Below are 141079 nucleotides of genomic sequence, written 5' to 3' on the forward strand. Positions count from 1 at the left end.
CGTCCCTTCGCTCGTCCTCGGTGTTCATGGTCAGGAAGCGAAGCACCACCAGGTTCAGGAAGGCTCCGACCACCGTCAGGCCCGTCAGAATGTAGACGAAGCAGAAAGCCACATAACGGGGGTCGTTCTGCAGCGCGTCGTCCCTCTGCAGAGCCACGTAGTCTCCGAACCCGATGGTGGTGAGCGTGATGAAGCAGTAATAAAAGGCGTGGAGGAAGCTCCATCCCTCACAGTGGGAGAACGCCATGGCCCCCACGCACAGCGTGCTCATGCAAGAGAAGAAGCCCACCGTCACCATGTTTGCCATGGAGACCTCGGCGTGACGCATTCCCAGGCACTTCTTGGCTTGGTGCAGCAGGTACCGGACGAACGTGTTGATCCGCTCACCCAGGCTCTGGAACATGACCAGGGTGAGCGGGATCCCCAGGAGGGCGTAGAACATGCAGAAGACTTTCCCTGAGTCGGTGCTGGGTGCTGCATGGCCGTAACCTGAAGGAGAAGACATCACAGGTTTACACAGACTCAGACACTGTGCACGGGGTGCTGTCTGAGAAGCTGTGTTGTTGTGACTGAGGCAGTTTCACATCAAGCTCCTGTCATAAAATGATTATTTCATTAGGTTGTTGCTTGACACAGGAAACCAACACAGAGTCTCACTAAATCCTCCCCTTGATGGAAAACCCAATCACACTCTTCAGCTTGACTTTAATAATAATAATAATAATAATACATTTTATTTGGCAGACGCCTTTCTAGATACACAAGGACATCTTACATGTTTAAGAGGGCATAAAAGGAGAAAATACAATAGAATACATTTACCTTCATAGAAATACATTTAACAAAATAGACAACATCCGAAAAGTGATAAGAAATCTCAGAAAAGCAGTAAAAAAGTGTGTCGGGAGGGTCTCTATGGCAATGCAGTACTATGAAGACTTAAAGATTAAAAGCTTTCTTAAAAAGGTAGGTCTTTATCATTTCTTTTTTTTTTTTTTTTTTTAAGATCAATGTTTTATTGTTTTTTTATCATTAGACATACAGAACAGAGAAACACAAATTGAACAAGAACAAAAACCCTCTCCCACCCCCCACCCTCTGCGGTCTCGAGGAAAACTAGTCACTCTCCTCTAGTTCTTGTGGCGCTGAGGTCATTAGGTCTGATATTTGTGCTGCTGCGCTTTCCCATAGGTCTATAGTTGATGATTTGGCTTTGTTAATCCTTGCTGTAGAGAGCTCAAGCATAACTATGTCTAGAAAATACACCAACCACTGTTTTATACAAAGCGAGTGGGGGGAGGGAGCCAGCGTTGAGCTATCATTTTTTTTTGGTTGCAGTTGATCCAGCAAATTTTCCTCTGTCTCCCAAGCAGGTGTAATTTAGAGTCGTCATTAAGTAACAAGACAATCGGGTCAGTAGGAATTCGACATCCTATCACATCAGATAGTATTGATGTTGTTTTATTCCAGAACTCATGCACCTGTGCACACTCCCAGACCACGTGCAAGAAAGTTCCAGTTTGTTCAGGTTGACAGAACGTGCAATAGGGAGTAGGAATGGCTTTAGAGACGTATCTCTTCTGAGGAGTCCGTCTTTAACATTTTTTTAAATGAATTGACTGTCTGCATGTCGAATGTGAGAGGGGAGGGCATTCCAGAGTCTTGGTGCAGAACAGCTGAAGGCCCTGGCCCCCATGGTGGAGAGGCGGAATGTGGGGGTGACAGGAGGCCAGCCGAGGAAGAGCGGAGGGAGCGAGAAGGGACATAGCCTGGTAGGGGGTCAGTAATGTAGCTGGGTGCGAGATTATGGAGTGCTTTGTAGGTGATGAGGAGGGTCTTAAATTCAATATGGTAGTGCACAGGGAGCCAGTGTACATTGATGAAATGTAAATGAATTAACAGTTAACAATGTTGTGAATTAACAGCTATTTAGTTATAACTCCCACGTTGTTGTCAGCTGAGACGTTTGACACACTGGAAATAAATCACTTTCTTCTTCTAAATTCACTTTCGTTCTTTTTTCTTTTAAGATAATTTTTTGGGGGTATTTTTGCCTTTAATCACGAGGACAAAATGAAAGGGGAGAGAGAGGGGGAAGACATGCAGGAAACCAGCCGGAGCCTCTAAAATCGAGGAATAAACCTCTTTATATGGGCGCATGCTCTACCAACTGAGCTGCCCGGGCGTCCAACTTTCTTTCTTCTTTCTTGTTGGGTTGTTAGCGACGTGACAAGTTGTTTCCATTATCCAATTACACACAAGTTACATTTTAAAGTGGGTTCTAAAATATTTTTGGAGTCAGTATTCTCAGATTTGACTGTTTTAAAGCCAAAATAACAAGAAATGAAGGAATTTTGTCTTTGTCCCACTAGAATTAGATTCCTGGTACTTTTTAATGTATTTATTTAACCAGGAAAGCCTCATTGGGATATAATTATTCTAGTCTATTTCTTTACTATGACACCTACTATTCGTGGGTGTCATAGTAAAGAAAGGCAGTGAAAAAAGCACACACAGACACACAACATTAGACAAGTTAAACAAAATATACCACAAAATCAAACAGAAATGTGATTCTTAAATCATGAATATAATTTGTAATACAGTCATCCTAGAAACAGGCTAACAGGCACCTTTAGGCAACCAAAGAGCTGTCTAAAACCACATTAAATAAGTAAAACTAATCCAAAACAATAACTTAATGAGACGTAATCATTGTGGACAGGTCTTTAAAACAGGATTTAGACATTCATGTAAGGAGATACAATCTACAGACATGTTTTAACCGTTACATGGATGTGGAAACGTGAAAAACACATTTTTCAGTTGCTAGTCAAACATGTATTAGGGTTGTTGGTTTACCTCACATGGGGGTAATTTAGCCTCAGTTTGTGCCTCTCATGTTATTACCATTCGAGTCACAGAGCTAAGCGTTTGAATTTCCCAAAATCCTCAAAGACTCCTTTAACCATCTGGATGAAAAAATATTCTGTTTGCTGCACGAGAAAAATATTTGTGACCTGCTTCTGTTTCCTATCCAGAAAGCTTGAAATCCCATCTCTCCTCCTTTTAGGACAACAAGGAAAATATTTGAAATTGGAAAATAATAACATCAATTTGGACATGTAGACGAAATATTGGTTCCAGTGGTGTAGTGTAGTATGTGAGACGCAGGTATACGCAGTATACCCACTAAGAAAGCTGCAGGATTTCCATACACCCACTTAATAATTCCCAATGAACACGCAACAACATACTTTCCATTATATTTTTGATATATTTTGAATTGTCATCTGTGTTTTTTTTCTTCACATAGGCTAAATAAAGGTATTTCCACAGTAAATTGGTGCATAAAAGTGTATCCGAATACATGAAATGAAGTCAGTGATGCTTAAAACTTCCCTGGGGGAGGACAACCAGACCCACCACTATGATATGCCCCCCCCCCCCCCAAAACAAAAAACAAAAGGCAGATTCTGGCCAATATACAGTACACCCACTACAATACGTTAGACTACACCACTGATTGGTTCATGTCACACAAACGGAGCAAGGAGATGTAATTTCTTGGCACCATCTTTGTGCCCAAAATGTAGGCCTGTGTGAGTATGTGGTACACATGTTTTGCAATACATCTTTTTTTTTAAATAAAGAAACTGTATAAAAAAGTATAGATTGTACACAAGAAGAAACAACCCAGTAGGTGGTCTACCTTTGACAGCAGTGAGACACCCCGTCAAAGAGGAAATGATCTTTCTACAATACCTGCCTACAGAGCATCTCTAAATGCAATGGCTTCCATTAAGAGCTGTTAATGTACTGATTAAGAAACTTGCGCTCACCTATTGTCGTAATCACAGTGATGGCGAAGTAAAAGGACCCAGAGAATTTCCACTGGATTCCTGCTTTGTGAGGTTTGAGCTGTAAGACGACGTGCTCCAGCTCCTCGAAGTTCTCTTTGGTCAAGTTGTATTTGCGCATGAGTTCGTACTTTCTGGCGTCGAGCTTCCTCTTGTGACTCTTCTCCTGCTTGGACTCCAGAGTCTCGAAGACGGCCGCCCCGACCACCAGGTAGGTGAGGATGCTGATGATGAGGGCGAGAGTCCTGGCGTTTTGTCTCTTCATGATAAGAAAAGGGAGAAATGCTCTATGTGCAGGTGGGGAGCTGAGACTCTTCTGCGACCTTCTCCTGACGCACTCCGGATCCAACGGAGGGGCGGGGGGGGGCTTTTGGAGACGGAGCTGTTCTCTCAGCACCACCCCCACATCACAGTTGGGTTGCTACTGTATTTGGACTATTTGTCACCGGCTTATATTTAGATTCTACAGAAAAGAAACGCAGGGCAATCCCACAGACTGTCAGAAGTAGCAGCTGAAATCATGCGCTCTCCTTTCCGGTGGGCTTTTGCGCACAAACGCGCGCATCTTTCCCACTTGAAGCCAATATAAACAAGTTTTCTCAAGAAGCTGACACACTCCTCAAGCAGAGGCTCCAACTAACGTCGGGAACTGTAACCAGGTGTATGATCCATGTGTTCATTCCCAGATACAATATTTGCATAGTCGTTTATTTAAACAGACTGGCTCTACTGGCTTCACAAGTTGTCTAGCAACCTAATGATAAGCATCGTTTTCCGTGAGTAAACATTAAAAAGCACATCCTTTTCAGGTTAAGCAGGATTCTTCAGCTCAGACACACAACTTTGGACAAACTGATATAGAAAATAAAGGAGTGTGGTTATTTAAAAACATAAAGAAGCACAATGTATGGTTTAATTATTTTATGGCATGGAAGAGGACAATATTTACATATCATTTAATATCAGAGTCTTTAGTTTTTCTCCTGTCTAAAATAAAAAAACTGGCAATGCTGGTTTAAAGGATAACTCCGCCAATTTTACACATGAAGTTGTAGCTATAATGTCTTCTGTGTCTATGGAAGAGCCTTTTATCAATGACCCTGATGATGTCATAGTGATGTCATTAGGGTTATCTAGATTTGAGACTACACATTTATAGAGCTCAAAAGTGTGGTTCCGGAAGTAAAAATCCCATTTGTTTTCCCATAAGGATTTTGATTAGCCATAATGTCTAAACCATGCCAGGTAGATTTACGAGCTTGTGCAACGAAAGTGTCCGTATGAAATCAACCTTATTTGAAGAAATATATGTTTTATTCGCGATGTTATGGAGAAATACTACACTACTAACTCATTTCACATCCGTGAAAAAGGGTCGGGAGACTTATACTACGTTTACACGTGGCCGGCTATTTTCATAAACGGACATTTCAACCTCTCCGTTTTCAAAAATAACATCGTGCACAGCTGTCAGTTTTCAGAAAAGTCTTCGTTTCCATGTACCCGTGTATATATGCTGTCAATGCCGTCAAGAGCATGCCAAACCTGTAGGTGTAACAAGAAGCTTGAGCCCACGTTAGCCAATCAGAATCCCGAAAATAGCAACAACAGCAACAAATCACTTCCTCTCTTCTCTTCCTCACTTCCTCGGCTGCCTAAAACTCAGTTTGTCTCAGTTTACATGCAAACGTGCAAACCAAGTTTTCCAAAATCTCCACTCTGGCCAGAGGTTTTTTAGAAAGAATCATTTTCAGAGGTGAATTCTCCATTTGCATGTAAACGAAGGGCACAAATGAAGGGAAATGTCTCAGTTTTTCAAAATAACCATGTATGTGTAAACAGGGTATTACACAGGAGCATTTAATGAACACTCAATTGAGGAGACAATTAAGCAGGCAGTAGAGTTTAACCACCATGTGTTATTGTGCAATGCCGTCCCAACTCTGAAGTTCCTGTTTTCCTGAAGGTGTATTTAAAGTCATGCTGGTGGCGTTATGTTTAGCTGAACGTTTAAGGTAAACAAAGATATTGCAAGCGCCTAAACCACAGATGCTAAAGCCTAGTTCAGCCTATCTCTCTCTCTTTCTTGGAAGCATGCAAAAGTGTGGCTGGGCCACCGACCTCCAAAAGGAGACAGTCCTGAGATGAAATATTCCCTTATCATGCAGCTGCCTAGATTCCCTGAATCTGTACAGAGACAAACATAATTATACATGAACAGGTTTGGTTATTAGAGACTGGCCGAATATTCTCGTCAACTGACCTATGAATGATCTGCTGTTTATGCCTGGCAAACTCGATTCCTTTTAAGGATTCGGGTTATTCTGAGTCACTCACTAAACTGATCCAGGTTGTGCGGGTCACTTGAGTCAGTATTGCTAAATCACCAAGGAAACTCCTAGCGAGCTTGCAATGTTTCGGACTGCCTGCTCGACCTAATTGCATTTTAATATACTACATTTATACACCAAATCTACAGTAGGCCTAGGCTACGTGCAGAACATTGTTATTTCAGAAGTGAAAGAATGGCCTTTGTTGTGGATTTGCTTTTCACCCTGACCCGAGGAGAGACTTCACTCGCTCTACAGATCCACTCATGACAACGTAGCCGGCTGAAACGCGTGACTGACTTACTGACTCAAGAGCTCATGAGTCCCATGGTCTGCGAGCTTGCAATGTTCCCGGCTCTGCAGGAAGTTCCTATAACCTGTTATCTCGGACTGTCTCTGCTTGCTGTCACCTGAGTTGACTTTTGGCAGCAAGAGGTTTGTGTGTAGCACTGTTATCATTTTAGATTGAATTGTAGCAGGACTCAACTGATCTGAGTTAGTGATACTAGAGACTCGCAACTCATGAGTTCATTTAAAGAGTCGGATTAAAGATCCAAGTGAGTCACGACTCAAACAGGTTTACTGCTGTTGTCTAAGCTTTTCCTTTGTCTCATCATAGCACAACATGGTGTTCCACCACACTACCCACAATCCTAAGCGTAACAGCGACGTCTCTGATTGGTGGAGCTTAAACCTGCATTCTATTTGAATTCCAGCAGGGGGCAACACGTGCGGTTGCAAAAGGAGTTCGGTTTCTGTAGAAGTCTATGAGAAAGTGACCCACTTCTCACTTGATTTATTACCTCAGTAAACATTTTCATAATAACTTTATAATCTCAGTCGCTAGTTTGAAGTCTTCTGCAACACAGAATGCTGTTCATGTTTTGAATTATGGTCTCGTTGATTTTAAAATCGGCGATAAAGCAGGGGGTGTTTTAGGGCGTGGCTATGATTTGATTGCCAGTGAAAGTGTGTAACGTAACGTAGAGTGTAAGGGCTCCTCCCTCACTCCTCCCTCTCGTCTAAAATCGTCACATCCACAACCAGGATGGCTGCGCCCGTAACAGCAAACTCGACGACTCATAGCAGATCTCCACAAACCAATGGGTGACGTCACACATGCTCTGTCCATTAATATTAACAGTCTATGGTTACCATGGAAGTGTTTACCACACCCGCGAACGGCTAGAGTGAGCTGCTACCATTGTAGTCTATGATAGTTTCTGTACACAGTCTTGTGCCTTGGCCATTTTTGCTGTTTTCAAAATGTTATTTTGCGCCAAATCAAATGTTTTATGGTCACGATTAATCTCGGAGCTGGTTGGCTTGGGTTCAGACTTAAAACTCTTAACATAAGCATTAAATGCAACGTCAATGGAGATATTGAACGGGGAAAAACACGTCCGGATCCAGAGCCATTAAGAAAGTGGACGGTCCCTGTTGAGCTCTATTTGCATTATAAACGGGAGGTGCTGAGTTTGAATATCGATGGCAGGTTGGGTCTATAGAGTTGCATTATGGGATATATAGGACCTAGTGTTTTTTGGAGCTTGAACCATACTAGAGGCTATAAATTGGGACAGGCTCTGCGGCTTCAATTTCTTGTATTTTTTAAAATACAAAATAGCTTATTTTAGAGTAAATCAAATGATCTAGATTTTACCTGAAAAACTTTAATTACATAAAAAGGATCCTTTAATGACAACACTGAAAGCAGAAGGTGATTTAAATAAATCCAGCGCCAAAAACATAGTGGATTAGATGTTCCTGTGTGGTAAAAGCAAACATATCTTAAAAGGTTTTGCTTGTATCTCTGATGTAAAAATCATAAAACCAATTCATGTGAACATTGTGTGAGATTAAAAGCGTAATAAAACTAGTTAAATGAATTGCATTGTTTTTTTGGATGCCTATGAAAACAGGTGCGGAAGGAGCTGAAACTGTTAACGGATTCATCAATTAGTTGAGCAACAGAAAATGAATTTTTGATAATCAATTAATCGTTTTTAAGTTCAGCTTCTCAAATGTGAGGATTTGCTGTTTGTCTTTGATTGATGTTTTTATAAATGTTAGTATGTCTGGGTTTTGGACTGTTGGTTGGACAAAACAAGCATCATAAAGACATGATGTAATAATGGAAGAAAATAATCAATGCATGTGTCTGTAAGAAAAAAGAATCATGAGTTGCAGTTCTACAAGTCACTGATTGCAATATGAGACATTCATGAAATACATCTAAATTGAACTACTTCCCTTTGGTATAATAACAAAACGTGCGTATAATAACTTTTTTGATCGTTTATCGTAAGATATGTCATACACCAGCTCTCTGCTATGTTTTAATGGGACTAAACAGCACATTGGAGATGTTTGAGTGCTACAAAAAAAATCTAAACAAAAAAGTGCTTCTCAAGCAAAAGTTAGGTCGGATAAAATAAAACTCATGTACTCTTACACGGATCAGCTTCGTGCTTTTCTGGGTCTTTAAAAATCAGGTGTTGCTGCCATTACATCACACTTTAATTAAAAGGCATTGCTGGACGGGGCCTTCATGAGGTATTTGGGAGAGATCTTCAGGTCTCGGAGGTTTTCTACAAGGCCTCAAACTCATCAATCCTCTGCTTGGTTTGTCCCTGACGGATCTGACGCAGGGTCTTGTACTTGTCGCGGCCGGTTCGGACGTTCTCTGCGTGTAGCAAATCGTTCTGGGTCTTCTTGGTGTCGTCCCGCGCTTCTGCCAGCTCTGAGCTCAGGTCCTGTGGAGGGAGGGAATCATTAAGCCACAAGGACGGAGTTTTACACTGCATCCAATGTTAGATATGCTTAAATTGGTACATTTCTTCCAACTGTTTCCAGTGCATTACAAGACTTTTTGTGTGCTGTCATTTACTTTAACTACTTCTCTATCAGTAATTCATTTCCCGGAATTAAAGGATTAAGAATTAAATTCCGGCGCAAAACGAACTTAAGGGTTAATAACAGATGTGTACCCACTCTGTCGTTCTCTGGGACATGTTTTCATGCTAATCGAATGTGTTTGTAGCTTGAAACAAGCTAGCACGGACCGCTGATTAGCTTACAACGCTAGTATTCGGGGCACAGGGAAAGTAAAAACAAATCGGGCTCAAAAATAAAAAAAAGGCTCAAAATATCACCACACTTCAACAATAGCATAATGAGGGTCCCTAAATGTTCACCAAAGCATTGAGAACTTTGTAAGCGTACAGACGGTTTATTAAAAAGATAGATTAGAAAGACAGTCGCGTTCTCGTATACAGGCGGCTGCCGTCTTGGGAGCTACTGTAAGGATGTAAGGAGCATGAGCAGCGGTTTGCAGGGAGTTGATGTAATTGTAGAGAAATTGTAATCTATATAGTATATGGAGGTATATGAACTTTTTGTGGAAAAAAATATATTAGACACAAATTATCATTCAAAGGAGTATTTTTATAAACATGTCTGGAGGGGATCTCCAGGCTTTGAGCTGTAAAACCGACATAATCCCCAGTTACAGCAGCTTGTTGTACGGCTTTACAATCAGTTTCCTCTAATACCCTCAAATCACTATTTCTATCACTCCCCAAACTGAGAATTGACCAGGGCTGAAGTATTTCATTATGTCGGGTCTACCATAGCTGCTCCATGATGGAAAAAATCATAACCACGATTATTATTTGGTCAATATTGAAATCAGGATTATTCAACACGATTACTCATTGTCTTTTGGAAAGATGTTGAAATTATTGAACCCCAGTAAAAACACCTTGAACTGTGAAACTTCCCTTAATACTTTTGCCGTTTGAACTTTTTTTTTTACTTGCAAAGCGTTTTCTTTTCTCTCGATTAATCTGTCTTTGTGATCATTAGGAGCCGAAATCGTAATCATAATTGTAGCTTTGATTAATTGCAAAGCCCTATCTGGGGTAGATTGTGTTTTTTTTCTTGATATATTTTTTGTATATATATGATATGTACTTTTCACAAATCAATTTAAATCCACTGCAAAAACATGGAATATGAGTTCTACTGTGTATAGGACTATTTACCAAAACTGTGGTTGATAGCAAAACTACAAAAAAATATGTCAAAAAAGAAGATGCTTTTATGCACACCCCAGCTGAAATGAGCTGGTGGTGGTTATGTGGGTAGTACCCTGGGACCCTGAACTCACCTTCAGCTGTTTCTGCAGGCGCTCGTTCTTCTCGGCCTCGGTGAGTCGCTCCTCCTCCTGGCGGTGGTCGCCAAGGCCCTGCGTTTGCAGCTCAGCGCTGTAGGTGCTGTTCTCCTCGCTGTGCTCGTGGTCGCTCTCGTTATCCGAGGAGGAAGAGGAGGAGGAAGGAGCAGGAATTTTAAGAGGAGTTGAGTTAGAAGAGCTCATCACAGTGTGCAGCTCCTCCTTCGTTTTAATCAGACTCTCCTCCACTTCCTTAGCCTGGGACCAAGAGGAGAGGTTTCTTTAGTTTATTTGACAGGGACAGAACAAAACAAACTGTAAAAAAGGTCTCCGCAAATCAGGCTACGATGGATATTAGTGTCTTTTACTGTGCTGTAGTATAACATCCAATCTAAACATACAGACTGTTAAGTACTGGCATGTGTTTAGTATCAGTAGAACTGTGACCAGTCTATGGACAAATGAAAGAAGCAGGCAGAGCTGGGCTCTGATCTCAGGTTTTAACTTAGCTTTAAAAATATAACAGCTTGGACTTGTCTTCGTCTTTTTCACTCATAGATGTTGGTTAGATTTATTTAATCAATATGTGTGGTGGAATGCGACGTGGTGTGCTCAAGGGTTTAGTGTGAAAGATAAGGATTAGAATAAATAGATATAAAAAAGGTGCAAATATGAAACGTGCAGGGCAATGCAAAGGATTTCATATGAATGTATATTTTTCTTACATTACTACAAGCAATTTAAGGGACTTTCCCTTTAGAATACTGTGAGTGTGACGGGCATCAAACTATTATTGATGGGTTAGTCAGTATCATGTATGTAAGTTCCCAGAGATCTCTGCTGATCTTTGAACTGCTCTTTGGCCAGTTTTGTCCACAACAGGACTCAATTTAAGGTAACACTTTAACTTTAAGTCCCGCTTTTTGATTCATTTATAAGCACTATATAAACATAGAATATGTATAACACACTATAATCCAATTGTTTGCAGCTATTATTAATGTACAGTATTTATCAGCAATTATAACTTATCCTAAGAAGACTTATTTTCTTATATTTATTCTATTTATTACAACTCTGTTTTACTAGATTGTCATGCGCACAGGAGGGGAAACACACAAATTAACACTTATATCTGTGTACAAAAACATGTGTGTTACTGCTTATAAATGCTTATAAATGCTCCAGTCTCTAATTAATCCCAGATAGCTGGTGAAAAAAATCTAATGGCTTTTTTTTGTACTATTGTAAGAGATAAAATGCACAAGATAAAGAAAAACATGCACACAGTTCATATAAAAAAAGAGACTTGTGATCACAGAAAATACAACCAACTAAAAAGGTGACGAGTAGGAAATACAGTATGTTCTGACATTTTCCTGGTGATCTTTGAGACTTGAAGGAGCCCGTGCAGGTACATCCTTTGATCGCTGGCGTGTTGGAACCTCACCTTGCTGTGCCATGACTCAGCCTCTTCCTCCTTTTCTTTCTTGGCCTCCTCCAACAGAGTGATCCTGGCGCTGTACTCGGCCAGCTCTGCGGTCTGCATGGGGAGGCACAAACCGACCGTGTCGTTAAAAAAAAACCAAAAATAGACTGCCGATTACCTCGGCAACCTCATTTATCTGGACACTGTGTCGTTTTATGAATGGATGGACGACTAGAATTCCCCATTTATTTAATAATAGTTAAAACATGAAGTGATACATTATTGTAGTACTTCTAATTCCAGTACATTTACCTGAAAGCTGTAGTCACTACCAACTTTAGAAATTCAGACTTCACATCTAACTTCCGGTAAGCTTATAAAATGTCATGAAAACATAAAAGTGGCCTTGTTTTAGCTCAATAACATAATGAATATTTTATATTTTCTAAAGAGCTTTAAAGTGAGAACGAGTCAAAGGGAATGTTCTCACGCTGTAAGAGGAACTAAATCCCAGGAAAGCAGGAAAATCCCCCCACACTAAAGGATGTATTAGTTCAAACGGCAATCAAAACAGTTAATATGCGTTTATCCGAATGTAGGAGGTTTATGTGTAATGAGTGTTTTTTTTTCCCATCACGACTTTTTCTCACGTGAAGGGATTTGAGTACTTCTTGGACCGTGGACTCACCAGATGCTCCTGGCTCTTCAGCTGGTCCTCAGCTTGCCTGGCCAGCTCCTCCTTGGCTATTATGGCCTCCATCCTCTCAGCCTCCAGCCGGGCCGCCTCCTGCTCCACCCTCCTCCTCTCCTCCTCCAGCCTCATGGCCCTGTCCAGCTGCTCCTGAAGATCTGCAGGACAAAGTCAGTGAAACACCAGACTAATCTATCATGTATTTTACAGGCAGAAAAATTCCCTAGTCGGATTTTTGCTGCATTCTGGAACAATTATAAATTTGTAAAATAATACATATGTATTGCATAAGGCAGTGGTTCCTGACCTTTTTGACTTAAGGCTCTGACACACCAACCCGACGGCCGACTGTCGGCAAAAAAGGCAATCGGACTGACTGCCTCCCTGAGTTGGTCAAAAAAGTGCCTCGGAACACACCAAAGCGACGCTGACTTGAGCGTACGTTCTGCTCGTGCGTGAGACGCAATATGTCTCCATAACAGCAGACAGCCCTAATCTGTATTGTTGCCCAAAAAATGAAAACCGGCAGCTGATTGGAGAAACGCGTCACATGGGTCTGGCTGCTCCCGGATTTTACAACCGGGCATAATGGTGGCTTCGTTCGGAATACGATCTCATATTTTACGAAAATAGTTCACCGAAACGTGTTCCTGAAAACATTTTAAGCGAGAAATAGGCCGTACAGTTGCTGAATCGGTCTTCATTTCAGACAAAGGTCAGTTTAAAAGATTTTCGTCAGATTTTGAGAGGCGTTCGTCACGCTCATCCCGCTCGTCATTTCCGGGTTAGCGCTCCACCAATCAGATTGGTCATTGAGTCCGACTGCCCACTGGCCAATTCAACAAGTCAAATCGGCCCAAATGAAGGCCGACGGCTCCTCCGATTGAAGACGGCACAGAACACACCAAACAGACTCGAGTCACTGACCTCACCAGACTGTCCGACGGCCGATAATCGGGTTGGTGTGACAGGCCTTTATGGAACCTTAAATTAAAGCAGGGTCTACTTCATGATAAGAGTTGTGAGCAGTGAGGGATTTCTTTCTTCTCAGGTTGTTACATTTTAAAGAATGTTAGAGCCATAAGGAGGTCAAATATGTGTGTATATCTCACAAGAAAAAAAGCCAAAAATGTATCAAAAAGTCATAAAACAAACATTATATTATATTTTTTAATAATTTGGGGACCCTTTCAGGTTTTTAGGTACCTCTTTTGGGACACCTACTGTAGGTTGGGAACCACTGATTTAAAGCATATGAGCAAAAGTGTTTTCCAAAATCAGACCATCTTGTAGCCTGTGACTGTTTTTCCTTTGCAGAAAGAGCATTTTTTTCTTTGTCTGCTGAATGCATGCTGCCACCATTTTCTAGTGCAGGAAGCTGCATTCTCATTTGTTTTATAAAAACACTCAATTGTATCAAAATGTATATTGCCCAGAAATCAGCCACAATCATTATTAGACGCCAGTCCTCCCATTCATCTGAATGGCAGTGAGTTTAGGCTATGGTGGACTGCAGGGGCTGCGGAAAAAATATACTGTGGAGAAAAGTCGAAACGGTATTAACTTTTACAGAAACGCAACCCGTTGTCACACTGTGGTGGCCGATCACGTAACTGGTGATCAGACAAAACCCAATGGAGTGTAAAACGTGTAGTGACTTAATTTGACCTGTGCACAAGTTTAAAACCCACCACAATTATAGGCCTTAAATCCTGGCTAGTTATTGAAAGTTAATGTTTTATTTTAAAGGTCCTATGGCATGCTGCTTTTTGGATGCTTTTATATAGGCCTTAGTGGTCCCCTAATACTGTATCTGAAGTCTCTTTTATATAGTCCTTAGTGGTCCCCTAATACTGTATCTGAAGTCTCTTTTATATAGACCTCAGTGGTCCCCTAATACTGTATCTGAAGTCTCTTTTATATAGGCCTTAGTGGTCCCCTAATACTGTATCTGAAGTCTCTTTTATATAGACCTTAGTGGTCCCCTAATACTGTATCTGAAGTCTCTTTTATATAGGCCTTAGTGGTCCCCTAATACTGTATCTGAAGTCTCTTTTATATAGACCTTAGTGGTCCCCTAATACTGTATCTGAAGTCTCTTTTATATAGACCTTAGTGGTCCCCTAATACTGTATCTGAAGTCTCTTTTATATAGACCTTAGTGGTCCCCTAATACTGTATCTGAAGTCTCTTTTATATAGACCTTAGTAGTCCCCTAATACTGTATCTGAAGTCTCTTTTATATAGGCCTTAGTGGTCCCCTAATACTGTATCTGAAGTCTCTTTTATATAGGCCTTAGTGGTCCCCTAATACTGTATCTGAAGTCTCTTTTATATAGACCTTAGTGGTCCCCTAATACTGTATCTGAAGTCTCTTTCCCGAAATTCAGCCTTGGTGCAGAATTACAGCCACTAGAGCCAGTCCCACAATGAGCTTTCCTTAGGATGTGCCATTTCTGTGTCTGTAGCTTTAAATGCTATTGAGGAGGAGAGAGGGGGGGGGCAAGGTGGAAGGTGGGGGTGTGGCCTTGACCAACTGCCACTTTGCTTGTTTGCAAGCCATGATGTCTCTCTCTTTCTCATGGGCGGGCCAAATTCTCTGGGCGGGCAAAGCAGAGAAAGGGGAGGTAACCTTTCCCCTTATGACGTCATAAAGGGAAGATTCTAGATCGGCCCATCTAAGCTTTCATTTTCTCAAAGGCAGAGCAGGATGCAAGTTTTTTTTTTTGCAGGATGGTAGGGGAAGTCTGATGAATATTTATTAGGGAACTCATCCATGATTGGCTAACCCTGACATTCTTACCCTAACCATAACCAATCCCACTCCTCTTGCCTAAACATAACCAATCCCACCAGAGCAGGCAACAAGTACTAGCCATTCAGAGGGAGAGTAGGGCAGGTTCTTCCCCTACCATCCTGCAAAAAAAAAAAAAATTTGCGAACAGGATACCCAGGGCTTGGTTTACACCTATCGCCATTTCTAGCACAATAGGCAGGCTGGGGGAACTCATATTAATGGTAAAAAAAACTCATAAAGTGACATTTTCATGCTATGGGACCTTTAAATCTGTCGAGGACCATGGGGAACACATTGACCACACAACTGGGCAATTTAAGTGACACTCCTACACTGCCGCACGACCCTGCACTAATCGCAGCCATGCCTGATTGCAACCTTAAACATAACAAATTGTTAAGAAGCCATCTGATGCAGATTTCGGGAACTTTAAAAGACTTGATGGCCCTGTTAATCTCTGACCCTGGCTCGATTATTTGTAAGGAAATACAATCCTGCCTTTTGTAAATACTGAGCTGTATTTCAAGCACATAAACAGAAGAGGGCAGTAAAGCCATGCTACGTGTTTAAGTTTGAAATGATAGATCGATTACACAGATGATTTACTTGTGTTGTTTTTTTTCTATCTCACAATATGACCAGTATGGTCTGTAATGAGTCAGAGGTAAGTGTCTCTGTCACACCTCTCTCTGCTCTCTTGGTTGTCTCTTCAAACTGGTGGAGCTTCATCATCAAATCCTGCTTTTCTCTCTCCATCTGCTCCTTCTCTCTCTCCATGGTCTCCCTCTTCTTCTTCTCACTCTCCAGCTGATCCCTGCAGAACACATGGACCAAAAAGTGATCACACATATTAATCACAGCCTGAATTCAAATCCTAATGCTTAAAGACTATTACAATAACATGTGGGACTTTTTTATTTATTTTGATAGCCCTTCCCCCTACCTCTCCATCTTTTTCTGCAACCTCTCCTCTTTGGCCTGAGCCTTCATCTGCTGAACCTCGATGGTGTCTGTCTTGCGGCGGCGCATGTACAGGTCATGGTTGCCCATGCACAGCTGCAGGATGCGCTTGTTGACTCGCAGTCGTGGAGCGTAGAAGACGAAATCCTTGAGAAAAAGCAAACATCAAGTCTGGGGCAGTTTGGTTTGGTTTCATAGGTTTCCGAAAAAGCATTGAGCTGCTTAGGCTACATCCAAAGTTTGTCAGCTATACTTGCGGTTACATTTTATATTTTTTAACCTCTAAACAAAATGTTTAAATCAGAATTTCTTCCACATGTATTTGGCAAAAAGGTTCCTCAAGGTGTATGTTTAATTTCGTTTATATCAAGGATATGATTGTGAAAGAGAAAGGTATTTGAAATAACTTTGCAGTTATTATTTTGTTAGTAGTATTTTATATTTATCCACATCAATACACTTTAAGTATGTCAGAAGTCTAAAAAGACCCTAAAAAGGTACTTACAAGTATAACTGAAAACTTTGCATATGTGCATTTTCAATAAGATTTGTACAACTTTAATCCCCATTCTTTTTCTGCAAACATGCATCCAACACATTTACATACACGTGAGATGCTCACGATGCGGGGAGAGAGTAAGAGTCGTGTGAAATACTTACAGGAGCTTTCTTATCTATAGGCTTGATGGTGAATTTCTTATCGCTGAAAGAAATGTTTCTAATTTCACTCCAGGGGAATCCAATCTTTGGAGTCAGCCTGGCGGACAGATGGGAGACAAATGGGTGATCAGACAAACTCTAACAGTTATGTTTAAAAAAAAAAGTGGAGCTTTGTTTTTATAGAATAATAACAGACAGAAAACTCTTTGCATTGAACATACTGACACGTGGTATCTAAGCAACATGCCAGTGTTCAAGTTGTAGTGGAATCAAGAGAATTAGGTCAATGGCCCCTTAAAAACAGCAGCCACGCGGTCAACTGTGTTCTTTAAAACTTGACCGACTGGAAGGGAAGGTAGCAGGGGTCGATGGCTGCTCATGTGTTACACCCTCCCTCTGTCTACAACTGGATGTCATCAAATCAATAAACACTACACGTATCATGTTAGGAGATAGGCTCATATAGTAAGTACTGTACGGTATAACCGTACCGGACTTACCTGTCCTCCTTCTCATAGATGTTCAGTCCCAGAGCGTCGACTCCCAGCCACAGGTCCGAGCCCTTCTTGTTCTTGATCTCAAAGTAGTTGACGCCGTACATTTCCAGGTCCTGAGCGATCTTCAGGTACTCAATCATCGCCTCTTCCCTGTTCAGGTTGACATGAAAAAATACACACAGATTTCACCAGTTTATGATATAATTTCCTATTCAATTAATACATTTATCTTTTACTCAAATAGGTGAGACAGAAGAGCTTTTCAGACGGCTTCCCATAACCTGCTCCATTTAATTCTTATTCCAAGTTGGTAAAATACACAAACTTATGTATAACAAATGTATTATTGAATCTGTCATCTTCTCTTTTTTTTTTTTTTACTTGCAAAGTGACATTTACAAGATATAGTGTATGACAACATAGTTATTTAGTGAAATAGCAAACACTTAATACACCAGGAAATTTAGATTTGTATTTCTTTGCATGCCAGTCTTTGTTGTTAAATATTAACCCTGTGATATTTACAAATGTCTAAGGCTAAAGCTAAATCGATCCGTCAAGGGATTCACAAAGGTTCACATTCAGTATATTTATTCAATACTGGATTCCTACGTACTTGCAATGTTCTGGTTCACTAAATTCTCTGTTATTGTTACATCTATTACTAAGTCAACCTGCACATCACTGTTTGCACACACACTGAGCTCCTCTTTCCTCTCTCTTTCCATCTGTGTGCATCCATGTCCCAGAAATGCTTGTTGGGGAGCTTATTTCCCAGAATCCTTATGTTTCTTTCGCCCAGCAGTTTTCCTTGGATTAGGATGGCAACTAAATCATGGTTGCAGCTGTCGCCGTGGTCCTGCTCCGCACCCTGCTATGCACTGCTACATCCTGCTACGCTCTGCAGTACCCTGCTACACCCTGTAATGCCCTGCAGTGCCCTGATATGCCATGAACTACTACAACTACTATTTCTAGTCACTGTTCCATTATCTTTATTGTCTTCCTAAAAGGAAGTTTTTCCTCGCCACTGTCGCACTACATGCTTGCTCTTGGGGGAATTACTAGAATTCTTGGGTCTTTGTAAATTATAGAGTGTGGTCTAGACCTACTCTATCTGTAAAGTGTCTTGAGATAACTCTTTGTTATGATTTGATACTATAAATAAAATTGAATTGAATTTGCCTCCACCCAGAGACTGCAGATAAAATGTACACTTAAATATATCTAGTGCAATAAATGAATGTGTATTGTTCTTCTTTAATAAACAATAAAGTGAAATAAATCAAATCCATTTGAATTCTGTAAAATGTTCAATCAAATCGTAGAGGTGCTTTAAAGCCAGATGACTTAACTTATGTGGCAATTACAGGATAATGACACAGTAAACTTTTTGAGATTAAATGAAATAAATGTTGACAGTAGTGTAATATTAGTAGAGAGGAGTCATAAAGTATGGCAGCCTGACTCAGTGATGTCAGTTAAATCACAATATCTAAAGTTAGGTAGCACAGCTCAGTGTTCAGACTGTTTTATTGCCTATGAATTAGTGTAGTGTAATTAGTATTCATCACTTACTTCAGCATTGATCGGTGCTCCTCGTGCCAGACCAAGATCCTCTCCTCCCACTGCTCCTTGGACAGCTTGTGTTGTTCCAGCACTCTGATGGGAGAGACCAGTTATCAGCAACCCAGTGGGGAAAATGGAAACAGTCTGTGTACTCCATACCTACACATCTAAATCAAACACATGCTGCTTTCCTATCCTGTTATATCTCCTGTTGGCGATTGTGAGTATGCAATAGTACACAGGTTCATAATTGAGTCATTGAGGGAGCTATTATGGTTGAATGATTTTCATTTTCCACTTTATTGAAAGTAACTTTCCTTGATGCACACAAGTCCCATCTTGATAGAGGGTAGTTAATGGTAAAGTTCTTCCTCTTTGTTGGTTAACCCTTTTCAAGTCAGTTTGAACAATATATTTTTTCATTCTTTGGCCACACAGAAATACAAAAATCAAAGCAAAGCACATATGTAGGCACTTAAAGGACAATTGTACAACATTGTAAGTGTACAGAAAAAGATAGTTTAGAAAGACAGTAGCTCCCAAGACGGCGGTCGCCTGTATACATGAGCGGTACAGTCTTTATAATCTATCTTTTTAATAAACTGTACACTTACAAAGTTCTCAATGCTTCACTTAACATTTAGGGACCCTCATTATGCTACTGTTGGAAGTGTGGTGATATTTTGAGCATTTTCAGTGGTATAAATAGCGATTTGTTTTTACTTTCCCTGTGCCCCGAATACTAGCGTTGTAAGCTAATCAGCGGTCCGCGCTAGCTTACAAACAAATTCGATTTAGAGCTGCAAAGATTAATCGATTAGTTGTCAATTTTTAAATTAATCGCCAACTATTTTGATAATCGATTAGTCAGTTTGAGTAATTTTTTTAAGACAAAAGTAAAAATTCTTTGATTCCAGCTTCTAAAATGTGAATATTTTTTTATAATATTTTTTTTCTTTTTTCTCTCCTCTGTGACAGTAAACTAAATATCTTTGAGTTGTGGACAAAACAAGACATGAGGGATGTCATCTTGGGCGTTTGGGAAACACTGATCCACATTTTTCACCATTTTCTGACATTTTATAGACCAAACAACTAATCGATTAATCGAGAAAATCATCAACAGATTAATCGACTATGAAAATAATCGTTAGTTGCAGCCCTAATTCGATTAGCGTGAAAACATGTCCCAGAGAGCGATCGAATGGGTACACATCTGTTATTAACCCCTAGGTTCGTTTTGCGGCGGAATTGTCCTTTAAAAACACATGAAACAAGTTGCTGCTCGGACATAAAACAGTCCTTTCATGCACTGGTGCTCCCTAATAGAACATATCTAAATGGAAAATAAATCATGAAATACTATTTCATGAACTAATTTCACATAGTTACTGTACTGTACGGAGAGCTCATACAAAACATTCCACAGGTTTTACACCAAGGAGCATACAATCCTCTTCTTCATCATCTATCACACAAGCTATAAACATATCAAACATATCCTGTTTGCCCTTAAATATACGACTAACCTTTTATAACAGAAAACTTAGTAGCATATGACTCGCCCACTGTTTACATAATTAATGCTTGGCCCGTTTCCAAAACAGTGCAATGTGTCTCATGGCGTGCAGAAAACTAAGATTTATCATTATTCATTCCCTTTAAATACAGTTGTTTTCTTCTGGGTACAAGTTCAGTTATTCTTTTCATCAATCTTTTATTGGAATGCCGTTGACCTTTTCCTCTATCCCCTCTGCTATCTATCTTCCTATCTCTTCCTGGGTCATTTTTTTGTGCTTTTGAACGGCTTCATCACTTTTTACCTTGTGTGTTTCTTGAATATCTATATTATTAAATACATGTATTACCAATTCCACGCAGTGTTTAAGCTTATAGCGATTGATTGTTTTTAGCTGTGTGATTAACAGTGTTTTCTCTTTCTACTCCAATTGTGTTTGTGTATTCTCCGCTGCATTCATTGCACTTTCAGGGATTGAAATGATTCTGTTCAACAGGTGATCTCGGGCAGTAAAGTAAATACCAGAGAAATGACCACCAGCTACAACATACATTCTCCTACCAACTCCCACTCACCTCTTGGGCAGCAGGCGCTCAGAGGACAGGTAACCTGGTTGATGCGCTGACTTGTCCTGCTCTCCATACTTGGCCTGGACAGCATAAGAGGCCAGCAGCACAGCGGTCTCTGGAGGGCAGTAGATTTCCTCCCCCAGAACGTCCTCCTTCACCTGAAGGTAGAAGAGCCTCCGGGTGACTTCCTGGATCAGCTCCTCGGCCACGTCCTCCGGGTAAAACTTGGCCCTCAGCTTGAACTGCAGGGGAGTCTCCTTCTTCACCTCCTGGGCCATCACCTGAGCAGAGAAAAGCAGATGTGATATAAGAGTACAGCAAGGTATCCAAATAAAGTATGAGTAGAGAAGAAAACGTGAAATGGCAGTATTTATTCACAGTATGGCAGAGTACAGTAGAAAATAAAGCAGATTATGATAATATAGAGTAGGATACAGTACAATGGAGTGTAATGGGGTACAGTAGAACATGGTACATTTAAATAGAGGGAAGCAGGATACAGTAGAATACCGTTAAATAGCTAGGTTATGAAAGAACAGAGCAAGACAGTACAGTAGCCAGTAGCCATATATATATATATATATATATATATATACACATATAAATAAGTGAAGAATAAATGAGAATCAGTTACTGGAATTTTGAAAGTTATGTTTGCGGAGTATTTTGCTGAAAGTCATAAAATGGCTGTGGTAGAAATACAAATGCTAACTTGTACTTGTACTATTAAAATGAAAGAATAAAGAAACCAAAACGAAACATAAACAATGCCAGGATTGATATGTCTTATATGAAAAAAATGTTTTTACAATATAAACGTTTGTACAAGTAATGGTGTAAAATAGCCTACAGCAGGGGTCTTGGATGTTTTTTAAGCCAAGGACCCCTTAACTGAAAGAGACACGGAGCAGGGACCCCCTACTACATATACTGTATAAAATGAACTTGCATATTAAACTGGGACTACAATAATGTGTGGGTAGCCTAAAGCCTTTTTACATACATTTTTAGTACATAGAATACTAAGCTAATAAAATAATAATTGTTGGCGTGATTTTTTAAATCATGTCTTTTGGAATCTTACCTATAGGCCAGTAAGCCTACCATCATCATGTGTTTTTTTCTTCACAAATAGGCTGATTTATATTTGCTCATCATATGTTGGATTCATGTCAAGACATTTTATTTTTTGACACAACTTTCAAAACATTATACAAATTGTTATACTGTACATTATACCATAATTTGGCGGCCCCCCTGCAGTAACTTGGAGGACCCCCTAGGGGTCCTGGACACCCTTAACACATTTGGGGTCGGCAGTAGAGTGGAACAGAGTGGAGTACAGTAAATGTAGAATAGAGTGTAGTTAAAATAACTAAGTAAGATTAAGTTCATTCACTTCTATTAGAATATTCTAGGATATAATTGAATACAGTTGAGTCGCCAATAAGATAGAGAGTTAAAGAATATATTATAGTACAGTAGAATATGGTACAGTTACTGTAAGAAGAGCAGGATAGAGTGGAGGATGATGAACAAGAAGAAAACAATGTGTTAAATAGCATCACAATGACTCTGTGAAACCGCAGATTTACCTTTTTTTCAGAGTTCAGCCAGGTGATGAATCCTTTGGCGTCGACAAACTGCAGTCCAAAGTACCAAATCTCACGCAGTCCGATGGTCCTGGCAACCTAAAACACAAAGAGAGAGGAATGGCGACATGATAACAGAAGAAATGTAATAAAAACAGGATCTCTCACCTATACTCTTCTTCCTTCATTTTCTTTATTCATCACACTTCTAATATTCTGCCCCTGAAGAAACTACCTTTGGACAAGATGTGATTTATAGCACAAAGCAGGGTTATGCACAGACTGTACATCAGTCTCACCTAGTCTCATAATGTCGCTCTGAACAACTACAACAGCAGCTGAGGTGGTGATGAATATACTTTAAAGCCTCAAGGACTCCTTTATCATGGAGCTGCCTTCCTGTCAAGGACAAAGGTTTAGGTAATTACACAGTAAGCTCCAGGGAAAGAGAGCGTCATACTGCTGGGTGGTGTCATCACCATTCAATATAAGTTATTGATCATTTAGCTTTTGGGTGAGTGTTGGGTGAGTTTGAGTACATTTTGCTGAAAATACTGAATGCAGGACTTCTGTACACGTCTTCCTCTATATACAACAGCATCAGGTAGGGTCTACTGCCTGGCTTACTACAGATACTTTGCCAGTAAAGTTTATGGTTAGAAATCGGGGTCCAACGATACATTGATCTGGATTGATATATCGATTTAACGATCAATGATCCAAATCATTGATGCAAAGTGAAAATATTGGTACATATCATCATCTTTAAGATGCGCCTTTATTGTGAAATTCACACTTCATTTTTATTATTTTTAATAATAACAATAATAATGTATACTTTATTAATCCCGCAAGGGGAAATTACAATGTTTTCACTCTGTTGTTATTACACATATACATGCACTAATAAAGAGATGTCAGAGTGAGGTAGCTGCCCATGGAAAGGCGGCCCGAGCAGTTGGGGGTTCGGTGCCTTGCTCAAGAGCACCTTGGCAGTGCCCAGGAGGTGAACTGGCAAATCTCCAGCTACCAGTCCACCACCACACTTTGGTCCATACGGGGACTTGACCCTCCGGTTCCCAACCCAACTCCCTACTGACTGGGCTACTGCCACCCCCAGTAAAAACAATAGTTTGTTTTTATTGAAATGGCTGGAAGAGCTTAGTTATAAAATTGTTCAAATCATATTTTAGTTGCTTTTTGTTAATTGATATAAATGGAAGCGATTGTGTTAAATGGGCATATGATATCGTCTCATATCGATTGCAGGCTCCTGAACGGAATCAAATTAAAATTGTATCACGGCAGACTTTGTAAAAGCAGCAAATATATCCATGTCTAAAGAATCAATATATAATATCGTATTGTGGTAAAACTTATGATTTACACCCCTAGTTCGACATGAACAGAACTTCAGGTGCCACTATACTTCATGTTCAAAAAGACTGAACTTGATGATAAATCCTATAAATCTGTCTTATCATACTGTAACATACAGACCTGGTCAAAAAGCTGCTTCCCTGTGGTGTTGGAGTGGAAGGAGAACTCCAGCTCTGCATCCATCGTGGTGACGCGTACGTTGATCTGCAGCAAAAAAAAGTTAATTTAGTCACATGATGACAGGGATTTTGATACACATAAATCTTTATGTCCATTCAGTTTAAGCATTGAGCTGTTTGTACTTGTATAAATGAATATATATACATATGAATCCATCAACCCTGCATTTCCCATACTTTTTCAGTAGGACCACATCTTTAATTTTGCAGAAATATTGCTTGCTTAATTTGCTTTGGATGGTTACATTATGAAACAACTTTTTTCATAGTGAAATACAGAAATAATAAGGTCAGTTGTGTAAAAGATGCCATTAATGTCGAGCTGTGAAGTGGATTGTTCATAAACCATAATTGCTCACTATCTCATCAGACTTTGGACTACCCTTGCGAGGTGTTACAAGGTTGAACGTACACAGATTAAAATATAAAAATACTCCCTGCTTGCCAAGTTGCCTTTAGACTTTACCATTGTTAGTAAGATCATCTTATTTTATAACAACAGCAATTCAACTGGCACATACATCTGACTTTCAAGTGTTTCCAGAACAAATTTCTAAGTTATTCTAAATATAACAAACATATGACGACTGCATGACCCGGCCTGCAGGCCAGATCGGGTTTGTAGCAGTTACACAATCATTTTATGTAGTTACACTAGAGCACACCCTGGGTGTCATAAAGATAAACCCACTGAAACTTAGGCAACACAAACTGGAACATCCATTTATGAAAACTCCACCATGTTTCTTAACTCTTTCCATTTCCCATGATCACATGTGTAAGATAACTTTTTAACTCCCTCACGTCCTGCTGATGCATTCTTAATACAGCCTGACCTTTTCTCAAATCATTGACTATTGAAATCACCATCATGGAAGCAGTAATCCATTACAAATCAAGTAGCATGCTGCTGCATTGAACTTTGGAGGGGGTTTCGATTCATTTATACTTAGTCTTGTACTTTTTGGTATCTACACAACTTTTATACTTTACTGGTGAACTGTTCAAATTTAAGCCAAAATTCAACTCATGAATCAAGTTTTCAGCATTTTCCAGACGAACATAAGCAAGACATGCTACAGTGCAATTTCAAGTTAGTTTAACGTCAGCCAAATGGAGGCTGACGTCAGCATGTCCTCTTAAGAAAGGCTTTCTCCTTGGAGAGTCAATATACGCACAGAACTGAAGTCGTAATGTACGTACATGTTGGCCTTTCTTATCAGTTTTCCTACAGGCTGATGCTGAATACTTAAGTAACTCCAACTGAGGGCATTTAGGACTTACAGCAAATAAATGCATTAGGGTCATCTTGTGTTTTGCATTGAAAACTGATTATTGCTGATTGTCTTACAAAATCAAGGGAGGGAGAATAAAGCAGTTGAACCATACAGTCATGACTTGTTGGTGAAATTCACTCTTTACATTTACAAAACCACTCCAGTGTCACCTAAGCTAGTTACCATGATAATTATCAAGTATGCACGTCCACACGGACAGCATACAGCCCAGTTCTGGCCTTGAAGTGGAATTTTAGAAGCATTTCTCTCTGCCAGGAATGTGTGCAGCATGGGTCAAACTCTACATGTGGTTAATGAGTAAATACCAAGAAGGAAAGGTGCCTCTTTAAAATAACTCACAAGCTTGGAAAAAAAAAAAAAAAAAAAAAAGTGACTAAAACGATCAAAATATACATGATTGACCCTTAAATTTGTTTTATGCTCAATGGTTTTTCTCCGCAGCTATTTAGACAACATTTCAACACCCACCAAGCCCCTTTCATACGTGGACCAGGAAGAGACATTTCATTGACACATTTAATTATCTTGTCAACAAAATCATGAGTCTTACTGTTTTGGGCATCTTGGTTCTGGTTGGTGGGCGAGCTCCAGCAGAAGAAAGTGTTTCCGAGGCTGACCGAGGCTGCAGTGGCCGACTCTCAGCAGAATCTCCACCTGATAAAGAACGCAGGTCTGCTCTCGCTGGCAGACTCTAGGGCGGGGCTTGTGTTCTTTGAACCGGGCTGTAGATCACTTACAGTGACGTGGGATGTTTAACTTGGTTCCTATCACGCAAACGGACAGACCTACCTCCAGTGGGACCACCCGGCAGGGAAAGACTTCCACCTAAAGACAATCACCTGTCTCAGCACCGGAACTGATGACCTTTGATCGGAGCACGCACGGCTATATAGGCCCGGGAGACTATTTATGTTGCCTGTTTGGAGGGGACATGAGTTGAGTCATGAGCTGTCATAAAGAGATCACACATCAAGATAACATCCCCATGGCAGCTTGGGGGTCAAACTCAAGTGAAACAAACTCTTAAGAAGTTCCAGATTTACAGACTTTAATAATAATTGTACAAAAACAAAATCAAGCAGAAAACACATTTGTAATCATGTAAATCCTCACATGGACATGCATTTATTGAAAACATTTTATACTACAATTTAGAGCTGAAAGAATTAATGGAATAGTCAATGGACAGAAAATTAATCAGCAACATATCTGATAACAAGTAGTCATTTATCAATCAACAAGGCCAAATATTTTTTTTGTCTCCAGCTTCTCAAATGTGACAATTTTCTGCTTTTTTCCACTTAGTAACTGTAACATTTTGAATTAAATAAAACATTTGAAGACACTACCATGAGGTCGGGGAAACTGTGCTGGGATTTTTCACTGTTTTCTGAAATTTCATGGACTAAATGATTAAGCGACTTTTCACTCTCTATGATAAAAATGATCATTAGCGGCAGCCCAACTGAAATCTAATTCAAGGGAATGTGAGTGCTGATGTTTAGTTAGTTTACGGCGTCTGTTCTCTCAAGCTCACTCTCCTTTTCTAGAAAAATAGATGGGGTTGACTTTGAATTGAAAGTTGAATTTATTCGTACTGTGCTCCAAAACGTAGGTGCTGATTGGCCGAAGAGGAGTCCTGTGTATCTGCGCCACTGAACTCTATCTATCGATCTGCGCTTGACTGCTCTTCCTTCATCCTTCAACTACCCGGATGTCTGTCACAGTAACTTGAAACGGAATTTTTTGAGATTTTTGAGAACTGAATTTGAATTGTGAGAACTGAATGTGAAGATATATAGAGAGTTGAATTTTTAGTGAGGATCACATTTTATTGGACTTCAGTTCCAAACGAATGAATTCAATTTCAAATGATACTATTCAGATTCAGTTTTTCAATGCAATTATTCAAGTTTAGAAATTATTCAAATTCAATTTCTGGTGGCACATATATCAGCCCATAAAATCCCTCCCTCCATTTTACTTTCTTTTTTTTTATTCACTTGGATGTTTGAGCTTCACTGTGCAAAATGACGATGTATGTGCAGTTTCATACTAGAAGGATGTTTTCCACATTCATCTGCTGAAGGCATGAACTTTTTGGTAGAAAAAAAACTTTTTTTACATGACAGGACCATGTAAAACTTTTGTTCAAGTAAATATGACTAAAAAGTGTCTCCATTACATGTATTTTGCTCTTCTCTTGGCATATTAGGCTCATATTAGGCATATGATTCTGGTCAAGTAAAGAGAAAAAAAAACTCCTTTATAACAAGACTTTTTCACAACTATATTTTACAAAAAAAGGTAAAATGAGATCAAAACTCATCTTTGATTTGAAAATGAGGCTGGTCCTCTGGTTTGAAGTCTTCGTTGTAACTTCCATCCTTGGTGAGGATGCGTGACGCTGTGTAACCCACAATCGGATACTTTGCTTTGTACGTGCCTTCAAATATACTATCCAGAGACTCCAGCTGCTCTTCAGTGAGGCCCGTCTGCGGATGTAAAGATAGAAAAAAACACAAGAACTTTAATTAGCACTTGTCATATGTTACAGATTGTGAAGCCCTTTAAGGTAAATTTGTCATTTGTTGTGATTTTGGGCCCTATGAATGAAATTGACTTGACTATTACAGTTTTAGGTTCACGGTATTACTTTCATTTTTAGATTTACCGTAAGTCAACAAAAGTACATGTTTGTAGCCAAAGAATAAAAGTACAAGAAGAGGCACTCTACTGTACATGCATCACTTTATTAAGTCTCAGAAAGAAGAACGTCCTGTAGTGACAACAAAACGGTTTTAGTAATTTGTTACCAAAAATCTAAGTGCTAAAGTGCTGAAAAACGTTAGTTTTTACCAATCAATCATTGTTTTTCACATTTGAGTTACAATACATTACTCTTAATATTGACTGCTTTATTTATTCCAAAAGTCTCGATGAGATCAAGATCTCTTTTGCAAGAGAGACCTGAGAATACATTATACAGTATATTAACAACACAACATGGCCTGATTGATTAAAGTGTTTCAAGACTTTTCTTTTACCTGTCCAGTCCCAGTGTTTCCAATATGTCGAATTTTGTTTAGGCTCCCCACCCAAATAAAATTGTGTTTGTGTTTTTTATTTCTTCCTTTGAAAAGTCTACAGTGTGCACGTATGGTTCATTCAGACAAAACTGTGAAGTTTCAGTATAATTACGTATAGCTTATGAATTCTTTATTTTCTTGTTTTTCAACATGGTGCTGAACAGGTGTGCCTGTGTGTGTGTGTGTGTGTGTGTGTGTGTGTGTGTGTGTGTGTGTGTGTGTGTGTGTGTGTGTGTGTGTGTCACAATGTGCATTATATTGATGTAGGTTTTGTAATCTGTCTTGTTGTTTTGTTAATGTTGTCATGTTTTTACTGTTGGATTTAAATTGTGCCCTGCCTAGGGACTGCAGATGTAAATTAGCCTAAGGCTAATATCTCTGGTACAATGCATCAAATGGCAACATTTATGTTAAAAATGGTACATGGTCCCTAACAAAAAAAAAATGAATAAGAAGAATGCCATGCTGTTTTGCAGCCGACACTTGGGTGTCAAATGTCGGTGCTCCCCACCCATGGGAGTCAACCACAACAAATACTTTCTCACCCTTTGAGAAACACACTAAACTTACAGTATCTGACGTCAGGTCTGCTGGGTCCAGGGACATCTTAGCCACAGCCCGAGTGGAGTCTTTACCAACCAAGGCGTTGTATGGTGCATCTTTTCCATAAAATTCTGCATTTGGTAAAATAAAATGATTTTTTTTTTTTTTTTTTTTTTTTTTTTTAAATCAGTTAATTCTGAGTGGATAAATGCATGGTCTCAGTTTAGATTTCAAATACCCTGGAGAGGGACTGAAAAGTTGTCATCAAAGGGCATCAATGTGTCAATTTTACTTTCCTTATACAGTTATGTTGACTGAATAAGCACATTTAAGTTTAAAAAAAAATGTTTTTAAATCTTGTAAATCATTATATAGCTTAATTTCAAAGGGGTTGAGTGGTGGGTTTTATTTACCTTTTCCCTTGGTAACGTCAAACACAACTCCTTTTACTGCCATGTAGATAGGCTGCCCCTCCTAAAACAGGGAGGGAAAACAACAGAAAGGAGCGATACGAGATACATCGTTATCGTTATGTACATATGCATTAGCCTGGAAACCATAGACAGTATAGAGCTGGAAACCCAGACCCAAATCCGAAAGATTCGCTGAGCAAATTCAAATTGTGCTCTCGCGAGAACTCTGGATTTCTTTCCAGGGTTGCCTACATATACATATGCATGGATGCACAGACAAACACAGACACAAAAACTCACCCTGGATAATTAGCTAGGTAGTAAACTTTACCTCGCTGCCGTCGTATCTCGTCAGTTCCTCCTCAGTGAACAACCGGACAGGTTTGGTGGATGGTTTGTGTTTTAATTTAAAGTCTTCCGCTAAAGTCGTAGAAAGGACAACATACAGGACACAAATTCGCGCTGTTGCCATGGTAGGGTCGCTGTTTGGAGGAGTTTGATGCGGAAACTGCCACTGTCATCCACTTCCTTGTCGCTGCTCTATTGAGTTGATGCTGCATTTACCGCCGTCGGATATTTTAATAGCGCTCATACTAACTGAATGGCAAAGTGTACAACAGTTCGTTTTTGGAAATTATTAGCCTAACTCCTTGAATGGTTTCATTTAAGAGCAGTAGTTCGTATATTTTTAAATATATAATTCAGTCGGTCCGCTTCCTCCACGCTTTTTCTCACTGTTATTTCCAGAGTTTCCTTCTGTACATATTAAATGCTTTGCTTCCTTTGCTTTGAAGGCATATTAATGGACATAGAAAAGAAAGACACCGAAGAAATTGGACCCTAAAATCTAGAAACTATAAAGATAATTAAGTGATAAATTCCATGCAACATGAATGTAACAGAGTATATTCATCAGTTATCCCCAAGCTAAATATAAGGCAAAAAACCATTGAGGTGTCCTCTCCCTGTTGTTTCATGAATGTACAGTAGTCTACACTATATAGTTATTGGTTGAGTGAACTAAGACCATCATTAAGGAGGATTGTACAATTAGGATAGTTTTTTTTTTAATTGTATAATCCTCCCAAATTATAGTCCCAGTTTACTGGACAACACAAATTGTGTGCTAAGAATGCCAATTTATTGAATCCTTTATTGTTAAAGAATACAACAACAAAAATGAATCAGCTAAAATAATTGAAGGTGCATTGGTCCACTATAGAAACACACATGTACAGCACTTTATATATTGCCCTTAGTACCAGACTTCATGTAAAACACATTTGGCAATTTTATTTTCTAATTATCTCAACAACTGCCATAATATATTCATCAAACTTCTAACAACAATATGAACAGCAATCTTCATACAGCAATATAACAGTAACAATGACAAAATATGAATGAAATGAAAAAATAATGGTCACAACTTTAGATAACAGTACTTAAATGAACAGCAATATGCACATTGTATTTTAATGCAGGCTGATAACAATAGGGTAAAACCACTGCTGGGTGATCAGAAAAGGCTCCAGGATTAATAAATAGGACCAGGTAGGGACCAGGCTAGCTGCACAGAATAAATTTCCATGGTAACTTAGGTGCCTCTGCTTTTGTGAAACCAAGTCAAGGCTAAATTCAACCAGGATAACTGGAATATCCCGGCTTAATCCCTTATCCTGGTTTTGTGCAATAGCCCTCTGGTCTTAATCTAATCAACAGACGGCCCACAACAAAAGTTCTTCCTCCTGTATGCTAAGCATAGACTGTAATAGTCTATGATGCTAAGTGACAGACATGATCTAATTAGCACAATAAGCTGCAGAGGGCAGGATTGATTGGGATGCAATTTTCCTGCCTAACTCAGCTGCAGCGTACATTGTGAATACATCAAAACATAAAAGCACATTGATATCAAAGATCAGCATTGTTTTAATTTTTTTAAACTCAACAGCAATAAACCCTTTTTTTCTGATTCTGATATGGTTGAAAGCTTCAGAAAAAGGCTAACGTTAGTGACTGGACCTTGAGTTGGAAACATTTTGTCAAACTAATTATTATTATTATTATTGTGTTAACTAGTTCTTAACAATTTTGGCAAATATCTATAGGGAAACATGCTTACAGTATGCAACTATTTTCCAAGGATAGCAAAGGCATGTCCCGCCCTATACTCTGCCTCTGATTGGCTTATCCTGACATTCTTACCCTACTTACCACACCGACTCCAAGTCCTCTTGCCAAAACTTAACCAGAGTATCTTTGACATAAGTAAATATATATTTTACAGTCATTTGACATAACAATTAAGATACCCAGCAGTGTTTAGAGTAAGTCAAATTAGCCCCACATTTACCAGCTGCAACATGAGTGGCTTACACATGAATGCATCATTAATTATAAACCAGTGATATATTATCTATTATTCTGAAATTAATCATTCTGCATACGTGAGTTTCATTTTGGCATATTTTCACGTTAATAATCATGCACTTTTATACAGATTTTGAATGCAGGACAACTAGTAGCTTACTTGCAACAAAGTATTTCTACACTGTCGCAACTTTTACTTTACTAAATCATCTGAGGGGCGCCCGGATAGCTCAGTTGGTAGAGCAGGCACCCATATATATTTTGCTGCATGTCATTCCCTCTCTCTCTCCCCTTTCGTGTCTTCGGCTGTCCTGTCAAAGAAAGGCCTAAAATGCCCCAAAAATCAATCTAAAAAAATCATCTGAGTAGCCTACTAAAAAAATATTTATAAATGGTCATTTTCTGTTTTATTTGTTTAGTATCTTCAGGCTTTTTATGCTTTAGGTAAAGCACTTTGAATTGCCTTAATGTATGAAATGTACTATATAAATAAACTTGCCTTGCTTCTTCCACCACTGTTAACATGTAAATTGGCTTTTAGGTGGATTTAAAAACTAAGTTGCAAAAATGACCTCTGAGACTTTTAGCTGTAATGAAGCCATCACTCAACAGGTAAAAGAGATTAACTGACATGTTAATGGGGAAAATGAATGAGGTATTTATGCCCACTTCACTTTTTTAGCTCTGTTTGTGACCTTTGAGCTTGGATCGTGGACTTTTACGAATTGTACGTTAAGGCAGCACTAGGTATCAACCTAAGGGAAGGACGAAGGAAACAAGGAAACGTCGAGGACACCTGGTTTACTATTGGACGGAGGGCCTCATTATCGTGGGGTGGGCGGGCCTTGGCCAGACCTTTATCGTCGTCGCCAAAAACCCCATGGGTGTGTGTGGTGTGTCTCCCTTTAGAGCGGAAAAGTGGGAATTATACTTCTTTGAAATGTATCTTTTATTTAATAAAACTAGTTTTCAGACTTCGAACAGATAGCCCGACGGTTCTACTCGAAGAGCAGAAATAGCTTTTTGTAACTGAAGGAAGTGCAAAGGAATGCTCGGGAAAGAAAACTCCCGGTCATACCAAGAGGTAAGGACAACTGTCTTTGTGTTTACAGTCAGTCTATTATCTTTGGTGTTTGTAGCAATAATCCGAACATAACAGGTTTGTTATCTGTAATTTCCTCACGACATGAAGGGCCCACACACTGTCAATATCATGTGACTGTAGAGCCGACGGCTGCTGTTTAAACATGAAATTAGCTGACTTAATGTTTTCTGTCTGCTTGCTCATCAAGTAAGCCCAAGTTGCAGACAAATATGATGTCTGCTTTAATATATATATATATATATATATATATATATATATATACACACACACACACATTAAAATGTCACCAGGTGTTCCAAAACCCAGTAAGAGTTGTTGGAGCATGATTGACACAATACAGATTGATGATGTGTTGTAGGCTATGTTAAAACACTGTAAATACCAGTGGTGGAAGAAGTATTCAGAACCTTTACTAAGTACTAGTAACACACAGAAGTTGACCACGTTACTTAGTCTAAGTAAAATATGCCTATTTAAGTATAATCAGAAAAATGTACTTCAAGTATTAAAGTTTTCACATTAAAACGACTGAAATGTTCAAAAATAGTTCTGTCAATCAAATCAGTGTTCAATATGTCATGTTGCAGACAGCTGTACAGGTCAGTAGATTGTTTGGTAAGTTTAATTTATAACAAACATATGTTATAAATGTTATACACAGGTTTTGTGCGCAAACATTTTCATTGTTAAAGTAGGCCTAACTAGTAACTAAAGCTGTCAGATGAATGTAGTGGAGTAAAAAGAACAATATTTCTCTCTGAGATGTAACAGAGTAGAAGTAGAAGATGGCATTGAAAGAAAACACTCAAGTAAAGTACAAGTACCTTTAAATTTGTACTTAGGTACAGTACTTGAGGAAAGGTACTTAGTTACATTCCAGCATTGGTAAATACTACCTTATAAGACCTAGTTTTTATTACTGCCAGTGGTGGAGGAAGTACTCTGAAGATCTTTTACTTAAGTAAAAGCAGTGGTAGCTTAGTTCTTCTGATCTGCTCTTAATAATACATACTAATTGAGTTGATCATATTTTGTATTATGAATCTGAATCTGTAGAGTAACTAAAGGTATCGAATAAATGTAGTGGAGTAAAAAGTACAATGTCTCACTCTGAAATGTGGTGGAGTAGAAGTATAGTGGTTTCTTTTTTAAACTTTTGTATGCTTTCTTCAAATATCCATAATGTACTAAACTTAGATTTTTTTTGTGTGTGACTACGCTGTACTTTAATGTCTCTTTCTTAACCTCACAGTTCAATGATGATGATGATAATGAAGACACACAGTCTCCGGGCTACTTTGACGATGCCACTGAAGAGCTAGATCCCGACGAGCCGACTGGCCGCGTCTCGCAAGGTGATGACCAGCTGTGTGAAAGAACACTCTTATCTTTTTTAAATCTTTTTTTTTCATTTAATTATAGTGCAATACAAGTGTTCAACGTGAAAACACATATTACGCGATACAAGACAAAGGTGGAAACTCGACTAAACCTAGTCTATAGCCACGACGTTCCACTTCAGGGATTATGGTTAACTGCTCCTCAGATCTCTGCAGGGTAAATCCAGACAGCTAGCTAGACTATCTGTCCAATCTGAGTTTTCTCTCGCACAACTAAAACAACCTTTGAACGTACACATGTTCCACCAAAAAAGTTCTTTCCCGAGGTTATTTTGCAGCAGCACCGCGGCTCCACTCAGCGCTTAGCACCGCCCAAGACGATTGTGATTGGTTTAAAGAAATGTGCACGTTTTTCTCATTTTCTTTTTCTATCCCGCAATGCTGTGTGGACTCGCCAGACCCTCCTCTGCAGCGCTGTGGAGGAAGGTCTGGCAATGCGATACTAGACTAAACCTAACCAAGGGGGTAAGCCTCTCCCAGGAACGCGTAGCTCCTACGGCGCCATTTTGATGCTACCAAGCCATCACCTCCCGTTAGCATTCCATTGACTGCCATTCATTTTGACGTCACTTTGACAGCGAATAACTTTACATCTGAAGAGTTTAAAGACTCTATTTGTCCATTGTTTATTTCTAAAGAAACACGACAATGTATAAAAGGCTCCATTACCTTGTATCTCACGTTATGGCTCCGTAGCAGACGTTTTTGTAAAAATAGGCTAACGATTGGGTCTTAACCACGCGACTTACTGTCACATAGTAGAGGAATTACCGTATAGTACAGGAGAAGCGCGCAGGCAGTTTCGTCTCACATTAGCTGTTTAAGTTGAATTACTAATGTTAACTAGCATTTTAGTTAGCAATAATTAGCCTGTGCCTATGTTATCTCCTTACATATACCTACACTCTCTGTCTCTGCAAGATTGGAATGATTGAGATTTCTCTTGGCACAGCTACCAGAAGACTTTCAGACTTTCAGACACGTTGCTCACGTCACATTTACGTCGTCTCTCTCAGTTGGAGGCTGCGCAGTAACGCTCAGCCCTCACCAGAAAAGTGCTTCTAAGGGCCTTCACTGGTCTCCGTCCAGAGCAACGGGATCTGTTGGTCCATTTTATATATGTCTATGAACCTAACAGACCAAATAAAACCAAACAAAAAACAGAATAGCACACAAAAGACACTCGTCTCAGAGTCTCACATTTCATCCATTTTTAATTGGTCACTCTGCTTGAATGAGCTGCAGCATTCTGTCTGGGTTTTAGTGTCCCATGAAGGTGCAGATGCTGAACATAAGTTAGCACTACTGCCTATACGTAGTCATTTTTGGACCCCATAAAAGTAATCCCTGGAGCCTTGAGAGCCAGTTTGACCCCCCCACACTGCACATTTTCATTACAGAGGATGACATCAGGGAAAACAGTCCACCGGTGAGATTCAGCAAAGCCTGCCTGAAGAATTTCTTCACAGTGGTGCTCATCTTCATCTACCTGCTGCTGACTGGGGTGGCGGTGTTCCTGGCCTACCAGACTATCTCTGACTTTCTGGAGAGATTCAACCACCCTGTTATGTCTGTCACCTACAAAGAGGTTGACTCATTTTCACCCCCAGGTGTGCATGAACAATACACAGGGCGGATCATTTGGGACCAGGACTTGGTTAGGTAACAGGCAATGTGGTAGAAAGATTTGATTAAAGCAAGTATACAAAAAGTGCAGCAACATTCAACGTAATTATCAAAAGTAAAAGTACGCAGAATGGTCCCTTCCAGGGTGTAAAATATATATATATTATTGGATTAATTGTAATGTATTAACATGTCAACATTATTTTGATATAGCAGCTGGTCAAGGTGGAGCCAATTTTTACTACTTCATATACCGTTGGCTTGTTTAATCAAGATTATTTCATCAGATTTCATTACCTTATCATATGCTTGATATTTACAACCTTATTATTATGTAAGTAAATAACAACTATAAATGTAGTGGAGTTAAAAGTACAATGTTTGCCTCTCAAATGTAGTGGATCAGTTGTATGAACTATCAGAAAAATGGAAATAATCAAGAGAAGTGCAGTACTTTAGTAAATGCACCACTGCTGTTTTTTAAAGACTGAATAGATAAATATTATAGCTGTCCTGGCCCATACCTTTTTTCACTAAGTTAACCTGGCCAAAAAGCGTATTTAATAGCCAAAAATACTGTAATTAAACAGTATGAGACTAATGTTAGTATACACCTTTGAACTGAAAATTACAATGTGTTATGCGGTGTAACAATTAAATAATTAAGTGAAAGCTAGCAGTAATGAAATCATCAGACAACAATAAACTATGTCACAGTTTGTTGAATACTGTAAAGTGTAAAACAGTACTTCCAATATAGCCAACGTAGTGTGTGCGTTATACAGTATTTTTTATTTTTTTACCTTTATTTATCCAGGTAAATTGATTGAGAACAAATTCTCATTTGCAATGGCGACCTGTCACATTCACCCAGTTCCACATTCATACCTGGAAGCTGCCCAGTACAACCACAGTCTGATCTGCTGAGCCACTGAGCAGCTCCACTGGAGCGGTTGGCGGTTAAGGGCCTTGCTCAAGGGCACCTCAGTTGTGGTAATGAGGGAGGGACACTTTCCCCACCCAGATTTTATCCTGTCGGTCTGAGGATTGAACCGGTAGCAAGCATTCAGATTATACTGAAGCCGCAGTGGTGGCCTAAAGGTTATAGAAGCGAGTAAAGAGCTTCAGTACACAAGGATTGCTCATTAATTGTGCTTTTTCTTTGCGCAGGTATCGCTCTGTATCCCGGCAAAGCTCAGCTGTTGAGCTGCAGACATCACTACCATGACTACATCCCACCTTTAGTGGACCCAGGCAAGCATCAAGAGGGAGACTGTGTGATTAATGATGTGACTTACTTCGGGCCATTTACCAATGAAACTGAGGTCAGCCATAAACACATTCAGCTGGTGATTTCATAGACATGAATTACAAGTCGCAGAAATATAAAAAAAATCACGTATGTACAATATAATCCTGAACATCTTTTTAAATAAATGTTGTTTTTTTTATATTTATTGTATCGCTATTTAGGTTTGACTTGCTGTCAAGATAGATTCTTCATTCTGTGAAAGTGACCCATTTTAAGTTTTTCTGTTTTGAAGAAAGAGTAAAGTAACTCTCAACTTCGTTCCCACAGAAAAGAGCTCTGGTGGTCCGCGGCCCATCTGACGTCAGAAACAAGGAGTTGATCTTCATGCAGTTCAGCCTTAATGAAACAGAAGAGGACTTCAGCGCCATCTCTTACATGCTTTTTGCCAATTTTAGTGACTTGACTGAGAGGTAACTGCAAACAAACACGTGTACCGTAGATCCTGTGACGCCTGACTGGTGTGAAAGCTGAAGTGGGTCATACAGGATTTGTTTTGCACACAACACAAATAATGCACTGACCGCTTGATAGCTTCCAATTTATCATTTAAATTCATGTCTTAAGAAACAAAAAGGGATTTTACCCAGTCTGATAGTAACGTGCATTTCCATTTCGACTTGAGTGATATCTGTTTTCTGACTCTCTAGTGCAAATAAATCCGACTTTATGAGGGATTGTGAGAGCAATTACTCCATGTGGACTTTCTCTGGAGGATTCAGAACCTGGGTCAAGATGTCTTTGGTGAGGACGTCTGGCAAAAACAATGAAGCTGTCGAGTTTCGGCAAGAGGTATTTATGTCCGACCGTTGTACACATACTTACATATATGATGGATATTGCATTACTTTCTCATTACTCGGTCATTTAATCATTTCTGTTGGATCTTCTAGTCCGCTGTGGTAAAATTCAACGACAAAAGGCCTGCATCAGAAAAAAACAATGAGCTCTTCTTTGCTGTCTTTGAATGGCGGGATCCTTTTATGCAAGACATCAGACTGGTAAGTTCTGCCAGACATTTTAACCTAATTAGAACTAATCCGTCAACATCAGTGTATCAGTTTCTAGTCTCACATTGCCAGACCTATCGCCACAGCACTGCGTAAGCGCTGGAGTATGTTCTGGCTACACCGCTTATCTATTCTAGGATAGGAGAAACAATGCTCTGGCTTGTTTGTATTTCATTTAAACCAGTCACAACCATCCTGGGCGACACTAAGCCCTAGACGCAGCGACGGTGCCCCCTACAAAATAGAAGGCGGAAAGGGGAGGGACATAGGCTGCAGCAATGTACATCCATTGAGCCAGACTAATCAGTTTCTAACTCAACTTTGTTTACTTCCAAACAGATAATGACTGCAAATCCCTGGAACTCTGTAGCCATTCTCTGTGGCGTCTTCATGGCTCTCTTCAAGGCTGCTAATTTTGCCAAACTCACGATTCAGTGGATTATCAGAATGCGTAAGAGGCATCTGAGGAATAAAGCCCGGGAGCTGAACCAAATAAACTGAAACGCTTTGCAGAAAAGCACTGGTGACACAATCTGACGAGATCCAAATTATCCAAGTGAGTTTTTTAGGTCACTACTTGCACCATTTTCGAATCATTGGTGAAGATGATCAACACTGAGGAATGTTTACCCATAACATTTGTTAGAACATAAGACTTACATACCACTGCGAGATTAATCATTTCCAAAAGAAATGGCCAGTTAGACAAGAATTCAGTGAATTGTTGGTTATTGCCATTTCCAAAGATGAGGTATTTTCATAAATGTTTTGTAGCTGAGACACTCAACATGTTTGTTATAGTTTGAGATTTCTAAAAGATTTTAATGGTATGACTGTTTCAAAACTGAGAAAATGTGAACTTTGGTCAAAATGTTGCTGGATTTTATAATCTTATTCAAAAAGGGAATATTGTAGCATATTTTATGTTTGTGTCTTACTTTTTTCACAAGGCTTTATAATTATATTGATAACTCTAAAGGGATTATTATGAACTACTTCTCTTCTGTCAGAGTGATCTGCTGTTTTATTTCAAACCCGTTCAAACCTACTGTTGTTTTAATTTGATTTACATATTGTACAAATGTATGGTTATTGTTGTTCAAATTTACTTGAATTAACTGTCTTGATTATGTTGCATCTCACACACTATGTTGTTGAAATATTGGAAAATAAAAATACATTTGAATGCCTGAATTGTACAGTTTGTAGTGAAGAATATGTTATTAACGTACATGCTGCCTGAAGCTGCAGAATTTGACAAAGTATAGATAGATAGATCAATAATGTGACTCTTTCTTACCTGTAGAAGTGAGCTTTATTATTATTTTTTACAACCTATATTATTGTTGGGGCATTTTAGGCCTTTATTTATACAGGATAAAATATAAATAATAAATCAACTAATAAATAATGATGTATTATAACAGGTTAAGCTACCCAGCAGTTTAGTATATAAAATTAACCTCACCTTTACCAGCTGCAAACTTAAAGTACTAGTAAAGTACACATTAATGCATCAATAATTATAATTCAATTATAAACATTAAATATCTGAAATGGGCCATGCCACATAATGAGTAATTTTACTTTTGGTATATTTTAATGCTCATACTTTTGTGCTTTTCTTGAGTAAAAGTTTGAATGCAGTACTTTTACTTGTAACAGTATTTTTTAAACTGCAGTATTGTACTTCACTACAGTAACGATAAATGTTGGCGTAAGTCTTTTTTTCAAGGGCATATAAATGAGGATTGTCATCAAAAACTGCTCCAAAATTACAATTCTCTACTGCCCTGCGTTACTTGTGTAAGAAAATAAAACCTGAATAAACCTTTTAGTTTTCCAGGACAGCGATGTCCTTGAACGCCTCTAGCTTGCCGTAGTTCTATTGGGGGCGGGGAGGAGGAGGAGGAGGATGTTGTTGTTAGCTTCAGCGGTGGATGAGAACATGCAGTAGCCCCACACACATTTGGATAGTATAAAGGTAGTCAACAGTCATGTCTCAGTATTTACAATGTATAACAACTGTATGTCTTAGCTGTATTCCCTCACGCTTTTATAATGTAGTAAATCATTGACTAACGTTACATTAACTGGTGTAACGTTTGTGTCGCTGGCTAGCTAGCATGCTGTTGTTAGCTTGCTAACGTTAACTGTAGCTCTTACTCTTACTTTACAGTTCAAGTTAATTTTGTTAGAAGTCATAGTTCGTTGATCTGCTGATCTTGTTTGCATTTCAATCTAATTATTATGGAGACACGAATATATGCACTCTAAGAACTGTTAACTACAGCTAGGCTAACAACATACAATGCTTTTTTGCTAGCCGACCAAGTTAGTTATAAGGTCGTTTTTTTTAACTGTTATGCAACTGTAAAGTTAGAGTTGTTGCAACGGACTAACGTTAACTTTGCTTGCATTATAACGTCAGATGTAATTGTTATCGAAACTCCAGATGTAGCTAATGCGACTTGTGATGATAAAGTCCTGCACCAAGTTAGCCAGCTGTTGGCAAGCTAGCTAGTTTAACACTTACCACTGTTGTTAAAGTGCGTTGTGCTTTTCGTTTCTCTTTTTGCTAATTAGCTTAGAGCCATTTTGTGGAGATTTCTCAACTCTCTGTCTAACTTAAAAGACAACTTGCCCTTTTCAGTATGTGCATGGTGTTTGCAGAAGAAAGCTCTGTGGTGAATTAATCCCAACACGAATCAAACATCTGTGTATTGATTATTGTTATACAACAGGTGCATCAGTAGTTAATATCGGAGTAATTTGGTGTCTTTCACTGTCCTTGCTTGCTCCCCCCCCTAGAGATTGAGTGGCTGAGAGGGAATATGACCCATGGATCATACTGATATTATAAATAGCTGCCCTGTGGTGCTTGGGGAGTGAAGATAAATGGTGATGGAGGTATTGTGAGACATGTCATAATGTCATACAGGACGATGGAATCTCCAGACCTCACTCATGGTCTTTATTAGACATTCTATATTAAACAGCTGCTGATTGACTGATTAATCACCCGATATGGTAAAGGTAAGAGAGCTGTGCATAGACAGCTGAAAACAAAGCACTTCCTTGAATTATAAGAAGAAAAACCCATGTTGAAAAAGAAGCATAATGTTTGGGTCAGGTTAGCTTTCTTTAGGTCAAAGAGACCCCAAAACCAGGCTTAATCGTTGTACACAATTATGTACAAGATTCCTGAGATTTGTGTTTTTCTAACCAATGAAAGCTCTTGTAATAGCATTTAGGAATTGATCATTTTTCTAACAGGTCAAGTGTTGCACCTCCTTTTTCTGTCAATAGCTAATCAATACCCCCATCAGAGCCTTGTCAAATGTTGGCTGTAGGAAGGTTAGAGTGCCAGCTTGTTCTAGTATTACATTTGTCTTTGCTACCAGACACATTTGAGTGAGAAAAAGTATAATTAAATGGCATTATGTCCTCTAACTGCCAATGAGATTGTTGCTTGAAGAAGGCATATGTGGCCAAAACACTGTATAGATAGGCTAATTCAATTACTGGACTTTCAATGTGCATCTTTCTTTTCTCTTCATTAATTGATTTTACTTAATTTTGAACCAATAACTTTGGTGCATGTACATCCTTGCATCGTCGTTTTATAAGCCACAGGGGTGTCTTCCCTAGCCTTTGACCCATGGGTGGTGTTAGTTTCCCACCCTGTTTGTGAACGTTCAACAAGTCCAGACATAGCTCTGATGCTGCCTCCTGGCCACAGAGCTGCTCTATCAGCAGACTGGAATTAGACCAGGGTCCAGGTTGAACTCTGCTGACATTCTGACTGTGGTACAGAGGCATGTTGTTGAATAGTTAGGTGTGGTTCTTCAGAGAAAATGATCCTCCACTGTGTTGGTTTGATGAGTCTGAATTGCTGAGAGCTCAGAATTATTTTTGATAACCACAATATCCAACTAAGGTTGAACCACAGTCACCACACCAACTATATCATATTTATAATTCAGAATGTTTTTACAGAACGTTGTTGCTTTGTCCTTTTGTAAGCTGTGATTGACGGGTCCTTTTTCCTTTGTTACATTCTCTCTAATGACAGTAATGGGCTGATTCCCACCTGTGTTCAAGATGGCGAGAGACAGAAAGTGCATCCTCTGTGAAACAGTCCACGTCTCCAAGCAGGTAATTCCCCCTCAAGCTTGAGTACTGTAGGATTTGAGCCATTCAGGAGCTCAGGCTACATTAACACTGGAGTTACATGAGTTGTTTGACAAAATGAATACTAAGGGGTTGACCAATATTGTATAATAATTTTGTTAGGATTTGTTTATGTACTTTTATGTAGGTTTATTACACTTATTTATAGATACCCTTTGCACTCGTCAATTGCTGTCTAAAGATAATCATTTCATACAGACAGCCCTGTTTTCATTTGTGTGACACTTCATTTTTTCACTTCAATTGGATGTTTTCATGGTTTGTTTATCTTAAGATGAAGGACAATTATATCAGACAAATATCTGAAAAATAAAAAATCACCAAATGCACTGCACTACATTACACAATAACCTGTTATCTACCGCTTAAGTAAACAAGGCTTGCAGGAAACTTACGGATGCCTAAAAGAAATGTCTATTTCATGTCTATCTGCAGGAGATGGATGAGCACATGAGAAGTATGCTCCACCATCGGGAGCTGGAGAAGCTCAAAGGCCGGTGAGTTGTTGTTCAGTTTCTCCAACAATAAACAAAATGCACAGCTATTATGTAATTATATATCATCACTCTGACACATAGGTTTTTTTTTTTGCAGAAATTAGTTAAATAGAAATGTTTTGTTTCTCAAATAATATTTAGAATAAGATCTAGGACATATTTTACTATCATAATTTGGACTATGATTTTATTCAATACACACTTTTTAAATGAATTAGTAGCGTCAATGCAAAAGGTTTGCATTTGTTTCAAGAGTTTTGTCCAAATGTATTTGGGTCATGAGGCGCGTGGGCACAAAGGCACGTGTTCATCACAGTTATCGGGCAAGTGGATATATGGGCAGCTGTCTCAACCATGGCAAATATATTTAGACACAATCTCTCTCCGGAACAACAGGCAAGAGCGATAGAAGGCAACTGGCTATCTTGTGACTCCCATGTAGATTAGTAAAAAGTATGTGGCCTGTCGCTGAGAGCGACGTATCTGAAGTGGACCAAATACTGATTAAGGACCTGAGTTGTTGCTAAGTAACTGGGATTTCAAAACATTGAAACAGTGGGAAACAGTGTGCAAAGATATGCAAAGATGCCATCTTTTCAAATGTGATGGTAAGGTACATTTGGAGAAAAAAAAATGATACGAACAGTATGCAGCATGTGCAAGGAATTATAAAAGAAAAGTTATAGTTTTACAAGAGTGCATGGTGATTTAGATTTCTGTCTGTCGAGGAATGGGGTGGCTGAAGCTTAACTTTAACTACAGCTTGATACAGCTCTATATGTGAGGTCCATGCTTAGGAATTCATCATTACTAATTCAGGTTGCATTTCTCCCACCGCTGCAGCTGAGAAATAACCTGTCAAATAAATAAAAGTAACCCTATCTTACTGATAAAGAGTTTGCCAACTGCCCGTCAGAAAATGGCAGCATGCCATGACACAGATTTGACAAAGAAATCGAGAAGGAGCCAGCAAAGTCACTGCCCCGGATCTGAATTACAGGATGACATACTTGGGAGAGGTTTTGAAGTGGCGGTTATGAGCAGCTGCACAAGGCTCCAGTTACGCAGGCTTTGCTTGGGATTGGTCAGCAGGATGCTCAGGCCTGTTCTAATAACACGTGCTGGCCTGAAAGGGGGGTGGGTCCATGCTCTCAGAGAGTGGGAGGTCAAATACAGACATTGCCTTGTGTAGAGTCTCAGAGTGCAGCGGACACCATCATGAAAGAGCACTAGGCTGAGGGCACTGTGCCTCTCTCCCCTCCACGCGACCCAGTGCTGTGCTGCATGGCTGCTTGTGGTGGCTGGACATAAACAGCTAGATTAGCATGCTGCCTGGATCCAGCCTGGCTGCTCCTCCTGCCCTCGCCCTGCCACCCATGGCCTGCTGAAGAAGAAAGAAGAAAAACAAGATCAGGACGAAAAAGATTTTAACTTTTTTTTTAACAAGAGAAAATTACAAGTTAGCTACCTCCTGATCTGTGACAGATAGAGAATTCGGACAAGTTATCTTTTAAGGATTGTTGAGTATTCTCCTCTCCTGATTTTATTTTGACTTTAAGTAACAGAAAGTAGAGCCGGAGTACGTCGTCGCAGGCTCTGCAGGCACATAAAAACAAATCAGACTAGATCAGGACAATGCCTGAAGGAACGATTGATCGCCCGCTCTCGCCTTCCCTCCCCAGGGACTGCGGACACGAGTGCAGAGTGTGCAAGGTAACGGTGGTGAGCCTGACCGATTATGCCAGCCACATTTCCAGTCCAACGCACAAGCAGAATGTGGAGGCCGCAGAACAAAAGTATGCTGGGAACGACCGTGAAGAGGACTACTTCGACCAGGCGTTGGTGGACCTGATCGAGAAGAGAAAAGAACAGATCAGGTAAGACAGTCATGCTATCATTGCAGCTGGGAGAATAATAGTCAAAAAAAAAAAAAATCTAGACTCAACTCAAACTCAAACTCAAAACTCAAAAAGTAGTTTTTTGGACAAAATAAAAAGTTGTCTAATGCTTATTTATCAATGAAACATGCATTTTGTCAAATACATTTTCTTTTTAATGCTTATAATAAACTGTTAATTAAATTGTTTGTATTGCCAATATGAGAAATTACAGTTTTTTTTGTATAACAAAACATATTTCATATTTGTCAACATGGCAAGTAATCAGAAGTCCAGCACCCATAAGAAATATTGCAGTTTGTAAAACTCAGCAGCGGGAAATATTTCCATTGCAATAGGAACACTGATCTATGTTTGTTAAAATGTTGTTGATGATTTAACCACAAATGTAAATGTAAGTGATAGCTCGCGAGTTTGTCGTATGTGTGTACATACTCCATGTATAGGCACATTTTAGCTCAGTGGTGCTCACAGGCCTGATTTAACTGCTGCTTGACGTGGAGCTGCTGCTGGAGTCGTATGTCAAGACTGCAGCCTAAAATAAAAGCATGACTGCACACACAAAGTTCAGACACAAGTTTGGCAAAACACTACCAAAAACCCTTCACTCCAACACCAAACACAAGGCTACAAATATGCTATTTTTGGCTTGACGCACAAAAAAAAAAAATAGGAAAATGTCTGGAGCAGTTGAGAAAGTGGGTTATGTGTCAGGACTGTTGAAGGCAAAAGCATTCAGCTGTCAGCCGGTCATGTGCCAGATCTTTTCCCTCTGCGGTCAGTACTGTAGGTCACACTGTGAACTAATCCTTGACACCTGGCAACAGTAGGCCAGTTTTTAAGTCTTATTAAACAATTTCCAGTGTATCTGAAATGCAGTTGCTGCAAGCATTGCAGCAAAGGAACCTTTAACCTGCCTTAACTCATTTTTAGTCACTTGGGGCCAGCAGTAACAAGCTCTGAACAAAAATGATTAATACATGTTATATCACCTTTTAAGTTGATATATACACATCTGTCCGTTCATTAATGAAAAACAGCTGGCTGTTGAGCACAGTGAGAGTTAATAGAAACAATAAAGTCGTGGGCCTGCAAACAAGTAGAAAATGAATTAATTCGTAATATATATATATATATATATATATATATATATATATATATATATATATATATATATATATATATTGATATCTGTCTTTTGTCTGTAGAAAAGAAAAGGAGGCCGCTGCTGCAAAGCTTGCAAAAGAAGAAGAGGCTCGAAGGAAAAAGGAGGAGATGAATCAGAGGTTAAAAGAAGCTAAGGAGCACTACCGGCTGCAGTATGCCTTAAACCATCAATCGCAGGGTTTTGGTGGATCCACTCACCACAGAACTTGGTACAGGAGCAACCAATATAATGGCAATGCAGACGCACAACCCTGGCAGCACAGTAAACAGGGAAAGAGTGCCACCTGGCATGCTCAGGAGCCTCCCAATCTTCAGAAGTTTGGATCTGGGGAGTTTGGTGGTGGAAGCTTCCATAGCCAGGAAGGTTTGGGCAACAAGCAGTGGGATCATGGTGCATTTTCTGGCAATCAACGAAGTCGACTGCCTTGGCTCAGCAATGGAGGCAGCAGTAACGGGGTCTATGGTCGAAACAACATTGTCCAGAACCATCAAAAGAGCCGGCCCCTGAGCCTTTTAGGGCCTGTTCCTCTGTATCCCCCTCCACCCTGTTTTTTTGGCCAGGCTCTTAACCAGTTTCAAAATACAGGCAATGGCCTGGGGGGTCAGCACTGTGATGGGCTTCAGAATGGAGAGGTGCAGACAGCAGAACCTGACCAGAGCAGCAGTAAGAGCTCTAAGACCTTTGGTAGCAATCCAAAGCTGGACAAAGCCTGCCGCTGGTCGCCCTATCCTGTCACAAAGGGTTTTGAATCCTTACCCCATAAGGATACCAACCCAAACTCATCAGAGAAGTACCCCAAAGTCCCCAAACCCCAGAAACAGGATAAGGCGCAGGAAACCAGTGCTTTTAACAGACAGTCCCGACCTAAACAGAAACCGGGGCAGTTGACCTCGAGTGGACAAAGTATGGAGGAGAAAGGGAGGCATAAAACCAACCCCAAAACCAAAACTAGAGAAAGGAGTAGCAGCGGCAGTAGAAGCAGCAGTGCTCAGACAGACGCCCCCCAGAACGCCGCATCTGGTCCCTCAAATCAGAAGGCAATTAAGCCATTGCTACATAAAGATTGGAAGATGTCCTCACTTCCTGGTCTCAACGGTGGAGCTCAACAAAGCACGGCCTCAAGTCAAGCGCACGCACAATTAAAATCAACCGCAAAGCCGAGTGGATTCAGTTCACAGGCTCCAGCTGTTGGGCCCCTTCTGTCAAGGCAAGAACGGCAGCTCCCAGAAACATTCAAGAAAGCCAGACAGATTGTGTTAGAAAAGAGGGGCTCTTTGGATAGCTCTAGAAACAACAGGATGGAAATGACCCTGCACATCGTGGAGGAGCAGCAGAGGGATCATGTACAGAGTCAGATTGGCATGAACAAAGAAAACAGGCAGAATGCAGCTAAAACAAATCTGCCTGACTCAGCCAGGCTGGAAAAGCCTTCACTGCAATCTTCAGACAGCAGCCAGTTTCTCCAATCATTGCAAGTCAGCACTTCTACCACGGAGAGCTCCGAGCCTGCAGCCTCCAGCCGGGAAGACGAGGAGAACAGGAGGAGAGTGGAGAAGGAAACATGCCCAGCGGCCCCAGGTGAAGCCATGCAGGCTGTTGAGGCCGGGCAGAGCTCAGAGAGTGACACCTCCAGAAGTGGTGAAGCTCAGACAGGCTCAGGGTCAAACGCATCGAGTCTGTCCAAACTTGACCTGCCTCCCGTCTTGAAACGTGACCTGACCAAACACATCAGCACCAAGAGTAAAACAGGTGGCCATGAGCCCAACCTGAACATTGCCAGACGGGTGCGAAACCTGAGCGAGTCGCGGCGAAGTGACACAGAAAAGGACTCGGGGCTCAAACCAACTGTGCGGCAGCTCATCAGCTCCTCCGGGTCTCGACGCAATGTGAACTGGGAACAGGTGTATCAGGAGGTCAGGAAGAAGCAAGACAAAGGCAAAGGCATGCCGAGGTGAATGTTTAATCTTACATTTCGAGTTTGATACATTCTTGTGACGTTGTTTTTGATTTCAGCTACTTCAAGCTCATGTTATGTCCTGTCTGTCCTCCAGGTTTGGGATAGAAATGGTGCCGATAGAGCAGGAGGACCAGAGCCAGGAGGAAGAGGACATTCCCCTGCTAGAGGGTTTCCAGTGGGAGTCTATGATGGACAACTCTGCCTCCCGAAAGCGCTCCTTATCCGAGAGCAGCATCGCCCCTGCCTCCTCTCACTCCCTGTTTACATCCCTCATGTCAAAGGAGACGGCACAAAGAGAAGCCCACAGCTCAGAGCAGCAGGGATCCTCCGTTTCTCCCAATCCCATATTCGCTCAAGGGAACAAAGACAATCAACGTCAGCAAGAGGTGGAGCAGATGCTCGGCCAGTTTGAGGCTCTAGCACAGAAGCAGCCAGACAAGCTAACGTCTGCGACAGTGAAGGCCCTCCAGCGGTCTGATTCAGTGCTCGGCGACAGCAGTTCGGGGACGGAGCTGTACGACAGCCAGGGAACAGGAAAAAGACGAAGAGCTGCTGGGGTGAGTGAAGGAAACGGCGTTAAAAGGGGAACTCCACCGATTTTACACATTGATGTCTAAAGGTGTGTGGGGAGTACTACTGTGTAAAAAAAAAAGTTGTATATTGAGGGAGCTGTGTAAAGTCTGATAAATACTACAAGTTTGAAAATGAAAACAAATCTGGTGCTGTGGAGTTAGGAAGAGGTGAGACCTCAGTAGCCCGCTCCTCATCTCTGCTTGAGGCAAGAGGCTCGAGGCCACATTAGCCGTCACGAGCATAACATCTAAATATCCTACCAAACTGTCAGTGGTCGAGTTGCATTGTGGGTAATGTATGCGCAAGGTTTTGAAAGGAGGAGTAATGCATGCAATAAAAAAAGACGATATCAATTGTTTCTCCTTTTGTAGGACGTTCCAAGTGCAGAGACGTCTTCCTTGAAACACAATAACAAAAGAAGGAAAGTCAAATCCAAAAAAGGTTAGTGTCTACGAGTTCTGTTGCATTAATGAGGTCACGTATGTACTGTATTGTTTCACTTTTTGAGAGTAAAATGTATGGTTTTCTCTGTAGTATATTATCTCTGCTAATGTAACTTAATGACTCTGGTGGAATGATTTCACAGCTTCAATCTAAATCCATTTTAAGATAACCAAGACGACATGTTACCGATGGTTCACAAGTATACTTTTGGCACCTCTGTGCAGAGCGTTTACAGATCGACCAGCTGCTGGCTGTGTCTCTGCGGGAGGAAGAGCTGAGTCGCTCCCTGCAGACTGTGGACACCAGCCTGATCCAGGCCCGGGCTGCGCTGGAGGCCGCCTACATAGAGGTGCAGCGTCTCATGGTGGTTAAACAGCAGGTGAAAAGAAGTCGCCATCTTTTGAGTTGTGGATGTCATAAAAGCACTTTTCACTTTTCATTTTGATTTGAGAGCAGGTTGCTGTGTATGTGTATGTGAGTGTAAGACAGAGAGGCTGTTTCTCTCCTGGAGAGTTGCCTAGTTTTTGGGGCCAGTACATTTGAAGCAGATGTCCACAGTTTGCTGAGTCTTTAATGGTACCTGTGTGTACATTGTAGCTGGGTGGAGAGAGAGCCTCTTTTCTCAGAGAACCATGATTACATATGTAACCTTTTATTAGGGCGTGTGTGGGTAAGACTGGATGAAAGTATGGTAGTGGTAGTATTTGGTAAATACATGTATTCATATATAGTCACTGGCCCTTATTTTTCTTACTTTTATTTTCTTAATTTTAGTGCAAGTTTCGTCATGTTCCTAAGTCCGTAATCAAGATATTATACTATATATTACCTACTAACGCGCATTGTATGATTTCTGACTTAGATGACTGGAGAGATGAGCACACTGAGAAACAAGCGCATCGAGTTACTGAAAGGAATGCAAGGTAAGGAGGACATGTCTTAGTATGAAGCACATGAAAATGTTTTAGTAAATGGTGACTTTTCCTGCCATTGACTGCGTTAGAGGTTACTACTACTATAACAAACTATAGAAACCACAGCATATTAGAAGTATTTGACCATAACACAAATAGTTATCATTGGAGTTGACATAGCACACACATAGTACATCACATTTTAAGCTCTTGAAATACTGAAATAAACCGTTTTCTTGTGCTATTTGTTTTATACAGGTAGTTTGGAGGAAGCACCTCAGGTCAAACTGAAAGAAGAAAAGATGGATTCAGTAGACGCTGAGCCACACATGCCCTCCTCCATTCTGCTCTCCTCTGACTCTGCTGCCCCCCCCAGTCCTGGTCCTCCTGCCGAGCGTGCCTCCCCTCCCTCCTCCAGCCTTCCCTTTATGCCTTTAGTTATCAAACAGGAGCCTCTGTCTCCTGTCCATGTCAGCTCAGAGCTGGACCCTGTGGACAATATAACCCACTGTGCTCACAGCACCACTCCCGAGCTGCCTGGCGCTCCTGCTGCAGCCTCTCCGCCAGGTAACGTCATACAGTACCTTTCTGCCCATGTTTTCATGCACCAGCAATGGACAGTACGTGGCAGTTATATTTCAAGAAACGTAGCAGTGTGCTGGTAAAAAAACTAGGAAAAAAGAAGACTGTTATCTAGAAAACATGGATGTAAACATTGCTGACTCTAAAATATTCAAACAATGTTTTATGAGAAAGTAAATGCATTCAGCACGTTAGACCTCAAAGATATGTTGCTGATTTTTTTATTTTTTATTTTATATACTTTGTTTAAAGACCCACAATCCTGTGGGGCTTTACCCTTAAAAACATATACCTCTGCCAAGACGACCTAGTCCCAAAATTTAAATGTATTACACATAGCAATAGACAATCATGAGATTTACCTCCCAGATTCTTTACATGTGTGTTAACTCAAGGAACAATGGAGAAAATGCAAAAAAAAAAAAGTCCTGTTCATGTCAGTTACTTTTGCAGTGTACTGATCAATGTGCATCTGAAACTCTTGCAGACCCCACCCTTCATTTCCAGCCATCTTCTGAAAGAACGCCGGAGCTGTACCAAACTAACACAGAACACAATTGGGACAACTTTGCCGAGCCTGCAGACTGCAAGGAGAGCTTGTCAGGATTGGTTGAGACAATGGAAAAGTCCATACAGGCAACTCAAAACTCTCTTACTTCTTTGCCTGACTCCAAAACTCCCATAAAGCTCGTCTTGGCCAGCAGGAGGGGCTCCGAGGAGGGGAGTGTTATTGACTGTGCAGCCACACAGTCCTTTGAGCCCCCCTCCATCCTCAATCTGCCTGCCTCTCCATCTGAACTGAGGAGCGGAAAGCGTGTAAGGAAGCTGAAGAAGAGGAAGGTGTTGAAGAAGGCCCAGGGGACGGAGCAGCCCGAGAGCAGTGACACCGAGATAGATGGAGAGACCTTGAGGCCGAGGTGGCTTCGACCACGCAGGAGAAGCTCCCAGGTCAGCACCTCCACTCTCCCTTCAGAAGATAGAGAGGGCGACATGAACATGGAGGGTGTTGAGGAAGCCTCTAGACGGCTGTTTCCGACCATCAATATTCAGAAAGAAGACCCCAAATCCCCCAAACACATGGTGGAGCTTCCCAAGGTAGCCCGTGCCGAACTTACACTGAGCTTGGATTCTGAAGAAAGCATGGAGGTCATCGCAGCCGGTCAGCAGCCCCACATGGCCGCCCTGGTTCCAGCTTTTCCTCCAGCCCAGCTCCCAGACTCCTCCAGACCCGAGCCGCAGAGCCTGGCCTGCAACGAGGTCACCTCCACCAGTGACATGGATGTGTGTCGATCCTCTGAGAGGTAAGACCCATTCTTGACTTTTGGAAACAGCCGCTGACAAAACAATCTCAACTCAAGGTCCACTTACTCGCTTGTTCTGGAGCTTTCAACTTTATCACAAAGTGGAAAGTCTGAACATCTGCAGTTCCACGGCCACTAAGCAAACTCCATCTGCTGATGAGGACTGTGGGATGTGCTCAAAAGCTCCAGAACAAGCAAATAAGTGGACCTTTAGTTGACATTGTTTTGTCAATGTTTGTTGTACCAGTTTTACATTTACAATGATAATAAAGTGGGAGTGAAAATGTCAATAAAAGTGACAAATAGTTGCAAAAAAAGATATCTTTTTAAAATTTATTTTACCTTTATTTAACCGGGAAAAGACTCCTTGAGATTAAAAATCCTTTTTTCAAGAGTGTCCTGCCAGAACCTCACTGCTTTTATTTGTCTTGTGCTGTTCCTAAAGACCAGTTATGATCTTTTGTGTGGAGTCTAATCACAGATTATGTTATTCACAGACTAAACTAAGATAAAATCACTCATCATTTCCACCTTTTCGCCCCACAGTGACATGCCGTTTCCCGTCACGTTGCCTACGATAACGAAGACCTCATCAGGTATGTTTACGTCTGGAGAGTTGTTCATGTTATAGGGGTCGGGTTGTGCTCCAGCAGAACAAGTTCATACGACATGCGGAGTGAAAACCCAGCCGTCGTAGAGAGGGGGGAGATGCAATATGGTGTAAATATATGGAAAGTGACGAAAGTCTCTCCTGGAAGACATTAATAGTATTGCTCTTGTTTGATCACAATAAAAGTGACATAAATAATTCTGTCAAGAATTTAAAAATAAGAGAGCTGTAGAGAGAAGTTCAAACACGGATTTCTCACCTCAACACTGTGACCAGGTTTATTATAAACAGAGTAATAGTATTTTATTTTATTTTTTTTTAGTAAATAAGTTTGCTTTTCCTTATTTTGCAGTGATGGTAACACACCACCCGCTGGTAGTCTTGATGTTTGAATACATAACCAAACATAAAATCATACCATCTTCTAAGCCAGTGGTTCCCAACCTTTTTTCCTTGGCGCCCCCCCTTCTTATGTCTAAGAAAAACTGAGCCCCCCCCTCCAAAACCGAAGTTGAGGTAACTCTCGAGATAGAGCCTTACTTTCTTTTTTGATACAGAGGAGTTATCAGCACTTTTACGTTTCTCCGCTATGTTTCATTCATAAAATAGTGATGCCGTGGCGGCAGGAAAAACGAGGATGATAGCAGCTAGCAGCTGACCTGATGACAGCAAGGTCCCAGGTTAAGAGGTCCCGGAGGTTTGGCCTACTAAGTAGCCTGCCTACAATTTTAAGTGAGAACAAAAATATATAGTTTTTATACAGACTTTTGTACACATTATATATTATAGTGTATTATCATAATTTGTTTAACATGTGCAAATATTTTTTTTTTTACCTCAACCTCAAACCATATAAAGACTTGCGCACCCCCTCTGATCTTTGCCGCCCCCCTGAGGGGTCCCCGGACCCCAGGTTGGGAACCACTGTTCTAAGCAGCCAGAATTACAAGTGTCATCCATCTTGACTAGGTTAAAATAGACTCTCTGAGTGCCCAAATTACTTTTTATGGGAAAGATATTCATAGAGCTGTTAGTTGACTTTCAGTGACGCAGTATGAGCATAATAAGTGCAGTGATGAATGGACCCAACTTTCTAAGAATGTGTATATTTAACCTGAAGCATCATTTAAATGTCCATCCAGAGAAAGACATAAGAAACTACACTTGGAACATTCTTGGTAGGACATGTTTTAGAGGACATTTGCTAAACCAGGTACTTTGATGACCAACATGACATAATATTATATTTCAGTTTTGGAAATTGATTTCTTTCTGTGTTGAAAACATATTACAACCTGGAGAGAGTTTATTTGTATTCGTCAACTCTATGATCCTATGAATTTGTTGTTGTCATTTAAGCTATGAATATAATAAGAAGTATTTTGTGAGTGAAAGTCAAAGTGAAATTAAGGCATTTTAAGTAATATACATTTTTACAAAATGCTCTTTATCTTTGTGCTCCTGTATGTAATTTTGTGTGTTTCCCAGATGCGTTCTCTGACCACGGCGAGGATGATTTGCCCACTGAGGGTGTGTTCGAGGGCCACCAGGAGGCGGTGAACGCCATGCAGATCTACAACGGGCTGCTGTACACGTGCTCCGGAGACCGGACTGTCAAAGCCTTCGACCTGGTGGTGGGTGTCGCCAGGAAGTCAGGCCTTTTGTTGGACCCGCAACTGTGTTATTTCCTATTTTCTGCGAATGCAACAACGAAAACAAACTTGTATCTTTTGTTGTTCTTGTTGCAGAGTCATAAATGTGTCGGTGTGTTTGAGGGTCACAGCTCCAAAGTGAGCAGCCTGTTGGTGTCGGCGGCTCCCAGCCTGCATCATCGCCTTTATTCTGGTTCCAGTGACCAGACCATCTGCTGCTACAGTCTCAAGGTAAAAACACATGTCTTCTTTTTAGCGTTTAATCACAGTAATAATTGATTATCCATTATCTCAATGAATGAATTAGTCCTCCTCTGTTTGATCTGGTCGGATGCACATTATAGGATTTTTTGAGTAATGCGTTGATTATTAACGGGACAGTTTTTTTATTTTTTATTTCCTGAACATTTCTTTTATTGTTATTCACGTTTGTCTTTATTGTGTCGTTTGTGTTGTTGATTTGGGCTCTTTTTATTGACTGTGAATTGTATAGCCATATTTATGAAGCACATTTCTTTGTTACTGTACATCATTGGAAATAGAAGAAGAGTGTCATTAAGGTGTTATTCTTCACTCTACTTTTATATGTATAATTGGGACCATATTTTGTTATGTGTTCACCTTTAATCATATCCTTTTCTTAGACTGTTGCAGTTCAGTGCTTCAAAGCACAAGTTGAGTCAGTTCACTTGATGTTGTTTGACGTCTACAGACGCGAGAACTGGAGCAGCAGTTCTCTCTGTCAGACCGAGTCCTCTGCCTCCACAGTCGATGGAAGATTTTGTTTGCTGGTCTGGCAAACGGCACAGTGGTGACCTTTAACCTCAAGGTGAGAAATTCAGTGTACCCATTATATTACTGTAAATGTAAGGCGGTTATTCCAGGCTCCCAGAGGAGGTGCTGATGATAAACACACTATTTGGAAATGTATTCATCTCCTTTCCTCAAGTTGTTCATTGATGTCCATCCATCCATCCATCTTCTTCCGCTTATCCGGTAACGGGTCGCGTTCATTGATGTGCCTTTTTTTAAATAACTAATACCAAATCTCTTGACTAAGTTCCAAGTACTTGTAGCAGTTAGCCTTTAAACCCGTGACATACAGTGTCATTCAGAATTAAAAATGTTATAGCTATTGACTTCTCCGCCCACAAAACGTGATAAATTAGAAAAACTGAAATAGAAAATGTTCAGGGGACAGAAATAGCTCAACTCACCTTTCAACCTTTTCCTTTCAGTATTTTGGATATGAACTAGGGCTGCAACGACTATTACTATTTTTTCAAATATAAATGCCAGACAATTCATGATTACAGCTTCTAAAATGTGAGGAGTTGCGGCTTTCCTTTTCTTATGTGGTCGTAAACTGAATACCTTTTGGTTTTGAACTGTTTTATGATGTCACTTTGGGCATTTCTTTCACTATCTCATGACATTTTAAGACCCAGCGATAAAAAATAATCTGTCGTTAAATCAATAATAAAAGCGTTCCCAAGAACCATCAGTTGTCCAGGTAGAGAGCAGCAAACAGTTTGCTGCAGTACGTTGTATGAGTCAAGTCATAAGCTGTCTTGAAATGTCAATTTTACACATTTACCTCTTTGCCACAAGTGGGAAAGAAAACTAATTTGAAATGCATTGTGTCAGAAAATGTATTTACTCGTGTCAGCTAGCTTTGGAAAGGAAAGGCAAGGCAGAAACAAGGGACGACCTCTATTAAGATGCTTTCATTTCTATTTTGCAATTATTTTGCGTAGACAAACAAGCAGATGGATGTGTTTGAGTGCCACGGGCCGCGAGCCGTGAGCTGTCTGGCCTCGTCGCAGGAGGGAGCCCGGAGGATCCTGCTGGTCGGCTCCTACGACAGCACCATCAGCGTGAGGGACGCCAAGAACGGCCTGCTGCTGCGCACACTGGACGGACACATCAAAACTGTGCTCTGCATGAAGGTATCAAAACTCATGTCCATGTAAGCATTTGAAAAACAGGAAGGTAAACGACTTATAACTCATAATTCCATCAGCGATGCCAACATTGTGTGAAAATCAGTGTATTATCAGTGAAAATAATTGAGAATCTGTTCCTATGTCATGTCTCGACTATCTTGTGTTTTAAAATAGGGCTGCACGATATGAGGAAAATATCTCATTGCGATTATCTTGACTGATATTGCGATTGCGATATGATTCACGATATTGGAGGAAATCATCCTTATTGTATTGTTATTGTTATTTTCATTGAACAATATTAAAATATTAAAATTAAAAATGATTATAGTGTGATTTTTGCGAGGATCTGTAACAAACAAAGATGTTTTCTTTAGTCTGTAGGATAGGGTTTGTAGGATGAGACGGATCTGCAGCACCACAATACTTCATTCAGAATGGTTTGACACATATTTTGCCTTTGACAAATATTGTAGTCCATATTGCGATTTTGATAAAATTGCGATTAATTGTGCAGCCCTATTTTAAAATGTATGGGAGCTGAGGATTGAGTTGGTTTTTTTAGATTGGGTTTAATTCCTCATTGTTTCTCCCTCTCAGGTGGTCAATGACCTGGTATTTAGTGGATCCAGTGATCAATGTGTCTACGCACACAACATCCACGTGAGTTATCCTGTTTATCTCTTAATACATAAGGATTTGATGTTGCAATTTTATCAAAACTGAGGAGAAGCAGTTGAATTACAATTAACAATGTTTGAGAACTTTTTTAATATACTGTACGTACATCACACTTTGTTTTCTGTGCCACTTGTACAGACAGGAGAGCTGGTGCGGGTCTATAAGGGCCACAGTCACGCTGTCACCGTGGTGTCCGTCCTGGGGAAGGTGATGGTGACCGCCTGTCTGGACAAACTGGTCCGCGTCTACGATCTACAGGTCTGAATCCCTAAACAATATGTCTTTACCTACCGAGCAGTTTGCTCATTTACATGTGGGTGTGAACGCCTTTTCATCACGTTTTCTTGAAAATCTGAAAGGATTTAAACCTGTTCTTGTCTCCACAGTCTCACGACCAGCTGCAGGTCTATGCTGGACACAAGGACATGGTGATGTGCATGGCTATCCACAAGAACATGGTGAGAGACCTGCTTTTTCTTGGCGCTATATGCTTGGAAAACTGTGAATTTATACAAGGAAAAGCCTTAATAGCACCTATTATAACATCATCGAGCCTAACCGTAGCCCATTAAGGAATAAACTCATCTGATTGGCTCTCAGACATGAGGAGAATGTTTACAGTTATGAACTGTCACCTGTTTTTGCATTAAAATGCGTTTAAATTAAATTATAACCAGCTGATTGGCTGGGTTAGCTCGGTTGGTAGAGCGGGCGCACGTGTGTAGAGGTTTATTCTTTGACGCAAAAGGTCCAGAGTTCCAGTCCGACCTGTGACGGTTTCCTGCATGTCTCCCCCCCCCAGCTGTCCTATCCATTGAAGGCAGAAATGCCCCAAAAAAGTAATCTTTAAAAAAGAAAAGAAAATTATAACCAGCTGATATATTTTTTTAACCTGCGATACATGTATACAAGTTTTAGAAGACATAAGCTTCACGATCTGATCTCAACTATTTGTGTTCATTTTGTGTTTCAGATCTACACCGGCTGTTACGACGGCAGCGTGCAGGCCGTCAAGCTGAACCTGATGCAGAACTACCGCTGCTGGGTAAGACGGGGGACGGGGAGCAGAGCCCAGAGGGGACATTTGGGGATCAAGAGTAGATCTGCAAAGATTAATCGATTTAGTTGTCAACTATAAAATTAATCGTCAACTCTTCCAGCTTCTTAATTTTTCTAGTTTCTTCTTAAACTGAATATCTGTGAGTTGTGGACAAAACAAGACATTTCAGGACATCATCTTGGGCTTTGGGAAACACTGAGCCATATTTTTCACCATATTTCTGACCATTTTAGAGACCAAACAACTAACCAGTTAATCGGGAAAATATTTGACGGACAATGAAAATAATCGTTAGTTGCAGCCCTAGTCATGAGAGATTAATGAGAGATGTAAGATGCCATGTAGCTGGATTTCATTTTGGTGTATTTAGGCTACTATAATAGTAGAAATCAAGATAATTCAGATGGCATGTGCCTCTTTCTGAGGGACTTAACATCAAACCCTGTGTTTAGATTTTAAAACATTTCTGCTGCCACCAAACGCCATTATCACAGTCGTGGAAAATGTTGACATGAAGTATGTCTTTGTCCAGTGATGCACAAGTATCTTAAAATAATACTAATAATAAAAAGCAAGGGAGCACCAGCAGCCGTCTTGTGTTTATAACAGTATTAAACAAGTTTTAATGTGGACTTTCTTCATAACGTGCAGTGTTTTCCCATGGTTCATCGAAGACTTAGGTGGAGGGGTTTAAGGGCCTTTCCTCAAGAAAATGTGATGTTTTTCAATAAAAACAAATATGCAATTCCACATAATTTTGGACCATTATTAACACCATACCTGTGTCTAAAACTTTTGAAAAGCTAGAGCAGATAATAAATAATTAACTCTTAAAAAGCTTAAAGACAAAACTTGCTAAAGAAGTCCAACTACAATCATTAGACCCGAGAAAAGTCTTTTAGTTTTTGTTTTTTTTCAAAGTTTTTGGCGCTTTTTACATTCATTCAGCTTAGGTACTGACAAACACGACTCGGGTGCTGCACCTAAGACTTATAATGGTGCTCGATGGTGTTTTAAGCCCCCAACGTCGACTTCAAGGCACCTAACCATTGCCTAATCCTAGTGCCTTCCAGGCAACGCTGCCTGGAAGACGACGTTGGGGGCTTAAAACACCAAACACCTATAATGGTAGGGGGAAAAAACCCTAGTGTGTCAGTGTAGGCATTCCTGCAGTGCGCTGGTTCCCAACCTTTCATGCTCGAGACCCTCTAAAAGGAAGCACTGTCTACTTGGGACCCGTTGTCACCTCTTACAGTCTTGCCTAATAACTGCACTGCGTTGTAAACCAAGCAGCAGGGAAGGAGAGCTGATCCTGTTGAGCCTCTCCGATCTGCAGACCCCCTAGGAGGGTTCCCTGGTTATCAGTGATGAACGGTGTCTTGTGTTGACAGTGGCACGGCTGTTCGCTGGTGTTCGGGATGATGGAGCATCTGCAGCAGCACCTGATCAACGACCACACCGGTGCCAGCTCCCAGACGCTGAAATGCCGCTGGAAAAACTGTGAAGAGTTTATCTGTGGACGCAACAGCTCCAAGCAGGTAAAAAAAAAAAAAAATCCCCATTAAATTGTCTTTTTAGTACATAGGAGTACATATCTTTTTTTTTTTTTTTTTTTTTTATTTAAAAGGGACAACGCACATTAATCAACATGAGTACAGAGTCCAACATGTAAATGTGCCAGATTTAGTCATACAGGCTAATTTTCCTCTGCAGTCCCTATTTTATTTCTTTGAAATGTATTTCAAACATGTAAAAGAAAACAGAAAATCAGGTCATACAGAAAATAAAAATATAGATAACATAGATATGTATGCAAACATAGATATGTCATAACAAAACAAAACTTTTTTTCCTTCTTTTTTTTTTTTTTGGACATGTCCAAAAAGGAGTGGGATCCCACCCCTTCTCCCTAAAACATTGTTACTGAATTATCAAACTTCCAAATATTTAACTTTACTTACCAATTATCTTACAAAATACTTTTTTAAATTTATTTCTCATATATTCATATCAATTTTACATTATAATTTCTTGAATATTTCATTATTTTACCCAAAATACCCATTGATATGTTTTTAGTATCAAAAATATGAATTCATTCAGAAGTTCAAAATAAATGAAGAAATAAATATAGGCAAGGTATAGGTTTTCGAGCTTGATTTAGAGGATGTCTCTCTGTGTGTTGCAGGGCATGCTGATGCACATGCAGAAACATGCTGAGGAGACTGAACTGGAGCCTTAAGGGCTGCTGGTGGGAACATTGTTTTCTCCCTGAGCCCTCCGTCCCTTCCCTGCTATCTTTCCCCCCCCCCCCCTCCTCCTCCTCCTCCTCCTCCCTGTAAACCTCCCATATTGGGGGGGGGATGATGTTGGGACCCACTTAACCTAGCAGCGCTCCTGTCGAGCCTGACAAGTGGCGTCTGACGACTCCATACTTTTTGTTTGGTGTTGGAATCCAACCATGATACAATCGTGAAAGGAGGGTTGGTTGTGCCGTTGTTTTTTTACGTTCTACAAAAACACGCCTTCCCCTCTCTCTCTCTCTCTCTCTCTCTCTCTCTCTCTCTCTCTCTCTCTCTCTCTCTCTCTCTCTCTCTCTCTCTCTCTCTCTCTCTCTCTCTCTCTCTCTCTGACCACTGCAGTTCCTCTACTCACTGACCAAAGTAAGACAAAGAAACACATGGATTTTGTTGATTGAAGAAACTTCAGTGTTGCCGGTATCAGAGGGATTTGTTAGCGCTTTTTTACCGATTAATCGTCTTCCAGGTTGGTTGGCCACCATATGGCATGGGCTAAGAGATGTTTTTGTTGTTGTAGTGCAGTTATGATATGTCATGTTGAGCAACCTGTAGTTATTTTTTACTTTTCTTTTCTTGAGTTGCTAATATTCACTTTATGACAATGAGTGATGAAGTTTTCAGTCTCCCGGACCGGTGTGTGATTACCTGTTTCGAACAGAGTTTCACTGAAGTGACTCCAATTTTATTTATTTTAGTTTTTTATTGTTTTCAGAAAACAATTTTTTAACACGCATCTTCCTTTTGTTTTGTTCCATTCTTTTTGTTGTTGCTCAGTGATATTGTGGCGTCGAGGGACTTTGGTGCAGTGCTGTGAGACTTGGCCTGAAGTTGCCATTTGAGAATTTCCATTTGCAGTGATAAGAGCAAAGACAAGGTGATAGTGTGTGTATGTGTGCGCGTGTGTGCGCGTGTGCATGTGCGCGTCGTCCTACACGCGTTTATCGGTGTGGTTTTTAATTCTTCCTAAATGTCAACAAAGTGGTTCAACCTTGTTTGGTGAACCCTGTTTTCCATGAGTGAGTGTGCTGTATTGTTTTTTTTATGACACAATTTTATGACAGTTTTTTTTTGGGAAATGTAGTTTTTTATTTGGAGCATGGAGCAGAAGGCGACAACGCTGTTTTTCCCACAGTAAAGATAGTTTTTCTAAAGAAGTGTGGAGGTGAAGGATGTTTAAAGGAGGTGTTTCGATGGAGGAGCTTGAAGGGAAGAATTAGGACTCATCTCCCATGCCATACCTCATCCCCTAAAACAGGCAAGTTGGTAACACGCAGCCACTTTTTTAAAAGGCATTTTCAACCAATTTTAACCAGTGTGAAAGCCCAGCCGACGCTCTCTTGGTTGTGTCCTCTCTCTGTTGAGGAGTCCACAGCTGCCATCTTCCAAACTCTGCTCATTCTGCTCGTTGTTTATATCTGAGAAAAGCGTGCACTTCACTTCTCTTACCTGGCATTCCTGAGTTTCTTCAAGTTTTTCAGTTATCAAAGTTGTGAAGAGATATTTTTTAAGAAAGTGCAATCTAAGACATTGTTATTAATAATAATAATAATAAAAAATGGTAAAAAAAAAACCCTTTTCTATGTCTTCTTCTTTATGGTGCTTTTGATTTAAAATGAATCTCAAAGTGGACAAATATCATTTTAAACGTCCAAAATACCACAGTTTTCATCATCACAATTTTACTCGTAACGCAGTCAAACCAATAACTACACATTTATTTCGTTATTTATTTGGTTAAAATGGTTAAAAATGCAGTACACTCATTTGACCAAAGCCTTAATAGGAAAAGAAAAATTCACAAAAAAGCTCCAGTCCAACCAATTAGCCATATTCTTTCAAATCCATATATCTTAACCTCGAACGTCCGTGTTAATAAAAACTCGTCAGCTCCACAGTTTTGTTCTTGAATCTCATCCATCCACATGAAGAGCTGAAAGACTGGACAGTTGTCGGGGGAGGGGGGAGGGGGGGCAGCTCCGTGAGGTATTGTGACAGAAAAAAAGAGGTTGTGTGTGTTTGATGCCTGAGAAAAGTACAGAACAAATGTCTTTAAAAAAAAATAAAAAATAAAAAGGCTAATGGCTGAAAGGAGAGACTGATATTTCAATGATAATGGAAGGACGAGAGCAGAGAAAGAAATGCAAAAGACCTGAGACCTAGATAGAAGGGGACTAGGCAGAGGAAGAAAAGATGAAATGGAAGAAGCATGTTGAACATTTTGGAGTAGAAAGAGCCGAGCTGTTGGAGGGGGTTGGGGGTTGGGGGTTGGAGGGGGGTTGGGGGTTGGAGGGGAGCTGGCGGTGAAGTGGATGAGAGCTAGCGACGATCGGGCACACTGAATATTGAGGTAAAGGCTGGCAGGTCTGGTCCTCGTGTGGAGTGGAGCTCACCTGGAGGAAGATGGACCTTTCTTAGGCGTACATGGTCAACTGGAGCCACTGGAGATGGAGAGAAGGAAAACTGTCATTTGAGAACAGCAAATTCACACACAGATATTCTTTGTGTACTAAGATGTACAATTGTACAATCATATGATAGATTACCCATTATGAGTGAGAGTAAGAATTCAAGTGATACCTCAGAAGCAACAGTGTAATTCTTTAACTCCAAAATAGTCCGTTTATGTTATTAAAGGGATAGGGTTCAGTCCAAGAGGTGTTTTCTGTTTTATTTGAATACATTTTAGATGCCTGAAGAAGTAAAGCTATTTCAGATTTTGCAAGAAAAATTGCTAAGATTTGAGAAGGTTTTTTGTTGCTGAAGTTTTTTTTCTTATTTCTTAATCATCTTGCAATCCTTTATTTGACTGTTGCTGATTTTGGTTTCATATAAAGTTTAAAAAGGTTAAATGTCATATTAAAGCCACCAGCCCATTGAGTTATATCCAATTTACCTAGCTAGTTTAGAATAACCTTTGGTTTGCTGTGGGTTGATGCTCTGATTTAGATGCACTTCAGCAGTAATGGTAGTCCTTAACAAGAGGTGGGAATCAACACAAAAAGGAATGCATGAGTAGAGTTTACAGCTAGCTCTCACCTCCAGGACACTGAGTCTGATTGAACCATCTCCATCCTGATCAAAGGCCTGGAACGCCCCTAGAGACCGAGAGAGAGACAGAGAGAGAGAGAAAAACATCAACATAAGTGTGATCCACTTTATCCAAGAGCCCTTTAAGGTGAGCCCATTTTGATGAACTTTTACTTAAGTACAAGCAAAATTACCGGTATTAAAATCGACTCAAGTAAAAGTAAAAAGTAGCTCATTTAAAATGTACTTAGAGTAAAAGTTACTTACAGTAGTTACTTTTTAACAGTGGGGGGAGATACATACTTATATTCAAACTTACAGTATTTAATATAATTTATACTTATTATTCATATTTAATTAAATCATTAAAACATAGCTCCAGCACGGCGTTCGTCGTTCGACTGGTCATGACTGTTTTCCCAAGATGGCGCCCGCCTGTATACGTGAAAGGTACTGTCTTTCTAAACTATCTTTTTAATAAACTGTCTGTACACTTATGAAGTTCTCAATGCTTTGGTTTACATGTAGGGGCCCTCATTATGCTACCGTGGAAGTGTGGTGCTATTTTGAGCCTTGTTAGTGGTATAGAAATAGCGATTTCTTTTTACTTTAGCCGTGCCCCGACGACTAGCGTTATAAGCTAATTAGCGGTTTGCGCTAAAACTGGTCACATTCGATTAGCATGAAAACATATCCCAGAGAACGGTCGACAGGGTACACATGTGTTATTAACCCCTAGGTTCATTTTGCGCCGGATTTGTAAATTTTAAACACTACTTTAGAAAGTAAAAGTACACAAAAAAACTACTTGGTTACAGTAACAGGTGTAATTGTAATTCGCTACTTTCCACCTCTGGTAAAAAAAACGTTGGGTTAGTTGGGATGTGACATGCCCACTTTGGGAATAAGTCTAATAAGAGTGTATTTTTACATCCAAACCTTGCCAAGTTAACTGCCAAACCATATATATATATTTTTATGGGCATTTCCGCCTTTTAATGATAGGACAGCTCGGACATGAAAGGGGGAAGACATGCAGGAAACCGTAACAGGTCGGACTCGAACCCCTGCGCCGAGGAATAAACCTCTAGGTATGTGCGTCTGCTCTACCAACTGAGCTAACCGGCCACGCCAAACCATTTTTTAACTGAACTCAAAAGTGCATATTTCATGGAAAAAAAAAAAAAAAAGAGACAAATCTAGGTTGTTTTTTTTTTAGCAGACACACCAAGTAAAATGCTGATGCACGGTTGCAAACAGTGTTTTCAAAAATGCTCTAATTACAGCCGGTAGTTTAACACAACGGCTTTCTCCAACTGAAGTACTATGTCAGTGAAGGGGTCTGTGAGCCGCCGACTTACTGAACATGGCTTCGAGCCGAACCAGACAGCTGATGAAGCTGTCGAAGTCGATGTTCATGTTCTCGTTTGCGTAGCGCATGGTGATGATGTGGTACAGCTGGTTGTTGAGACGGAAGCCTGAGCGGGACACAAGACACATGACTGTACAGTGAAGAGAACATTTAGAGGGTGAGTTCAAGCTGGAAGGTCACATGCAGCACACACTTTCAATGAATCCTACAAATGTCTAAAAAAAACATGAATGTTTCTATCATACAATTTGATTTAATATCATGATTTCAAAATGTAGCATATAGCAAAGCATCATAAACGTGACCTTTAAGGTAACATAAGTCCATGATTGATAACATCTACTGCTATCAATCGACCATTTAAAAAAAAAATTTAGGGCATTAAATAGAGCATTAATACAATTTTTTAGCGGCTTTAGTCAAATTTGTAAAAATCTGTAGTGTTTAAAAACTCATTGTAACATGCTTTTTCAAGGGTTAAATATATGAATATATAAAAACAACCTTAAAGGGTCAGTTCATCAAAATTACAAAAATCCCTACTAGTATCTGGGTGTTCAAATAGTTTGGGGTTTTATCTGCTGAGGTTTTGAGATATCTGCCTCTCAACTCGCTACTCTGGATAATGTTCAGTTTGTCAAAGCTGTGAGTAGAAGAAATTCAAACTGCATCCCCTCCGTTGTATCAGAACAGCGGAAGAAATTTAAGACACGGATTTCTCAAAACGGGGGACAAAAAAATATATATATATCTGCATGGATTTTTTTTTTAAGTAGGTGGAAAAAAATCTGTCTTTTTGTAATGTGGATGAACTGAAGGGATAGAATAAGAAGAGTTATTATTACCGGCATCATTGACAGCATTCCTCATCTCGTAACTGTTGATGCTACCGGACTGATCGGCGTTATAGTGCTTAAAGATTCCCTGTAAGAGAGCAAGTGTGAATTTTGATGTATGTCACAAATTCATCTTTACTGACTAACTGTGAGGAATTCCAGGAAACAAAAGAGGGAAACATTGTAAGGCGTGAAAGAAAAAGACAAGAGAGAGAAACAGAGTATAAAATGCTCAGTATACTCGCCATTTCCGAGCTGTCGTGCGACAGTGTGACGTCACGGGAGCGCTGTTAACTGTTTATACTCGCGCGTGGTGGTCTAGACTAGTTGCAGTCTTCTCCTGAACAGAGGTGTCGCTAATGAGGAAAGGCTACCGACTTTGCTATTCTACGGACTAGAAGAAGAAAAAGGTAAACAAATGAGGATGATCGACGAAGAAAAGCACTTCGAATTAGTGCTGTCAGTTGCCAGTTGCCAAATGTCGAACGCCGCTGAAAAAAATAGAGTGGTCACTTTAAATCCTGGTGCCCGCCAGCGAGATCAACGTCATTTTGACGTCACATTGTCACACGACAGGTTGGGAATGGCGACTGTAATTATATAAGATGAGAGGGAGGGAAAGCGGCATCCCCACCTGCCACTGTTTGATCTTATTCCACAGATGTCTGAACTCCCGAAGATTGAGTCTACCTGTCCCATCCATCTAAACAGAAGCAGTTAAGACCAAAATTGACAGGGAACATTTTATTGCACAATGAGAGTATTTTTACTTTTCATACTTGCTAATATTTATATACTTTTACTTAAAGGTACAATATGTAACATTTTTTTTCTTCTTTTTTTTGCATTCAAATGTCTAAAAACAACTAGACCTGTGTTATATATTTTGTTGAGTTGTGTACTTACATTATCCCAAATGTTTCCAACAATGTTCAAACCCAGAGAAATCTGTCATTTTATTCAAGGACATGGTCCGTTACATTTGGTCACCTGTCAGTGGCGTCATATCCCACTTTGTGCGCATGCGTCAGTATTGCCAGAAACTGTCACAAATTGACTTTAATATCCAGTTAGGCCATATTTTTACAATGCACTTTTTTTTCAGAACTTGGTCGGTTTTCACTATACTATATTTTAACAGGATGAAGGATTTTAGTCATTGGACGTTTGGATCTTAAAGGTCCAGTGTGTAATGTGTTTAGTTGTTCATTATCAAATTCTGTGTTGCCCGTTCACAAACTTGTCCTTTTTCATGAATATTTACCACCACCATCAATTCCAAGTATTCCTTTTGGCTTGAAATTTTACATTTGCGTTTGCATGAACTGGGGTAGACGCTCCATATTCATGCGCCATCTTGAAATACGTTAGCCGGTAAGGGACATACAGGACATACTGCTCCGCCTTTCACGTTTTCGCTGTCACATCATAAACTCAGGCGTCATCAGAAAAAAGTGTGAAGGCTACCGTAGCTGTAGTACGTACTTTGAACAGTGTGGTGCGAGAGAGTTGATTGTTGATTATATGATCTCAATGCTAGATGGGAGAAATTCCCACACATTGGACCTTTAAGTTATCAGAGGAACAAGCTGAGCAAACATTAGCAAACAGCGTCGGAGAAACACCGATTTTTAAAGTGAGGCGGCTTTGTTCAGCGTTTTTACGGGTTTAATCGCCTGCTCTGTTTGTTTTGGAAAGGAGGAGACCTCTACGGATAATTCGGCTCATCTGGATCTTAAAGTGGCTATACTGTATGTAACTTTCAGTTTGTGTTGATTCTAGCGGCTGCTTTGGACGTAAAAGCTCTTTTCTTTATGGTACTGTATTGCCCACTGTAGATTACCGAGTTAGTGTTACCGGGAGGTCATATAGTCGCGATGAATATTTTGCTCAGACAGAAAATCATTCGTTTACAATAAGAGAATAAGTTACAGATGCATCGTTGCATCTCAAGTGTTGCATACAGTAACTAAGCCTACTTTAGATGTCTCGTGAGCTAAACCGGGTATCACTGTCACTGTGTCACGAGCCAAAGCAATAAGAGATTGTTGTAGCAACCAAAGTAATAATAACCTATATAGTGCATTTCATGAAACCCACAGACGCTAGAAAATGGCATATTGTACGTTTAAGTAAGGCGGGACGTTTACCTGTATTGGAGTATTGTCACAGTCTGGTATTGCTACTTTTACTCAAGTAAAGAATCTGAATACTTCTCCAGCACTGGTGTCTTGGACTTAAATCCCTAACATGCTGTACTGTATGAGCTGAGTGGACTGTGGAATAATTGAGTGTTCTCATGAGGTCAGAGGTCAAAAGCATGTTGGATAATGACAGAATATTTGTCTCCTCTGAGTGTTCTGTGTGTCACTGTGTTTGTGCGTCGGCCCTGTGAGCCATCACAGACCATGCCATGGGTCTAGGCGGGATGTGCCTCCTACAGACAACACAGCCAGCCCGATGCACTCGATACAAAGGATACGTCCATCAGAGCAATCATGCTCCTGCAGCTCTCCAGGCTGAAGCCCTCTGTGTTCAGGTCCTTATCTGAGAGACAGAGACACGGGGCAGTACCAGAGTTTAGATGTTAATAACTAAAGACAGAATGAGCATATTATATCAGTACGTAGTCAATGGGAGAGATTTTGCTCATTTAAAACTCACTTTCCAACCTATGAAATGTTTTTGGATACCATATCGCCCCTGGCTGTGTAAATGCAAAACAAACGGAAAGAAGCGCACGAGCCACAAAAGACTATTCCAGCCAATCAGCAACAGGCGGCGCCAGGGGGGGGGGTTGCATTTGTTTGGCAGTTGTGTTCAAATATCAACAATCTTTGCACAGCATCGCTTACTGCACCTTTAATAAATAAAGACATGGGCGCCCAGATAGCTCAGTTGGTAGAGCGGGCGCCCATATATAGAGGTTTACTCCTCAACGCAGCGGGCCCGGGGTTCGATTCCGACCTGAGTCTTCAGCTGTCCTGTCAAATAAAGGCCTAAAATGCCCAAAAATAAATGAATAAAGACAGAATAAGCATATTGTATCTGTACGGAGCTGTTGGGAGAGATTTAAGTCTTTTAAAACTCACTTTCCAACCTATGAAATGTTTTTGGATAACATCTCGCCACACACTTACATTTAAGACTCTTCCAGACTTCTGTTTGTCAGTGAGTTTTGAGAAAGTATTGTTACAAGAAGTCTTTTGAGTGGTTAGCTGATAGGACAAGGGCTGACATGTGACATGAGGGGGGCGTGTGCGTGTGTGTGTGTGTGTGTGTGTGTACGTGTGTACGTGTGTACGTGTGTGTGTGTGTGTGTGTGTCTAGATCAGCTGCTCGCCAGCTCAATCAAGGAGAGTACTACAGGTGTGCCTGATTGTCTCTTGTGTCTCAGGATGTTACGATGATCTCACTTTCATGCTGATTTTATCCTTTTGTATTGTATTTGTGTTTTACTATGTTGTGAAGCAACAGATTGTAGCACTATGTCCAAGACAAATTTCCCCTTGGGGACAATAAAGTGTATTCTATTCTATTCTATATTCTATATTAGGTCCTTTCAGCTGGGCGGGGCTGGCCACTCCTAAGGTCTACAACAATAGGTAAGATAGTTCTGCAGTGAATGTCATTTTTATAATATTCGGGGTGCCTATTGTTGTGGGTGCACATATATTTATATATAGCAATGTCAGCAGTAATTGTTCTATCCAAATGTAATGGTATTTTCCAGATCCTGAGCGTTTTGTTGTTTATTTCAGTTTGGCTCACCCTATGCTTATTGGTACAGGTGGAAGGTGCCAATTAGGTGAGGCTGAGGGGAGAGGGAGAAAGGCCTTGGCAGCTTGCTGTGTTAGTTGTATGTTTATTTGTCTCAGTTTAATGTAGTTTTTGTTGTATTTCCCAGGTTTCATTTTATGCCCTTTGTCAGTTTTTGTTGTTGTTAATAAACGCCACAATTTTTGCACACACCCAGCTTCCTGTCGGCTTTTTAAAATTCCCTTTTTATAGAAGTTTCGGGCGCCCCACAGCTTCATCGGCCTAGGTGGGCGTCTGACATGGAGCTACTCGGAGGCCGCCCCTCCCGATGACCGACGCCAGCAGGCCCGGCTTCACATCGCGAGCGCTCACAGTGTCTGGGTGAGTCAGTTTAACACAGCACTAAAGTAGGAAAGGCATGCACTCATCCAGGCAAGTTTAGTCTCATTCTCACCATGAACGCAACAGGGAAAAGGAGACAGGGATTAATGTTATGAGCTAAGTTAGCCTTTAGTAGCTGTGTTCCTTTGTGTTGCGAGCCCAGGTTAGCTTAGCCCTGTAACGGTATATTTCAGGATGTGTATCCCCAAGGGTGTAGGTATTTATTTATTTATTTATTTATTTATTTATTTATTTTTTCCAACATTGGGGGACACATTTCTTTGAGTTTGAGCATCAAACAATTTGTGCATCAATTTATGGTGGATATGTCATGGTACTTCTGCTTCAACCAGGCAAAGTTGCTTCATCTTCTTTCAGTTGTATGGCAGAAAGCAACCATTGCTTTTTAGGTTGCATACTGCCACCACCTACTTTACTGGAGGCATTGTTGCATTTATGAGTCACGTTCTAGCAGTTTATCAAAATAAAAGTCCTCTGCTTTTTATATTTTTATTGGGGCGACAAATGCACATGTTCGTGTTTTTTTATTTTTTTTTTTATTTTTTTTTTAGGTCTTTATTGACAGGACAGCTGAATAAGTGACAGGAGAGAGAGGGGGGATGACATGCAGCAAAGGGCCGCAGGTCGGAGTCGAACCCGGGCCCGATGCGTCGAGGAGTAAACCTCTATGGGCGTCCGCTCTACCAACTGAGCTATCCGGGTGCCCCAAATGCACATGTTGTAAATATTGAAATATTCCCCTACCCCCCCCCCAACCAAAACAAATCTACACTTATGTGTATCCTTGATTGAAAGATGTCTTGACTGGCGTTTAGCTATCACTAAATGTTATAGTCATTGTCAATGCATATTGTCTCATTGTTAAAATGTTGTTTTAGTGTTGATGTATTTGTAAATTATGAATGTGAATGAACTGCTACACTCTGATTTCTGATACAAGTTCCCTCCTTCATCTTCACTGCTGCACTTTCTACATGTTCTTTTAGAGAGAGCAGCTTAAACATGACGATGATGCTGTGATTTAAGAAGTACAGTTCAGTTGATCGGCCAGGACTCACGTTTGGTGATCACTCTGTTGAGAACGTTTTTCAGTTCGTTGGCTGAGATTTCCATTTCCTGTGAGAGGGACCAGAGTGGAGGAGGAGACAGTAGAACAAAAAAAAGGAGACAACCATTACAATTTCACTCACATACATTTACACAAAAAGCCAGTAAGAGAATGTCTTCAGCTATTAGTTGTAATAGGCGTAAACACAAGAGGAAACACTAGGGCTACGGTGTTAATTACTTACTTACTTCCTTACTTAATTAGGACTAGGGCTGCACGATATAAGGAAAATATGATATGCGATAACGTTGAATATCGCGATAACGATATTACTTATATAAAATAAAGATATCAAAGTGTACTCAATTCTGCTGCTTTCAGTATTCTGCTAAAATACAACAAATAGCTTGTTGAATTTAAAACAAACAAAAGGAAATCATTTTTGACATTCTTTTGTTGAACAAATTGAACATTGAATTGAATATAAAAGGCAGCACTAAAAAAAGTTATAAAAGTAAAATTTTTAAAGTGCAGTTTTCTACTGATATTTTCTATCAGCTAACACACACAAAAATCTCTTGAGTGTCTTTTGCGATATGTCGAAAGCGGTGGAGCCCTAAATAGTTGAGAAACACACTGTATTGTGTGTACTCACATCGCCGGCTATCTCCTGAAAAATAGTCCTGAACTGCTGGTCCTCCTCGCTCTCTTCCCCCGCGGAGGCCGGCGCCGGCTGAGGCGTCATGGAGCCACAAAGTAGAAAGAGATACAGAGGCAAAAGGAAGATGTGAAAGGAAAAATCAAGTTTGCTTTTTTTTAATCACTTTTTCGACATACTATACCAGTGGTTCTCAAACTTTTAAAAAAAAATGTACCCCTTTTGAATTGTTTCTTTAAACTAGCGCTAATCATTTTTGGTAGAAAAAAAAGTCTATATAAAGAGGAACAGTACTGCGCTGTCAGCGATAGATTTACTAAACACAGCCTTGTAACTGAAAAAAACATTTAAATGCTAATGAGAAGGAGAAACTGTAAAAAAGACAAAACCTTGGAAAAAAGATGGTAGAAGGAAGGAAGTAAGGTAAAAATAGGTCAAATAGAATCAAAAACAGTGACATAACTTTGAAAAAAAGCGAGAAACGTAATGAAATGTAAAAAGTAGGACAGTAGAAGGAAGGAAGGCAAGAATAGGTCCAAAGAAGGCGATACAAATGTCACATTTGTGGTAGGGGAAAAAAAAGTCTACATAAAGAGGAACAATGTTCTAGACAACAGCCTTGTAACTATTAAACATTTTGTTAAATAGCTCACATACGCCCTGCAGTCCTCGAAAGTACCCCTAGGGGTACACGTACCCCCATTTGAACTATACCCCCATTTGTACTATACTATGGCTTTATAATCACTTTTTTTCGACATACTATTCTATGGCTTTTTTATCACTTTTTCAAAACTCTTTATACAGTAGAGAACTGCCTTTATGTGGTAGGAACTTTGTTTATATTATTTAGCATGATTAAGGATTAATGATGCAGGTTGAACATATTGAAGAAATAGCTTTTAAGCTATAGTGCGTAGTTTCCATCTCCCATGAGGAATTCTAATTAATGACGACAACTCTGTTGTTGCATCCACATGATGCAAGCCTTCTGTGATTGCGCACCCCCCACCCCTCCTCCATACAGTTGCATGTAGCCAAGGAGGAGACGGAGGATTAAAAAGACATGATGGACTCTTCAGAAGAGGTCATTATCTTCATTCGAGCTTTTGCACGAGAAAGTCACCGGACGACACCAATTTCTGAACATATCCATACTGAGAAATCCAGAGAGAGTTGTGTGGAGCTGAAAGTCTTAATTAGCTTTGTAGCAACTCATTTGGCAATGGCTTGACTGTAACGGACGTTCATTAATATAAAGTTACGCACTAAAGCTTTAATAGGCCTATGTTGTTAATGTAACAAGGTTATCTAGGATGCAGAACAGCACAGCGGTCTTTTCAAAAATAGCTTTGAATTGCTTAGATGCAAATGGAGAGCTGTACGTTTGTTGGTTTGAATGAATTAAAAAAACAGAAAACTAAAGCTGTTGAAGAAGAGAGCTCTGGTCGTGCTGCCGCTCTTTTTTACGGAGCCCCTAAAGGGACATGGGGAATTATTTTTTTTCTTTTTCTGGTGCGCACGAGAAACTTTCTTGTGAGCACAAAATACTTTTCCTGTGAGCACGCAGAAGTATCTCAGGCTAAAGAGAAACCAATCTGAGTAGTAGTCAGAGTGGCTGAGGAGGAGGAGGTATTCATCTTCCTGAAAACGCAATAAAATGTACCTGATAGTGTCATCAACAAACTGAAAATGACAAGGTAACTGTTAACGGATTTCATGCTGTGAATGTGAAATATTAACTTTAGCCACATAACGTTAGCATTAGGCTCGTTGGAGATGAACTGCGCCTCGCCTGTAAAGTGGACGAGAGCAGGCAGCAGCAGCAGGGGGCGGTGACAAAAATCCACTGTCAAGTCGGACAGTTTCCAGCCGATTCCAACAGCCTTCAGGCTGAACAGGAAGTCACAGAAACATTGTGGTCCAATTTAATAAAATGTTATGAGACCCATATATCAGCTTGTACACAGTCTCCAGTTGTTTTAATTATGACAAAGTAGCTCTCAAAATGCCCTACATGCGATCTGTTGCTGATTTTAATTAACATCACACTGTAGATCCGTAATCTGAACGGATTAGTCTCTCTGACTTCTAAAGTAACTATCAGCCACACAACATGTGGTTTGTACAGAATAAGCCTTTAAATCAGACAAATGGCAGTTAAAATCCCTCCAATTCAAAATCAATAAAAAGTTCATATAAAACGTCATGTTGAGTCGATTCTGAACCAATCAGCTGAGAGGCCGGCGTTTCCCAGCATGCCCTGGGTCCGCCTGGGTCTTGCAGTCGGTGAGAAGCAACTGCGCTGCCTGCGTCTCGTGAGGTTATCGTTGCCCACGTGTGCATGACGTCCGAGCAAGTCGGGATCAAGTCAGACACAAATCTAACCGGCATGCATTGGGCGGCGATCGATTCTGCGCAGACCTGGCTGATCTCGTATGAGCCTAGTACTTCATTAGCATGATTTTGCTAGCCTTAGATTGGTTTCTCATGAGCACGAGATACTTTCGCATGCTGACGAGAAAAAGATTTCGTGCTCACCAGAAAGAATCTCTTGTGCACTACAAAAAAAAAAAGAAAACCCATGTCCTTTTTAGGGACTAAGTACTTTTTCAACCACTAAAAGTAAAATGTAAGAAAAAGTCAGCCTCTCTTGGATAACTGTTGGAAAAACCGAATTCTGCAAAGTCATGAAAAGAAATGAACGACACTTACCACTGGATGATCGGCCTCGATCCTGTTCTCTATCTCCCTGGGTGAAGACGAACAAACAGCAGTCACCATGGTGACAACATCTCATCTGGACCACAAGCCTGTGTACTCATCACTTTACTACAATCATGTTATTCTCTTATCGGCTATGAAACACATCAATACTGAGCTCAGGGTGGAGATGGCAAAACTTAATTACACCATTTGTAAAGGCTTATAGTCCCATACTCACATTGGACTAAAAAGGCAAAATGATTCCACAAACACTTGATGAAGCTGTGAATAAAATGTTATTTCAGTACCACCTGTTGCTTCTTCAGGTCGAGTATGTTCTCTTGATTTTTTTATTTTATTTTGGGCAATCTTGGTTGTCGATGTGTCCTCTTCTTGATTTTGTTTTAGATAGGGTTTAGGTAAGTTTGTCAGTTGTTCAAGCAGGTTTTATACTGATGGTATTAATAAATTACTTGCAAAAAAAATGTTAAATCTAAAGCCATGTTTGGTAAATTCAAAGCTCGTCACAGTGAGCTGTTTGTGGTGCACATCCATCCCACAGCCAGGTCTCGGTCCGAGTGCAGGGCGGCTCTGCATGCTGTCTGGTTCCTCCGGGGCAGCAGGGGGTGGGCGGGGGGATGTTTGTTGAGGCTTGAATATGCAGTATTGAATATTTTTGAATTGTTTACCGGAGCACGCCCAAATCTGAAGTCGCTTGTCCTAAAAAAGATTCCATAACAGCTTCGAACTGGGGTCGATTTCTTCCAGTTCTACAAATCAAATCGCCGTTAAAATAGTTTGTTCTCGGTGGTTTGTGTCCCACCCACCAAGCACCCCGACAACACCCCCCCCACCCTCATTAACAAACACACAAACCCGCACTGTAAAATGCATGAGGGTGGATGAATTATCGTTAAACTTGGTATTTTCTAGGCTAAATCAATCCTGCTGCTGTCACTTTAAATATGAACATGTAGGGCTGGGTATTGTTGGACATTTGGCTATATTTAAAGTTTTTGTAAGGGTTCTATAATGGGATATTTATAGTGCCAGAGAAAATGTAAATTTCATAAATAAAAAGATGTGAGACTTAGTTTTTCAGTGTGTAAAACACATACACAGACAGTCCAAACAACTCTAGTTGTGATTTCTCACAAAGACATGCAACGCTTCTTTTAAAATTTCTATTTCAATACAACAACAAAAAAGAAATGTAACTTTTGAGCCCAAACTGACTCTTCATCAGTTAGAGAGGAATTCAAAAGAGTGTGGCTTAAACCAGTTTTGTTTGACGTTTTTGATTATCTTCTTAAAAAAAAAAAAAAGCAGTAATTGATTGAGAAAATAGACCGATTAATCGATCATAATTGTTAGTTGCAGCCCAGACCTGTGTCTAGTGAGGTGAAAATCACAACTTTTTTTTTTTATTTATTTTAAAATTTAATCATTTTCAATTTATGGTCTGAAGAAACTCCAAACAATCTCTTGATATTGATGTGTAGCCAAAACTTTAATGATTTTTGAATACCTCTCAATATCCTCTAAAAATGACTATGGTGTCAATATGCTTCTGATGTATGTTGTATTTCAATACCCAGCCCTACTAAGAAACATCAACATTAATGGAGTGAAAGAAGCATCTAACAAACATATCTAACTGTAACTGTTATTCTAACAAGGGGGAAACTACATACCCATTCCCTCCGCTTACCCAGCTCTTAACCCCCCCCCCACCCGACCGCCCTCACCCACTCACTCTGAGGTGTTCCTCTTTTCAGAGAAGACTCGCAGGATGAACTCGCCCTCCTGGTGCGGCTCATACGTGGAGGGGACGATGACGTACTCCCCGGGGCTCAGGCGGAAGCGCTGGGTCACCTCGCGCAGGTTGATGTAGGACTTGCAGCGAGCTTTGGAGGAGGTCAACAGGAAGAAGTCCTTCTGCATGTGCTGCTTGTTCCCGTGCATCTGGAAGGGGGAGTCGCAGCGGGAAAAGGGTAGGAAATGTTGAATGGAAACAGTTCTAACACTCCTATTAGAAATACACAAAACTGTGAAGAAAGAATTCCCTCGTAGGTTAGTCTAGTCCAGGACTATGGTATACACATTGGGGTTTGATTTTCTACATATGATTTGGCAATGTCCGGAGCTTTTTAAATTTTGGAAATGTGTTTTCGTCATGTAATCTTTGAATGATGACTCTTTATTAAAAGGTACACTGTGTAGGAATTTCTCCCATCTAGCGGTGAAATTGTATTTTGCATTCAAACGAATAGTTCTCTCTAGCGCCTCGCTTTTTCAAATGCGTGTTGCAACTACGGTAGCCATTATGTACCAAGAAGCTATGACGACATGTCTTCCAATTTTCGCTTTTTTTGGCGACGAGGATTCCTTCTCCTGTGGCTCGGCATATGTCTGATCCTCCATTATGAACTAAAGTGCAGTGCAGGCTTTCATATTTGCTGGGGCAGTGACAAGTGCCTCTCACTGATCTCCTTCTCCGTTTCAGCTGGTTTCAGTCACGTGAAGCTGGCTCTGAACGAAAACGTGTTGTGGATTAGCTAGACAGGTAGGCTAATGCTTTATGTCCCTCTCAGCCATTATAGTTTTTCAAAATGGCGGAACAACGTGGAAGCCTCCTTGGACTTGCCCGTCCAATGTAAATAAAGATAAGAAATTCTTCGCTTACGAGGATAAGTCAGATCATTGGCAGAGGTCATTTTATACTAATGAGGACATATTTATGAATGAAGACATCGATTTTAGCTCATAAAATACTTAAAACACTACACAGTGTACCATTCAGGTTTTCTTTGGAACCACGGTGAGCGTGGCTGGTCGGCCTAACGGGAGCGTTTTTTTTTCTTCTTTGTTTCGCATTACGTTAGCAGGCCCCTGCAGTCTGTCCAGAAACAACAGTGGCTACTTGCAGTTTGGGACATTCTCTACATGGAACAGTGCAAAAGAAAGGAACTTGATTGTTTTAGTTGATGCCGCAGAAAGTGTAAAAAACATTTAACTTTAATGTACTATCTGTCTGCAAGTCTTGTGGGTTGGAGGGGTGGGGGTTTGGGGCGGTTGGAGGTGTGTCTCATGTCTTCGTTGCTGTTTGTATGTTACAAATTAATAACAATTTGAACAAAAACATAAATGGGGATAATGATAAAAATTGGAAACATATGATGTATGAAAACAAACAGTAGGATGAAAGGAACTTGCACACTGCTGCTCCACATCTTCCTTACCTCCTTTGGCACCTGTAGAGAAACGGAGACAACATTAGTGTTTGTCATTTAAGGGTGCAAACTGAAAGCTGATTTCTCTCATGGTGTCAACGTTACAAATGCTGTTAAAAGAATGAGACAATTAGACAATTCAAAAAATGTGATTAACAACTAGAACAAAAAGCAAATGAAAATACTTAATCTGGTGCTGCAGAATAACGAAAAAGATGCCACAAAGTGCAATTGAATCCTCTAAATGAATTAACACAATATAAAATTGTTGATGCACTTAAAAATAGAAATTAAGATTCTGTGCAAACGCTTGAGCACCAGTCTGTCACACAATCTCTTGATGGCGAATAAGAACAGGACACCTCGTAGATGGCGAATCCGATGGTGTACAGGTTGGCTCCCAGCTTGCGCTCTTTCCGCCGGTTCTTCTGCATCAGAGCCACCACGAAGGTGCAGCCCACGTCGTTGTCCTCGGGATCATCGTCCTCCTCCATCAGACGGAGGCGGTACTGAGGGTTGGTCCAGAAAGTGTCTGCAGGGACATTTAGGGGGGGGGGATATATATATATATTTTAACCCTTGTGTTGTCTTCCAAATCCTTGCATCGTTTCTCCCGGGTCAAAACTGAAAATCGACACTTTTGTTTCTTTTTGACAACTTCTTTTCAAAGTTTAACGCTTCTTTTCACTACCATGTATAAACACCACTAACACCAACTTATTACTAGTTTTACACCTATTTTTGGAATTCATGGTCAATAAACCTCATTTATAGGATATTATACCTAATTCTTGAGTTAAAAAAAGCAGAAATTATGAATTATTTAAATAATAATTAAAGGAAGGATAATCACAGAAGGGTATGTCAACAGGATACTGTTTCGAAAACATTAAAAAAAAAAAAAAAAATGCTGAAAAATTGAATAAAACACCCAAAATTCAATTCGTTTTATGGAATCATCCATGTTATTTTTTGGGTAATCAAAATTAGGTAGTTAAAAAATATAGAAATATAGAAATTTTGAAAACGGGTCAAATTTGACCTGAAGACAACACAAGGGTTGAACCATTTTAAAGGTGCTGTAGGTAGGATTGCGAAGATCCAGGACTTGGCCAAAATCGACAACTTCTCAGTCCCTCCCCCCTTTCTGCTAAAGCCCAAAACAGTCTCCTAAGCCCCTCCCCCCACAAGGGAGAATGAATGTGTGTGCATGAGCAGTGATTGACACGCAGTTAGACACCCCCCCTGGCCCTGATTGGTGCATCTGAACAGGGAGCTGTGGATTTTTGCAAATCTCACTACAGGCTGTAGGTGGAGCCAGAGGAGCCGGATTATTTTTTTTTAATTACCTGGAACATAGGGTCAGTTTCAGCAAATATGACAGAAAGTTAGTTTTATAAGTCTTACCTACTGCACCTTTTAATGTGTTTTCCCGCACTTCAATACATGAGTTTTTTTTTTTATTAATTTAAAGTATTGATAGTGGTGGAATGTAAAAATCAATACAAAAAAGCGTCTCTCTTGTTGTGTGATTGAGCAGACTGGGGGTACCTGGGTAGTTCCTGCAGCCCCCAGCAGAGCAGCCTCTCACCCAGCGACCCTCGTTCACAGAAACCGTCCACTTGTGAATCTTATCGTCCTCCAGGGCGTTAGGGGTGAGGTTACAGATCTCGATCTTAGTGTAGTTCTTCTTGAAGTCCTCAAATGACATCCTAGAAGAGATCGGGGCAAAATGGTTATCTGGATAATAGCTGGCGTCACAGGGTGCTGACTAAACGCCAATAAAACGTATGCTAAGGAGGGAAGAAGTAGAGGCAAGAAAACCCAGAGCTACATTAAAATAATTCATTTTTTAATTACATCAGTTCTTTGTATAGGCAATTTGCCTGTTTCTTTTAATTCTCAATAAACTGAAAAACTAAAATCAAATTCGCTAGCAGAAAAAAATAGACCCTGTTCATTAAATCCGCTTTTCACAGCTGCAAATAAAAAATGTGCCACTCACCAGAACTCTCCATCCTCGGCGCTCTGGTGCTGCAGCTTCTCTTTTTCAGTCTTAGAGAGTGTGGCCCACTCCTTAGAGCTGTGGAGAGAAGGTGGAACATAGTGAAATTGCCTAAAGATACGACAGATTTTAGTAAAGAACTGAGTTTAGTTATTGTAATGAATAAAAAATAATTATTAAGACATCGCGATTGTAACTTCATCAAACTCTAGCTCCTCTGTAACACAAAAGTAGGGCTGAAAATTATAGATTTAGTTCTGAGTAAAGGTGGTTACTTGTCACTCCAGGGACCGTTCCACTCCACTTGACCCCACGGGTTCCTGAGACGCACCAGACGGACTTTAGTGTCCTTGTGCTGAGATGGTCTACACTGTAAGTGGGGAAAAAATGGAGCAGTTGAGATTCTCACATTCAAACTCATACTTAACTTATACTGTATTGACTTAATTTGCAGTTTTGGACAGTTAAAAGCAGCATTCGTGACCCCGAACTACGCTGGCATCGTTACTGTGTGTGCGCTGTGTGTGTGAGCAGCTCTGCAGGACCACAGAGTGAACCAATCCCAGTACATTACAAACAGCTTTACCTCCTCCACTGCCGTCACAGAGTAGGCGTGGCCCTTCACAAGTCCCGTCACAGTACGAGTCTCAAAGCGAGCAGGAACCAGGGACTGCAGATGCACAAAATACACGTTACATCAGGGGTCTCAAACTCAATTTACCTGGGGGCCGCTCGAGGCAGAGTGTGGGTCAGGCTGGGCCGCGTCAAGTATAAATCTTGTTGCCTCAATAGACATTTTTTAAGATTGGCGACCCGGTTCTTTCTCTCATCTCCCTGGTATTTTGTATACTCCTCAGCATGTCTAGTTGAGTAATGACGTCTGATGTCATATTCCTTGTACACCGCAACTTTCTCTGTGCATATGAGACATGTAGGGGTGCTCCTGTGCTCGATAACAAAATATTCCGTCTCCCACTTTCACTGAAATTGCCTGTGCTCGTCGCCAACCTTTCTCTTCACGGCACGTTTTGAGAGAGACATGACTGGAACTGGGTGATGGCATATATTTTCCGTCACTCCGGAACACGTTTCTACCAAGTGACAAACGTTGATACTTCCGTTGACAACAAACGCCACAGTCACGAGACTAGCTATGGTAGCCCGTAAGTGATAAAAAAATAAAAGCGTGGCAAGCGTGGCACACGCAACGACTTAGCAAAAAGGTGCATTTCAGAACTACGCGCGGGCCGCACTGACACTAAACTTTGATGTCAAGTAGGGGGGCCACAAGATATCAGCCCGCGGGCCTCAATTGGCCCCCGGGCCACAAGTTTGAGACCCCTGCGTTACATGTATACAGTTATATTGGAGAAACATTGTAAACACAACCAGCATTTTATTGATTTAACAAATAGAAAAAACATTTTGCCTAATGGCTTGCAGAAACCTTTTAAATCACTTCTCAAAACTTAAAGGTATAATATGTATTGCTAACTGTTTGTTAGCACACAGCGTTCAAAGTTGGCTACTCTCCCTGGCTCGAGAGCGAGATTTTGTATTGACAAGTTGCACTCTGTTATTGGCTGGGGGTTACACCCCCATGTGGGGCCCAAAGGCTCTTTGCTAATTCCCATAAACGTCCCGCACTCAGTATTAATTTTGTATTAGTCTATACATTGTTGAAGAAAATCCTGCATATTGTTTTATTTATCTTATAATATTGTTGGGTACTTATCCATTGTATTGTTGCATTATTTTAATTGTCTGATTTTATTTGCCTTATTGCAGTCCTGAAATGTTTTAATCCTGGTTCAACCATGTAAAGTACTTTGTAACTTTTGTTCTAAAACGTGCAATATATAGTTTATTATTAATAATAGTATTATTATTAATGCAAACACAGTGTTCAAGTGTATTCAATGCACCATGACATCTCTTTTGAGTGTGCTTACAGATGCAACAGACTTCAAAGTTTCAACCAGAAGAGCTCAGCGGGACAATGCTTTAGATAGTGGAAAAGTTAGTAGCTATTAACCTGGGAATCCTAGTCCTCATCATCTGTATCGCAGTTTACATGTATCAAAAAAAAAAAAGTCTGACTCACATCGATGGAGCAGCCCATGAGGGAGCCTCTCTCCAGAGCTTTCTTCATGATCTTGTAGAGCTCTTTGGGAGCTTCCTTCATCTCGTAGAACTCAGTGACCCCCCCAGTGAAATCCTCCATGGCCTCGGTGGTGTTTCCACCCTTCAGGGCCTCGTAGGAGCCGTGCAGCCTGGACAAGGGAGTGCACGGATATTACATTTACTTTTAGATTTTTAATTAATTCTTTTAGACATATCCATGTTTCAATCTTATTAGTAGGTGTTGCTTTTTTAATCTTAGCGAGACCCTTTTCCAGTTAAATAAAGTTATTTTCTCTTCCTGTTATAATGCCCTAACCTGAGTAGAAGTGTTTGTATGATTTGTATGTATAAAAAAGACGTATTATATGAATTCAGCTTGGAACAAAAAATGTCTGAAAAAACTATAAAAACTGCTAATATACTGCATGTACCTACACAAATCACAAATCTGCGACCCAATAAAACAAAGTGCTTTCTATGCGTGAAACTGTTCTTCCATGTAAGTATTCAGCCGAAGGTAAACATCGAGAGAATGGAGTATCAGACCCCCCCCCCATAAAAAAAATTGAGTACTGACTTGGCGTAGGCCTTCTCCAGCAGGGCGCTCCAGAACTCATTCCTCTCAGCGGACTTAGTGAAGACCAGCTGGTTGTTGAAGGTTGGGATGCGGTCGTCAATGACGACATCGACCCAGTCGCCATAACGCCAGAACTGACAGACAAAAGGAGAAACAATATACAAACTTTAAACCCTTGAATCAAACGGACCTTCGTCTGGATTATGTCTCCGTTTTCCACTAATGAATGTTTTTCCTCACGTGTTTCAGTAAACTCGGTAAAGGAAGGACTGAATGTGTGCTAATTAAGACTATTAAGTTGTTTCTGACCTGGAAGTGGAAGATGCCTGCATAGTCCTCCGTGTAGCTTTGCTCGTGGGGAACAACACGATAGAGAAGCTTCTCATTCAAGGTGAGACAGGCGATGGCAGCCAGCAACCAGCAGTCACCTGAACACAGGAGAGCATTTCATTTGTTTCACCTGAATACTATCCTAACGTCTTTTAATACAGCACACCGATCGTCACGACCGTCGCATGTCCTGCGTATGGGAAGGGTTGTGATTTCTTGAAATTCTGCCTTTTTCCCCTGAGCTGCTGTATGGATTTAGTTACCTTTTGAACTTCTGTCAACAAGAAAAGAGCTGCCACGGTAAATAACATGCACCTTTTACCTCCATTTGGGATTTCACTCACAAGAAAATCAAAGACTGACAGGAACTCCTCTGCTTGACATTTTCTTGTTTAGCTGGAGGAAATGAGCGCTGCTGAGTGCTGACATTTGTGTTTTCTGATTGCCCAGGTGTATAACAGGGTGTTACTGGAAACAATGTAAGTTTTTCAACAGGGAATGGTTAACAGTGTCTGCCAGGACCTTTGTCCCTTTGCCCCCCCCCCCTTTATTTGCAGTCTGAACTGAACAACAATGAGAAGTGCTGCTGGTTGGATTCCCTTCCAAAAGAGTAAGCACAATATGTGGAGGCCGCTGCAGGCAGAGAGGCCGTGTGCAGGGGATTGATGGGCTATTTGCTACCCTGTTAGCCCCCCAAAGCTGCCTGAATACAGACTGTGACTGAATGATGAATACACAGAGTTGTTCCATACAGTATGTATAGCTCAGCTTACACACTCCCATCACACTGTGTGTGTTGCCTAGTGTTTCTGCTTCAGTCAATGAGTTTCAACAACACCTAGAAACCATGAATCCGCCACAAAGCACTGCCAGGTCAGTGTTTTATGTGTTTTTAAGGTGGATTTCTTGCTTTTGTCATCCCACAGATGTGTTGTTATTGTAACTCATTAACATTAAGCTGGGCTTAATTTCAGCTCAGTGTAAAGCCAGTCCTCATTGAAACTCAACCGGTCCACTGTAGTTTGGTGCAACGGTGATGCTGTCATGTTATTACTGTGTTTTTTGTTTTTTTTTAAAAGAGGCATCATTTACCAAGGTCTCCCTGGCAGATGTCTGTCCTACTGGCTCCTCCAACAATGAACTGGGGGTTCTCACAGATTTCCTGTAGACAATAATAAGCAAACATAGTTAACCAATAATCAAGCTCATATCAGCTATTCATCTGACTTTCTGAGTCTCAGGATTGAGGGTCTTGTATGCTTACGATTTTGGCAAATACTGACTAGGGCGAAATTACACTTGTCTCCAAATAGATAAGTAATAAAACGCACATTATATTACAGCCATAAAGGCAAAACACAGGGATAATGACACTGGCTGTGCAGCAATACAGTGAATTAATTCCGATCCCTCTGCGTAGGACTGATGGGGGCGTATTTTGATTCCATCTGCATCTCCAGGTAAAATCCCACAGCAGCAGTTAGTTTTCCACGCAGGTTTGATGTAGCCGTGTATCAAAAAAATAATGCCCCACCTCCCACATGTGTGATCCATCCCCTCTTTATTTAACTTTGCGATCAACGTGCCTCTCCGTGTGCCAACCCCCGGTCTAAAAACCCCCTCTCCTCCTACCTTGGGCCTCTTCCAGACGATGTTCTTGACCTTGTTGGACTTGTGTCCGAGCTCCTTGAAGCCCAAAGACTCCACAGTGGCCGGGAAAGACTCATCCTCAAACAGGCTCTTCCTCTGAAGACACTCCTGTCTTAGGGTCTTGTAGTCCTGGCCGTTAAAGCGCTGGGGCTTGTTCAAAGATCCTTCCCCGTCTCTCCTCTCTCGCTCCCGGATCAACCGGTCACAGAAAAAGCCAGACGGTGTATAAGGCATCTCGTCTCAGCTTACTTTTTTTTTTTTTTTTTCCCAAACTGGCTTTTGCCACTTGTACTAAAGTCTTACAAGCCTAAAAGCCCTGGCATAAATCCAAACAGGTAATGTCTGATTGGCTCTTCCTTTGCGTGACGTCCCCCTCCCCTTCGTCACACAGTAGATGCAAAGGTTTGGTGTGAAAGACTCCACCTGCATTCACCTTTGCATTACCATACACACACACACACACACACATGCACAGAAAACTCACACATCACATACACGTCTGTTTGTTGCGTTCCCATTGGCTGAACTGAACAATGATCTCTCCCTGGCTGTGGTGCTCCGGTGCCATCATTGTTGGGTGACACAAAGGCCAGTGGGCCGCACCAGAGGGCATGTAAAGAGGGGTCGCTAGATGCCCTGCCTCAGCAGAAGGCATTCAAGCCCTTTAAACCTATTCTCAATGGAGCTCAGCATTGAGCAGTCTCAGCATAACTAGAGCGGGCTAATGCTACCAAGAGAAGTATCATCCCTTTTTTTTTTTTTTTTTTTTTTTTTTTTAAAGCAAAGTACCAATTCAATCCAATATTTTGGGGTATTGATAAACAGCAGAGATGATCACCAATAGACTGGCAATGTATGTACAGTGGAACACCTTACAGTAAAGTAGTGGTACGGTTTACAGTAAAATAATCATAATCAACATTTTCCCCTCAGATATGAATGACTTTCTGGTGGAGAAAAACACAGAATACAATTCTGGGATTAAAGTAGAAATAAACATAAAAAATACAGAATATTTGCAAAGAGGATTGACATTGGTTTTATTGTATCGAGTGCTGTTAGGGTTAGGGTTAGGGTTAGGGCTCCTCAGCCTCCTGAAAGGTCTCCGAGAATCCAAATCTTAAACCCTTTTGTTTTCTTTGGCCTTTGTGGGTTGTACACTTAATTCTCCTTAAATGTATATATTGTCTTCTCTATGTCTGTCTCCCTCTTTCTCTTTTCTTCCTTAATAAAGCAGCTTTTAACTTTTGCTATAAAACATACTATATCACCGAAGTGCTCTTGCTTGATAGTCAATGCATTATTATTAAACTAGGTAGCTTTAACATTTAGGAACTGAGTTATGAGATTAAACTAAACTTCAAATATACTCTCAAAGCACTCATATAACACGCATATAATAAATGTATGTTACACTGTCTGTTTTGACTTGATACACTTACTGCTATTTCTTTGTAATGTCTCATTTTGGAATTCGGCTTATCCGAGCATTTGTTATTGTACCATTTTGTGACCCTAAAGTAAGAAAACATCTGGGTTAGGAAGAGGTCACACCAACACAACGCAATGCTGTTGAGCAAAAATATATGCTTCGTCACCAGGTGTTAGGTTAGCATGACATCATGTTAAGAATAAAAGGTCTGTTACAGCAAGAAGCTGCACATCAGTGCACCCTTTATTCAGTACACTTTCACTCCACAACTTTAAACCACGTCATTTCTCATTGATTATTATTAACGATCAAACTTGATATCTTTGATAATTTAAAACAATCTCATAGTTCCTAGATTAAAATATGTCTCTTTTGTTCTTTTGATGTTTCTGACTACAGACTAGGGCTGCATAATATGATGAAAAAATAACAAATGATATTAAAGGCACCGCTAAAAAAGAATAATTACATTTTAAAGTGCAGTTTTCTGCTGATTATTTTCTTTCAACTAACACAGTGTCATTTGCGATATGTTGCAGTGTTTCGTGATGTGTATATCGCGCCAGTTGACATTGCGATGACGATAAAAAAACGATATATTGTGCAACCCTAGTATAGACGCAGATTTAAAAAAGTACAGTACTCGATGAAGCAGAAGTCAGTGGAGGGATTTGCCAACCTGTAAATCTGAGGTTTTAAATAAAAAAAAAAATCTGAAGTTCAATACAAGTAAAATGATTAAAACATAATCGTGGAGCAGTGTGTGTAGTCCCTTTTGACTTATTTGTTTGCTTGTTTGTAGCTACACATGTGCCAGTTTGCATAAACAAGTCTTCATTTCAAATATAGTCAATCAAGTGTACTTTGCTAAGCTTTTAAAATGAGTGACTGACACATTGACCATTAACCTATCTGTATCTCCCAGTCCATCGCCACTCTGAGCTTCAGGTTGTTCACTGTCAGCATGCAGCAGGTCTCCATGTATTCAAAGGCAGCGGGGGTGTCTTTAGCACCTGGTGATAAGAAAGAAAATATGGTAGGATTTGCCTTGGGCTCTTTTTTTTTTTTTAAATATTGTTACTGAAAATAGCAAATTAATTCCAATAATAACAAATAACAAAAACAGTGTAATTGCTTAATCTGAATGATTTTCTTCAGAAGAAAATGTGTTTCCCTACCTCTTCATATTGAATTTCTTCGTTTTAGAATTGTCAAACTGCACAAAAAGGGGAGTCAAGCGAGACATTTTTGATCTTTGATTTAGAGAGATTATGTCATAGGCTACGTTCACACCACAAGTCTTAATGCTTAATTCAGATTATTTATTTTTTTTGCTTAGATCCGATTTTTTTGTTTGGCTGTTCACATTACCTTTTAAAATGTGGCCTATATCAGATTCCAGTGTGAACTGTTTGCGGTTTCGAACTGACCCGCATTTGCAAAAGAACAATAACAATGATATCAGACTCAGCACGCTGCTGCACTAAAGTTAGGGAGGTTATGGAGGAAGTAAGCATTTTGGCTTTTATAGCTAAATGTTTGTGTAATGGCAGCCGTTAACATTAATGAGCAGGTGCTGAGGAGGAGAAAAACGAAGAGAAAGGGAGCCAAATTGGCTATTTTGGCCTTTTACGGGGTTATGGCTGCAAATTCACTACAGAGGTCTGTATGGATGCAGAGATGAAGCCAGGAGTGGTGGGACTGCTTTATGAATAGCTTCACAGAGACGCAGTTTAACTCCCGCCGGCGCATAATTGTGACAAATGTCGATGTAGATTGACGTAAAAGTCGCATCAAATCCGCCTTGGTTGTTCACACTGCGGCTGCATTGAGAAAAATCCGACCTGGGTCTGATTCAGGACCACATATGGAAATGGTCTAAATCTGATTTGAAAAAATCTGATCTGGGAAAGATTTGAGTGTTTCGCAGCGCTGTGGAGGAAGGTCTGTGAGAGTGCAATGTGAGACTAGTGCATATGAGGTGTTACTATATGTGTGAATGTTAGTTGCTACAATCCAACTGTGAATATACATTTCATTAGGTTGTACACATCTAATGTGATCCAATACAGCTCTGCCATGAATTCTACTTTGACGAAGTTTATCATTTTTTCAGTTTTTGTTGACGCTGTCAGAAAGGTAATAATTGAGCTCGTAGTGGGTGGTGTTGTACAGGAGTGCATTATACTGAAAGATGTTTCTAATATTCGTCATTGTTGGGGTTTTCAGTTTTGCCATTTCCTGTTTTATTTGGTTAATATATTCTCTTTGTGTTGACGTTTGTTTGCTGTTTCCCTGTTATTTGACCGGTCCAGACCACAACTGCCTTTTGATTATTTTATTAAGACATTTCTTATGATAAACTTAGGGCAATAAAAGACGTGGATGAAGAAGAATCTTAATTTGTATTCTGTGGGTGTTTTTTTTTTTATGGGAATGTGGATCTTTCAGATTAATTTGAGGAGGGCCTATGGTTAGCATTTTCCATATTTTGTCGTGTCACGCAGTGTGGGACTCGCGCTGGTCTGGTCTCGGTAATGACTCGGTCTTGATACACTCTGGTCTCGGTAATGACTCTGTCTCGGTAATGACTCGGTCTCGATACACTCTGGTCTCGGTAATGACTCGGTCTCGATAATGACTCGGTCTCGATACACTCTGGTCTCGGTAATGACCCAGTCTCGGTAATGACTCTATCTTGATACACTTTGGTCTCAGTAATGACTCGGTCTTGATACACTCTGATCTCGGTAATGACTCGGTCTCAATACACTCTGGTCTCGGTAATGACTCTGTCTCGATACACTCTGGTCTCAGGAATGACTCGGTCTCGATACACTCTGGTCTCGGTAATGACTCGGTCTCGATACACTCTGATCTCGGTAATGACTCTGTCTCGATACACTCTGGTCTCGGTAATGACTCGGTCTCGATAATGACTCGGTCTCGATACACTCTGGTCTCGGTAATGACCCAGTCTCGGTAATGACTCTGTCTCGATACACTTTGGTCTCAGTAATGACTCGGTCTTGATACACTCTGATCTCGGTAATGACTCGGTCTCGATACACTCTGGTCTCGGTAATGACTCGGTCTCAATACACTCTGATCTTGGTAATGACTCTGTCTCGATACACTCTGGTCTCGGTAATGACTCTGTCTCGATACACTCTGGTCTCGGTAATGACTTGGTCTCGATACACTCTGGTCTCGGTAATGACTCGGTCTCGATACACTCTGATCTCGGTAATGACTCTGTCTCGATACACTCTGGTCTCGGTAATGACTCGGTCTCGATAATGACTCGGTCTCGATACACTCTGATCTCGGTAATGACTCGGTCTCGATACACTCTGGTCTCGGTAATGACTCGGTCTCGATACACTCTGGTCTCGGTAATGACTCTGTCTCGATACACTCTGGTCTCGGTAATGACTCGGTCTCGATACACTCTGGTCTCGGTAATGACTCTGTCTCGATACACTCTGGTCTCGGTAATGATTCAGTCTCGATAATGACTCGGTCTCGATACACTCTGATCTCGGTAATGACTCGGTCTCGATACACTCTGATCTCGGTAATGACTCGGTCTCGATACACTCTGGTCTCGGTAATGACTCGGTCTCGATAATGACTCGGTCTCGATACACTCTGATCTCGGTAATGACTCGGTCTCGATACACTCTGGTCTCGGTAATGACTCGGTCTCGATACACTCTGGTCTCGGTAATGACTCTGTCTCGATACACTCTGGTCTCGGTAATGACTCGGTCTCGATACACTCTGGTCTCGGTAATGACTCTGTCTCGATACACTCTGGTCTCGGTAATGACTCAGTCTCGATAATGACTCGGTCTCGATACACTCTGATCTCGGTAATGACTCTGTCTCGATACACTCTGGTCTCGGTAATGACTCGGTTTAGGTGGTTCTTGACTCCTCGTCTCCTCTGCATTTGGGTCCAAACCTGCAAACTCCTGATGCTTGACAACATTCTGGCCCACTCATGTATGTAAATGGGGTGGACAAAATATAAGAAACACCTTTCAATATGATGTAGTCCAGTTCAGCAACACCACTGCAAACTACAACCTTAATAATAAACATGTAGTGAGGTTAATACCTCTGATGGTGTCAATCAATGGACATTATTAGAATGTATGGATCACATTAGATTGTCACAGTGTACCTAAGGAAGTGGCCGGTGAGTGTACTGTATGTAACTATAAAGGCAGAGCTCCTCACCTGACACGTGCACAACCACTGTGGACGGTTTGCTCTTCATTCCCAGGACGGTGACTGACCGTACGACAGTAACGCAGTCAAACGCTCCTCCTCCTTCACTGGCAGGACTGTGAGACGCAACAACAGGTATCAAATCATCACATGTTTACGGGTTTTCATTTCAAACATTAAAACTACTTGAGGTTCCATGTCACCCGTACAACAACAACAACAAAAAAAATCTCCTTTCACGTGTGGTCTAAAAATGGCTCCCTCTTTAGGAGGTGTGAGTTGTGACTCACCGGCAGAGCAGACGGCCTGACAGCATGGTGAACCTGCGCAGGCAGAAGGCCTTGTTGTCACGGTAGCTGAAGGAGTGGCCGTCGTCCAGGTACAACTCCCCATCAGCCACTTCCTGCAGAGAGAGAAGGGACTGCAGTCAGGATTTCACTAATTAAATCATGCAAATGCCACATGTCTAAACTATTAATAGTTTAATTAGTGAACAGTCTTAAAAAAAAAGCATAATTTTGTATTTTACGACAAATTCATTTACCTGATACTTTTATCCAAAGTTACCAACAATAAGTGCATTCAGCCATGAAGATACCAGCCAAAGATTGCAAGAGTCAACCATTTTATAGTAAGTATTAAACTTACAGAAGTGAAACTGTTAAAGCCCTTTTAGCAGCTACCCCTCTGTCTTACCAATAACTCTTAGTTTGTAACGTGGCCTGCAAATCCTTTAGCATGCACTGGAACACACATTGTGATATGATCTGGAAGGCACCATACTGTATTACATATGGCATCAAACAGAACATTTGCAGCTAAGTCATCTCTGTACAACCAACATCTACTGTTACAGTATGTGCAAAAACATGTTTAAAGGTGCTCTGCCACACGTATTTCATTACTTTGTGGTAATGTCTGAAGTTCTACCATGGACTCTGTAACATTTTTTTGTGGAAAAAATGCCTTGGTTACCTTGGTTACCTTGTTTCAAGCCTTCTAGCATGGTATAGAAAGACCAGTTGTGCCAGTTCTCATTAATATTCAACGAGCTAGGCTGCTTGACTCTGATTGACTAACAGCTAGCCAATGAGAGCCTGGCTATCAGCATCCTTTACCCAGCGCAACTGGGCGAGCTCATGAATAGTAATGAGGCCAGGCAACATGATGTCAGACTGACCAGCTTTTGTAATTGGCCCGATTCCTCCGCTTATTTCTTTTCAGTGGCTAGAGCCGACAGAGGAAGTAGCAGTTCATTTTCACATTCACGACATAACACAAACACATATGGACCTAACGTATTTTAAAAAAATGCAAGTAAAAACTGTTTTGTGTGGCAGGGCACCTTTAATCAATGGACAGTAAAAACTTGGCACCTTCTCAAAAGCACCAAATTGAACTATCAAAGATGTTTCTTATATTTTATCCATAAATAATTATGTAAATAGAGGTGGACAAATATAGAATATACTAGTTTGTATCACTGGATTTCAATTCAAGATCCTGGTCAGAAGTAGACCTGTTTTCATTTGCTTTAGGAAACCTGTTATACGTGTATCAACAGGAGCCATGTTCCTGCATCCGTCACCTGAGAGTTGAGGGCCACAGTGATGGAGAGGGGGAGCTGCTGGAGTTCAGCTGTACAGGAGCCACTGCCTGCTGACCTGCAGACTACCGAGCCGCCACGCTGGAACACAGGAACCTGTACAGAGGTAGTCTGGATCAACGCAAGTACATTTCCAGGATCATTTCCTGACAATGCCCCTCACCCTCCGCTCCCTGTGGGTCGCCGTTCTCAAACTCCCTTCGCTTGGGGAAACAACAACAACCTAGCAAGCTACACGCTGAAAATGTCAAGTTTTGAAGAAAAATGTGGATCTTGCAACAAGGCAGGCCTGCTGGGTTCTTTCGGGGAACGATTGTAAAGATTTACAAAGAATATGTTTACAACGTTTCCTCTCTAACTGGGACGTTTTGGGACCGATTGGTGGGATTGCTGTGGACGTACACACGGTGATATAGTAAGAGCAAATGAGGTTTAACCATGTATCCAGCTGATTTAAATAGCTCACATTACTGTATTGTGTAAACAGTTTACATCATTTAATATTGTATGTGACGTTTTCTTTTGCGGGGTGTAAATGTTCCACCAAAACAAGTTCTTTCCCGAGACTATTTTGCAGAGCCACCATCGGTTTAAAGACATGCAAACGAATGTACAATGGCACTCATAAGTTTATGAACCCATGCTAAAGTTGACTAAAAAAAGGAATAAAAAAAAATCATCTTTTGGAAATTGATCTTAATGCCTTAATTTAAAAAAATGAGGAAAAATCCAACCTATTTCATGGATCCAGGATACTATGCATCCTGATAAAGTTCCCTTGGCCTTTGGAATTAAAATAGCCCCTCATCATCATATACCCTTCACCATACCTAGAGATTGGCATGGGGTACTTTCCATAAAATCATCTCTCAATGCAAATCAAACCAGCAATTAGGCTAACTGAAATAAAACCATGCCAATCTCTAGGTATGGTGAAGGGGATGTGATGATGTGGGGCTATTTTAATTCCAAAGGAATTTATCAGGATGCATAGTATCCTGGATCCATGAAATAACTGGCCTTTAAAAATAAAAATCTGCCTGCCTCTATGGGAATTTAACATAGGGGTATGTATAATTATGCCCCCTGTATTTTAAGGAAGAACATTTATTTATTTACGATACAATATTCATTCACAAAGAAAATTGGTGTCCTTAAAGGTTGGATTTTTCCTCATTTTTTTAATTAAGGCATTAAGATCAATTTCCAAAAGATGATTTTTTTTTATTCCTCTTTTAGTCAACTTTAGCATGGGTTCATAAACTTATGAGTCCCAATGTATCTGTGGTGTAGCCAGACCTTACTCCACAGCAATGTGGGGATAGGTCTGGCAATGCGAGACTAATACAGAGAAAACACCAATGAAAATGAAAGTTTCCTCCATAATATATTTGGCTTTATTTCAGTTGAGAATTGGCATTTTACTACACATGAAGTAACCATTGCTGTGTGAATCAAGACAAACACTTACTGTGTCCAAGGTGACTGGAAGACTCAGAGTCTTGCCTCCGTTATACGCCTTTGCAGAGTGAACGTCATACCAAACCTGAAACAGAAACCTTAATACCACATCCACACCGACGTGTATCATGAAGACATTGGAACGTATAAATGTTACCTGGTGGTTGATTTACCTCACCAGATTCAGGAATTAAGACTCTAACTTCTTGAACACCCGCTTCAGTTACAGGACAGGCCAGCAGTGCTCCTCCTGCATGAAATCAAAGACAGTTAGACTAGTGCAATCATTTCAGGGTGCATCGAGTAGTGAATAATGAAAAAAATGAATTTATCACCAATCATATACTGGTTGTCCACAGTGAAGGTGCTCTGTTCTCTCGGGAACTCCACCCACAGAGGTCTGTACAGTTTGGAATCAAATGAGCATTTCTGTAACGTTCTGTACAGCTTTTAATTTTCAGTCTAAAAACTCCGTCTGTCTGTCGTTGAATTGATGCTTGCCAACATTACATTATCAAAACATGAGAGACATTGACCTCTAGTGTCTGAAAAAAACTCAGAGCTAAAGCTAGAGAGGATTCTGCAGTACGTCCACTGAGCAGCAGATGGCGGCAGCACTGACCTGAGTGGAGGCAGACCAGAGGTGTGAGCCTGGTGGAACACAGTGTACCAGTATGGCAGCAAACAGTACCTGAGTGCAGAAGAGACAAGAAGACTGTGACAACCCCATTATCCCTATAGGGATCATTAAAACATCATTCAGTCAAATGCATTAGAAAATCATGAAACGCATTACAAATGTGTGTTCCCCTCTGCATGTTGACTCTGACATTTAATGGGATTAATGAGGTAAAACACTTAGTCTGGCCTCGCTGGAGATTTCTTCTTGTCCTTTATTGATATTTAATAGGGCTGGGTATTGCCAATGATTTCCCCAAGAGATTTGATTCCGATTCAAAAGGTCCAGATTGGATTACATTTCCTAAACGATTCAATATCAATTAGGTAAGGGGAAATTCAGTTACAGTACCAATTTCGCTTTGATATAAAAGAGATTCTCAGAGAACTTATGCTGTAAATTGTACAAGCAAGAAGCAACCCTCAAATATTTTTTATAATGCACTAGGTTTATGTTTACATTAAGAATTGACCCCCCCCCCCCCACAATGTTTGTGGTGGGTTATACTGTACATCCAATGGTGAAAAGGCATATATTAAAAGACTGATTTTTCGATTTTATTACAGATAACTCAAACAAAGATCGATTTAATTGGAGAATGGATTATTTTAACCCAGGCCTAGTCTCGCATTGTCAAATCCTTCCTCCACAGCGCTGCGGAGGAGGGTCTGGCTAGTCCACATAGCGTTCCGGGATGGGAGATCCCCCTCTGGGATGCTCTTGTTTATTGGCATTTCTTTAAACCAATCACAATCGTCTCGTACGGAGCAACGGTGCCTCTGCAAAAATAGTCTCAGGAAGGAACTTGTTTTGGTGGAACATGAGTACGTTCAAAAGTTGCTTTAGTCGTGCGAGAGAAAACTCATTTAACAGATAGTCTAGCTAGCTGTCTGGATTTACCCTGCAGAGATCTGAGGAGCAGTTAACCATAGTCCTCAGAAATCCACCGGAGTTTAGAACGCCAACACAATGGAAGCCCAAGGCAACGGATATCCGGCCTAAATGAGTGAAATCTGGCGGAATTTTCGTCGGCAACGGAAGTGGAACGTCGAGGATATAGGCTAACCCAGGCCTAATATTAGTCAATTTCAGTTGTCTTGGTCAATCAATATGGCTGAAATTGATCATTTTAAGTTTTTTTTCCAAGCAAAATCTGCGGGTAAAACATAACATCAAACATTTTGACATGTAAAATATGGAATTTGTAGAGCCCCCATTATCCCTGCTTTTCCCCCTGTTTGAAACTCATTCGGCTGACATCTCACTTAGAGTACCTCTGTTGGATCACAGTGCGGATTACAGCGGTGACTTCCTCTCCAAACAGCCAGGGCTCCCGGCGCTTTGTCTCCTTGGCAGAGTGACCTCTAAAAAACGGCTGCAGGGCGCCTGCCTGGTACCAGCGCACCAGCAACTCTGGCTCCGGGTCCTGAACGAACCCACCGACATCCGCTGAAACGCAGAGGGAAAACAATATGAGAGGCTGCAACTTCTAAATAAATTGCAAAAAACGTTACATTACTGTTTAGTCTTGTTACTGCAAGACTAGTTTTAAGGTAGAAAGTATAGTTTTAGTCTTATATTATAGTCTTAGCCAAATAAAGTCCAGTATTTCTGTCTCTCAAAGCAGTCAATAGTTGTAGTTGTGATTTTAATAACAAAAGATATCAATCCACCATCCACAGTACTGCGCTCACCTCCACAAAATGCGATCCCTGCCACACTTAGAGACAAAAGCATTGGGATGGAGATTCTCAGGTACTCCCAACTGGCAACGTTGTCCCCTGTCCATATTGCTCCTGCATCCCAAACATCAATCACAACAAGCAGTCAGTTATGGATACAACCATGCACAGTACAGGGGATTGAGTTTACTTTTTTTTAATTTCAAAAACATACCAAGTCTCTGTGACCCGGCAAAGAACGAGCGTGAAAGGACGAAAGGTCTCTCTAAGCCCCCTGAGCGAGTGATCAGGCCCTCCACTGTTGCCATGTGCTGTGAGCAACATCAAAAAAAGAAACCGTAAGGCAGTAATTATTTCAATACTCTTTACTAATAACTCATCACTCGTCATTTAGTTAAGTTGTACGCATCTCATATGGCAGAGGTGAAGATGAGATTGTACTCCACAGCTCCATGGTGTCAAACCTGCAGCAATAGAACTCCCCTGTTCTGCATTTTTTTGGAGAGTTTTAATTTTCAATTTTATTTATAGTGTCAAATCATAACAGAAGTATTCTCAAGACACTTTACAGATAGAGTAGGTCTAGACCTAGTCTGTATCCTTGACGTTCCACTTCCGGGGTTGCTCCGGTGCTGCAGGAAATTCCGCCGGATGCATGTATTTTCCGTTTCCTTCCGCTTTCTTTGTGTTGGAATTTTAAATTTGGTGGATTAATGAATGCCATTAAACCAGAGCACGTTTTCCTCCCATCCCCGAATGCTATGTGGAGTAGCCAGACCCTCCTTCAGCATGCTTTGGAGGAGGGTCTGCCAAAGCGAGACTAGTCTAGACCACACTCTATAATTTACAAAGACCCAACATTTCCCCCCAAAGCAAGCATTTAGTGCGACAGAGGAAAAAGTTCCTTAAAACAGGCAGAAACCTCAGGCAGAACCTGCCTCTAGGTGGACGGCCATCTGCTGCTGCCAGTTAGGACACAGAGACACAGATAAAGATATACAGAAATAGGATTCATAATAATTATAGCAGTTGGTATGATGAACAGTGGCGTCCCCTAACGGGCTACATATTTTGTCTAACCTGACTGAAGTTCTGGAGCAACCACAGATTTTTTGGAACAGAATGGAACAATGATGCCTGTATCCAAAGAAGTTAGTAAGCCTGCCGCTCACCTGGTAGAAGCCGTACAGGTTGTGTAATTCCCGGTGTTCCCAGCCCCCATAATGCACTGCGTCCTTTGGCATTGTCTGCTCTGGCCCGTCGAACACAGACGGTTCATTCATATCATTCCACACAAATAACGATGGCGTTGATCCCTGCGTCAGACATAAACACTTCAATGAGTTAATAAAAACATAAATATACGACATGTTATCTTGGACTATTAATATAAGTCATTCTGTCCGAGCCAAAGCATTTGTTGAAGAAATGTGAGAAGCAAAAAAACATAACTTCATCAAGGATCAGAATAGCTTTAAGATTATTATGATTATTATAAATTCATTATGGATACATTGGGTTGCATATATACACTAGCATTGTAGCATTTGTGGATTCCTTATACACTTACCTTGTACTTATCCAGGCCGAAACATCTGGAGTACCATGCCCGAGTGTCTGAACTGCTGAAGTCAAGGTAGGAGGACTCACCTGTGAGAGGTTAATAAAAACTACAGGCGTAAAAAAAAAATGTCATTTATATGTCTATACTTTGTGCGGAGAAGCTCCAAAATGGCTCAAAGTCATATTCGAATAATGACGTGAAAAATACTTCTAACTTGGAAGACAAAAAAAACACACACACGATACAACTAATAACTACTACGATATTCAGAAATTAGGTTTATTTTTATGTCAGCAGAGGCTTTTCGAAGTATCACCGTTGTTAAAGCTTAATGGCAGAGCTTTCACTGTGTCATTTTAGAACTGAACTCTATTATTAGTAAGAAAAACATTACCAGGCCAGCATGAGCCCTGATAGATCTGCCCCTGTCTGTTCTTGACAAAATGCCGTCCGTCTCTGGCCTCACAGTACAACGACCAATCAGGGTCAACCTTGATGTGGGGATCACTTATAACAACCAACTGAAAGATAAGAAAGAAATACGCACAATAAATACCCAAAATGTGACAACCAAAACAAAAAGTCAGTAAATCCACGGTGCATTCCCTGCCTAAAACTCACCTTCCTCTTCTTCTCCTCTAGGTGGCGCTGCAGGCCGGCTGGTTCGGGGAAAAGAGCAGCGTCCCAGGTAAAATAACGCTTCCCATCCGTGTGCTCGATATCCAGCCAGATGACGTCGTACGGGATGCCGTGGCGATCAAATCCAGCATCTACAGCCTTCACGTCAGCTTCATCGTCGTAGTTCCAGCGGCACTGGTGGTACCCGAGTGCAAACAAAGGGGGTAGGGCTTGATATCCTGACAGAGGGAGGGAGGAGATGTGGAGAGTCATGCAGATAGAGAATGTACGGGCATACTGTCAGCATCAACATCTGGAGGATACAGTTAAAAGAAGAAAGCATACGGTGTATTACTTCTATTAAATTCTATTCTTGCTTAAAGGTGCTGTAGGTAGGATTGTGAAGATCCAGGACTTAGCCAAAAAATTTGAACATCGACAACTTCTCAGTCCCTCCCCCCTTTCCGCTAAAGCCCAAAACGGTCTCCAAGCCCTCCCCCCACAAGGGAGAGCTGTGCACGATAGAGCGCGTGTGAAGAGGGGAAGGGGAGGAAACCTATCTGCAGCTCATGCGCGGGGAAGGGGGAGGGGAGGACGCTATGAAATGCGTGTGCCTGAGCAGTGATTGACACGCAGTTAGACCCCCCCCCCCCCCCCTCCCACGGCCCTGATTGGTGCATCTGAACAGGGAGCTGTGGATTTTTGCAAATCGCACTACAGGCTGTAGGTGGTGCCAGAGGAGCCAGATTATTTATTTTTTTCAGTCAGTTTCAGCAAATATGACAGAGTTAGTTTTATAAGTCTTACCTACTGCACCTTAACACAATTTCCTTCCATTTTGTAACATACACAACATGATAAACACAGAAAAATCATCAGTTATTATTTGTCAAAAGAATAACTGTGGTTAATTGTAGACGGAAATTACAAATAAAGCTGACATTGTTAGGTTAAAAACCTCCGTTAGCATCCTTCTTAAGATCTTAAATCTACTTTTTTTTTTTCAGGTCATGCTTTGTTTTTATGTGCTAATAAACCCAATAACATACATTCGGTGCTGCGTTCCCACCTGTCAGCTGAGCATACTGGGTGAACAGCTGCTGTGGACTGGGCCCGAGCAGAACCACACAGTCAATCACACCACTCTCTGACAGCCAGTGGACGTCAGTCTGAGGCTCCACCCGCCTCCTCTTCACTGGGGGTGTTTGGCCATCCTGGGGGGAGGTAGGGGGGTTATCATGCCTTTATGAATGTACATTTTTTTGGCATGTTTTCTAAAATGCTTTACCTTGGAAATTGTGTTTCTGTTTATATTTTTATGTAGATGAACCATCCTTATTTTAATTAAGTCAAATAAACTTTTAGTTGAATCCAGAAGGACTTGCAAAAGCAGCACCAAAACTTCTTCGTACTCCTGCCATATTAAAGGTGCTCTAAGCGATTTGGGGGACGTCACTTCTTGTTGACGTTTGAAGTATTTTCAAACAAAACAAGGCTAGCTCGCCCCTCCCTCCTCCTCATCCCATCCCCTCTCCCTCCCTTCCGTGCTTTCACGCGCTAACCCCCCAAACCCCCATCACCCAAATCCTTCTTGTCGGTTATTGGCTGGAACGCTGGAACACTGTTTATGTTTGGTGGTGCAGGTTGGCCAGTTTGTTTTTGTTGCAGTTTGTGGAGCCTGGGCTGTCTACAGAGACCGCATTTTTTTACAGTGTGTTCAGGGGACAGGCAGCTCGCGGATAGTGAGGAGATGTTTGCTGTATGTGACAAAAAATGTTGTAGCCTAAAAAAACGCGTGACATCGCTTAAAGCACCTTTAAGAGGTAAGACAGTGGTTTACATTTTTTTCATCAAAATCTTTTACCCTGCCTGGGGGTTTGACCTAACAACAATTCTAGTCACAATTCTGCTTCTTGAACTTTTGGGAATAAGAAGGCAGCTGATGAAAAACTAAGCTCTGACAGACATTATAGCCATATTCTGTAAGAGAACCGTACTGGAACAACGGTTACCTGATGGTCAGATGGGCTGTAATGAACGTTCACAAACGTTTCGGATGAATTTAGCCAAAATACACCCAAAGTCCTGTCGGGCTTGTGGGCCACCAACAGCGGCACCGACCCATACAGGCCGAGGCGGCTGTACAAGTCATACGCAAAGACATCCAAGTTATACAGCCGATAAGGTTCACCATCTCTGTGAAATGAAATGAAAAACATGATTACCATCGGAGTGTGGAAATTAAAAGCTGTAGTTGGTTAATACAAATAAATATGTCTTCACTGCATAAACGTCCTTTTTTCTGCATGTAGGTCGAATCCATGTGTGTACCTGGTGTCTCTGAGCTGAAGGCCGTCGGCGTGCTCTGGGAGACCGTACACATGACTGAAGCCGTGGAGACAGAGGTCAGACCCAATGCTACTGGGACCTGGAGATAGACATCAGGCATTTTCATTTTTATTCATATACCTCCGCCAAGGTTTGTCTGTTTTGTTTGTCAGTCATTTTGTCACCAAGATTACATAAAAAAACTACTGGCCCAATTTTAATGAAAGTTGGGCGGACGGTTGTAGCATGGTCCAGGGAAGAACCCATTACATTTTGGAGCTGATCTGAATGAGGGGGCGGTACACAAATTATTTTTCACATTCCTGACCATTGCGTGATGGGACATTTGTGCTGCATTCATGTGGTTACGGAATAATCAAAGAAACTAGTTCCAGACTGGGAAAATTCCCCCTGCATTGTGAGATTACATTACATTTTGAAATAGGGCATGCCTTGGTGGAGGTCTGCACTAAGTGCCCTTATGTTATTTCTGTATGTTTTGTGTATGTGAATGTTTTTATTTTTTTGTCCTTAATGAAGGATGTTCAATGGCTGTAGTTTTTTTTATTTATTTATTTTTTATAAATTTCTCTCTATAAATTAGTTTGGAACAATGCTATATAAATATGGTTATTATAGCCTCAGTACCTGTGCAATGACAATAAAGAAATGACAATAAAAAAAGGTGTATATACTAGAATAAATGATCAGTTCCTTGGAGAAACAAACAATATTCCTCTCCAGTCCGTTGCATTAAGGGGGAATATCTCAAAGCATCTGGAAATAAAACTGTAATTATCTACATGGCTGGAATAATTGACAAGTATGCCTTTTTAAAATGGTAAAAACGCAGAAACAAACCATTAGCTTTGATATCCACAAACTGCCTGAAAGTCTCTTTCCATAATAACCTTGTGTGGTCCTCTTGAAGCTGTCAGAGGAACAGAGCCAAATAGAACAAAATATTTAAAGACCAGATTAGGCTTCAAGTAGGAGTCCTATTACATCGCAGCTTGACTGTATTCTCTTACCTCACTACCATGAGATGTGGCCCTGAGGAAAGAAAACACACAAAACAGTAAATCTAATTGAATTCACTTTTTTTTTTTCATGTGTTGATTTGTTTCCGGCACACAACCCTTCCCTGAGAATCTCACCCGGGTGGATCCCGCAGCGTCTCCAGCCACAGTTTGCCTTTAGAGTTGAATGTAACCATCACTTTGTCCTCGCACAGGATCTCCAGTCGGAAAGGGAAATGCCACACACAAACCTGGTGACGTCCCGAAGACCAAGAGAGTGTGACGGAGTCCTTAGACTGCCTCTCCACTCTCAACCTGCCAGACGATGAGGGGAAAAGGTCAAACACTGTCCAAGGACTGCAACAATGTGAAGTTGGAAACCGTACCCTTACATTTGAACTTGGAAGCTATTTCATGATTTTAGATGTTGACCTTTTAACTCATAGACAAAAACTGACATGCCACTCCCAAAGAACACTAACAGGGCTGGGCAATATATCGATATTATATCGATATCGTGATATGAGACTAGATTACTCTCTACTCAGATTTTGGATATCGTTATATCGTGATATGACATAAGTGTTGTCTTTTCCTGGTGTTAAAGGCTGCATTACAGTTAAAGTGATGTACTTTTCTGAACTTACCAGACTGTTGTAACTGTTATATTATTTGCCTTTTCCCCACCTAGACATTATGTCCACATTACTGATGATTATTTATCTAAAATCGAAGTGTGAAGATATTTTGTTAAAGCACCAATTGCCAACCCTAGAATATCGCCGCAATATCGATGTATCGAGGTATTTGGTCAAGAATATCGTGATATCTGATTTTCTCCCTATCGCCCAGCCCTAAACACTAACTGGCCTAACTTATAATTATTTTTAAAACTGTTTATTGACTTTTTAAACAAATACAGTGACATGATACAGTCCTAACAACTACACACACACACACACACACACACACACACACACACACACAAAGCGCTTAGACAAATCAACTCAGCAATAATTGTTTTACACGTGCAAATCCAGTATACACGAAGTATACATTACCATTCTTGATCTCCGATATATTGTTTGTACGTGGTATATTTGCCAAGAGTAGGTCCATAATAAAATGTAGTAACGCATTGTGTGCTGCAATATTCAGGCTGCACAGGTGACGTGCATTAACTGGCCTAACTTCTAAATTGATTTTAACAACACCTAACATCTCAGATTCCTTTTTGCCAACAAACGTCAACAACATGAGAGTCCCAGAGGAAGGCCTAAGAGAGGAAGAGTGGACTTTGTATAACTACATTGCTGTGTAACTATATATCATAATGAATGGATGATGCTGATTCAGCTCTTACTGTTCAACCTGCGGTTCCTCCGTTATCACATCTGGAACTCGGTAGCGTGCTTTAATAGGCTGCAGTTCATCTATTAATATCCTCACCGTGTCATTTTTGCAAGGTGACACAGAAAGAAGCAGTGTGGTCTGTGAAAAGAGCAAAGTAAGAGTTGTTTTTTTTATGTAGAATAAAAAGAGTAGTTCAGAAAATTCCGCAGATGTGATTTATTATAAAATTTAGTTTTTTCATGCACTTGCACGACAGTTTTCATTTGCTAGATAACGGGCTGATTTCATATTTTCTCTCACAATGCTAGTGAAGGTCAGTGGCGCTAAAGAAATGATCCTGTGAAATAATATTACACGCCTGCTACGTAGTTAGCTTACTTCAGTTATTGTCCTCTTTAGAGGATATTATTGATGTAAGGTGAATTTATGAAGACCTTTCTAATGTGAACTAAATTTAAATGTATAACCTAAATTAACACAAAAATAAAATCTATTTCTGTCAGTATGGCAGTCTAATTATGAACCTTAATCCTTTCTCAAAGATGTATATCTCTCGCTTATTCTATATGACTTCTAGTCGACAAATTATCAATGAAAATACAATGTACAGCGTGTGATTTTTTTTTTCTCGCAAGTTTAGCCCCAAGTGTAGCCCCACAGATGTGTACTAACAGCAGAAAGATACCAGTGACTTTTCTTTTTTTAAATATGTATATGGCAATGACCAAATACTGTCAAATATGAATAAAAAAATCAGAGATCAAGATCATCCTTGGCTTTGATAGACAGTAATAGCGGTGTTCAGACCTGTGTGTCAGGTTCCAACAGTTTAAAACGTGCCCCCTTCTCTGTGAGCACCATGGTGTCCAACAGGGCTCGGTGCTGCAAGTTGGGGCCCTCCATCTGTCGCCTTAAGAGTAACAATAACATCAATATTACATACATTGTCCTGCAAAATACACTTACGTAATTGTGAGTGATTATGGTTATTTATGAATTCAAATTGTACATTGTAACATTAACATGAAATGGCCAACATACCTATAAAAAGCAACATGGTCACTCTTCTTGAATTTTTCTTTCCCTTCATCATCAGGAACAACACTGAGGAACGAGCAGACAGAAAATATCATATACAGTACCAGGCACAGAGTGGGAAACACTGGCTGTCTACAATTACTTCTACATAGATACTTTTATATAAACCATGTAGATTTAAATTCAAATACTGGGTTACCTGGCAGAGTAACTATTTGAGTACACACACACTTAAAACCCACAGACAGTTTTGCCCACAAAATGCAGGTGAGTTTCATCCTGCAGTAATGTAAACCCAGACTACTATTAGGGTGAGAAATAAGCACCAGCCACCAGCTGGTAATATGAAAGTGGCAAGTAGATTTCAGACACACTGTAATGATTTGAGTGGCTGGTGAATTTGAACATTTAGGCTATCTGTCAGTGGCTGCTAGATCTTCACATTTAAAAAAAAAAAGTTCATTTTTCCACCTGACTACTATTCATTTGATCAACACACTATGGCATTAAGTACTTTAAACAGACCATGTGAAAAAGTCAAAGGACAATAATACAAGTTGTCAGTGCTGCAGAGAGGCTGAAAACAGCTTGTTGTTTGTACCTAACGATTGGTTGGCTCACTTCCGCCATTTCGAGCAGACATCAGTCGAGTTGTGGTCTTCTGGTTTGAGCATTTACTACATTATTTGTTTGTGTAAACTCTTCTTGACATTGCTACACCACAAACCAGACTTCCTGCCCTGTCAAACTCATAGACAGTATATCAACTAAACTCCCTCCCACTTAGTTTCCGTGTATTTTTTTTCCCCAAGCTTCGAGGACATGTCCCGCCCTACTCTTCCTTACTCTGCCTCTGATTGGCTTACCCTGACACTCGCCCTAATCCTTACTATCTCTATGGCTCTGATCCTAACCAACCGCGGCCGCGTCGATGTATCGCTTCAATGAACAGCAGCGGTCAGAGGGCTCTGGCAGCGGTCAATGCGGTGAATCCTAACCAATCCAATGAGAGCAGGCAACGAGTATTAGCCAATCAGATGGAGAGTAGGGCAGGTCATGCCTTCCATTGGAAAACTGCCTTTTTGAGTATTTTGCTGCCATCTTGTGGGAACACTGTGAACTACAGCCAGAAGCCCCCCCCGGAACTGGACGCGGATACAAGTCTGACCTGTAACGTAACGTTAGTTAGATGCACAAATGAAGATGCCAGATGCACAGTCGCATCGGTTATGTTTCCTGCTTTTTGTATTTGTTTTCCGTCTCGGGACAGCGGCAGAGGTTTCCGTATGGAACGTGGACATAAACTCGGTTAGTGTCACACCTTCAACATTTGCATGTTTATCGTTATTGCATAGCCTGTCGTGCTAAATCTCCATAGCAATTGTTAGCCGGGGTAGCTAACTAGCCCCTAGCAGCCCTTCATTCCGCTGTATTATCCACCTTTTATATGACGCTACTCTAGTGCAGTGTCCGTTCAAAACATGCCTGTTTGGAACGGGCCGAATGTTTGCCATGTATATTTCTTTCTTTTATTGTGTACTTTCTCGAGAACCCGCTTATCTCATCAACTTCACACTCACACTGCGCTTCCTTGGGTGCTGAGCAATACACCTGCCATGACATTTTTATTTCAGTAATATTACAAAGCAAGAACATAATCACATAATATAAAAAAACCCACCTGACATAGTTGCGTCACATACCCAAGTTGCTGCTACTCACCGGTGAAATACACTCAAGAACTCAAAAACATCAAGAGCACACACTTTACCATTAGGCGAGATAGGCAACTGCCTGGGACTGTAGCTGATGTTGCACTGCACATAAAAAAAAAAAAAGATGTGTTTTTGGTTAATTGCATGGTCTTTTAGCCTGAAGCTTGAGGAAAAATACAGAAATGTTAGCACATTTAATTGTGTCCAGGGTCCACCCTTTGTAGTGTGCACATAGCTCACGAAAAAGCTGTTTCTTAATCTGTCAATGGCTAATTACTATTCTCGTGATTTATCTCATAAACATATTGTTGTATTCACTTGGTATCACCCTTCACTCCTCCTGAACATGTATCCAGATGTTTGTTGTATGGCTCGAGTTGTTAGATAATTAGAACTGATTTGTCTTTGTTGTGTTTTCAGACACAGGATGCTGTGTTTCGAAAGACGCTGTACACCAATACCACCATCTTCATGAAGTGTGAGTAGTTTGACCTCTTCATCATGTGTTGTTCTTTTTACTAACAGCAGTGGGGCATTGATAGATAGATAGATAGATAGATAGATAGATAGATAGATAGATAGATACTTTATTGATCCCCAAGGGGAAATTCAAGGTCCCAGTAGCTTACAGACATCACACACAACATTCATCATAAACAGGATGATAAAATAACAAAATAACAAATCCACATGAATAATATGGACAATAAAATAAAAAATACAAAATCCACATGAATGTACTAAGGGATGTATAAGCATGAGACGCTTGCAGTGACAGGGCAGGGACTGACCCTGTGATTCTGTATGCATGGTAAGCTGCTCTGTGAGAGTGTGTGGCATGGTGGTATGCAAATAGGTCCAATAGTGCAAGGATAAAGTCTAGAGACCAGCATTAAATATGGACAATATAAGAGAATAATGTAGACATAGTAATATAAAAACTATAGCAGTGCAAGGATAAAGTTTAAAAAAAGACAGCATTAAATATGGGCATTATAAGGGAATAGGGTAGACAGTAGGACATTGCATGATTTATGCCAACAATGAGGGTACCAATTCCCCAGATTACTTCCTGCATCTGCATCCAGCTTAGTATAAACATTACATATACAAAGTACAACGATTGTCTGGTTGGTACAACATTTATGATGATTTGGCTTCAGATCTTAGTTTTGACCCAGTGACAATATACCTCAAGCTGGTTTTAGTTAAAAAAAAAAAAAGAAGAAGAAAAAAGTAACTCTACTATGACATTAACTCATGAGTGTTAGCGTTAACATTTAAATCCCCCCCCCCCCCCCCCCCTTAATTTGCGTAGTGCCCATATATATGCATCCTGGTTTTTGCTGCCACTCTTAGTCCACATGGTGACTTGACATGACCAGTGCTGATTTGGTGTGTTATTTTATAAAAAGCGCATTTGAGTTTGAGGAATCCAAACATTTTAAAGGTCAAATTCACCCTAAAACTGTATTGTTATAGCGGTTATTTCAGTCTTGCTGATAAGGTTCTGGACCAGGCATAGCCCAGATTATGAGATTTTCAACATTTGATAGTAAACGTTGAATTTTGTTGTCAGTCCCTGAGCATCAAAGACTATTTCTTCTCTCTAGAGACGTCCGTTTGCATCAGCATTCACCATATCATATGGTATCTCATAAAGTGAGAAATCCAGAATCCTGTAAAGGAGGGACAAATACTGATTGCTACTTCCACTGCAGCAGAAAATAGACCAGAATGCAATGCTGCAACATGATGTAGGGAAAATAGCGAAAGTCACCTTTTTGAAATAGAGCTAGACGAGGGAGGTTGGGGGGAAAGTATGGACACAAAAAAACAGTAGATTACGACACACAGTAACTCCTGTAATGTGATGATGTGGAACAGCTGGTAAGGCCTTATAACTGTCTTATAATCCAGTGCTTCAGTCTTTGAGTAACTGAAGTGGGCTTCTATCTCTCTGCAGTCCAGGGTGACCCGGCGTCATGTGATAGAAACCTGGCCTTCAACATCAGCTGGTACCTACGCTCCTCTGTTTGCTACAATGAGGTCTTTAACACACCAGTGAGTATTGACTTTTATCTGTTGATGTCTGAGTCTAAACTGTTTGTTTTGTCATGGATCTCACACACAGGTACTTACACAGGTTACAAGACAAGTTTATCTACATCTTCAAACAGTAACCTCTCTAGACAAAAACTTCAGGTTTCAGACTCTTCTCCACACTCGGCTCAAGCTGATACTCTGTCAACTCGTGCTGGATTTCTTTATGGTCGTCTGCTGCGGGCACGCTACTTGTAGCTACATGCTAACGTTAGGGAAAACCTGTAATCTTGGTTTCAGATGTTGTTAATTAAATTGGGGAGACATTTTCCGAGAGCACATATGCGGAAGACCCAGAAACGTTGACCAATCACTAGGCTGTTTTTTCTTCTTTTTCGGGAGGGGAGCTTAAAGAGACAGGCGCTCCAACAGAGCGTGTCAGACAGAGGGTGGATACAGATGCAGCAGCCATGGCCAGTATGAGAAAAATAAACAGTTTTTTGAACATAAAAGCATGCAAACATGTTCTAGTAGAAACACAAAATACAAGTATGAACCTGAAACCTGAACCTGAGAAGGAGCATAATAGGTTCAAGCACGTTTCACTCTCAGAAAGTTCACTTCCAGGACTTTTAACCAGTTCAGTGGTTTTTTGGCTTCACATTCAGCATCAACAGGCTGTCAGTCAGAGCGGCTGGTGTGTCCTTCCTCAGTGTTTTTCATGGCCGTGGGCTCCTCTTCTATTTTTTTGTGCAAGCGCTGGCTCTTTTGTCCAGAAGCGTTTTAAACTCAGCTGCTGCTGCTTTTGGCTTTGATGTACTTCACCTTGTCGCTGTAGGTCTTGAATCAAGGGGTCAAAAAACAAGGATGTAGCGAGGTCACGTGTAGCCTGGCCAGGACTTTACTCATTCAGATGTGTCTTGAATGTTCAGTGTCTTCTTCTGTGAGGCTCAAAACATGTTACTAAAACAGGTAGAAGAATCTCCTTGCTAGGGTCGATTTTTTTTATCCAGGCACCCCTTATAAAATAATTGCTTAAAAAAATTTAAGTAATTAAGTTTAGTAATCTATTGTGAGCTTAGGAGTTCTGCTCTAGTAATATCACAGCATTGTAAAACTAAACCCAGAATCCAGATGCCTAGATCATTCCCAAAAAACATTCTGAGCCATTTTTAGAAAATAGTGCTTGTCAGCCTTTAGTCAAAATTTAATAAATCTCTTAAAGGTCCTATGACATGCTGCTTTTTGAATGCTTTTATATAGACCTTAGTGGTCCCCTAATACTGTATCTGAAGTCTCTTTTATATAGACCTTAGTGGTCCCCTAATACTGTATCTGAGGTCTCTTTTATATAGACCTTAGTGGTCCCCTAATACTGTATCTGAAGTCTCTTTTATATAGACCTTAGTGGTCCCCTAATACTGTATCTGAAGTCTCTTTCCAGAAATTCAGCCTTGGTGCAGAATTACAGCCACTAGAGCCAGTCCCACAATGAGCTTTCCTTAGGATGTGCCATTTCTGTGTCTGTAGCTTTAAATGCTATTGAGGAGGAGAGGGGGGGGGCAAGGTGGAGGGTGGGGGTGTGGCCTTGACCAACTGCCACTTTGCTTGTTTGCAAGCCATGATGTCTCTCTCTTTCTCATGGGCGGGCCAAATTCTCTGGGCGGGCAAAGCAGAGAAAGGGGAGGTAACCTTTCCCCTTATGATGTCATTAAGGGAAGATTCTAGATCAGCCCATCTGAGCTTTCATTTTCTCAAAGACAGAGCAGGATACCCAGGGCTCGGTTTACACCTATCACCATTTCTAGCCACTGGGGGACCATAGGCAGGCTAGGGGAACTCATATTCATGTTCATGTAAAGTGAAATGTTCATGCCATGGGACCTTTTAATTTTTTTTTAAGTTATTGATACTGCATTTTGGAAATGTCTGCTTTTCCATAGATAAATATCAGATTTAATTTGTAATACCATCTCATTTTTGTAGTAATGGCCCTATAACTCAGCATTAAGGTATGTTTTCTCAGAATTGTTGGAGTCTTTCTAGTTACATAAGTCAATGTTTCCTCTACCATGATGCTCCAAAATGATGTTAAAATGCACAGTAGAATAACGTTTAAAAAAAAAAAAGATGTTAAAAGGGTGCCAGGCACCCCTAAAGCTCTGATCCTAGTAGCGCCCCTGCTCCTTGCTTTTGTTGTAAGTAACAGTGTAAGACTTTATCGCCATCTGTAGTTTAATGACACTTTTGTCATTCAACCGCTGTTGGGTGGGTCGTTAATGTAGTCTTCTGCTTTATAAGTCTACAGATGACACTGCTCTCCATTATTTTTGGTATGTTGGAACATCTGTACAGTTGAAGAGAATGAACTGACTGCACAGTGTATTTGATTTCCCCCCCGTCCCTATCCTTTTTGTAGGACAACAAAGCGATGAACATGTTTGGTATGGACCACATGTTGAAGGACGGCTGGAGTGGCTTCTACAGTCAGGGCTACATGTACTTCGACAACTGCTCCTCCCTCTTCTTACCCAAGGTTTGTGACCCAGACTAAAGTGTTGTCTTACAAAGGATAGCACATAAACACAAGGGCTGCCCAATCAACCATCACTATGTTTATACACTATGTATAGTTATCTAATGGCAGGTAACATCATACCAATGTTCTGCTTTTCTTATGTTCCTTTTCATCCGTCAAACATTTCAATTGTTTTGGCTACAAACACATATGCCTTTACTCTGTGCTCTCACCTAGGTGTATTACGCAGACTTCAACCCATATCAGCCCCTCACGAGCCCAAAGGTGAGTCACAGATCAAGCTGCTCTGCAGTGCTTATGAAAGGGATTGAACATGTTGAGCATAATATCTAAAATTTCATCTGTGTCGGGTTTCAATGGTAATGTTTTTTTAATTGCCCGCTCGGGCAAGTGGGTTAGAAATCTACTTGCCCGAAGTCCTTGCCCCAGTACAAATTGTTTAATTTATTAGATTTTCAAATAACAACAAAGACCACGTTGAATCCTGATTCAGGTAAATGAGCACACAAAGACATTTAGGAGCAAAGTAAAATGACAGAAAAAATATTTTAGTAAGAGAGTATTCATTATAATGTACATAGTCTACATTTTTATACTGTGTGTGTGTGTAGCATTGCTCACTATGCTCTTGTGTTCTGTTTAGAGTGACCCTTCGAATCAGAGCCTTATTTGGCCCGACAAGCCGGTAAGACGTGTTGTTCTTACTTTTACTGTAAATGTCTTTTTAAATCTATGTTTTTATCAGAGGTTAAGTTGCGGCTGCAGCTGTGGTTGTTCCTATGACATGGCTACGGTAGCTGTACTGTGACTACTCTTTTCTGCTCCTGCTGACGTTAGCTGAGAAAGCATCGTAAAGCCAGGATTTGATCCCGATGCTTCTATCAGATATGACAGAGATGTGTTGTAATTGGAGATGGTCCGATACCATTTTTTTTTTTTTTTGCTTCCCGATACCGATTTCAATACCTGAACTTGTGTTTGGCCGATACCGAGTACCGATCAGATGCCAGTGAGTCATATATTTTGTTATGTTTTCACAGCTGTACACTACTATCCCTCCTTTGTTGTACGGCCTGGCTCAGGTTACACTTTTTGAGGAACATGAACACAAACAATGAACGCCAGAGAACTTTCTTTGGTAACACTTTATTTGAAGGTATCTACATAAGAGTGACATGACACATGAACCCTAACCATAACTTGTCTTACTTACTAAAAGAAGCGTTATGTCATAAACGTTAATGACTTGTTTATAATATTTATGACACCTTCATGACAGTGTCATGTCACTCTTATGTAGATAAACAAGTAAAGTGTAACCCTTTCTTTTATTATCCAGTTATGACAGTCAGTCATAACGAAAAAAAGTACATAAATAAACTACTTTTAAAGTAGATTTTCTTCAGGGCTAAATTAGGTGGGATCGGATCAGTGCATGAACTCCACTACTTTCTGATACCGATACCAGCGTTTCAGGCAGTTTCGGAGGCTTTTCCGAGACTTTGTAATACCACCACTTAATAACTTCACCAACTCAGTAAAACCATGTCACCTCACCTGCTCATACCCAACCGCTGCATAGTTACACCCATTCAAAATTGAATACGTCTCAGCTGGTGGTGCGCTCACTCTAGCCCTGTATCGGTAACCCAAATCTAATGCCCAAAAGTATTGTGAGGGAACGCAAAAAGTAGCTCAGAAAACAAAATTCTACTGTGACATTTCAGGGGCGCCGTGCTGCAATGGCAAACTTAAGCTTATTGTTAATACTGTTGGTCTTAACATTTTTTGATTTATGGTTTTAGTAAGCGTACATAAACTATAAATAAAGAAAATAGCATAACCGTTAGGATTCTTTGCTCACAATAAGCATCTTTTTGCAGGACATCAGCGCCGTGGCCAAAGCTTGGGAGGACAGTCCATATCTGTTCATAGTGAAGGTGCAGCCTTTGTTCCGCGGCGTTGAGGATGACGACATCGGGGCAGAGCAGCTCAACTTTGCTTTCACAAGTGAGACACAGTTTCACTTCACAAGCTTTAGAATCGGTCATATTTACTCAGTGGATAAATAAGTAAAGACAAAAAAATCAGATAATTGAGAATTCTTTCTTTCTTTCTCCAGTGAAAGTTGAGATGAAGGGACAACATGACTACTCTTCTCCAGCAGACTGGCCCCTGATGATGGTATGTACTATAAATTAAAAAAGAAAAGAAAAAAAAGGCAGGGTTTTTTTTAAGATAAAAAAAAAAAAATTCTTAAACACAAATTGTGTTGTCACGACGGACTACATCAGTAACAGAAGTTGTATCAATAAGTGACAGTGCAGTCTGGGGTAAACAGACCTTTTGGCCATAATAGTTTTCCACATGAGACATACAGAATATTTAACAAAAAAATCTCAACACAAGATCCAACTTACTTATGGTTTCTGAAGCCTTTAATCAGATGTTGTGGCCCCTCTCCGGGGATGGAGTTGCTCAGTGGTGTGGTGTTTTTTTGTTTACAATCTTATCTATAATGTTGTCATCCTGGGTGTCTATACTGTAATTAAATTATGTTGGTCTGTTCTGTACACACAATGTTTATTGCACGTCTGTCTTTCCGTATAGATTGTAAAGCCCCTCGAGCCATATATGATGTGTGATATTGGGCTATACAATTAAATTGACTTGAAGTTGACCGCTTCAGAAACAAGTTAAAGATATTTGTTTTGTCAACGCTGACGCGTTTCTCTCCCTCTCTCCTGTCCGTCGCAGTTCTTCATGGTCATGTGCATTGTGTATGTGTTGTTCGGGGCTCTCTGGCTCTTCTGGTTTGCCTGCTATTGGAGGGATCTGCTGCGGATCCAGTTCTGGATCGGAGCTGTCATCATCCTCGGCATGCTGGAAAAAGCTGTATTTTACTCTGAATACCAGAGCATCCGTTACAAAGGAGACTACAGTCGGTTGATTTTATAATATCTGCTTGTCTGTGGAATTTTTTTTTTCTCTTTTCGCTTTACTTATAGTCTGATATAAACATCGTTTTTTGTTGTTTCTCTCTTCACAGTTCAAGGTGCTGTGATCTTTGCTGAGCTGCTCTCTGCACTTAAAAGATCTCTAGCCCGAATCCTGGTCCTCATTGTCAGCCTTGGCTATGGCATTGTCAAGTAAGTTTACTAAGAAACTGACCTTTTTGTCATGTCTCAGGAGGATTGGGCATCGAGAACCTGTTTGAACTTGGAATCGTTTAAAAAAATTACGATTCCAATGGAATCGTTTATTTTTTGGAATCGTTTGGAATCCGATTATCGGTTCCAAATTTTAAGCCCAGTTTAGACCAAAGACTCACGACTAGACGAGTTGAAACTTGCAACAAGCCGGTCTGCAGCATTCTAAAACTTGCCAGTTCACACCAATGCGACGAGACGAGTGTATTATCTCCATAACAACGCCTCTTTGTACTTCCATTCTTACTTCCAACTTTTAGGCTTTTTTTTGTAGCTGGATACATCATTTGTTTTAACTAAATATGAATGTGGATAACGTTAGTGATATTGAGATGCTTGCTACAGCTGCATTTCTAGTGATGAATCAGCAAAAACATGTTTTATTTCTCTGATCTCCTGCTTTGTTTTAACGCCGCTGGGCGCTCCCCCACTCTCTAGGTCGCTTGACCATATAAAGTTAGCGTGCTTTCAGGCGGTCGTTGAGGCTCCGTCTAAAATTCTGCCATTTCGACCAGCTGTTTGCAACATAAAAATAAAATGGGTTATGGATAATTTTATTTCTGTAGTTTGTAGCTGACTTCTCTATTGGCTGTTGAAACAGGTGACTGTCTGGACTGTCTCTGGAGACTCGACCAGCTGAGTCACAGCGAAACCATCAGCTGGTTCGAGTCGAGCTGAGACGGGCCGGTTCAGACCTCTGCAACTTTTTCCCTGAGACGTTCTAAAACGGTTTCGTCTCGTCGCGAATCTTTGGTCTGAACTGGACGTAACGCGCAAGTTTTGGATCCCGCAGCGGCCACCGTGGATCCGGCAGGCGCTTGTTGCGTTACAGCCATGGAGCTCAGCAAGCGGCGCTCTAAAGTATGGCTTTATTTTACGTTAAAAAAGCCCAGCAAACTGTAACTCACCATTGAATCAATGTGCCCTGTTATCTGTGAAATAAGCATGTGACCCGTTTGGACTCCACCCCTCAAAGAATCGGAATCGAGAATCGATAAGAACCGGAATCAAAAGGAAGACTCGGGATTGGAATCAGAATTGTTAAAATCAAAACAATGCCCAGTACTGATCTGTTTTTTTTATGTTTAAAAAAAAAAAAATGAGGAGTCATTGTGCAAATTAAAAACCAGTGGACGACTTGCTGCTAATACTCTCATTTCAACCATTTCTTAGTATAATTGAAGAGTTTTGCCCTTCACTTGTTTAGGCCAAGGTTGGGTACCACAGTGCACCGGCTGGTAGCCGTTGGGCTTCTCTACCTGCTCTTCTCCTCCGTGGAAGGTGTGCTGAGAGTGACTGGCGTAAGTATAAACTCCAGCTAATAAACGGCTATCATTCTCAATATTTGGTTTAGCCTACTTGGAGCAACAGATGGACACAGTGCATTGCATTTATCTGTGACTGCTTCACAATAAAGGCCACCCTGTGTTTTGCCAGTTGAATGCTTTTATTGTGAAGCAGCGGCAGTACAACATGTTTGTATGGAAATAACAGTAGCTAAGTAAAGTTGGATTCATATCATAGACTGTTAATGTTAATGGACAAGGCACCTGGTTCGGCAAAGTGCTGAAAATGCGGAAGTGCCTTAAACCTGCATTCTATTTGAATTCCAGCAGGGGGCGAGACGTGCGGTTGCAAAAGGAGTTCGGTTTCTGTAGAAGTCTATGAGAAAGTGACCCACTTCTCACCTGATTTATTACCTCAGTAAACATTTTCATAATGAGTTTATGGTCTCAGTCGCTAGTTTGAAGTCTTCTGCAACACAGAATGATGTTCATGTTTTGAATTATGGTCTCGTTGATTTTAAAATCGGCGATAAAGCAGGGGGTGTTTTAGGGCGTGGCTGTGATTTGATTGCCAGTGAAAGTGTGTAACGTAACGTAGAGTGTAAGGGCTCCTCCCTCACTCCTCCCTCTCGTCTAAAATCGTCACATCCACAACCAGGATGGCTGCGCCCGTAATGGCAAACTCGACGACTCATAGCAGATCTCCACAAACCAATGGGTGATGTCACACATGCTCTGTCCATTAATATTATACAGTCTATGATTTACCTGCATTGTTTCCTGTGAATCCCTTGTGTGTGTAATAATTATAATTATTCATAATTAGTAACAACAGCGAGGTTTTATTTCATGAAAAATCTCAAGGATAACGATTATAAGACGGCGCTCTGCACAGCTTCAACGTGTTAGCTTCAGATGGCCGCAAGAGGCAACTTTTTTGATCCTGTTGGGTGGCTGCACAACACACACCAATCTCTATCAACCAAACCACCCAGAGAGGATTAACTGTATCCCAAAATGTACAAAATAGATGAGAGAGGAAAAAGGTTTAACGCAGAGTGCAGCTTTCTCTGGAGGCTCCCTCTCGCTGCTGTTGAGGAGATCACTTCTGTTTCACTTGATTAATCATTTTCTTTGGTTACAGATGAATTTCATCCAGGAAAATGTAATGAGCAGCCTACTGCATTTCAACTATTGCAGATGAGGCATAAGCTGCTGCAGCCTCCACAGGCTGATTAAAGCTGATAGTGGTGGTATATATATATATATTTTTTTTTTACATAAAAATCTTGCCTGGCGCAGCTTTCAAGGCACCCTGTATAAATAAAGTTGATTTGAGCGGAGAGAGAAGGTTACCCAGGCATTCAGTCTCTGGGAGGCAGACCAGTGATGATAATATGGAATGACGTATTTGATCCAAAGTGAAATTCAAAAGCAGCCAAAGACACTGCAGCAAGTTCATGGAAAGGCAACTTTATACAAACAAACACAAGATAAAGAAGACCGTAAGAAGAATTGAGCCAGGTTGTGTAGTTTGGTGAGCGGATGTGTTTTGTGTGGCAGCTCTTCACCAGATCTTAACTCAAGCTGATCTTATGTTTAAAAAAAGCACTGTGGCGTTGTGTGAAATCTGACTCTTGTTTTTCTTTTTTCTTCCAGGGTTTCTATGGGACCGTCGCCCTGGTGGCTAATCTCAGCCTCTCCCTTATTGACTCCTGCGTCATGTGGTGGATATCCTTTACCCAACCAACCAAAACGACTACTGACAGCTAATCAAGGATTTGCATTTGCAGTTGCGGATACAAGCTTTTGATTGTGGTTGCTTGAATGCATATAGAGTATGTTCTCCTTAATCTGCGTCTACATCTTCATCAGCCTGTCTCAAACCACGCGTCTCCTAAAGCTCCGCAGAAATGTTGTCAAACTCTCCTTGTATCAGCACTTCACCAACACGCTCATCTTCTCTGTTGTCGGTGAGTGGCAACTGCTCTGTGTCTCAGTTCAGAAACCGCTGCATCATTATGGTCAGAAAGAATGTAGTAGTGTAGGCGACATTTACGCTACTACGTTTTGGTTTAAAAACAAATATCTTTTGCTACGTTCACGCCTCGTGTCCACACTACTCCGGCTTTCAGAGCCCCTAAAACGGAGACATTTAGGAACACAGATGCCACCGTTTTGGTTTGAAAACTCCGGCGGTTGCTTTGTAATCTGGACGGTCTCAAACGGAGACCTTCGGAAATGACGACGCACGTTAGTCAGTCTCATCTGTTAGGTCGGCTTACAGAGCTTTCAGTAACGGTTCCACCTCGTGGTCAGTCCAAGCAAATTAATCCCTGGTCTTACTTTTCACCATTGTTGTTCTTTCTCCAAAGTATTACATTTTGTGTGTGTGTGTGTGTGTGTGTGTGTGTGTGTGTGTGTGTGTGTGTGTGTGTGTGTGAATGGTCATGTGACATGCGTTGTCATATGTGTGTGAATGGTCATGTGACATGCGTTGTCATATGTGTTAATATGGATGTGAATGGTCATGTGACATGCGTTGTCATATGTGTTAATATGGATGTGAATGGTCATGTGACATGCGTTGTCATATGTGTTAATATGGATGTGAATGGTCATGTGACATGCGTTGTCATATGTGTTAATATGGATGTGAATGGTCATGTGACATGCGTTGTCATATGTGTTAATATGGACGGAGATTAGTTCTGCTACTGGAGCTAATACTCCTGTGTGGACTGAGATTGTTTTCTAAGAAAACGCCGTTTCAAAATAAAAACATAGTCGTGTAGATTTTTACGTGTAGATTTTTACGTGTAGATTTTTACGTGTAGATTTTACACATCAAAGTTTGTTTACAGGTGACGGGAAGTACTACTGCATATGTAAAAAAAAAAAAAAAAAAAAGGTGCATAAAGTAGTAAACTATAACACTTACTGTATGCTCCTCATGTATTAAAGTATGTAAATGCATTTGTATTTACCAACCCTTTGGCAGGCGTAACCTTCTGGTTCCACTGGTAGAGCGTTGTTTGTGCTGTCTTTGATCATTTACATATCGTTTCCAGACATTGTAATGAGCCCGGTGTTTACTTTGTGTCCACAGCGTCCATCATATTCATCATCTGGACCACCAAGGTCTTCAAGCTGGTCGACTGCCAGACGGTCAGTTTGTTTTCCGTCATTGATTGATTGTTGTATTGTGTTCCGATCCTGTTCCCTTCATAGAGGGTCCTTTTCTTGTTTATACGGAGAGGAAAAGTGAACTTTTCTATTTTTTTATCCTTTCCACAGGGTTGGAGGGACTTGTGGGTAGACGATGCCTTCTGGCGGCTCCTGTTCTCCACCATTCTGCTGGTTATCATGGTGCTGCTGCGGCCCTCTGCTAACAACCAGAGGTCAGAGGCAGTCTGGAGCCGGGGCTCATCCTGCAGCCCAAGACCATTTCTCTATATTTGAAGATGCCAGAAGTTGTATTTAGGGATGCACGATATTGGATTTGGGGCGATATTTGATATGCCGATATTTTTACCCCTGAAAAATAAGTTAATTATTTTACTTGTTGGAGAATGAATTATACGCCAGTTCCACATTTTATTTGAGTAAAGCTGTAACAACCAAGCTCCATATGTTTTCTGAGCTGCAAAGTTGAAGTAATAATAATTTGTAGCAAGTGGATAACTTAATGAAAGACCAGTTTAACTAACTTCTGTGGAAAAGTTTGAATCATAAATCAATGACTAAGGAACATAGAACAAAATATCCTGTTGAGGTTTCATGACTAATCGGGGTTTTCCCTGGGTTGGTGAGGAAGATTTCTCCTCCTCTGCATATTTATTGCAGCAGCTGGACAAGGAGGTCACTCTAGTATTGATTTTTGACTATTTTACGACGAGGGGAGAACATTTCTCTTTATTTGATTACATTAAAAGTAAAGTTGGGCTTTGCTGTTGGCTTCACGAGTCATTTTACAACTTGTATTTCAATTTTTTTTGGTTCTGTTTTCTCTCAGGTTCTCTCACTCTCCTCTGATTGATGAAGATGATGAAGAGGAAGAGGCCAAGGAGCCCATGCTGAATGAAGCTTTTGGTAAGACTTATTATTCTCCTGCTTTCCTTTTTTGCCAGACGAGCCCAGAGTTATGTAATAATTGCTTATTATCGAGGACGCGCTGCGTCAGACTGTGTTTAAAATCCTAATAGGTGGGCCGTTGCATTAACACAGTTCAGATGCCTTGACTACCAGAGAAATATTGTTTAAATTCACTTTTAGACACATTCTGTAAATATCTAAATCCTGTGTTTTTGCAGCCAGGTGTGTAGGGCTGGGTACTGAACTTTGATACTTTATGGCACAGAACGTATTGCCTCCACAGTATCCAATATCGAAAAATGCCTTGTCATTTAATAATACATTTCAATACCTAAGGAGTAAATCTCATCGGCGTCAGTGAGCCGATAAGCATACAGCATGCTACTACCAAGATTTAATAATGCTGGTGATTGGCTGTTTAACGTTACACATCATAGAGACTGTGGGCCCTATTTTAACGATCTAAGTGCACGGCGTGAAGCGCCTGGCGCAGGTGCATTTAGGGCGTGTCCAAATCCACTTTTGCTAGTTTAACAGAGGAAAAAAGGGTCCGTGCGCCAGGCGCATGGTTGTACTTAGTGTCTTCATTAATTCATAGGTGTGTTTTGGGCTTAACAAGCAATAAACCAATCGGAGTGTCATCTCCCATTCCCTTTAAAAGCCAGGCGCGTTTGTACCTTGGCGCGTCGCTATTATGATGGAGGATTTGCTAAGCAGGAAGGAGAGATTTTCAGGAGAAGAAACTGATCTGCTCGTGCGTGAAGTTAAAGCACGCGAGCAGATCATATACGGCACAAGCGTGTGTGTGTGTGTGTGTGTGTGTGTGTGTGTGTGTGTATATAAAGCATAGTGTGCGTGTGCTGTGCACAAGCCTAAAATAAATTAAATTAACAATGAAATGCTGCGTTATTGACTTTTTGTTGGTCAATGGTGCGATCCCTTTCTGCTGCCTCAAGCTAGCAATACGCCCAGAATGCACCTGAACACACCTCCCTGTAAGACCAGGGATTATGAAATCCAATCATGGCACGGCTGTCTTGGAACGCAATAGACAGGCGGTGGAGGAATGCTCCAACACTTAAATTCAACTAAAATGTAACAGTGAACAATCAGTGTTGGACCTACAGACTGTTGAGATGCCTCTCCAAACACAGAAACAACGCGCAGTCACACCATAAAACGTTAAGACACGTTAAGAAAAAAGATCCGTATTTTGCCGTAATCCAATGACACGAAAAAAAGTAATCCACAGTGATCAGTAGATCCACAAAAAGGGTCACGGTGTATCCAGCAAGGCCTATACGAGAAGTGTTCATCTTATCTTATCTTATAGTATGAATGGAAATTGTATTAACCTAGTTATGTTGTAATCATATTATTGAACAATGGACTTCTATGTGATTTTTTTTTTTTTGGCTTTTTTCCTTTTTCTTTCTTAGAGGGAATGAAGATGAGAGGCTCCAAGCCTGACTCTAATGGCTCCCAGAAACTGTTGAGCAAAGAGGTGGGTTTACTATCTTCTGTCAACATCTCTCTTCTTTTATACATTGATCGTTTTTTTGTTTTACATACAACTTAATCGTTTTGTATTTCTAAACTTCCAGGACGAAGACATAAAATGGGTTGAGGAGAACATTCCTACAACTGTTGCTGATGTGTAAGTAAAGTAAATGAAATTTGTAGACATTGAGTCTTGCGGTTGCATTCACACCCGAGCAGTTTGATCCGTTTTAACCGAACCCCTGGAGCGTTTCGTGGGATAGTCGGGTTCGTTTGAGGTGGTGTGAAAGCTCATTCGAACTCTGGTACCAAACAGTCGAAACCTGGTTCACTTCCAAGTGCGCTATAGAGTTCGGTTCACTTAAGTTGAGACTGCAATCCAAGCCAAATACAGGAAGTGAATCAAAAACAGTGCATTTACCAGCCTGCAATTTCAACCTTGCATACAATTTACAGACTTATGTATTCAAGGCATGATACCTTTTGAAATCCATAACCTATTATGACCATACGTTGCTCGTCGTCTGTGTGACAACACATCATCATCTCTCTCTCATCAGGGGCCGCCCTCTCCTTCCCTCGCTGTCTGGCAGCTGTTCACATTGTTCGCCTTCTTATAAACTCTTACAGAACACTAAAGCAAAACCAGAAAACCCATGCTGTCTATTTCTGAGACCAGAAGTGTCGGCGAGTTTCACTCAGATATTCTGTCCAATAGACCAGCGACCGTTTCGACCGTGTGACCGTTTGTTTATAATGTTTGGTGATCTTGACAAAGTGCAGTGTGAAACCGTACCATATGAAACGAATGCAACAACGTTGCAACTTCATCCCTGAATCGCACCGAGTCTACCGAACTAATAGGTGTGAAAACGCCCTTAGGGACAGTCTTTGTAAGTTCAAGACCGCCTTGAAAATATCCTTGAATGGTTTAACATTACAGTGTTGCTACCTGGAATAGGTGAGACTTAAGTATCGGTTTAAAAGGGTACTCCTGAAGGAATACCTTTTTTTTTTTTTTTTTTTTTTTGTTATTGCATGTTCACATACAGCGAAATGTTCCTGTCTCTCATAACAGAAAACTGTTCCCATTACCTGTACGTTTATCTATCCTGCTTCCGTTACAAATCTGCGGGGACCAATCACAAACTGGCTTATCCACCTGGCGCGCTATTGGCCGGTTTAACACGATGACGATAGAGAAGCGACCAAGCAACTTTTTGTTTACATTCAACAAGCCGGCCACCGAAGCGCAGCAACCCGTTGATGGCGCTGTCGCTGCTACGTCACCCGGATCGTTGGTCTGATTGGTTGAAGGACTATCCAATTACGTACAGAGTCATTTGAACTATGCCCGTTGATCGCACCTCTGTTGCAGAGAAAATGCAGAGCAGACTCCCCAGACTAATGTTCAATCTTAAAAGATTGAGCTTGGTCTGGTGATAGCCAGACTATATATGTCCTTCTTAATATGTCATATTGTTTCGGCTTATGTAAATGTGTCAATGTAGCTTACGGCCCCAAATGAAGGACCGCTCACACTAGAACGATACAGTATACTGCTAATACCTAAATAGCAACACTTTGGAAGCACAAACAAGCTATACTTTAGAGAGTCTGTTAAAATGCAGTTTGACCCAGGCCTGGGGCGTATGAATGCATTCACTGCCTCCTCCTTTGTTTTTTCCCTCTCTATACAGAGCTCTCCCTGTAATGCTGGATGAGGAAGAGGTAAAGGGTCCTTTTATTCCCCCCCCTGCTAGTCCCATGATTTCCAATCACATTTGTGTCTATTTAAAATGCTCCTGGTAATGACCTTTTTTACTGTGCTATCATTCCACAATGACATTACTGTACATGCATTCATCTGTGTTCTCTTTCCACAGGAAATCCTGAAAACCAAGATGGAGCGATCCAAAATGGAGTAGAAGTGTGTAATGCGAGAGGATAATGTGAGAATGAAAAGAAAGCAATTTCACTGAGGCAGCAATGAATGCGTTCTGAGGGATCTGATTACCAAAAAAATGTGGGCAAAGCCAACTTGCCACTTGGCATTTTTAATTTTATTTCACAGGTATATTAGTGCAACTATAATAAGCTCAAAGAAGCACGGAAGAAGGGAGAGGGGTGAAACTGAAGCAAATACACAGCAGAGCACTTTGATAACTATTGTATTTGTTTCAAAGATGTTTCTTCAATGTCACAAATCTGACCATAGTCCAGCAGAAACTGGGCATTTTACAAAATACCCCTGTGGAAAATAGATTATTTATCAAAATCATGTCTTGTGGTTTTACACTAATACAATATTTAACATTTGAGAGAAGTCCCCCCCCTGTTCTGATCTGATCTGTTCAAGTACAAATCATGAAGACGATTTGGCGGTTGTCTCAGCCAGAAAATCGGATGCTTGTACGAAATGGAGGGGAAAACACCTTCTGAAAACGCCAAGTTATTGTGCTTAACAAGATTAGATTTAAGCCAACACAGCATCGGACACTTAAACTTCAAGGTTCTTCAGAGATGTGCAGCAGGTGTTTTTTATGTGCATTACATATTTAATAGGTCACATGACATATATTTCATATTTAAATGAGCAAGCAGCTGTATGGTATGATCAGTGTTGTGCTCGTTACTGAAAAATAGTAATACGTTACAGTTACTAGTTACCTCATCACAAAATAACCTAAATGACTTTACTTATTACTTACACCCAAAAAGGTATTGTGTTACTGTGTTAAGTTACTTTTTAATGTCTACTTTGAAATGCTGCCATTGGTAATGTGCCTATAGCTTTCATTTCAGTACTGTTATCTCCGCCAGGATCATGCGTTTGTGCGTGTCTGTCTGTCTATCTCTCTGTCTGTCTGGCCACAGCTAATCTCGCAAACATAAAAAATATTAGGCTTTTGGGTCCAGTAGTATGCGAGATCAGCTGTGGACACTGACAGATATGCACACGCAGGACCAAATGCATGATCCCCTCGCTTACTCCTGGCGAATGGCGAGATAAAAAGGGAAAGTAACGAGCCTTTCGGTAACGGTAATTCAGTTACTTAATTAAAAAAAAAAAAAAAAAGAATGCGTTAGACTATAGTTACTGCCAAAAGTAACTGAGTAACTGAGTCCCAACACGGGTTATGATTAATCATTTAGCCAGATAACTTAAAAAAAAAATATGTTTTAATGTTTTTACCTAATCAGTGACGATTTCCTGAGCTCATTTCTTATAGATGCACCAACAAATGATATACTCTATATGTCTTATTGTCAACACGTGAATAACACTTTGTTGTCTGGCTAACTGAGTAATCCTAACTATAGAAATAAATAATTTATTGTTACTCTATGTAAACACGGCTGCATCAGTGAATATTGATACTTGAAGCCTATCACAGTTGTCAGGGTAAGACTAAGTGCTACATTTGTGTATTGGGGATTCTTGTGTTAACTAGAACACACCGTTTCGGGGCTGGGAGATTGTGATGACCCTCTTGGTCATGAAAGTCTTTCAAAGCCAAGTATATACTAGCATAAACCCAGTGTCATCACAAGTATTCATATTATACGCCCGAGCGTGACACCAGATCACAGAGACGCCAACTGTACACAACCAAAAATATAACTCCAACATTTTACTGACAAATGAGAGACTGCAGAGAGTAGGGGAAATGTATGACCCTTAAACAAGAAATTCCAGATTCCTTTTTTGAAGCAAAAGTAGTCATGAGTCTAAAATTAAGGATGTTTATTTTCATCTCTCTTTTTAGCTTCTCACATAACTGCAGTGATTTTTTTAGCTACTGAATCACAGAATCCATTGATAAGCCTCACAGATGTGGTGTGGGCCTAAATTCAAGGTGGAGGGTGGGGGTGTGGCCTTGACCAACTGCCACTTTGCTTGTTTGAAAGCCATGATGTCTCTCTTTCTCATGGGTGGGCCAAATTCTCTGGGCGGGCAAAGCAGAGAAAGGGGAGGTAACCTTTCCCCTTATGACGTCATAAGGGGAAGATTCCAGATCGGCTCATCTGAGCTTTTATTTTCTCAAAGGCAGAGCAGGATACCCAGGGCTCGGTTTACACCTATCACCATTTCTAGCCACTGGGGGACCATAAGCAGGCTGGGGGAACTCATATTAATGTTAAAAAAACTCATAAAGTGACATTTTCATGCCATGGGACCTTTTAAGGTCCAAATTCAGTAGCACAGGGTAGTTTAAAAAAAAAGTCTGTACATGCTAAATGAATAATTTTTATTTAACCGCAATCACAGATTCCTTTGAGCTTATCCCATAACACTGCAAATAATCTTGCCCTATGTGGCATACTTATATCCCCGTCCTTGTGCAATCTACTGCAGTATGTGTGGATATCCTAAATTTCTTAATTTATGTTTCTTTTATATTTGTCCAAGTCTTGTTGAGGATGTTTTATTTTAGAGAGATACTAAAGCCCAATTTCTGGATGTGAGTTTGCATTGTATTGTGAAGCTGATGATATCGTATGGCTTTTTGCGTATGTCCTGCAAATAAAATTTATATTGACACATGGTTACAATGTCAGTTTGTGTGTGCATTTAGGAAAAATGTTTTAATGTGTAAGTATTTTAACTATAAGCATCTTGTCTTTTTCACAGAAGGAACCATGGTTTGACGTTGACATGCTATGCATTCCAAAAAGGAATATTAGTTTTGCAGATGGATTCTAATTTTGCCTAATAGTAATTCAAAAGACTTTTTCTTTCAGATATCTTATTTTGAAATTATTCCTGTAACATTTTTGAGAACGCAGGCTTACATGTGAACATTTTTTTTAAATCTCTTAATGTTTTAAATCAATGTCACAGAATGTAGAGCAGTTCTTATCCTTAACTAATTATTTCCTCAAAAAACATCTACACTTTTCTTCAAGCTTTGTGAATGAAGTTAACACCATTTAGCAACTCAAATGTTTTTTATATTGATCATGATATTACACGTTATTGTGCATAAAAGTACAAATATCAGATGATCACAAAAATCCATACATTCAACAGCAAAATGTACGAGGGAGACGAAAACTTAAACATATACAACTTAAATATTTGTATTAGAGTATTTTACCAATTATGTAAGAAGTCTTTTTTTTGTTTGTGACTATCTTGCAAAACAGAGTCAAAGAGATTGTAGTTTAATACAGTAAGTAAGTAAAATGTATTTATACAGCGCTTTTCACAGACAGGGTCACAACGGGCTTTACAATGTGCATAGACAATAAAACAGAGAAATAGTCTAAGGATAAAATAAAGTAAAAATACAACATATACATGTATCAATTACAGACAGAGGATACCCAAAAGCTAGCCTGAACAAGTGAGTCTTCACTTGTCCATTAAAACAGTCCACATTCTCAGCAAACCTAATGCTGGTTGGCAGAGCAGTCCAGAGTCTGGGTGCCATAGCGGCTATAAAGGCTCTATCTCCACAGAACATACGGACATTAGACCTAGCACTCTAGCCTTATAGATGTGATATTAGCCAGCACGACATATACGTGAAATAGCTTTGTCTGTAGAATGGCAGCCTGTATTACAGTTCAGAAACAAGACTATGAACAATAGTAGTCACTGCACCTTTAATGCGTTCCTCGTGAGTGCGGTGACTTCTGTCACGTGCCTGTCAAACCCCATTCCCTCGCGCAGCCGTCGTCAACACAACTGAGGAAGTAACTAGAAGCTAACCTTGCAATCGAAAAACGAATTGCTACCGCCAATACAGTGTTTACTAGTTGTATTAAGTTAACCAAAGTTGACTTTATCGTCAAAATAACTGACTGCCTTTGTTCGGGTTTCACTTGAGTGAAAGGGAAAACAATGTTTAGGAGCAGTTGCCGTTGCTTGCTAACTTCCAAGCTAGCAGGCTAACGATCAGCTGTTGTTTTGGTCGGAGAGCTAGCTAGCTGGCTAGCTAGCTGGCTAACAAGCCATACTGCATAGCATTACAGAAGTCTGCGATACCAGGTTTGCCGCACCAGATTTCCTCATTTCCTGTCCAAACACTCGGAACTGCTAGGACGGTTAATGGCGACAAATAAAGGCGTACCACCCTGACAGACTTATCAGCGGTCAGTTAGTCAGCTGTTGTCCGGGCAGGCGTCAACTCCGTGTGGGATCGATCCATCCATCAGAGGGGTCTGTAACTGAATCGGCAACATTGCTTCAAGATGCATGACGCGTATGAACCAGTGCCTATTTTGGAGAAGCTTCCTCTTCAGATTGACTGTCTCGCGGCCTGGGGTAAGTTGTTGACACTTAATTCATCCCTACTCTTTTATTCTTTGACATTGCAGTGGTCCATCTGGGTGTTTATCAGTTGAAGAGATGGATTGTGTCACCACTGACGTGACTGTAAAATGTGTCTGTTTGATATCATAATATGTCTGAATAGACTGACAGCATCCTTTGAACTGTCAGACCCTGACTCTTGAGTTCTTCTTCCCACAGAGGACTGGCTGCTTGTGGGAACAAAGCCGGGGCATCTTCTCCTCTACCGAATAAAGAAGGATGCAGGTAGGAAGTGCCCAAGGAGATGTGTGATGCAACTGATTCCTTGGGTATTTGCAGACCTTCTCAACTTAATGTTTCCGGCTTCAAATACAAGTTTTGAGTCATTTTTTTTATGTCTCTTTTCCCATTAGGCACCAACCGTTTTGAGGTGACACTGGAAAAATCCAATAAGAACTTCTCAAAGAAGATTCAGCAGGTAGATACATACTACATGATGAAGTTTAGACTAATTTCTGCAAAACGCCTAAAACAATTATTAGTCGGGAATTAGCATTTGTAGTCTGGTGAGTGAGTCACAACTCAAATACTTCCAGATTCCTAGGACTACATACTGTATTGCCCTGTTATTATGAATAACATGACTGTCTGATAGTAAACATAAGCTTCACTTCACCCGAAATTCAGTTCTTAGCTCCCTCTCTTGGAATGAATCTGGGAATCCCACATACTATAGTCTATATCAACGACGTTCCACTTCCGGGATTGCTCCGTTGCCGCCGGAAATTCCGGCTCAATGGTGTTTTAAGCCCCCAACGTCGACTTCAAGGCCCCTAACCATAACCATAACCATTGCCTAATCCTAGGCAGCGCTGCCTGAAAGGCGACGTTGGGGGCTTAAAACACCAAACACCGAAATTCTGCCCGGATGTCCATTACCTTCCGATTTCTTTTTGTTGGAATTTTAAACTCAAGGCTATTTTGCAGCGGCACCGTGGCTTTGTTCGCAGCTTAGCACCGCCCCATGACGATTGTGATTGGTTTAAAGAAATGCCAATAAACCAGAGCACGTTTTTCTCCCATCCCAGAATGCTGTGTGGACTAGCCAGACCCTCCTCCGCAGCGCTGTGGAGGAAGGTCTGGCAACGCGAGACTACACACACCCCAATCAACCTTCAAATGGAACAGTGTAGTAAAGACTTCTCATGCTTATATATTGTGGCAAGAACCCCCCCAGGAAAAGCTGGTGAAACAGCTGAGCTTGAGTGTGTTCTCAGTCCAGGTGTGATGTACTGTTAATGTCCACATGCCTTACCTAGTTGAGTTTGGATTCATTTGGTTCAAACCCTCCTTTAATTTGGATTTCTTACTATTTTTACAGCTGTACGTTGTCTCGCAGTACAAAATTCTTGTCAGTCTTCTAGGTAAGTTTCTCCCCCTAATATGTATAGTCTTTACCTGTTTAATGTTAAACCTTTTCTCTTTTTGTGTCAAAGCATCCGTTGTGGAATGTAACTAAGTACATTTACTCAATTGCTGTACTTATACTTAAGTTAAAATTTGAGGTACTTGTACTTTAATTGAGTCTTTTCCTGTAATGCCACTTTCTAGTTTTTACTCCGCTACATTGCATTTTAGAGTGAAATATTGTACTTCTTACTCCACCACGTTCATCTGACAGCTTTAGTTACTTTACAACAGAAGATTGTTTGTACACAAAACACATGTAGTTTATAAAATACATATATTATATTTTATTATAAATTAAACTACCCAACAATATACAGGCCTACAGGTAGAGCAGGTAGAAATTATTAGACTATTAATCACTTAGTTGATTGACAGAACTGTTTGGATCGTTTCCAGTTTCTAAAATGGGAGGATTTATCTGCATTGAGTACTTTTACTTTTAATACTTTAAGTACATTTTCACGATGAAACTTGCATACTTTTACTTAAGTAACATTTTTAATGCAGGACCTTTACCTCTGAAGTCTTTTTACAGTGTGATATTAGCACTTTTACTTAAAGCTATAGTGCGTAGTTTCTGTCTCCCCCATGAGGAATTCTAAGTAATGACAACAACACTGTCAGCGCGTCAACATGATAACAAGCCTTCCATAATCGCGCCCCCACCCCTCCTCCACACAGTTGCTAGTATGCAAGGAGGACACGGAGGATTAAAAAAGCATGATGGAGAAATGATGATGAGAAATCCAGAGAGAGTTGTGTGGAGCTGATAGTCTTAATTAGCTTTGTAGCAACTCATTTGGCAATGGCTTGAATTTAGTGGACGTTCAATAATATCAAAAAGTTACGCATTAAAGCTTAAGTAAAGGGTCTGAATACCTTCATTCATCTTCATTCTCTTAACCGTTATGGTAATCTGTTTTCTCCTGCAGAGAACAACATCCACGTCCATGACCTCCTCACCTTCCAACAGATCACTGTAGTGTCCAAAGCCAAAGGAGCCACGCTCTTCGCCTGTGACCTACAGGTCAGTTACAGGCCCTGTGGAGTTGCAGCTTTCAGACACTATGCCTGCAGTATTGTTAGTGTACAGTACTGTTGTCATATTCTTGCACTGGTATTGCTTACCATTCTAAATCTTTATAGTGAGAACAATTTTCACTTGTGCAGTATATACTGTTCTACAACCATACAGCTATAAGTTAGTGGACTGTTTAAGAGAAAAGACAGATTAGTCGGTATCTTAATGGGAAGCTGTTTTATGACTGAGGAGCTTTAAGTGAGCAGGTTTATTCAGTTTTGTCAAATTAAGCTTCGAGTGGGTCATAACCAGTGTTTTTGCATGTCTAGACCAATTTCCTGCAACTGATTTACATTATATGTATATATATATATATATATATATATATATATATATATACATATACATATATATATATATTACTTATTACAGTATTTATATTACTGCTGACTAGGGCTGGGCGATATGGAGAAAATCAAATATCACAATATTTTTGACCAAATACCTCGATATCGATACCGCAAAGATATTGTAGTGTTGACTATTGGTGCTTTCACAAAATCTTTACACAATGATATTTTTGATTAATAATCATCAGTAATGTGGATATAATGACTAAGTGGTTAAAGGCAAATAATAGAACAGTTACAACAGTCTGGTAAGAAAGTGACATCACTTTACTGTAATGCAGCCTTTAAAACCAGGAAAAGACAACACTTATGCCATATTACGATATCCAAAATCTAAGACGATATCTAGTCTCATATCACGATATCGATATAATATTGATATATTGCCCAGCTCTGCTGCTGACTGTTTCCTTGAGCTCACCAATGTCTTTCAGCCGTTTGAATGTGTATTTTCTACGTTCCAGTCAGCCTTTTCTTCATAATTACTTTGAGCGCGGTAAGAAAAAAATAGTCTTAAGGATTAAGATAAGGTAAATCCATTATTTTGACATTTGTTCTTAATTCTTTAGTAGCACTTGAATTAAAAACGTGAATAAAGAGCATGAGACATCAGAGTGCATGTCAAGTTTCTTAGCCGAATCAGCACACTGCAGACAAAGACACATTTAGATGTCTAACAGTAGTAAAAAAAAACAACATACAATCAAGTAAAAAAAACATACAATCTTATGGCACAGTCATAACTATTTTTTTTTCTCTTTTGTTTCACATTATACTCCTATTTTCCTTAATTTGAAGTCATGAATTATATATTTTGTCTACTTTGTTTTCAGCAAACCAGCGCAGGAGAGGAAAGGTTGAGAATGTGTGTCGCAGTGAAAAAGAAGCTCCAGCTGTATTACTGGAAGGACAGAGAGTTCCACGAGCTGCAGGTAAAATGTAAAATGTTTGAGGTGTGACTCACTGCAGTCTGATCCAGGTTTAGAGTTCTATTTGTTTTCCAATCCTTTGACACATTTAATCATCTTAATATTTTCTTTTTGTCTGTCAGGGGGACTTTGGTGCACCAGACATTCCAAAGTCCATGGCTTGGTGTGAAAACTCCATATGTGTTGGTTTCAAGCGAGACTATTACCTCATTCGGGTACGTGCTACAGCAAAGGCTAACACCATGCTTTTCACACTCGTCTTTACTTATCTGTAGTGTGTTCTTAATAGTGAGAGAGGCTTACAAAGTATCAAACCATCCATTGAAACCACCCCTGCAGCATAGTTCACTTCTCCATTTTCCATCTCTATGCTCAGTTTTTTCTCAACTGTCATATTTTTTCCAAATATTGCAAAAAACACAGCACAAGTCTCAGTTTTCTGTGGTTGATGTGCAGCCTTGTGGACTGGCCTTTACTCTGTCATGACTCTTGATAAAAAATATTTTGCAAGTGCCTTTCAAGTCTTGAGGTAGTGTTTTATAGACAGGTTTTGGAAGTAGTATCACTTTAAAATCATCTTCAAGTGTAGAAGCAGGCTGTTATAAAATTAGTTCCTGTCAGTTTTGTGTCTAATTTGTGGGTTTATTTTGGGCTTCTTCCTTAGTATTCCTTTCTCCTGTTATTCATATTATCATCTAATGTTTGGTAGTGTTATTGCTAGTCTAATCAGCTTTTCTTTATTTGTTTTATTTGACCTCGTGCCATCTCTCCTGTCGACCAGATGGATGGCCGTGGCTCCATCAAGGAGCTCTTCCCCACTGGGAAACAGTTGGAGCCTCTGGTTGCCCCACTGGCTGATGGGAAGGTGGCTCTTGGCCAGGATGACCTAACTGTAGTGCTAAATGAAGAGGGCGTTTGCACCCAGAAGTGTGCCCTGAACTGGACAGACATCCCTATAGCAATGGGTAAGAAAGAGGCGCAACAACTAATACTGTGAAGGCATTTTCATATTTACTGTTTCTGTATTCTACACTTAGTTATGCTATTTCTGCTTATATGGAAAACAAGCTACTACATACCCAGTCCAAGTTGCTGTTTCTATTCTTTTATGAGTCTTGATGGCTTTGCTGGAGTTAACTTGTATTTGATATTGACTGCAAAGTCAAAAGGACACACAGACATGCCAGTTACAAGAGCCAAAAACCCTCCCTCAGCTCTCTACAGTATGTTGGTTAGACTTCCAGATAACACAGAAGATGTTTTGCCAAAATGTGACACACCTGGGAGTTGATTTCACTCAGGGAAATACAAAATTAGCCTTTTGTTGTTGTTGTGCTTTCTTATCCTTCTTTCTTAAACGGTAAAATCTTCAACAAATTCACAGCATTACACAAAGTGAACATGGCCGTCTTAGTCACAATTAAATAAGACGGATATATTTTGTTAGAGTTTATGGTATCTCGAAAGTAAGCAACTATTGATTTTGCTAAAGACATTGTCTGCTCTAACTTATTAGACAACTTAATATTAAAGAGCTTGGCCATGATAATACCCTTCTGCACTGGCAAGAGAAAAAAAACCTCAGAGGAGAAACAGGTTGTTGCTATTTGATTTCCCTGACTGGTACGTATGGTACCTGTGCCTGTGACGGTACAGTTTATTCTCTTCTTGTCACACCGACTGTTTTCAGATACGGCTATGTGACCAAACCTGCTCATCTGCCATCGCCAGTTGTTATCATCCAGCAGCTGTCTGTCTGTCTTTTCTTTTCTCTTCCTCAATCTCCTCATCCCCTGCGCAAAGTCTTTCTTTCCACTCTGTCTGAGCTGTGCTGCTGTTTTCCACATGTCAGAAGAGGAAACATCATTTTAGATCTTTTACCCCTTTGACTAAGGCATCACATGTCTCGGTTACTAATGAGCTTTGTGACTGAAGTGATGCAGATGAGCTCTCACGTTGTTTCAAAGGATCCTCTTTCAGTGCCCTTTGGAATGCAAAAAGGAACAATATGAAAGGGAAATGAAGCCTCCAAGCAGTGGTTTCATACAGTTTGCAATTTCCTTGTTTTGATGTAGTCAACATTGTGGCTTAGGCGTGCATGAACGGGGGGATGAGTGCCGGTCAGTTTGAAATCCATCTAAGTGACAGTCCTAACTGTCGATGGCTGGAGCAGAGGCCCTGGGCCCCTGGCCTGTGGGTGTAGTCTGTCCCACATCCAGAGCCCAACCTAAAGCCTGTCTAGATGGCTGTCTCCGGCTGGATTTCCTGCCCCATTAGCCTCAAGGACTATACTCCTTAATTACAGCCAGGGCACCTGCTCCCAGACACAAAGTTTAGGTTGGGTGGACATCAAAACTCTCAAACCTTTTTTTCAACATTCAATTTCCATCAAATTTTTTTCTAAGCAAATGTGCCATCCGCACGCTGGTTCCTGCTTCTCCAATGTGTGGATCCGCTGCTGCTTTCTGTTTTCTTTCTGATCATTTGTAAATTAAAAACTGTTGGTTAGACAGAACTACTGCGATTTGAACACGTCACCTTGGCTTCCGGGAAATTATAGTGGGCATTTTTATTTTCTGACATGTAATAGACTAAACGTTTAATCACAAGGTAAATACATGGTAGAGGGCAGCTGGATAGCTCACCTGGCAGAGCGCGTGCCAATTTATAGAGGTTTACTCCTCGATGCAGCGGCCGTGGGTTCGACTTCGACCTTGTTTGTCAAATAACAGTAACTGTCAAATACTGTAAAGAAATAAAATATATATATTTTTTAAAGAACTTTAGTTACCTATTCTCCCTTCACCCTTTTAGGTTTTGCTGTATTGTATTATTATCAATCATATTGTCAGACCCATGTATAAAATTGAAGAACAACAACTAGTGTATGTAAGTCCACAGAGATTTGACGATTTGCAGAAGATATGTATCTATGTATTTGTATGTCACAAACCCATCTGTGGCAGTTCGGTTTTGGTTGACACAAAGTTTTACACTCTTGCCCCTTTTACATGTTCACAGAGCACCAGCCTCCGTACATCATAGCTGTTCTCCCTCGGTACGTGGAGATCCGGACGTTTGAGCCGAGGCTGCTGGTGCAGAGTGTGGAGCTGCAGAGGCCGCGCTTCATCACCTCAGCAGGGTAAGGCAGTCGCTTGTAATCTGCAATTTATCCTTACAAAGGAACGTGTGTATTCTTGCAAATTGCAGTTACCTAATTCTAACTATAGCACTAACATTTTTTGGACATTAGCTGTTTACTTTTATGAATAAGTCACGTTACATTGTGCTGGCTGCATCGATGGATGGATGGATGGATGGGTGAGTGGGTGGATGGATGGATGGATGGATGGATGGGCGGGCGGGCGGGCTGTTATAACAAAAAAGGTTCTTGTAAAAACAGAATAGTTTGAACAAGAATATACAGTATGTCATAATAACATGAAAATGAAAATAATCTTGATATAACGTTAAAAAAAAAAAAAAAGCAGTACAGCAGTATATTTCAGGTAAAATAAAAATCCTGCAATGGCTACTGCAAGACTCCTGGTTTGAAGTTACAAGTTTGATAGTGAATTGTTGCTGTTTCATGGCTACCACTCTCTGGTTCCTATCGTAGCATTCTTAAAAGAGCGTCATGCATGATTTGCCGCTTTAGTCCGTTCTGCTGTTTTCTATTTCTTTATTATGATAGTGATACTGATAATGAACAGTTCTTCCTTACAAAGAAAACCCTTTTGTTCCAGCCTCTCTAATCTTGTTTTCTCCTCTTATCTTTCCCAGGCAAAATATTGTGTATGTTGCCAGCAACCACTTTGTGTGGCGCCTGGTGCCCGTATCAATAGCCAGCCAGATCCGGCAGCTTCTTCAGGACAAGCAGTTTGAGCTGGCTCTGCAGCTGGCGGTGAGCGGCAGAACCACTCACTTCACTATTTAACCTTATTTATTCCTCAAGATTAAATTGGTGCTTTAGCTCAGAGGATGGAACACCAAAACACTTATCTTGATTAGGAGCAGTATGTTGAAAACAGCAAAACCGCTTTGGACTTTGTCAGCTTATCTAGCAATCTGGCTTTCCAGGGGCATGTTCAAGAATAAAAAAAAAAATTAAAAAAAGGCCATTCATGTGGTTTTCACATTTTTGTAAAGCTATTATTCTGCTAAATAACTGGAGACATTTTGCAGTAGCATGATGTATTTTTTGCTTTTCTTTATTTTTCTTTCTGCTAGAAGATGAAGGATGATTCGGATGGTGATAAGAAGCAGCAGATACATCACATCCAGAATCTCTATGCCTTCAATCTGTTTTGCCAGAAGAGATTTGATGACTCCATGCAGGTGTTTGCCAAACTGGGCACAGGTAGGCCTCTCCTCCCTCCCAGTGGACACCTGATTTCTGTCTATTCAGGCCAAATTTGTAAGACTTGTATGTGCTGTAATATTTATTTGGTTTAACCTCTAACACATGGCTAATCACTGCATGGGATGGGTGCCCATAGCTTAGACATCTGGAGTAGTAAAGTAAATATGTTGTACTCTTGTCAACTTTGATGAGGTGATTGGCTTTGTCCCAGTGTGATAAACCTCACCCATAATTATTTTTATGATCTATTTTATTGTATTTGAGCCTAATTCAGATGAACATTTTGTCACGTTTATTCTGCCTACTTTTTGTTTTCCTTTCTCTTCCCTTGACCTCATTAGACATCTGTTGCCTATTGTGTATATTGATTGAAATGTTTTTATTCACATACTGTATAGCTTTGACATGTAATGATGTCACATCTTGCGTTTGTGAGAATTTATTCCACAATGACGACAGACTTTCCCTTGCTCTAATTAGCCCTTGATTTCAGGTCTGGTCAATTAAATATGTTTTTTGTGTGTTTGTATTATAAAATCAGTCTTCAAATCACTTTTCCGTTTTAATCAAAGTCTACAAAAATAAAACTCAAGTGTCATACGTGGAATAAAGTGTGACAGATTTCCCCTTGTGTGCCCTGCAGATCCCACCCATGTGATTGGCCTGTACCCAGACCTGCTCCCGTCGGACTACCGCAAACAGCTGCACTATCCTAACCCTCTGCCTACTCTGTCCGGGGCAGAGCTGGAGAAGGCTCATCTCGCTCTCATCGATTACCTCACCCAGGTGTGTGTATATGTGTGTGTATAGTGCATAAATCCATGGAGGAAGTGATACATTTTGTCAGACCCCACATTGTAAAAGATTTAAGCTTTGAATGAGGCTCTGCTTGGAGGAGAATTAACAAAAACGCCAAGGGTTGTATAGTAATAAAGTTAATTGATGTAAATCAAAGAAAGTACACTATTAATAAGCCACATCTTTATTTGTTTTTCCCCACAGAAACGCAGCCACCTGGTGAAACAGCTGAATGACTCTGACCCTTCTACAACGTCTCCGCTCATGGAGGGCACGCCTACTATTAAAAGCCGCAAAAAGCTCCTGCAGATCATCGATACCACGCTGCTGAAATGTTACCTGCACGTAAGGCCCAGACGATCTTGCCTTTCTTTCTTCATGCGTGTTGTTGTTGTGATTTAACAAATCTAGACATTTCAGTCACGACTGCCACCTTTTGAACAATAATTATTTCTTGATGTTGATAATTCCATGTCTTGCAGACTCTGTACAGTGCTCTGTACAGTATGTTGCTCTTTACTGATGTGCTGTCTTCTAAAAGGTTCTGTTGTTTTTATTTTATGCTGTCATTTTGTCACTAGCAGTCGCATTATACAGTGAATTTGAACATTTTAAATGCAAACCGACCTATTTTGATCGGTTTCTTTCTCTGTTCCTTAATGCATCACTCATGGCATACTTTTTGATCAACAACCAGCCTGCAGTTGTCAGTGAACCTAGTCCAAATGTTTAGATTTCATGAGAAAGGTTATGTTGGCTCTAATAAACTTGAAAGTCTTCACCGTCCACTTAGAGCAAAATGGTATGATATCACAGAGAAGTCATTCCGAACACATAGAAAACTTTGTAGAAATTGGCAGCAACACCAACAGTTAACTTTGCCTCACACGTAGCCAAATGGGTTCCGTGTTAAGCAGGCAGATTTACTTTGAAGTAACAAAAACTGAGTCACAGTTAAAAGTAGTGTAAGCCTGTGACCAGGTTAGCTCAGTTGGTGGAGCGGGCGCACATGTTTAGAGGTTTACTCCTCGACGCAGTGGCCACGGGTTCGACTCCAACCTGCGGCCCTTTGCTGCATGTCATTCCCTCTCTCTCCCCTTTCATGTCTTCATCTGTGCTATAGAAATAAAGGCCTAAAATGCCCGAAAAAATATAAAAAAAAAAAAAAAAAGTAGCGTAAGCCTGATTGTCATCGAGGTGTAGTAGCTTCGGTTATGGGTGTCTGGTGTTTGATTCAGGGAGGTCGATGCCTGGGAACCAAAGCAACACTTTCAATTCACCAGGCAGTCTCTGTGTCAACCCTCATCTATGGTAAGAAAGTAACTTGTGTTGGAATGAGATCATTATTTTAAGCAGCCAAAGTTAGTTTCTCCACAGGATAGTTTTGGCTTTGTCTGAGGCGCTAAACCGTCTTTCTGCCGCTGCTTCACGTTTAGAAGAGCCAATCCATGTTGGATCCAGGAAAAATGCCACCAGGTGCAGAGGAACTCCAAGGGCAGACCCAGAGTACACTGGAGGGATAACCTCCAGGAGGAGTGACTGGAGATCAAGACACACCAACACCTGCACCAGATTATTTAAATGATAAACAAACTGTTAAGCAGAGAGGATGAAATAATTAGTGAGGTCAAAAGACAACTTGAGCTTTGAAGGGGTGAATGGATTAAAGTTTGGGAATGTGTGGTGTTCATGTTTTATAATCTGCCCTTCCCCTCTTTTAGACGAACGTGGCCCTGGTGTCGCCTCTCCTTCGTCTGGAAAACAACCACTGCCACATCGAGGAGAGCGAGTACGTCCTGAAAAAAGCCCATAAGTACAGCGAGCTCATTATTCTCTATGAGAAGAAAGGCCTGCACCAGAAAGGTAAGGTTAAAAGAGAGGCGGTCTGCTTGCTAGTCAGACACCCATGCTGAGAGCTGTGTATAATTATGGGAATCTGAGCTTCCCAATCGCATCAACATCAGGTCAAACAACTTTACAACAGTATTTTTGGGATATATTTGATGTTTCTGAACTCCTACTCTTTGGGATGAATTTACAAGTTTTGATTTCATGCTACTTGAATTGCTAATAGTTAGTCCATGGGCAAGTTAAAAAAAAATACCCTCAGTTTATTAATAGATGGTTAAGGTAACTATTTAAAAGCATTTTGACCTGACGAAGATCTGACAAGTAATCAAAACGTCCATATAAATACATTTGTGGTTCAGAGTCACTGTGCAGGCATTACTCTTTTTATTCTTGAATAGGCAGTGATTTGCAACAGATCTCAAGATGTTAATCCTTTGTTTTGTCAAGTCCTGTGAGAAAAAGACAACAATCTAAAAGATTGTTAAAATGTTTGCTTTTTTACTGTAAAATACAAAAAATTCTGCCAGCAGCGGGGCATGTTTTATGCATTTTCTTGACACAAACAAAAGAAGTGATCTGCTTTACTTGAAATGGACAATTTATATGGTGATTTTTACCCAGTTCTGTTTGATTATGTGTGATTTGAAGTGTAATAATTCATTTGAACTGTTGGCTTTTAATACACCTTCAGCTGTTGTGGCTTTCCTGGAAAACTGGCAGATATTTTTGCTCTGTTGAGTTTAAGTGCAAGTTCAAATTGGCTTTTTTTGCATGAATGGGTAACAGCCATTTTTGCATAAGCAAGTAGAAGGCACACTTTGTATTTAAAAAACATGAAAATATATCATAAAATCAGGCACGTACATACATATGAACAAGACTATATATATCTGATAAATACATATTGTGAGTCACATCCAGACATCTAGCTCTGTTTACAGGGGTATGATTTCACTCTGTCTTTCATTTGGATGAGTTGACTGATATCGGGTAATTCTAAAGAAATGTGCACTGACCTTAATTCAACACAGAGCCAAACTGACCAACCTGGTAAACGCCAATAAAATAAACCTTTAATAATTGGATCTTTTTTTAATGCAAGGAAAGAAATATTAATATGCTGTGGTTTTTGATCTTACTAAGGAAAAGTCTAAACATGATCACTGCCCTGTTGCTTGAAGTTTCTTTTCCTCAAAAAAAAAAAAATGCTGCCAAGATTCCCTCCATGTATTTTAACTCATTGCTTAACAAACTCCTTTCAAAAATACTGGGAATAAAAAAAACAGGATTATTCTTTGCTTTTCTAACAAATTCTCAATATTGTTTGAATCAGGAAACAAAGTTTGACCAACGGCTTGTTGTACAGCAAGGATTTACACTGGCTTGAAGGAATGTCAATTCAGTGTCACACAGATTAGATTACCCAACATACAATATATAGCTAAATAAGTAGTATGTTAGCAATTGAAATGCTCCATACATGTTAATGCATCAGTAATAATAATAGTATAATCAAACACATTTTAAGTGCATTTTTGCTGCTAATGCTTGTGCGTCAAATTTTGAAAGTCGCGATTGCTGGAGATAGAGCTGCATTTTATACACCTTTTAAATAAAAACTCAATTTGTACTTAATTTGTTTACTTTTCCAATGAAATTTCCGATGTGATAAAACATTGTTTTAGAAGTGGGAAATGAATAATCAAGCAGCAGACAACAGATAAGTCAGTCAGCTGGATAATGATTTTATTCGTTTCGTTTTATTCGCCGAAATGTTGTTCATCTGTTGCAGGCCTCAGCATTACAACTGAGCACACAACAATAACGCACACCGAAACATCTGTTCCCAATTTCACCTTCAAATTGGTGTTGAGTTTGGGGTTTCGAGTTTAAATGACGAATCACTTGATGCCAGACCTACATCGGCCTTTGTCAGCGGCCTCCTCATTATCTCCCAATTCAAATACAAGAGCCATTTTACGCTGAATTATTCCATCATGTTTTAATCCAATAGGTACCAGTTATGTGCTTGTAACAAAGCTGTGTTCTGGGCACATCGTGGAACTGCTCTGTCGGGCTACACAGTTCCTGCATGCGGTCGACTCGTCATCCTCGTAGATCAGAGCTGTCTTAATGTTATTTGGTTTCTGGAGGGATTCTGCGACAGATTCTGGGCTGTTCTCGCTGTGAGCGGCGGCTGGTTTTAATCGACCTGCTGCAATTTGTGCTTCTGATGTCATGCTGCTCGGGTCGGCCCCTCAATTCAAACCAGCTGTTCCTGTTCAACAATTAACACTGTGCGTGTGCTTCATCCAATTTCTGTTGACAAAAGAGTTACGTAACGCAGTGCACGCCACAGAGTAGATGACATCTCTCTACTTTCCATCACTCAGACTAATCGCACATTTGCTCTTGCTGCCCTCTCTCTCGCCTCCCTTCATTTTTCCTCACCCTGTTTGCCCTCCCGCAGCTCTGCAGGTGCTGCTGGACCAGTCCACCAAGGCCAACTCTCCACTGAAGGGCCATGAGCGAACGGTGCAGTACCTTCAAAGACTGGGTAAGGATCAACGGCCAACTTACGTCTGTTATAACTTAGTGTCAAAGTTGTCATCTCCACTAGATATGTTAACATTTGTTGGGGTGATTTTGGGAAAGGCTCTGAGAGAACTTTCACCCTGATTGATTGTGGATGTTGGATGAAATGTATTGTCTGTCGCATGTCATGATCTGCACTCTTTCATATGTCTGGCACTGACTAAAAGAGAGGGTTTTGTACCATATGTGTCCGTATTTATTCTGTGAATCGTTTATACCTCTGCACCAGTGATGGCAAGATAAATGTATGTACTGGATACTTGGCAGTTAAAAGTGTGTGTGTGTGTGTGTGTGTGTGTGTGTGTGTGTGTGTGTGTGTGTGTGTGTGTGTGTGTGTGTGTGTGTGTGTGTGTGTGTGTGTCTGTTCCTGTGTGTGTGTGTCTGTTAAATTAAAGTTTCAAATTAATTGTGACAGTGTGGTATAATGGTTGGGTCATTACAATGGCCCAATCCCAAAGTCCGGACTCACAGACTCACGGACTTTGGTGCGCGTTCTCGTGAAATTCGTAAGGGCTTAGTGTCCCAATGTCGAATTTCAAAGGGCGTGAGGGTTTGAGTACACACTTACCGAGCCCTTTCCGTGAGTCTGCATCAATGCAGACTTCACCAAAGGGAATTACCCACAGTTCAAAGCGTTGTGACGTTTACCGAGGAGACCATAGGGAAATCCGGGAATTACAAAGGTAAACAACAGCACGACACACGACCACGGAACACAGACCAACCTGTTGTCCAGCTTGTAAAACAAGAGTTTGAAAAAATGTGGAATCAGGCAGCCGTCTCCTGTGCCTTGGCCGTGTGGAAAGCAACAAACTTAAAATGAAAAATTGCCAAACCAGCAAGTGTCAGCAACATCTTTGTTATTAAATGTCGCCAAGGTAACATGTGATCTGGTGAAATGCTGTCCCAATCCCATTTATACCTATCTGAGCCCATGTGGACTCACTCACTTAGCACCTGAGATCAATGAAGTCTGTGAGTCTTTAGTCCTTAGTCCTCAGGGCTCACTTTGGGATTGGGCCAATGTCTCTTGTAGAGTAAGCCCATGATGGAGATGATTAGAAGCTTTTTTTTAATACCATTGTTGTATTGTTAGTGCCTGTGTTCTGTTATAGTTTAAACATTAAACTACTTTTCATAAAAAGCAATGCATTTGGTCACAAAGATTTTTTTATGTTTAAGATTTTCTCTTGGCTGTAGAAAAAAATGCTGGGAGTAATTTTTGTTTTCGGTTCTTCCCATCAGCCTATTAATGTGTTGAAACTCAATCCAGTAAATTGCCTGTGAAATAAAACCCAGTGGAAAAAATATCAAAAGCTGTGTAGAGGCTCTCAACCTCCTTGGCAGTGGTTCAATTTGTTAATGGTAGCAATGCATTATACAGCACGTTTTTTCTGCTTTCTACCAACTACAAACAAATAAAGAAAGCCATTATAACTGGAATGATGCTATTGGAATAACAATACAAACAAACCTTCAAAATCCATTTTTTGGCAGATCTATCACAAATACGTTTTCAACATGTGGGGAACACTGGGTCTCAAACTTATTCAGGTCAAAACAACAACTGGTTCTTGCTTGGGTATATTTTGGAATATTACTTACTCTTTAATTTCAGTTTGGATCTAGTACATTTGATGATTATTTTCATAAATACGCAATCTTTGGTCTATAAACTGTCACAATAATGTCTAAGGTGACATCGTAAAATCTCTGTCTGTCTTTTTTTTCTGTCCAACTAATGGGACAAACCTGGAAGACTTTTTGCTGAAAAAACGACTTAAATTATGAAGTGGTTGCCAGTTCATTTTCTGTTGATGCACTACTTGATTAATTGACTAATTATTGCAGCTCTACAACATTGGTCTCTTTTTTATTTCAGGGGGGGAAAAAAACATTACCAGAAGAAGCATGTACTGTATTGCGATAAATATTACAATTACAAGATATGGAAGTGGAACACTAGCTGTGCCAATAACTCTAAATCATTGTTGTATTGATGTGTTATTGATGGTAAAGTGCTGCATGTGTCTGCTTGAAAGGAAGTTTTCTAAAGCGGATTGCTGATTATGAGCTTGATCACATGCTTTTTTGTCGTCGT

At 40.5% G+C, this 141079-nt stretch overlaps 9 protein-coding genes and 1 long non-coding RNA gene across 18 annotated transcripts in view; 4 read left to right on the top strand and 6 right to left on the bottom strand.

The window, feature by feature from the left end:
* The window catches only part of kcnk3b (potassium channel, subfamily K, member 3b), a 5258-nt gene extending 802 nt beyond the window's left edge, over window positions 1-4456 (bottom strand). The window contains exons 1-2 of the mRNA XM_031310044.2: window positions 3843-4456; window positions 1-489 (exon numbers count right to left, since the gene is read on the bottom strand). The exon at window positions 1-489 is cut by the window's left edge and continues 802 nt beyond it. Coding sequence (XP_031165904.1) covers window positions 1-489; window positions 3843-4125 — 772 coding nt within the window. The 5' untranslated portion in view covers window positions 4126-4456. The remainder of the gene's footprint in view (window positions 490-3842) is intronic.
* A 2984-nt stretch (window positions 4457-7440) lies between these two features.
* On the bottom strand, window positions 7441-26448 carry ezra (ezrin a). 2 transcript variants are annotated; one of them, XM_035994778.1, is made up of 13 exons: window positions 26055-26448; window positions 24148-24231; window positions 22651-22746; window positions 21062-21336; window positions 18977-19060; window positions 17402-17548; window positions 16902-16998; window positions 16225-16388; window positions 15965-16095; window positions 12482-12642; window positions 11815-11907; window positions 10362-10622; window positions 7441-8946 (listed from the first exon to the last, which is right to left on the bottom strand). In XM_035994778.1, the coding sequence occupies exons 1-13, from the start codon at window positions 26064-26066 to the stop codon at window positions 8782-8784; spliced, it is 1770 nt and encodes a 589-aa protein (XP_035850671.1). In that variant the 5' UTR covers window positions 26067-26448; the 3' UTR covers window positions 7441-8781. The 2 variants fall into 2 exon arrangements, with proteins under 2 accessions (XP_035850671.1, XP_035850672.1); XM_035994779.1 differs by lacking the exons at window positions 21062-21336; window positions 22651-22746; window positions 26055-26448 and having other exon boundaries at window positions 24148-24206.
* Window positions 26449-27514: 1066 nt separating this feature from the next.
* nenf (neudesin neurotrophic factor) lies at window positions 27515-30119 on the bottom strand. Of its 2 annotated transcripts, none has more exons than XM_031310045.2 (4): window positions 29881-30119; window positions 29550-29610; window positions 29164-29267; window positions 27515-27999 (listed from the first exon to the last, which is right to left on the bottom strand). In XM_031310045.2, the coding sequence occupies exons 1-4, from the start codon at window positions 30019-30021 to the stop codon at window positions 27823-27825; spliced, it is 483 nt and encodes a 160-aa protein (XP_031165905.1). In that variant the 5' UTR covers window positions 30022-30119; the 3' UTR covers window positions 27515-27822. The 2 variants fall into 2 exon arrangements, with proteins under 2 accessions (XP_031165905.1, XP_035850673.1); XM_035994780.1 differs by having other exon boundaries at window positions 29550-29607; window positions 29881-30112.
* Window positions 30120-32723: 2604 nt separating this feature from the next.
* On the top strand, window positions 32724-39566 carry pacc1 (proton activated chloride channel 1). 2 transcript variants are annotated; one of them, XR_004895793.1, is made up of 9 exons: window positions 32724-33006; window positions 34280-34382; window positions 35828-36037; window positions 37224-37378; window positions 37633-37775; window positions 38013-38154; window positions 38256-38363; window positions 38712-38966; window positions 39003-39566. XR_004895793.1 is itself a non-coding variant. In XM_031310285.2 (8 exons), the coding sequence occupies exons 1-8, from the start codon at window positions 32971-32973 to the stop codon at window positions 38871-38873; spliced, it is 1059 nt and encodes a 352-aa protein (XP_031166145.1). In that variant the 5' UTR covers window positions 32724-32970; the 3' UTR covers window positions 38874-39566. The 2 variants fall into 2 exon arrangements, 1 of the variants encoding a protein (XP_031166145.1); XM_031310285.2 differs by having other exon boundaries at window positions 38712-39566.
* A 685-nt stretch (window positions 39567-40251) lies between these two features.
* znf106a (zinc finger protein 106a) lies at window positions 40252-60331 on the top strand. Of its 2 annotated transcripts, XM_031310278.2 has the most exons (22): window positions 40253-40356; window positions 42448-42530; window positions 43002-43063; window positions 44746-44940; window positions 46170-48080; window positions 48181-48643; window positions 49031-49100; window positions 49328-49482; window positions 49966-50026; window positions 50276-50584; window positions 51087-51900; window positions 52447-52496; window positions 53999-54144; window positions 54259-54393; window positions 54875-54991; window positions 55920-56111; window positions 56709-56771; window positions 56928-57047; window positions 57176-57247; window positions 57763-57834; window positions 59241-59387; window positions 60038-60331. In XM_031310278.2, the coding sequence occupies exons 2-22, from the start codon at window positions 42477-42479 to the stop codon at window positions 60089-60091; spliced, it is 5262 nt and encodes a 1753-aa protein (XP_031166138.2). In that variant the 5' UTR covers window positions 40253-40356; window positions 42448-42476; the 3' UTR covers window positions 60092-60331. The 2 variants fall into 2 exon arrangements, 1 of the variants encoding a protein (XP_031166138.2); XR_004895792.1 differs by lacking the exon at window positions 60038-60331 and having other exon boundaries at window positions 40252-40356; window positions 55920-56131; window positions 59241-59350.
* Window positions 42207-61614, bottom strand: LOC116057699. Its single transcript, XR_004106873.1, has 3 exons — window positions 61481-61614; window positions 60226-60228; window positions 42207-42218 (listed from the first exon to the last, which is right to left on the bottom strand). It is a non-coding gene; the product is annotated as an uncharacterized LOC116057699 (long non-coding RNA).
* A 242-nt stretch (window positions 61615-61856) lies between these two features.
* capn3a (calpain 3a, (p94)) lies at window positions 61857-84325 on the bottom strand. 2 transcript variants are annotated; one of them, XM_031310283.2, is made up of 21 exons: window positions 83859-84325; window positions 83319-83388; window positions 82206-82324; window positions 81897-82030; window positions 81300-81468; window positions 79782-79865; window positions 79471-79565; window positions 79196-79273; window positions 78742-78902; window positions 77553-77722; window positions 77200-77211; window positions 75714-75922; window positions 73967-74003; window positions 71249-71326; window positions 70604-70661; window positions 67858-67931; window positions 66019-66087; window positions 65394-65472; window positions 64538-64654; window positions 63186-63244; window positions 61857-62587 (listed from the first exon to the last, which is right to left on the bottom strand). In XM_031310283.2, exons 1-21 carry the CDS (start codon window positions 84108-84110, stop codon window positions 62561-62563), a joined length of 2151 nt encoding a protein of 716 aa, XP_031166143.1. In that variant the 5' UTR covers window positions 84111-84325; the 3' UTR covers window positions 61857-62560. The 2 variants fall into 2 exon arrangements, with proteins under 2 accessions (XP_031166143.1, XP_031166144.1); XM_031310284.2 differs by having other exon boundaries at window positions 67867-67931; window positions 83859-84322.
* A 1194-nt stretch (window positions 84326-85519) lies between these two features.
* On the bottom strand, window positions 85520-103687 carry ganc (glucosidase, alpha; neutral C). Of its 2 annotated transcripts, XM_031310280.2 has the most exons (25): window positions 103494-103686; window positions 102896-102958; window positions 102662-102764; window positions 101865-101992; window positions 100640-100816; window positions 100514-100535; window positions 100344-100413; window positions 99486-99582; window positions 99167-99350; window positions 98224-98368; window positions 97158-97393; window positions 96931-97057; window positions 96543-96622; window positions 96145-96288; window positions 95187-95283; window positions 94985-95086; window positions 94565-94739; window positions 93234-93302; window positions 92947-93011; window positions 92785-92861; window positions 92622-92696; window positions 91133-91246; window positions 89835-89947; window positions 89554-89660; window positions 85520-86321 (listed from the first exon to the last, which is right to left on the bottom strand). In XM_031310280.2, exons 1-25 carry the CDS (start codon window positions 103520-103522, stop codon window positions 86212-86214), a joined length of 2709 nt encoding a protein of 902 aa, XP_031166140.1. In that variant the 5' UTR covers window positions 103523-103686; the 3' UTR covers window positions 85520-86211. The 2 variants fall into 2 exon arrangements, 1 of the variants encoding a protein (XP_031166140.1); XR_004106872.2 differs by lacking the exons at window positions 85520-86321; window positions 89554-89660; window positions 89835-89947 and having other exon boundaries at window positions 92769-92861; window positions 103494-103687.
* A 321-nt stretch (window positions 103688-104008) lies between these two features.
* Window positions 104009-121304, top strand: LOC116057350 (transmembrane protein 87A-like). Of its 2 annotated transcripts, none has more exons than XM_035994518.1 (20): window positions 104009-104200; window positions 105028-105085; window positions 106574-106671; window positions 109070-109186; window positions 109406-109453; window positions 109833-109874; window positions 111073-111199; window positions 111312-111373; window positions 111947-112130; window positions 112239-112338; window positions 113606-113699; window positions 115344-115418; window positions 115552-115657; window positions 116794-116852; window positions 116982-117085; window positions 117700-117776; window positions 119219-119283; window positions 119384-119436; window positions 120980-121010; window positions 121166-121304. In XM_035994518.1, the coding sequence occupies exons 1-20, from the start codon at window positions 104090-104092 to the stop codon at window positions 121205-121207; spliced, it is 1653 nt and encodes a 550-aa protein (XP_035850411.1). In that variant the 5' UTR covers window positions 104009-104089; the 3' UTR covers window positions 121208-121304. The 2 variants fall into 2 exon arrangements, with proteins under 2 accessions (XP_035850411.1, XP_031165619.1); XM_031309759.2 differs by having other exon boundaries at window positions 115344-115415; window positions 115549-115657.
* Window positions 121305-124927: 3623 nt separating this feature from the next.
* vps39 (VPS39 subunit of HOPS complex) overlaps window positions 124928-141079 on the top strand; it is a 35346-nt gene continuing 19194 nt past the window's right edge. Inside the window, exons 1-15 of one of the 2 annotated variants that reach the window (XM_031309757.2) lie at window positions 124928-125553; window positions 125761-125826; window positions 125955-126019; window positions 126923-126965; window positions 127944-128038; window positions 129276-129374; window positions 129494-129586; window positions 130153-130336; window positions 132393-132513; window positions 133155-133275; window positions 133602-133731; window positions 134378-134520; window positions 134737-134877; window positions 136254-136395; window positions 138854-138940. In XM_031309757.2, coding sequence (XP_031165617.1) covers window positions 125481-125553; window positions 125761-125826; window positions 125955-126019; window positions 126923-126965; window positions 127944-128038; window positions 129276-129374; window positions 129494-129586; window positions 130153-130336; window positions 132393-132513; window positions 133155-133275; window positions 133602-133731; window positions 134378-134520; window positions 134737-134877; window positions 136254-136395; window positions 138854-138940 — 1603 coding nt within the window. In that variant the 5' untranslated portion in view covers window positions 124928-125480. The remainder of the gene's footprint in view (window positions 125554-125760; window positions 125827-125954; window positions 126020-126922; window positions 126966-127943; window positions 128039-129275; window positions 129375-129493; window positions 129587-130152; window positions 130337-132392; window positions 132514-133154; window positions 133276-133601; window positions 133732-134377; window positions 134521-134736; window positions 134878-136253; window positions 136396-138853; window positions 138941-141079) is intronic. The other variant, XM_031309758.2, reaches the window with a different exon arrangement.

Source organism: Sander lucioperca, chromosome 18, assembly GCF_008315115.2.
Source record: "Sander lucioperca isolate FBNREF2018 chromosome 18, SLUC_FBN_1.2, whole genome shotgun sequence".
In the NCBI taxonomy this organism is placed as follows: domain Eukaryota; kingdom Metazoa; phylum Chordata; class Actinopteri; order Perciformes; family Percidae; genus Sander; species Sander lucioperca.

Bases quoted from the DNA above. Each gene is read 5' to 3' on its own strand.
- ezra (XM_035994778.1), bottom strand. The intron at 22,747-24,147 runs GTCTGTATGTTA...TTTGTGTTTTAG, and splicing joins GGAAGCAGCTTTTTGACCAG to GTTGCCAGGACCATCGGACT. The intron at 19,061-21,061 runs GTGAGTGGGAGT...CTCTCCCATCAG, and splicing joins GAGCGCCTGCTGCCCAAGAG to AGTGCTGGAACAACACAAGC.
- nenf (XM_031310045.2), bottom strand. From the start codon at position 30,021: ATGGCAACAGCGCGAATTTGTGTCCTGTATGTTGTCCTTTCTACGACT. The intron at 29,611-29,880 runs GTAAAGTTTACT...TCCCTGTTTTAG, and splicing joins CGAGATACGACGGCAGCGAG to GAGGGGCAGCCTATCTACAT. The intron at 28,000-29,163 runs GTAAGTTTAGTG...TTACATCCGCAG, and splicing joins CAGACCTGACGTCAGATACT to ACGGGCCTCACTGAAGAGCA.
- pacc1 (XM_031310285.2), top strand. From the start codon at position 32,971: ATGCTCGGGAAAGAAAACTCCCGGTCATACCAAGAG. The intron at 34,383-35,827 runs GTGATGACCAGC...TTTTCATTACAG, and splicing joins GACTGGCCGCGTCTCGCAAG to AGGATGACATCAGGGAAAAC. The intron at 38,364-38,711 runs GTAAGTTCTGCC...ACTTCCAAACAG, and splicing joins TTATGCAAGACATCAGACTG to ATAATGACTGCAAATCCCTG.
- znf106a (XM_031310278.2), top strand. From the start codon at position 42,477: ATGGCGAGAGACAGAAAGTGCATCCTCTGTGAAACAGTCCACGTCTCC. The intron at 54,145-54,258 runs GTGGGTGTCGCC...TTCTTGTTGCAG, and splicing joins TCAAAGCCTTCGACCTGGTG to AGTCATAAATGTGTCGGTGT. The intron at 54,992-55,919 runs GTGAGAAATTCA...TATTTTGCGTAG, and splicing joins TGGTGACCTTTAACCTCAAG to ACAAACAAGCAGATGGATGT.
- capn3a (XM_031310283.2), bottom strand. From the start codon at position 84,110: ATGCCTTATACACCGTCTGGCTTTTTCTGTGACCGGTTGATCCGGGAG. The intron at 79,274-79,470 runs GTAACCACCTTT...TTCTCTCCACAG, and splicing joins AACGGTCCCTGGAGTGACAA to CTCTAAGGAGTGGGCCACAC. The intron at 65,473-66,018 runs GTGGGGATGCCG...GCTCTCTTACAG, and splicing joins ATAAGATCAAACAGTGGCAG to GGAATCTTTAAGCACTATAA.
- ganc (XM_031310280.2), bottom strand. From the start codon at position 103,522: ATGGCGGAAGTGAGCCAACCAATCGTTAG. The intron at 98,369-99,166 runs GTAACCGTTGTT...ACCTCCCCCCAG, and splicing joins ACAGCCCATCTGACCATCAG to GATGGCCAAACACCCCCAGT. The intron at 96,289-96,542 runs GTAAGTGTATAA...TGTCTGACGCAG, and splicing joins TCGGCCTGGATAAGTACAAG to GGATCAACGCCATCGTTATT.
- LOC116057350 (XM_035994518.1), top strand. From the start codon at position 104,090: ATGAAGATGCCAGATGCACAGTCGCATCGGTTATGTTTCCTGCTTTTT. The intron at 109,187-109,405 runs GTTTGTGACCCA...GCTCTCACCTAG, and splicing joins CCTCCCTCTTCTTACCCAAG to GTGTATTACGCAGACTTCAA. The intron at 117,086-117,699 runs GTCAGAGGCAGT...GTTTTCTCTCAG, and splicing joins CCCTCTGCTAACAACCAGAG to GTTCTCTCACTCTCCTCTGA.